Source organism: Molothrus ater, chromosome 14 (assembly GCF_012460135.2).
Source record: "Molothrus ater isolate BHLD 08-10-18 breed brown headed cowbird chromosome 14, BPBGC_Mater_1.1, whole genome shotgun sequence".
Lineage (NCBI taxonomy): Eukaryota > Metazoa > Chordata > Aves > Passeriformes > Icteridae > Molothrus > Molothrus ater.
Window position 1 is genome coordinate 359,618 of NC_050491.2, and position 134,037 is coordinate 493,654.

A 134,037-nucleotide genomic window follows, 5' to 3' on the forward strand; every position below is an offset into this window, starting at 1 on the left:
TCTGCTCCTCAAAGATCCTGCTGCAGCTGGCTCAGAGCCAGGCAGGGCTCTGGGTGCAATCTGCTTGTCCTGCCTTCCCTGTTCCTTCTGCGTTGGTGAGGTGGTGAGAGCTGGCTCATGCCACTGGGCCATCTGCTCCAGGGGAGCCCACCATTGCCAGCCCCCCTGCCAGGCGACCCCCCTGCGCCTCCACGGGTGCTAAGAATAACCAGCGCCGTCAGCAGCCGTGGTATTTGCAGGCACCGCCAGTGCCACCCCCATGCCAGCCTGCTGGGCACAGGATCCATCTGCTGCCTGACGTAAGTCACCAGCCATGGAGGGAGATGGGTGGGCAGTCTTGGGGGCCACGTGTGGCTGTGAGGAGGGGTCCTGTCTCCCTGCCCCCCCCTGAGCTCAACAGGAGCCAGGAGGCTGTGGTGGGACATGGAGTTATTGCTGCCCAGCACCCAGCATGGGGGCATGGGGAGCTGCCTGCCTCTCTTTTGTCCTGCTTTTCCCAGTGTTCCACAGACACCCTGTCCCCAGCTCTGCAGCACCCCTGGTGGTACCCAGCCCTGGGAGATCAGGGCAGCCCCCAGGGCTGGTGCCAGTAGCTCTGCCTTCCTGCCTGCCGAGGGATGGGGACCCAGCAGGCTCAGTCACCTGGAGTCTCCATTAAGGGAGATGAGCCGCCCCAGAGGTGGTGCAGAGCAGTGTGTGGGGCAGCTCCCCTGAGCACCAGAGCAGCTTTTCCCCTGTGCATGGGGCCACACGAGCTTCATGTGTGGTGGCGTCAGAGATCTGCAGCTGGCAGAGGAGTGGGCTGGGGATGCCTCTAGCTGTTGCCACTCTGTTATTGGGGAGTCCCACCTGGACTATTCCCCAGGAACGCAGAGCTACTGCTTCTCCTCTGGGACCCATATGAGCTGCATTTGCCCCTGTGCCCAGGCTCTGAAGAGAGGATTCTGCAGGTACACCGTGCTCCTACCACGGGCAAACATAGTGCAGAGCCTTCCTCCCAGGCAGTGATGGTGAGTCCTGCAGAACCAGGCTGGGATGGTTTCTCTCTGTTTAACACTCCAGTAAATCATATAGGATATCCTGACAGCCTGGGCCAAGGCAACCTGCGGCATGTGGGGCTCCTTGCTCTCCTTTTGGCATGGGGACTCACACAGCCCTGGGAGTGGCCCTGGGCACAATGGTAATTGTCAAGGGGCATTTCCTACTGAGACAGAGGGTAGTGAGCTATTCCAACACAAGGCTTTTCAGCTCATTGAGGAGAGATTAAAACCAAGCTGGCATTTCCACGGGATTGATGAAAGCCTGGGGTTGTCTGGCAACAAAGAGGTAAAACTTGCTGTTCATCCACATGGCAAGCACTAATTGGCATCGAGAAACCATCTTCAAGCTCTGTGAGGAGCGCAGCAAAGGGTCATAGGAGCTGCAGGGATGCACTGGGGGAGTATTGAAATCATTATGGCACCCAGGAGTGTGGGTGCTGCTGTAGAGCATGGGGTGGGCAGGCAGGGCTCAGCTCTGTGCCACTTCGCCTGTTTGGAAATTGGGGTTTGGAGTTGAGCAATCTCTGCCTGTGGTTTGAGACTGGGGGCACTCCCTACAAAGGACAGGTGAGGTTTGGGGTAGAGGGTCAGTAGGGATGGAGCCACCCTGGTCGTTTGGGCATTTTCGGATTAAATTTTTTTTTTTTTGTAAAATAGCCTATGCTTCCCTCTGGTGGGGAAGAATTGCTATGCCAGGGGAATAAAGTCTATGGATGCAATTAGACATGTCATACCACTGTGAAAAGCCCTTCCTGGGTGCCCACAGTGGCTGTGGGTGATGAGCCACCTGTTGTGCCACCCACAGGTAATGCCCCTGTCTCCTATGCCTGGAGCTTTGCACCTACCCACTTTCCTGCCTTCATTCCTAGCCTGTGATTCTCAACATGTTCCCAGGTGTCCAGGGAGGTTGCTCCCCTCACTGGTGTTCTGTTCCTGCTTGGCCCAGGTGAAATGAACCCAGAGGGTCCCAGAGCTGTTGGCTCTTGCACCACTGGAACAGAGGACACAGGGCATGGTGGAAGCTTGGGGAGGAGGTGGGATGGCAGGATGTGGGACATGGGATGCTGGACCCCACTAGGATCATCCCAGGTCAGGTGCAGATGGGGGCAGCTGAGTTGTTGCAGAGGATACATGAGGTGGTGGGAGCCATCCCTCCTTCCTGCAGTGGACTCAGGAGTACACAGCCTCCCAGGCACAAGTGTATGTGTGTCTGTGTGTGTGCATACTTCCCTTCCTCATCCTCACCTCTGTGGGGCTTCTCCGTGCTCCAGCTGGTGTTGGCAGTCATGGCAAGTACCAGGAATTATCTTATTTTTGGTGGCATTTGAAAGAATGTACAAATATTCAATGAGACATTACATCTTTCCCCTGAGACTTGTTAACTGCCCCCCCCCACAGCAATAAACTCCAGTTTTGAACATTTTGAATTAAGAAGTGCTTTTGGCTGTGAGTCCCTCTTTCCAGCCCTTTTGGGGAAGGGGGAGCAGGGTGTGTGAGTGCTACCCAGGGCTTGCCAACACACCCACCCTGCCAGCTCAGAGCAGCAGCAGTAGATTTAGCCTGAGGTGCTGTTGCCTGGCACCTGCTGGTCCTGCAGGTAAACCCATTACTGGTGCCACCACAGAGCTAGTGCTGATGTTCCACTCCTCTGGCAGGGCTGCCTGGCGTGTTGCTGGAGATGCAACAGATACATCCCCCTCCAGGCTCATCTCTGGAGACTGAAGGGTCACATGATGGGAGCACAGTGGGCTGCAGGTATGTTTGTTTGGAGTGACCCAAGAGCACATTTGACTATCCTGGCTCCTCCTGGCTGGGTACCAAGCAGGCCTCAGACTCTGAGCCTTGTCTGGAGGGATTTTGGGGATGCCACCGTGCTCAGACCTTTCCCTCAGCCCATTTCTTTTGCCCAGCCTCCTATACCTGTCCTCAAATCCCCATGGTGGGCATGCAACAGGTAGGCAGCCTTGGAGACCTTCTTGCCCTGGAGATCTGTGGCAGCGTTTCAAGGAGCAGTGCCTGATTTGGCCCTCACCTGTGGCCACCCTCGAAGATACAAGAGCTTCTCCTTCAGTTCCCATCTGTCCTGTGCTCATAGCATGCTGGCACCAGGCAGGGATTGGTGTTTGCTCAAGGCTCAGTGTAAAACAATCCCCCCCACCCCTCTCCTGGGGTTGATGAGTGCCTCCATCCTTCAGTTTCTCCTGTGAAGGTGGAAGAGCCTCAGTGTCAAAAGTTGCTGCTGGAGGAGGTGTGACACAGCAGCTGGGCTTCCAAAAACACCTAATTTGGGATATTAAAAAATAATCATCTCTGCAAAGCAATTCATTTCTCTGGAAAGCCCCTGCAGTTTTGGGATCGTTTCTTCCGTACACTTGTTAATTTATGGGAGACATTTTAAGTGTTAATTTACAGGAGAGATTATAACTTATCACAAAGCAGAAGCAGAAAAGCCATGGTTACAATTTCCAAGTCTACCTTTAACTAACACCAGTGATGGGCTGCCCAGCTGTAGCAGTACCAGGATCTGCCACACAGTAAATTCTGCCTAAAACACTCACTCAAGTGACTGCGCAAATGTGGGCTTTATTAATATCAATAAAGTTGCTTTATGGCAATTTAACAATTTAGTCGTGCTCAATGCTTATCCAGTGGATGCTCAACTGAGTGGACAAAGTCTTGCCCTTGCCAAGTTTTCCATGGTCAAGGATGAAGATGGAGGCTGGCCAAGCTGTGGAGATGAGGTGAGCCTGTTCTGGATGCAGGAATCAAGCACAGACCTGTGGCTCCAGCTGCCTGCCCGAATGTGTCTAGGTGACAGGGGTCTGTGGGGACAGTCCTGCTCACAGCCTGGCCAGGGAAAAGGGGCACTGCCTTGCTGTGGTCACAGGAAGATGCTCCCTGGCCGCTCACTCCCCGAGACCGACACAGCCTTGAGAGGAGCAGCCCCGGATCTGTGCAGGGACCTTCTTGCGTGGCAGAGCGTACAAGGGGCTTGCAGCTCCCTGCAGCTGTCGGCTGTGCCGTGGGTGGCACAGCAGCAGCACAGTACAAAGAACCAAGGCAAAGGAATAGGGAGGGATCACTTGCTTGAGTTCCAAGGAAGTTTATTTCCCCAGGGAGTCAGGGACAAGCGACCTCAACTGAGGGCAAAAGAACTGCTTTTAAGGAAGGGGAATTAGGGGAGGACACAACTTTTCACCTACAGGAAGGCATTAGGGCAGGAGTGCAGGGTAAGGGCTATCCAATAGAAGCCAACAAGGGGAAGGAGCAAACCTTACAATCCAATCTTACTTTGAGGAAAGGATGAAGGACAGGGAACATTCCAGAGTAAAAAGGTGTCCTATCTTTGACAGACAGGGGTAAGACAAGGGAACGAGGGAGGTACAAGGAGGTACAATCCCCTGTCAAGGGGGATTGACATACACTTGGTGGGAAAATCTTGGGGTAAACAACTCAGGATTGAACCATCAGGGAAGCCAAATGGGGTACAAGGAACAAACCATTACAAATTTATAACAAGGAATATTACAGAAGAACAAACTGTAAAATAACAGACTACCACAGAAAAGTAAACCTGTCACCCCCAGATCCTTACATGCTGAGCTGGCTGGGGTGGGGCAGTGCCATGGCAGAATGGGGCCTGGCTGCACCAGGGCAGTCGGGGGCTCCCAGCAGCAGCAAGGGTGGACAGTCCTTCAAGGTAACACAGAGAAGGAGCTGTACTAATTAATGATGTCCCTGTGCTGCTTTTGGGGAGGGGATGAGTGGGGCTGCCTATCCCATCAGTGCTGGGGCAGTCTCCCACCGTGGAGATGCCTACAGTCATCCTGGGATTAGAAATTCTCTGCCATCTTCTTGGCTATGACACCAGAATGCACGCCTTGGAAGATGGGTAGGTGGCAGGAGCTAGAACATGACACACACACTGAGCTCTCTTCTGGAGGGTGCATCCCAAACCCTGCATCCAGCTGCAGAGTTGTTGTGGAACCAGAGTTGTTGCTGTGCTCCAGTGACACCCACATGACTGACCTGTGCTGTCCCCCACCCAGATCCTTCTGGGAGAGGACATCCTGCTCTGTACGCGCCTCTGCAGCTCACCTGTCCCCAGCTGCAGGTGGTGAGATGAGCTGAGACCTGTGATGGCCAGCAGGTGTGGCAGGTACGGGGCAGGTCCCTGTCCCTGCTCACAGCACAGCCGGCACACGCATGGCAGAAGCAAACGAGCCTGTGTGCAGACACTGAGACGCGTGTGAGAGCAGCGGCACACAGGGACACGGACACACTCGGGGGTTCCCCGTGCTGGGGAGTTTCTATTTCCATCCCCGGGCAGCAGCCGCTGGATGGCAGCAGGGCCCCAGCGCTGCCACCAGGGCCAGCGGCAGCAGGAGCGGGGCGGGCGGGGCCTTGGGGGCCTTGGGGAGCATGTGGGGACCAGAGAGGGGGCGGGCAGGCCCACCGGGAGTGTCCTGGTGCCAGGGTGTCCTTCATGGAGCCCGGTGGGATCTGAAGGTGAAGGATGACTGCTGGGCAGCGATAAACTGGCAGAGCCAGGGAGCAGAGGCAAGGGGCAGCCTGGAGGCCGGATCAGGTGGGCACAGGACAGGTCCCAACCTCCGCAGGGGCAGGGGCACAGCACCCACCTGCCCAAAGGCGAGGGGTACGAGGTACCACAGTGTAAGGAATGCAATCATAGAATCATAATTTTTGTTGGCAAAGACATCTGAGGTCACTGAGTCCAACAATTAGGCCAGCACTGCCCTGGTGCTATTTGGCCCACAAAGCCTCCTGAGCCTTTGATCCTAATTATTATGGACGTAATGAAAGCACTCCGGCTGTCATCCCTCTGGTGGCCGCTTGTGCAAACACCAGCGGGGAGAGCAGCCCTAAGGAATTAAAGTCTTCCAGCAGATTCTGTAGCAAACGGCTTCTGATCCTACAGATGGCCTTTGCACAGGAGGATACCTTTGCACAGGCATGAGCACAACACCTCAGTCTGATTCAGGTGTTTCACACCTCTATCATACTTCTGGACTTGGCAGAGAAAATAAGGTCCCAGGCTGTTGGCTGCAGGAACCCAGGAGAACATGGAGCTCTTTTGGAAATGCTTCCAGTGAATGAGGATGCTGATGGCTCAGCTGCAGAGGGCTCTTTGGATGAGAGAATGAAGGCTCTTTGCATCCATTGAAATGTTCCAGAGATGGTTCTGGGGTGATGACGTGCTCTCACAACTGAGAAGGGTTGGGAAAAGCACTCAGGGCAGCTGTAGCTGAGGACAGCAATGACAAGAAGGATCCAGGCCAGCATGGCAAGGTTGGTCCTGCTGGCAGCAGAATCCCTTGTTCCCCACGCTTTTGAAAACAGGAAGCCAGTCCCAGGGAGATGGTGGGGAGGAAACCAGTGAGGGAGGAGCTCTGTGAGCCACTGGACCTTTGCAAAGGGCTCCTTGTTCCCACCTGGATTTCTGGTTCTGCTTGGACTCTGTGAGCTGCTGTAGTTCTTTTTCTCAGGCAATGTCCCTAAGCCTCAAACAGGAATTAATGGAATTAATTAACATTAACGGAATGTGAGTCTGAGTGGTTTAGGGAGAATGTCACTTCTAACAGCTGGCATGGGAACCAGGTAGATGAGTGGCTGCAGGAAGGTGGTGGGTGGAAGAGCAGAGTCCAACCTGGCTGCAGCTGTGCAGGATTCACAAACACCCTCAAAGTGCTCATGAGATAACTGGGGCACTGATGGGATTGGCACATTGTTAGCAGTATGGGGATTACAAACTCCAGGGCGAAGTAAACCAGGTAGCACAGGCTGTGCTGTGATGGGCTACTATTCAACCAGCTGGGAATTGCTCATCAGAAGCTGGTGCAGAGCAAAAGAATAAACAGCATAAATAACTTTAGGATGAGGTAAAAGTTTGTTATAAGTTTAATATAATTAAGGTAAATTAGTCATTACATAATGGTGAGACATGGACATGTAACAATGCCCTTTGGGCCAGTCTTATTTGTGTGGCCTTTATGAGTAAGAACTGCTGGGATTCCTCTGTGGTGTAAGTGGGTGCACGATGAAGGGAGCACCTGCACCCTATGTGATTGGACTTGTGCTCCTGAGGACAGCCTCTCTCACTCTCCAACATCCAGGCTGGGTTTCCTCTGGGACAGGAATAGTCTCAGCACAAAGAGAGAAGACAAGGCAGGATGCTTTCCTGTCAAAGCCTCATTATTCAAATTCAAGCTCCTCTTCAAAAACCAGAATGTCAAGTTGCTGCCAGTTGGATGCCTCAGCACAGCCAGGACATGCTCAAGCACCAGCACTCTCGTGGGAGAAATGTTAAAAGTGGGATCTTAAGCATCTAGTCTCTGTAACACAGGAAAGCTTAGGCTGGTTGTGCCCTGATGGATTCCCCAGGATGACTTCAAAGGAGCCTCTCTCCCCAGCCCCCAGCTCATCACCAGTGTGGGGTTTCATCTGAGGAGCCAAACCCCGGAGACAGAGGGGAGCCCCTTAGAAGCTGAGGTCCTGGGAGGCCTTGGAGAGGTGGTTTTGGTTGCAACAGCACATGGTAAACCTCATGCTCAGCCCTTTCCATTTGGCATGCTGTGTAACAGCCTCCCTGCTGCTGTGCTGCCAGGCTGGCCTGAATAGCACAAAGGTGCCTGGCCAAGGTAGTGCCCCCCAAGGTGGAGGGGGGAACAAATGACCTTCCTTACCCCAAAGAACTTCTTTCCTTGAGCACTGCTTTGGGAAATGTTGAGCTGGTGGTGGTCAGCATGAGCAGGGAAAGACAGCCCTGGTCCCAGACCCTCTCCTTGGAAGGACATCCTGCCTGCTCTCTGTTTGCTCCCTGGGGAGAAATAGCCCTGTTTGTCTGCTGCAGCCTGGCTTGTGCTAGACATCTTGCAAGGCCTCAATTTAAACAATGAGGGACCTCAGATCACAACCTGACACCAAACAAAGGACAAACCTCAGCTGAGCTGGGCTGTATGTCCATTGGCAGTGTCCTGCCCTTGGGAGGCTCCTTGGGAGTGTGGGCACTCCAGGGACAGCATGGAACGGGGTAGCTCACAGGTGGATGGTTGTCTCCACAGGAGGATGGAATTCCCAGACCCAGACTGGTACTAGGGCTGTGGCTGTCCCTGGGCTGTGTCTGGATTCAGAACTGCTGTTACCCACAGGAAGGGCCTTGTTTCCAGGTCTCTGCTCTCATATTTCAGAGCTGGGGGTTTAAGCCCTTGCAATTTCCCAGTGTAGGAAATCCCTTGGCATCCTAATCTTCAGCACCCCTTTGAGTGCTTTGCGGAATTTCTGGGAAGAGGGGTACCTGAGGAGGAGGGCACCTGGCTGGGAAATGAAGGTGATTTTTCTGCACTGTGTTCCTGTGGGCTCACATAAACCCATTCTAAATTCCCTGAGGATCCAGAGACAGAAGTGAGGAAGAAGGGCAGAATTCAGCCCTATCACCAGAAACAGCTCTTGCTTGGATATACTACCAAGCATCCTCAGGGCTCATCAGGGGTGGGAATAACCTGCTTTTCCTTCTCTACTGCTTCCTTTCCATTAGCATCAAGTTTCAGCAGTGTGCTGGCACCATGAGCTTTGGCTGCTGCTGTCTGGGACACTCCTCTGTCCATGTGAAGTCCTGCTAAGGCTGACCTGGAGGGGACTTACTGCCAGAGCATAAGGACATGGACCTGAGATGACAGCAGACATCTTGCTGGGGTGAGGGCTGCCTTGGTCAAGGTTTGTTCAGCACAGATTGTTTGTCCATTAATTGCCAGTGCATAACCAAGGCACATTCAGCATCAGGTGTATCCCACACAAGGGACCTCAGGTGATGCTGATGGACCTGACACATTGAGCAGAGTCAGCCTGGTCCCTCTTGCCCCTGGTGATGTTAGTGCATGCTCTGGGTATACCTTCCCAGTCTAGGACTTCTCTTGGCTCTCCCATATCTTCTGGTGCTGAGGAGGGTGTCAAGGGCCATGCTGAAGCATGGGGGCAGACTCCCAATCACCTCTGCCTCAGAGCAGTCCCTTGCTATTGTCAGAGTGCCACTCTGGTGTTGCTCCTGCAGAGCTGCGTGCCCCAGCTGTGTCCAGCTCTGGGGGCACATGCCCCTCAGGGACAGGCTTAGGAGGAAGGAGCTGGTGATGCCAGGAGAGAGACACCAGCTCGTGCTGCCAGTTGGATGCCTCAGCACAGCCAGGACATGGCACCAGCTCCCAGCACTGGGCCCCCACCCCATCCTGGGGCACGGCTCCAGCCGTCCTTATAGTGTAACTTTCAGGCTTTTAATTAAATGCCCATGAAACACTCATTTGAGATGCTTAATTTAAGGTGAGAGCTAATTAATGTTATGGGCCTTGGCCACCTCTGTTTCATTTCTGAGTTAATTCCTGGGCTGTGCTGGTGGAGGTGCAGAGAGCAAGGCAGTCTCTGTCTCCTGGGACAGTCTAGACAGCCCTAGCTGTGAGTGTTGCTGGTAGCCCAGTCAGAGGCTGGTGTTCCTGTGTGGGGCTGGTGGCCCTGTGCATGGCTGGTACCTTACTTAACCTCCTTGCCAGGCTGGCTCTCACTCCAGCTCAGCTGAGCAGGAGGAAAATAGGGCTTAGTTGGGCCTCTGTCCCAGCTGGTCCCACAGGGCTGGACTCACATCCAAGCACCACATTCCAGGGACAGGCTCTGCTCCTCAGCAGTGTCCCTTTTTCCAGGGACTGGCTCAGCATGACATTGCCTCACGCATTGTTTGTCAACCTTGCAAGAACCTTTTCCCCACTTCAGAGCAGATTTGCTTTCTCATTTCTGGCCCCCCCAAGATCCCCAGTACTTTTGCAATGACTCCCATGGCCATGGGAGCTTGGAGGAGCTTCTCCCGCAGCATCTGCTCAGCTTGGGGATGCTCAGAGCACTCTGCTCAGCCCTCCAGTCCCAGGGTGTCCCTGATTATGATCTCATTGGGAAAAAACATGGAGGGGAAGCCAGCCTCCACCTGCTCCCTCCGCCTGTGAGCCAAACAGCCACCAAGGGGGACAGCAGTGGCACTTGGCAGAGCCCCTTGCTGCTGGCTGCAGGGAGGCTGGGAGCCAGCCCATGAGACCTGGAGAGCAAAGCTCCTGCCAAGAGCAGCGCAGGGATGAATGAGGAAGGGAGAGAATTCCCTGCTAGAGCTGACACCAGGCCTGAGGCATGGGAGGAGAAGGTAGGAGGGAGGGAGTGTCCGTCTCTCCCATGCTTCAGACCCACTGGGAAGGGGCTATGGGTGGCTCTGGTGAAGGTGTCCAAGTATCCAAGTACTGGAGTCCAGCTGGAGCCCCTGGCATGGTGACCCCATCCCTGCAGAGCTGCATGTGCTGGTGCCTGCACCACAGGGAACACGGATGGGTTGTTTTTGAGGGCCTGGCAGACCTGCAGTCTCCTGCTTTATGGCTGACTGTAAAGGGCCTGCTATAAACTGTGATTGAAAGCATGAATCATCTCACTAATTAAACAGAGTTAATTCCATGCCAGGAAATCTGTCTCTTTTGTCAGGGTCTTTGTTTTCAAATGGGAATAAATCTCAGGCAAAGCTAAAGATTGGCTCCTGAACCCTTTATCACCAAGCAGCAGTGATTTATCCTTCGATTTACCATGGCACCAGAGAAAGAACAGAATTAATAATAAATATTCATTTCTAAGCCACATGTGCTAGTTTGAAAGACAAGCGTCTTCTAGGGAAGGCAGGAACCTCCCTTGGAATGGAGAACGTAAAACCCCCCTCTCCGAATTACTATAATTTTGAAATTAAGGGCTCTTAGGTGAAGATATGAGGATAGGGATAATAGTTCTTTACTAGTACGTATAACAAAGCAAACAAAACGACAATAACAATGACACTAACAACAAACAGAACTGGGGACCCAGTAAAAGCCTTCTTGGCTGCCAACACTTTCCTCTTTGGTGCAATTACTGTCACAGCCAGCAGGAATGAGCAAAAAAATCCCGGCATGGTGGACGAGATGTATTAGAAGTTCCACAGTGGTAGCTGGAACTCCGGGACAGTGCCGGCTTCAGCGTGGAGAAAACTAGAGCAAGACCAAGGAAACAGTGGGGCCGGGGCAGCAGCGGCGGAGCTCTGATCAGGGCGGGAGAGACGAGGTTTGGGATTCCCGGGACACTCGGGGTTCGGGATTCCTGGGGCACTCGGGGTTCAGGATTCCTGGGGCAATCAAGGTTTGGGATTCCCAGGGCACTCGGGGTTTGGGATTCCCGGGGCAATCAAGGTTTGGGATTCCTGGGGCACTCGGGGTTCGGGATTTCTGGGACACTCGGGGTTTGGGATTCCTGGGGCACTCGGGGTTCGGGATTCCTGGGACACTGGGGGTTCGGGATTCCTGGGACACTCAGGGTTTGGGATTCCTGGGGCACTTGGGGTTCGGGATTCCTGGGGCACACGAACAGATGGTGCTGAGTCCCTCAGGGCTGAGCTCCAGCAGTGCTGGTGAATTCTCCCCGCAGTAAGCAACAGCCTGGCCATCCTCTGATGCAATAGAGCAAGAGAGCAGCTGCCCCAACTCTGTCTTTTTACCTGCTCCCCATCCTCGCCGTACCTCTGTCCCTCAGAGAGAAACTTTCAGAGAAAAAAAAAGGTATAGTCAGATGCTCTATTCTTCTTCTGACTTCAGACACAGTCTTTTGTCTTTTTTAAGTACCCATAAGTATCCATAAGTACCCACTAGTTAGTTTCTTAGCAACTTATAGGAAAAAAAAATCTATAAGTTAAAAAAAAAAAAAAAAAAAAAAAAAAGGCAAAAAAAACCCCAAACAAACCCAACCCCCAACACCACACCAAGCCTGGAAATGTCTAAACACCGACCAGAGCAGCATTACTATTCCACGTTTGATTTGGCTCTGAGAGCAACTTGCCAAGGCCAGCCTGGTCTGGTGAGGAAGATGAGGGCACTTTGGACACTGCCCTGTCTGGCAGGCTCGGTCAGTGGGGGTTGTGTGCTCCTCCCATATCGGCTGGTGAGGATGTCAAGAAGGGCCACAAACAGAGCTATTTGTGCTTTAGAGCTTGTAGCCAAAGCATCAGTCGATGTGATACCCTACTCTGCATTGCACTGGTTCCTGCTGAGACCAGTTTGGGTAAGGGTGGCTTGATGCTCCTATCCCCTCTGAATCACCAGACTCTGGGCATGGCCTGATTCAAGGTGGGAAGGAGATTCTCTGGATAGCCTAGGTTTCAGGAGGGGTATGCAGGTGGCCCAAGTCCCCATCCTGACCGGGTCTTTGTTCACTGTGGCCATGAGCCCCTCTCCTCCTGTCCAAGCAAGCTGGGACTCATGCTGTCCTCATCGGGCGTGGTGTACCCACGTTCTTTGTGAAGAGCCTTGGCACTTATGCGTGACAGTAAATCCCTGCAAATGCTGCTTGCAAATTTCTTTCCAGTGTTGAGAGAGCTGGAGGACCACATCAGGAGGTTAATATTACAATGGCAACATCACTATGGCTGCAGCACTGTGCAGGTACAGTAGCCTATGGTGGGCTTTTTCTAGTGGGGTCCTGTGGTGGGACCACAGTTTCTGCCAGCTCCCAGTCCTAAGGCTGTGCCTGGTCCTGCCAGCTCCCTGATTCCTGTGCCTTTTGCTTGTAGTGCCTCATTGGTATTTACAGAAGGTTTCCAGGGAGTTACCTCACATCCACCAATTTGTGACTCAACAGTGACAGAGCCTGCATAAACACTGGAACAAGGCACCAGCAAACAATGACAAATAGTGCAAGGTGTTCACCCAGGAAGATCCTCTGACCTGTGTTAGCAGCATTTGCACAAGGCAAGAGAAAACATGGAGCAGCTCAGAGCAGTGGGTGCTGCAGCTGAAGCCAGATGTTCATGTTACTACAATGAGGGGGAAGGAACCCCAGCCCTGAAACTCCTGCTCCTCAGCCTCCACTCTCTGAGTGGATTTATTTGCATTCATATCTTTGCAGCAGCTCAGCCAAGCAGCCCACAGTATGCTTGCAGTCATGCAGAATGGACTCAGCAATGCCAGCAGGAAGGACCATTATGGTGGGATGTGACTCTGTGTCTTAGGTTGGAAAATGCAAGATGTGGCTAGGGATGTGTGAAATAAACAGGGCAGGAGCTTTTATCTCCTTTTAATGCCTTTATTAAAAGTGATCAGCTCAAGGTTGGGAAGCTCAGGGGACTGCAGTCTGCAGTTGCCGCTCCCCAGGAGACTCGGAGGAGGAGGAAGATGCATCTTTGTCCCCTGGGAGGCAGAGCTGGGGGTCCCATCCACATGAGAGCGGTGGGCATAGCACCAACTGGCCCACTCACCCGCGGCTCCAGCCAGGGTCTTGGCCTCAGCTGAAGTCTTCCAGTCAGGGTGAGGGGCCACAAAGGCAGGCTCAGCACTCTGTTCCTCACATCCAGACATCACTCTAATCTCTTAATTCTGTATTGGCTCATTGTTTTTGGGGTCTTTTTGGTAAGTTTGATGAGGTTCCTTCCCATGGCATGCTGGTCTCAAGGCTGTTTTGCATCTTCTGATGCCCCCCCCCATGTCCCTTCCCCTCACTGTCCGGGAGAAGGACAATTTAGCCCCAGGCAGGGCCTTGCCGATACAAAAGGAGCAATTAGCTACAACCAGTGATTACAATAACAAACAGGTAGAACTTCACTTTGGCAGCAGCTGGTTTGACTGGTTTTGCAACTCTTTTTTTTCCCCAAAAAATTGGCAGATTTTTGTTTATAACAGTGTGTATTCTACTACCATCTGTTTTAGACATGGGGCAGTTATCCTCTGTTAATTGGGCCACCTGTTAAAACCAGGTGGGGCAATTTTCTTTATCTCTTCCACAACCAATCATCCTCCAGGAGATCTCTGCTGTCCATGGCCACTGAGTGTCCCTGCAGGGCTGATCCAATTCCATCATCCCATGGGGAGATGCTGCGCCCAGGGGAGGAGCCAAGCATTCCTACCTGGATCCAATCTGAGCTTTGGCACAGCACAGCAGCCTTTGCCCAGTGCATTGCCAGAGGAGCCGCTTCTGCTGCCCTGCATGGCCAGAGGGAGCCCAGGCCCATCTCCAGCAGCCTTGGAGCTGCAGAGGAAAACTCCCCCCTTGTGCAGGATCCCTGCTCCAGCAGAGCCACAGCTGGCACTGCAGGAGGGCTGAGCCCCCATGGGATGGGGCTGTGCCACCACCCTGACACACAGGGGGGCAGCTCCTATTCTGACTCTGTCAGTGTTGTCTTGTATTACTACTTTTTTTTTCCCCTGATAAAGAACTGATTTTCTCGCATATCTTTGCCGAGATAGAGAGCCCCTTAATTTCAAAATTGTAATAATTTGAAGAGAGGGGGCTTGCATTTTCTGTTTCAAGGGAGGCTGCTGCCTTCCTTAGCAGATACCTGTCTTTTCAAACCAAGACACTCTGGGATGCCAGAAGAAGCTGCTTACGGCTGGGGCTGTAGCGCAGTTGTTGTGGAACACATCCCAAGATTGGCTTGTCCACTGTAGATGTGGCCCAAGGCCCTCATCTGGTTTACAGAGGGTACCAAGTAGGGATGTCACTGCCTCAGGACCATAGGGTTCACCAGGATTTTGGTGGTGCATCCTTGTGCACTGCTGTGCCTGTGTCCATCACTGCTTGAAGGCTGTGGAGTGACCGAACCCCTCTCAGCTCTGTAGAAGGCTTGGGGCTCATAGAGGACCTGCAGAGAAGACTGGGGGACATGCTATGTCCCTCACTACCTGTTTGTCCTGCAGCAAACCAGGTTGGGATCTCTTCTTCACAGCCCAAAATCCCAGCACTACCCCAGTTGTTTTCTGCTGCCTTCAGAGCACTGGGAGGGAAGGATGGGGGCTTATCATTGTCAAAATGATGTTAATTGGCTGCTCAGACTTCCTTCTGCAGCCCACTCAGACTTCCCCTGAGCCACTCCAGTCCTGACAGAGTTTGCAAAGCCTGGAACCGCCACTCAAGCCCGCTTTGGGACCTGGGGTACATCTCCATTCCCATTCCAGAAGGGAAGTGGGGAGCAGCCCCCTCTTGTCACTGCCCTGGGTATGACTGGGGACCTCGAGACTCACACTGGGGTCTTATTCACCAGCCAGAATGGGAGTCAGGGAAGGGTTTGCACCCACATCCACACCCATATCTACACATATGCAAGTGATGTGTGCTGCGACACACCACGGCCTGTGCCAGGGACAAGGATGTGCTGCTGAGCAGAGGGACAAGCGTGTCTTGCTGCAGACCGTGGCTGACCTGGGGCTCTGCAAACCAGTTCTGCCATCCCAGATGCTGGGTTTGCTCTGAGTGTCTTTATCCAGCAGCAGCAAACAGCGATGAGATAATTAGAGCTAAACCATGGAGTACAGCAGGAGAGCACTGCCCTGCGCTGGCAGGAGCTGTGATGTGTTTGGAGTTGCTCTTCCCACAGAACTAGGTCTCCTGCATATGTGCTGATATAAAACCTGCTCCCTGGGTGATTTTGAGTGACAGGAAGAAAATAACTTTATTACCTTGAAAAACCACCAGCACTCATCACTTCTGCTGCAAGGCAGATGGGCACTGCCAAGAGTGAGAACCCGCTCAGGAGCAGGCAGTGGTTGGGGGCAAGTGGAGAGAGATCAGGCAGTGCCCTGGGGCAGCAGAGCTGTCATCATCAGTGCAGGGAGCTGGGGGGCTCTGAGTTGTGCCTGGGCTTCCCTTTCAACACCTTACTCCCTTTCAGCTGAACTACCTCCAATCTTAAGTCCACGATTTGTATCACTGCCAGATGTTTTCTCCTGCTTTAAACAAGGGATTTTCAAGGAGATGATTTTCAAAACCCATTTGTATAGTGAAGAGCAGTAGATGAGAATATCACTGACAGTACAAAAGGAAGGGTGTGAATGCTGCTGGAAAAGTTTTTTTAGGTAAGTAGATGCTCAGGATTGTTTTGCCAATGTTTTCAAAGCATCTGCCATTTATCCACAGCATTCTCTAGGTCACCTGTGATGGCCCTGAGGGGATCAATTCTTGCCTCCAACACACACAGAGGGATTTACTAGAGAAAAATTTAACAAACACTTTTGATGGTTTTAACAGTTTCTTGCTGTCTGGGAGACCCAGCACAGCCAGCACATCAGTGTGTCCTGGCCAGAGCGGTCAGGCAACACGACCTGCATTTTTTGTTGGCTACTACTAATCAAACAGCTCCAGAAATGGTTCAAAGGGTCACAGTCATCAGGGGGTCACATGTGTTGTTCTAACATAGGTCTGGGGTGAAAAGAAAGGTTTGGGACCCTGGGGATGATGACATCCTAGTGTGCTGGTGAGGACTGTGAGGGCTGTGGGGCCCTATGGGTCCAGAGATAACTACAAGGATGATGCTGTGTGTGGCCAGGGATGATGCTGTGCATGACCAGGGAGGCTGTTGTGTGGGGTGCAGGGGGGATATGGCTGCAGCACCAGTTAGGCTGGGCTCTCTGGTCTCAGGGTGCTGGCAGAGCAGGCTGACCAAGTGTTCTGGGGACCTCCACAGCCCTGTGCTCACTTTCCTCCCTTCCTCTGCACCCCATCCCATCTCTGTTCTGTTTCTGTCAGTCTCTGGCTGTTTCAAGCTCTTTTCCAGGGTGGGCTGTCAGGCTGGCTATGGTTTGAAGCAGAAGCTCCTGACATACCATAAGCACGTGGTGAATAGAGAGAGTCTGTAGGAGCAGTGGGAGATGTGGTGAAATGCTGCAGGAGCAGCTTTGGGCTGGCAGCAAGTTGGGAGCCCCTGGAGTGAGGAGTGGGCTCTGTGCAGGAGCTCCAGTGGCTCCATCCCCTCAGCACCCTGGAGCAGGAGCCAGCTGCTGGGACACTGAGAGTCTGGGCTGGGGCTTATGGAGGAACTGCAGCATCCATAAAACCCTGGCAGTGTCCTTTCTGTTGGTGAGAACCATCAGCCTTGCCCTCGCCTTCACCCTGCACCCACTTGTACCTCCACAGGGACTGGTGGTAGCTGGGGACAGCTTTACCCTAAGACCAGCTATGCCTGGAGGCAAAGTTCCTGCACCTACAGTACAGGGAATTTTGCTGCCCTGTTTCTGTGCTTCCAGCAGGCACCATGGGCTCCCTGCAGCAAGAAGGGTAGCTAATGGTTCTTCTCATCTCCTTCCTGCACAACAGCATGGATTGGGAAAAGTGGGTCAGCAAGGGGGTGAGAGAGATGTGCTGGTTCCTCTCTTCTGGGCTTTAGCTCAGCAGCTGGGAAGCCTAACACCCTACGGCAGCCAGAGCCTCCCGTGGCTCCTTGTGGGGTGGGGGAGATGGAAGAAGAGCAGCAAGTTCCAGATTAATTGCAAGTTCAATGACTGTGTACATAAATATTTTATTATCTACATCTGCCATGAATATGCATGGTATGCAGATGTGAATGGGAGTCAGCAGAGAGGTGGGTGTAGGCAGGAGAGCAGAAGAGGTCTGGAGTGGGAGGAAAAACTGGAACCAGCAGCACCAGCTCCCAGGGAACCCACTTGTCCCTGCACTCTGGCACACAGGGCCACCAAATGGATGGAGCTGTGGGACTGCAGGGGACAGCCTGGGGCAGGCAGCATGGCACCAGGAGTCGTGTGTGGCACCCAGGGTGGTGTTGGCACCAGGGTGGTGTTGGCACCAGGGGTGGTGGGTGCCTGCATTGGTGAGACCTGCTGGCACACACACATCTGCACTGTGCAGAGCAGGCCTATTCCTTTTGGCAGGGAGAAGCAAGGACACATTGAGAACTTTCTTTGTGTCTGAGAATATATTTCCCAGTACTCCTCAAGGACAGGGTCTTTCAAAGAGCTCCAGAGATGCCCCAGGTTACCAACAGCCAGCAGATGCTCTACAAGCCAGGCACCCCAACACCCCAGCTCAAGGCATTGCTGCCAGATAAGAATAATCTTGTCACAGGAAGGAATTCTTCCCTGTGGGGATGCTGAGGCCCTGGCACAGCGTGCCCAGAGCAGCTGTGGCTGCTCCATCCCTGAAAGTGTCCAAGGGCAGGTTGTATGGGGCTGCAGTGAAACAGATGCAGAGCAAGATATGTCAGGGAAAGCCTTATATCCAGTTCCTGTGGGATTGTTAGGGTGATTAGTGTTGCTGGGGCCAGGCTGACAGAGGCAGGGTACTGGGGTGCTGTATATCTGTCAGCACAGAGCTTTTTATTACTTGTAATTACAGCATGAAATAGCTTTGTTTTGGGGTTTTTTTCTGGCATTAGGAAAAGCTATTATGATATGGGGGCAAGGCTGTTACTCTCCTTAATTTTCTCATAAAGAACACTGTCGGTGGCTGTTGGTGGCTCCTGGCATGGCAGAAGGGCCATGATGGAACCACATCTGTCACTGTCCCCTGCCTCCTCTAAGACCGCCCAGCACTTGGGCATCCCAGTGAGGTGGCTCTGTGCCAGCCAGGTCTGTGCCATGGGTGGTGTTACTTCTCCTAAGCTTTCATGAGAACAGCTCAAGAGGAACAAAATATACTGCCTCAAATTCTCTGGAAGGATTATTTTGGTTTAAAAGAGCATTTCATATCAAAATACATGAAATATGTACTCTAGCTTCCTCCCAAAGAAGAAACAAATGTTTCACCCAGCCCAAGCTTTGGTATGAATGTGGTGGTGAAGAGCCAGTGTGTCCCCAGTTTCCAACAGATGGGGATGTGCAGGGAGAAGCTGGCTCTGGAAAGGGCTCCCAGCCATTCCTGGAGGATGGGAGAGGGGCTTGTCTACCGACACTCCAACACTGCTGCTTTTCCCTCTCCAGCCCCTGTTTGAAAGGGATTAGCTTCGAACATCAAAAGCATTTGCTTTCCACGACTGTTTGATGTTCCCTCAGGCTGGCTGTATGCTCCCCCCAGAGCGTACAGAGGAGGGCACGCGGCTGCTGCATTAGCTCCTCACAGGGGCCCTGCTGGGCAGTGAATTCGCTCTGTGGCTTCAGCTGTGGCCACATCCACTCCCAACCAACAGAGCAATGTGAGGGTTGCAGTGGAACTCAGAGCTCACTGGTGGCTGCTGCCATGGAAGAGGGTCCCATCAACCCCACCATGGCCACTCGTGCCATCCTCCAGCCCCTGTCCCTCCCAGTTCCGCCAGGGAAGGCATCTGATGGATCATTGTCAAAGGGACTCTTGAATTAGGTCTCCTTTTCCCTGCTGCTTTTGCCAAGATGTAGTAGGCAGTATTGATGCTGAACACAGTTCTTGGATTCTTGTAAGCATTTTGTTTCCCTGCACTGCACAGATTGCAGCACTAATCTTCTGTTCTGAAAAATCATTTAATATTTCTGAACCCACCATTCCCTCACATTTCTTCTCTGGAGTCCTTGTTCCTCATGATGTCCTGTCACATACACATCATTTCTGTAGAACAACAATCTTTGAGAAGGAAATAAATTACATCCTTTCAGTTCTTCAAATAACAGGAGTTGCTTTGAGAGTTACGGGATTATATTTCCTCCTTCAAGGCTTATATGCAAAATGATATTGCTGAGGGATGGACACAAAGAGGAAAAGGCATTTGCCACAGAGTGAGCACCTGGCTTGGGGCTGGCAGCAGCAGCTCACAGGGTGAGCCCCAAAGGGTTTAGAAAGTGCTAGCAAGCCCAGGGATAGGGCAAGGGCAGGACGACAGCTGCTGGCAGCTGCATCCATCAGCCCTGTGCAATTACAGCAGCCCTGACCATCAAAAAGCCTGGAACACTGCAAAACTCCACTGCTGAAGGATCTGGGGCCACCTTCCCCCAGGGATGTGCCTGTGTGACCTTGTAAGGACCCAGTGCCAGGACACACTGGAAGTAGAACTTGCCTTTCTGCTTTGCCCAGTCAGCTTTAACCCAAATCCTCTGCAGTCTGTTTGGGGATAGAGCTGCACACCAATGCTGCAGCAGCAGGGCACAGGGAGGGGACAGGCAGGAGATTTAATGGAGTCAGTCAGATTGAATGGACAATGCTCAGGGGGAGACCTCTGGCCTGAACCAAGGGCTTGGGCTTTGCTTCTGTGTTTGATCTTTCCCCCAGGGAATCAGGGAGGAAGGGCAGGATTTTCTCTGGCTTTTGCAGCTTCTCTTCCTGCTTTTGCAGATCTAGGTTAATAAATAAATCAGTGCAGCTTATTTTCTAGGCCAGATCCTCTGGTGCCCTGGTTTGGTGCACTGATGGGTTTGTTCCCATCAGTGAGAGGTGGTAGGTGAAGGGCAGTGCACCCATGGGAGACCAGATTCCCTGTGTGCCCAGGACAGCAGGGCCTTTGGGCCAGACCTGTGACTCGGGATGTGCTCAGGAAAGTGTGACATGGATTAATGGCACAGTGGCACTGGGGTTGTGTCTGGAGTGGTGCTGTCCTCTACACCCCTGCCTTGGGAATGAGGGTGTCCATGGAACCCCTCCAGCATCTTGTAAACTTGCAGCAACAGCACCTCTGGTGCTCAGATGTGGCTAAGAGGATGAACACACGTGCTTCCACCTCTGGAAGATTAGGGAAGAGGAGGACATGTGCTCATCACCAATCCCTTGAAAGTGGGGGGTGCAGAACTACCTGCACTGGTGCTGCAAAGAGCCCACCTGCAGCACAGAACCACTGGCCCTGAGGAACTCAGAGAGCTCACCATGGAAACTGTCCCCCTTGTTGGGGTGCAGGAGAACAGGGCTCCCCCAGGGCCCAGGGGCTCCCTTCCATGTGCCCAGAGCCAAGCTTCCAGCCCAGTGCCACTGGGGTACCAAAGACCAAATCCATGAGACCTTTCTCAGCTGCTAGAGGTTGCTTATGAGCCAGAAGGGATCACACTGAGGGGACATATTGCAAGGGGACCCTCTCCTTGACTCAGTGCTGTCCAAGTGCTCTGTCAGTGAGATGGAAGGAAAGAGGCATTTTCAGGGGGGATTTCAGGCTGCTGGGGTTTCAAACATCAATAGAAACATGGCAGATGTACAGTGTGGTGGGGAGCCAGAGGGGAGCAGGACTGGCCAGTGGTGTGGGTGCAGTTCCACTCTGTGCAAGAGAATCCAGCTGCTCCTGCCTTTGCTCCGGAGCCAGGACACCTGTGCCTGTCCTGCGCATGGCAAGATGCTGAGGGGGTGGGAGAGGCTTAAAAGCCAGTGACAGGAGGGTGGGCTTGTCACAAGTACTCACATCAGTCTGCTAAAGCACAGAGGCACGTGGCAGGATTGCTGTGCTGGGGCTCAGCTGACCATCTGCATCACTGCTTCCAGGCTCCCACTGCTGCTCCCGCGCTCTCAGGCTCACCTCCTGGTTCTGTCTCCTCAATGGAGCTCCATGGGGCCGCCTTGGCTGGAGGAGCACAAACCCTTGCTCAGGGACAGCAAGACTCCCTAGAAACCCATCCTCTAGAACACAGGAGCTGTATGTGGGCAGAACTGCTCCCTGCTCCCAGAAAACTTGCCTGGGAGGAAGGAACAAGCAGCCTACATGACCTTAGTGCAGGGAGAAAGGTTCTGCCGGGTCTGGGAAGGGGCTGACACATGAAAAGTGCATCTCTGGCCCCCAGTAGCATCATGTTTTCTCACAAAGGTCTTTAAGACCTTTTATTCAGAGATTGGAGACAGGTGGCTCAGTCTACTGTGCTATCAGGGAAGGCAGCCCAGGGACCAGGAAACCCTGGTGCCACTGGTGCCATTGGTTCCAGGCAGTGACATGGGCAGCAGAGGAGCTCAGGGTGCAGACAGCTGCCCTGGAGCTGCGCTGTGCTCTTTGTGTCACAGCAGCATAAATGGTCTCTCTCCTGCTGCTCTCTCACCGGTGATTGACAGAGCCATCAGCAGTGAAAGTATCAAAAGTTTGGGAAACTGCTGGGGTGGGAATGCTGGGGATGCTGGTCGGAAGGGTGGGGATGTTGTGCAGCACAGCCCTTGCTGCCAGGCTCAGCTGCTAACATGCCCCAGCAGTATCCATCAGTGATCAATGAGCCACTTCAATGTCAGGTGAAGGAAGAAGAGGATGGGACAGAGTGGAGAGGAAGCCCCGCACTGGCCTCTTGTGCATTAAATCATGCCACAAGTCCTCAGCAAACCTCTGCTCCACTGAGCATCACAGCTGGGGACCTCAGTGGGTAAATTGCTGCCCTAACACTGCACATCCCATCACTTTTTTTCAGGAGCAAGCATCTCTTGTGAGAGGCCATTCAGTACCTGTCAATGCTGAAAATATCTCTCCTCAGAAGCACACAGCATGTCTGCTTGCAGATCCCACCCAGGAATGACTGCCAGGTAATGTGGCGGGAGTAGGTTACAGATGACCAGGACTGGGCATCTGTAACTGTTGCAGTGTGAAGCAATATCCTGTTTTAGCTATCCCAAGGTGGGATAGCTAAAACAGGATATTGCTTCACACTGCAACATGTAACCCATGAACTGCCCAGGTAATTGAGTTCCTTCACAGCTGCCTTTCCCTATGGACAGGGATAGAGGTGACTCTTAGCTCACGACCTGTGCTAGAGTTGGCTCAGCTCCAGCCTACGGGCAGCTCCCAGCTCCAGACTCTGGGCTGTGAACAGTCCAGGAAGGGGGAGAAGGGGTCAGTCCAGAACAAGCCCTGCTCACAGTTGCCATCTCCTCCCTGTCCTTGTATCCAGCCAGTACAGACTGAACCAAGCTGAGAAATCAGATGCCTGAAAAATAACCCTTCTTTCTTGCCTTTCTTTTTCTTTGGGTTATTTCTCAGCTGGATTTGTCCCTGCTCTAGTTCACAATGCTTTGCCCCTGCTGTGGGTCACAAAGGATTGGGCACAGCAGAAGAACAAACTCCTCAAACTGTCCCTGGAGCCATGGGAGGTCTGTGCCAAGCTGTGTCAAGAGGAACAGGGGCATGGGCTGGGGGCCAGTGTGATAACCTCAGGGCTTGCCAGCCCAGTTGACACCCAGCGTGTCCTTCAGACAGCACGCGAGCACAGTGGGAATTCCAGAAGGGATAGGAGACTGTGAATCTGGGCTGCAGGCAGAGGCAGAGCCAGCCCTTGGGGCACAGACAGCAAGCTTTGGCACCCTAGGGTTTGTACCCTGGGGTATTTGTAGCTGTGGCTGCTCCATGGCTGGAAGTCTCCAAGGCCAAGTTGGGCAGGACTTGGAACAACCTGGTCTAGAAGACAGTGTCTCTGCCCATTGCAGGGAGGTGGAACTGGATAAACTTTAAGGTCCCTCCCAAACCAAACCTGTCTGTGATTCCATGATTCTATGATTTATATAATGGGATTTGTGCCCTGGATTATTATTTGCACCCGGGGATATTGCTGTCTGAGTTTTTAGACATCCAGCCTGAAAACAGGGAGAAATATAAGTGCCCACCATCTGTTACCAACAGCATCCTTCCCCTGTTGTGGTTGATGCCAGTCACCAGTTACCCACTTGACATGTAAGTGACTCTAATTGAAATTTGATTATATTTTATGGCTGACATAATCTATACGTGGTTTAATTTTCTATCTTGTTTTGCAGCTCCAAAGATTCAGTCAGGGCTGGGGAAGATTTGAGGCAAAGTGGCAAATATTGACCCTTCTTTCCTAGAGCCCATCCTGCCCTGATCTGGGTCCCTGGATGGCACAACCAGGGACCTCAAGCAGCCAAAGGAAAACAAGCTATTTGTTACCTGAACGAAGTGTCTGCACAGCTGGGTATGGGGTGGCCGGGTTTGTCTCCCAGACACAAGGTGATTCCAGCAGCCCTGACCGAGAGATGACAACCATCCTCATTCTGCTCCTGCTCTGACAGTGTAGCCAGGCTGGGGTCCATGGCACTGTGGAATTCCTGACATGTTCTCAATGTTTGTATTTTCTCAGAGAATTCAGTGAGTGCGTTAAGTGTGAAGAATGGATCTGGCTTGGAAAGGGAGGTGTTACCAGGATGGTGATCTAAAAGGATTCAGCAGAAACATATCAGAAACCAGATACTGGAATTAAACTGAAAACTTTTTTGTTTTAACCCTGGGGACTGGCATTATGCTGCAAAGCAGCTGCTCTGCCTTGGGAAACAAGGAGCCAGCTCTCCTGTATCCTAATGGAGAAGGATCACTGCCAGGATCACAGCAGCACCAGTAAAGAGGACTGGTTTTTGGACTCTAACCCCAGTTCTCTGATACTGAGTGTTCCTCTAAACCAGGGACATGTAATCTTGGGACAGTGGCAGCATTTCCAGCGGGCTCTTTGTGCATGGTTCCTGAGGTTCCCTGCCTGGCCCTGGCCCACAGTGCAGATGTGTGGGATGGCCAGTCTGACACAGCAGCTCCACATCCTCCATCTCACTGCACCATGGACCAGTGTAGAGGGAAACAAACTCGTGTGGGCGAGCAGCAGAGCCAAGGCCAGCACTCCTGGTTTTTGCCTTTGATATGTGTTTATTTCCAAAGAACCTGGACTGAAATTAAAAACCTGGATGGAGGAGAAAAGGTTTTTAATTGCAGTGGGTCTGCTCTCTTCTGGTATTACCGGCACTGGCAGAGATTTGGCCTTCCACACAGACTGCCCAGCAGACTCACAGCCCTTCCTATTCCCCGCTGCCATGAGATATTGCTCTGGTTCCCAGTGCCACATGCCAGCCCAGCTGTGCCTGGTTATGGTGATGGCAGCTTTCTTTGGGAACAGATGGCTGAGTCCCTCAGCCCTGGTGGCATTAGCTCCCCTGTCCTCTTCACTAATATTCATGTGTTTTCCCCTCTCCTGGGGCTGCTCTCCCTCCATGCACTCCAGCGAGGGCTTCCAAGGGCTGGAAACATTCACAACCCACTAATGAGGACCTTTGTCCCTGGTCTGGCTAAAAATTAGATCTTGCTTCAATTAGTGCAAGAGAGGTGACCATAGCTTGCCAGGCCTGAGTCCTGAAGGCAATTTCCCTGCTGGCCAAAGGAGATAGGAAACAGGGGTGCCAGGGAATCCCTTCTCTTCCTGCACACCTTGCCCAAGCAGCCCCAGTCACAGTTGCCCTCCCCAGACTTACAAATCATTGAGCAATGGGCACAAATTCATCTATTACATCAATTAAAACAGCACTTCCTCATATTTTTTTCACTTGCAGAGAAACAGCAACAGTGCCAGGAAGGTATATAATTATGGCTCATGATGGCAAATTTTACATCTCCAAATTGGAGTGTTTAATTCAATTAGCCATTATAAAGCTCTTGTTATGCCCTTCAGATATTAATAAACTCAAGAACTTACAACTCACTGTATTTGCAGCTCTCATCACCCCAAACTGCTGTTATTTATATGTTTCTAAGCTGTTTCTAAACAGAACAGATTTTTATTGCTCTCTGGCCCTACGCCCAGAATGAATGGGCAAAATTTTGGGGAAGAAAATTAAAAACTGAAAACTTCTCTTTCTGTTTTTATCTCCTTTTCCTGTTTCACTGAAGGGTGCATGAGCTGTGAAAAAAACCCCAGAGGTTAAGGCAGTGGGAGTTTTGTCTGAAACCATTAGGGACTCTTCAGGAATGTCAGAGAGTAGCATCCTGTGGGAGCTGGACAGGAGACACTGCCCTCACCCCATGTCTGCCATCATGATACTGCTTTTGGGAGCTGCTTCTGGAAATGGGTTTTCTCTGATCCCTTTAGGTTGTGTGCTGTGGGGCAGAGCTGCAGCACAGATGGACACAACCCAGCCCTGCCAGCACGGGGGCCAAGGTGTGAAGGCAAATTTCAGCAAACAAGATTGCCAAAGTGTGTGTTTGTTCACACACTCTGGGGATGTTGGCTCAGCAGCCAGACCCCACAAGGATTTTATTCCCAGGGTTCTGAGATGACCACAGGGTGATCTCTGGAATGACTCAGAGCATGCTTGGCTGAGCTCAGGCAGCTGTGCCCAGCTGAGCTGCTGTTGTCATGAGATACAGTCCATGAGGTCTTGTCAGCTTCTTGTTTTTACTTGTGGGAAATTGGGATAACTGGGGGAACCCAGGCTAGAAACCATCTGTGATGCTTCTGGAAGGCTCCCTGCCATTCCCTGTGGCTCACCATGTCCAGTCCCCTGGTACACATACAGCAGGATGCTCAGGTGCAGGAGGTTTCCCCCCCAGACTGGTACAGTCAAGGCCTCTGTCGTCCCTAGGAAGGGAGTGCTGCATTAAAACAGAAAGAGGGAAAATTTAGGTTGGATATATGGAAGAATTAGTTCCTTGTGAGGGTGGGCAGGCCCTGGCACAGGTTGCCCAGAGCAGCTGTGGCTGTCCCTGGATCCCTGGAAGTGTCCAAGGCCAAGCTGGACAGGGCTTGGAGCACCCTGGGACAGTGGAAGGTGTCCCTGCCCGTGGCAGGGATGGAACGAGATGAGCTTTAGGGTCCCTTCCAACCCAAACCATTCCATGACTCTCTGTCCCCAGAGGTGTGTGGATAATGGGGGTTTTGAAGATCACCTGCCTCACAGAGATTTTTGGAGCGTGTTTTTGCCTGGTTGCCAAAGCTACAACCCTTACTGGCCACACGTGAGTCAGTGAGGTCCCTGGCTTGATCTGTGCCTTAGAACTGAATCAAATGGTGGCACATCCCAGGTCACTGTGGCTGTGGGCAGGTGTCAGGGCTGATAACATGGGGACAATCTGCCGTGTGCCAGTGTGGAGCCCCCGGGCAGGCACTGCCTGCACAGCCCCACACACTTGTCCGGGAGCAGCGCCTGGCAGGGCAGAGCAGGTAACTGAAGATGTTTCATAACCAACAGCAGTGGAGGAGATGGGGAGTTGGGCACGCATTTCTTCAGACATGCTTCTGACAATTCTCTAGCTCCAGACTGTTTCAACTTTAGCTGGAAAAGGTTGAGCTATTAGTTCATGGTGCAGAACAGAACTGCCCAGGGCTCGTGGGGCCAGGAGGGTGATGTGAAAGCCAAAGAATTCTTTTGTATGAATGTTCTTTTTTTTTCACTCTTTCCCTAAGTCCCTGAGGCTTTTCAACTTTTAAATCTGTACTATTGTGTGGCAGCTGCATTGACCAGCTCTGTAATGTCAATAACCCATGTCACACAGTGTTCTGGAGGGCTCATTGGCATTGGGGAACACAGCAGCTCATCCTGGTGCTGGGATCCACTTCCGGAGTTGTCTTCTAACTTAAACTGACTTGCATGCATAGGATGGGAGCAGTGGGAATGCTGAGGACTGGAAAGAAGGATCACTGTCAGACCAAGCTGAGGATCCAGGTGAGTTGGAGCCTTGTGAAAGAGCATCACTACTGTGAGAACAAGCTGCAGAGAGGGGCTGGGATCCAGAGGAGCAGAGGAATATGTCAGTCTTGGCACAGTGAGCTCTGAGATAGGCACTGAGAGTGCCCTGGAGAGGCTCCTTCCAAGCAGGAGGCACCTGTGGCACTTTTGTATCCCTGTTTGAGAGAGGCAAGTGTTCTGAACCAGTGTTGAACAGGTTCAGTAAGAGTATCAGAAATGAGGAAGCACATCAGGACCAGTGATTTGTTTGAGGAATTCAGGCAGTAATTCTGTCTGCAGGTTATCAGAAAAAAAGTGCTTTGATTTGCAGAAATTCCTTCATTATTCTCAATTATTCAGAGCGCATTGTGCTGCCTCAGCACTGTGGAGGGAGCTCTGTGCAGTGCTGGCTGTGGTGGTGGCCCTGGTCCCATCCTGGGGGCTCAGGTCATTGCCTGACATGGTCCTGTGCTACAACTTCTGACCAGGACTCCAGTGCAGTGAGGGGAAGAGCAGCAGCATTCCATCCTGCCTGAAGAGCTTTCCTTGGGATTTCTCACACCAGGGATGTGTGACCAAAAGTGTTACAAATTATTGAGGTGATGCATGTCTGCTGTCACCCCAAATGGTAAGCTGGTGTGGCTTTCTGAAGTGGGAAATTAACTCTGAAGTGGGAAAACCTGCTTTTACAAATGTTTCACAGAAGGAGATTAGCAAGTAAGCTGGGGACATGAGGTACATCCACCTGTCAGAGTAGCTGTGGCTGCCCCATCCCTGGAAGGGCCCAAGGCCAGGCTGGACAGGGCTTGGAACACCCAGGGACAGTGGAAGGTGTCCCTGCCCATGGCAGGGGTGAAACTGGATGGACTTTAAGGTCCCTTCCTATATTAAATATTAAACCCCGAATGTTTCGGGGTGTATCCTGCCTGGCTTCGTCTGGCCTCGCTGCTGGACCAAAGGCGGCAGCTGTGGTGTTTTTCACCCCAGAGATGCCTTTGGCTGGCTGGGCGCTGCAGCTGGGCGCTCAGAACAAATCCAGGCAAAATAGGAACTCAGTTTACCTCTGGTGGAAAAGGTTCAGACAGCAGTGAAGAGAAAAGGAGTGGGTTCTGCCGTGTAGCTTAGATCCAGAGTTTATTGTAGCATGGTAGATTTCTGAATCTGGCAACAGCTCCAGACAGACAGACAGACACGGCAGAGACCGAACCCAGCTGCATGGTCTCGTGTCCTTTTAAGCTCCGGGGACAGGGGGAGGGGAGGGACAGGTGAGGGCCAACCAGGTGTGAGGAGGGGAAGGCTCAGGGGATGTGGATGCTAGGGCAAACCAATGAGCCCAGGCCTGGGGGGCATCTGCCAATCACACGACACCTTGCTGGAAGGTTTAGATTAATGGACAGCTTCCAGGCAAGAGGGAAAAGGGGGAGGGGGAAAGGTTGGCGTATCTGAGGGGGATGGGATAGGTGAGACAGGAAATGGCGACACACTGCAACACCTTCCGACAAAAAGCATTCTGTGATTCTGTGATACCAGGGAGGAGCTTTTTGCCAGCTGCATGGTGAGTCCAATCAAAGCTGCCAGCTACAACCTCAGCATGCACAGGCCAGAGGAATTTTAAGAAAACTGAATAATATGTGCAACATGACCATCGCCATTCTTGAGTCACATGTTATGGAATATTAATCCCAATATTTCCGGGTGGGATGTGCCTGGCTCGTCTGACCCTTGCTGCTGGGCCAAAGGCGGCAGCTGTGATGTTTCACCTCAGAGATACATTTGGCCGGCTGGATGCTGCAGCTAGGCACTCGCAACAAATCCAGGCACAGTAGAAACTCAGTTTACCTCTGGTGGAAAAGGTTCAGGGGACGGTGAAGAGAAAAAGGAGAGGATTCTGCTGTAGAGATTTAATCCAGAGTTTATTCCAGGATGACAGACCTCTGAATCTTGTAACAGCTCCCAACAGAATCCAGACCACATGGTCCCGTCTCCTTTTAAGCCCAGGGATAGGGAGAGGGGAAGGGACAGGTGAGCCACCAACCAGGTGGGAGGAGGGGAAGGCTCAAGGGATAAAGACGCTTGGACAGGCCAATGAGCCCAGACCTGAGGGGCATCTTTTGAACTTCTGCCAACCACACAATGCCCTGGCTGGAATGTTAAGATTGATGGACAGCTCTTAGCAGGAGGGCAAAGGGGAAAGGAAAGGTTGGCACACCTGAGGGGTTGGGAGAGGTGAAACAGGAAATAGCATCACACTGCAACAACATGTCAGTAGCACGGCTCTGAATCCCAGCCTCTGCCAGATGGATGTTGGGCAGTCTTGGTCAGCACCACAGCATTCACCTCTGTCTCCTTCCTGAACACCTATCTCCACATTGTGTGAGATCCTGGCATTGTTTTTACTTTGCAGACATTTTGCTAAGGAATCCCCAGCAGTCGAGTGCTACACAGAGCACTGCGGTGAGCAGCTCATGGGCATGAATTCCAATTGGCCAGGCCAAGACACCCATGAGGGCTTAAGCTGCCAGCCCCAACAGCCCCACAGAGAGCTTGAGCCTGCCCCACCTGCCCCACACATCTTCCTTGAGGGCCAGACTTTTCTGTTGAAGCCCATTCACTGTCTATCATTTTTGATACAGCCATGAGGACATTCAAAAATGCTTTTCAATGAAAACAAAACCCAGCATTTTTGTTTAATTTTTTGGTGCTATCAAAAGCTGCTCACTGCCCTATTTTTAGCTCCCCCAGAACAAGCTGCATGAACTGTGAAAGGAGCAGCATGTTGATGAGGGGCAGTTATTGAATCCTAATCTCCCACTGCTCCCCCCCACCCCAGGCTGAGCCCAGCAGGGCTCCACACTGGGCATCCCTCACCTCACAGGGCCCCAAATGGGGGTCTTGATCTCTCCTTGCTGTGAGCATGAAGTGCAAGTTGGCAAAGACCTTGGAGGTGTATTAAGACCTCTTGGTTCCTCATTAGCATCTCCCTGTTGGGAGAGAGCAGTCCAGTGAAGCCCAGCATGCCAGGGGATTCATGGATGTGCTCAGCCCCTGCTGAATTGATTCTGCCTTTGGCTCAAGGTTTGACCTTAGGTGTGCTGGGAGAAATTCCCATCGTGAGTCCTTGTTTGGGAAAGAACTGCTCCATGGAGAGTTTTGTCCCAATGAATCACCCTGGAAGGAGATGGCAATGAAGCACAGCTGGATGTTGGGGAAGGGCAGCACTTTCAGCTTCCTCAAATATTCTACTGAAGAAGGAATAAGCTTGACCCAGATACATGAAATAACACGGTCCCTGACAAAGCACTGCAGCAAGAGCTAGAATTTCCCATTTATTAAAAAAACAACTTACTTGCTGTCCACAGATACACAGCCCAGATCTAGGAATGCACTGGGATACAATGGCATCAGCATAGGCTGAATCCAGCTGATGCACTGCCATGGCTCTGTGCTGGGGCCGTGCCAACACTGCTGCTCCACCTGCCCTCAGCATTGCATCTTTTTTTCCTCTTGAAGTCCAGTTTGGGCAGAAAACACGGAAAGCATCTCCTATGCCAGACACCTGACAACCCTGGATTAGTGCTGGGGATGCAGACTGTGCACTGGAGCTAGAGACAAAAAATGCCTCAAATTAACTCCTCAAAGCCCAAATCCTGGAGTCTGCAGCACCATAGGAACAGTGATGATAATTCCTGTATTTATGCTCCAGGTCTGGAAGGGATGGGCTGCCCATGGCACAAAGGATTTCTGAGTGTTTCATGCTGGCCATCCATGTCTGGTGTATTCACTTGCTGTGCACATCTCCAGGACACCTACTTCTCCTTACCTGGATCTGTTTTTTCTTCTTTGCAATGGCTCTTCCCCTAATTAGGAGCCATAAATACGATTCTACAAAAATTTAGGTTAGGCTCCATGTGTGATGGAGGGAGGACTTTGTACAGACAGATCAGCTTTAAAGCTGCAGAGTGGAAAGGGATCTTTGCAGGGATTTTAATCCCAGAATGTTTCAGTTCTTTCCAAAGAAAGGAGAGAAAAATAAAGAGACAGGGAAAGAACCATCGACACATCTCTTTTAAAGCCACTAATGGAAGATTCCCCAAGGTGCCCAGTCAAGCTGGAAATCCTCCTGATTCACTTCTTGACAGCTCCTGTCTCTGCTGGAGTTGTTAGCCCAGACACCTCTGTGTTTTGGCACTCGAGAACTGACAGACATAGCAGGACATTGCTGGGACCCAGCTGGACCTGGGCTCAGGGGTCATGCAGACCCCTATCTCTGAGCCATCTTTTCCCTAGGTGTGCCCAGGACAGGTGAAGGTTTTCTCTTTTTCTCTTTTCTCTGACTTGCAGTGGTTAGTGATGGAGTCAGTCCAACTGAGATCTGTGCTCCATGAAATGCAGCCAGCAGTGGCCATCGGGGCCAGGAGGGACAGGTGGGTCTTCGCCATCCCAGCACACCTGAGCTGACACAAAGGCATAAACCGTGTCCTGCTCCTGCCCTCCCCTTGCCATGGGCTGTGGGGATGTGTGATGTGCACCAACAGCTCTCCAAATTTCCAGAGGGCTCATTTTATGCCCCTTCTGCATTTCCTTGGAGGGGTGCATTGATCAAAGCGTTTTGATCAAAAGGTGTTGGAACACTTGCAGAGATCAGCTTAGAGCCTTTATATACCATGGGTATGGGAGAGACTCTACAGTCCCATGCTGCACCCATAGGATATGAATAGGAACACTTGCAGAGATCAGCTTAGAGCCTTTTTATACCGTGGGTATGGGAGAGACCCCACAGTCCCATGCTGCACCCATAGGATATGAATACAGAACAGACCTGTGAGCACCAGCAGAGCAATGTCTGGCACACTGAGCAGGGGTATGTGTCCCAGAGCACTCACTGCACCACAAGCAAGTTCATTAGCAAGCAAGTGGCCCATCACTTAATCACCTGTGTGGTGTCATTGACCTTGTGTCCAGCCACAGGGAGGGAGGTCGCATTGCTCCCAGCACCCTGCTCTGGGACAGTGTATTTTCGCACTGGGAGTAAGGTGTAAAACCCTGTGGTTGCTCATCTCGGGCACTGCCAGCCAGGCCCAGACAAGCAGCTTGTTAGTTCTTGTCTAAAACCAGAAATCTGGATGGAAACCTGAAAGCAAAATACCCTAACCCTCTGAAAAATGCCTAGAACAGCATCAGAGGGTTTCCCTCTCCAAGGCAGCAGCCACTGGGAAATGGGTATATCAATAACAAAGGGAAGATGCATTGAAAAAATAAATAGTTGAAGCTTCTTTGCCCCAGCAGGTCTGCCTCATCCCCTCATGAAGCCAGGACGTCATATGAGGTGGCTGGTGGTACTGGAGATGCCCACAGTCTGCCAGGCCCAAAGTCTGCACAGAACTAGCATGGGAAGAGCCAGTGGTGATTAATGCCTCATACTTCACCCCAGAGGTCCCTAAAGCCTTCTGTTTGGTGAGTGTTCCAGCCCCTTTGGTGTTGGTCTGGTTTTGTTCATTTCTAAGTTGCAGTAAAACTCCCAGACAGGCTACTGGAACATCCCTGGCCCTGCTGTACATCTCTGGACTGCGTAGGACATGTGCAGGGCACTGGACTCTGTGGGGAGGCAGCATCCCTGTCTGCCACCAGGACAGAAACAGATGTGTCTCCCAGGTAGCTGCCATGGGAAAGGATATAATCTTCCCATGTATTTCTGGTGGCTCTAACAAATAATTCCAAAGAGATCTTGGCATCATCCTCACTGTTTTTCTGAGAGGTGTCCCACAGCAGGAACCCCTCCACCACTGCAACCAGTATGGTCTGACCAAAGGGTGGGTGTTGAGTTTTTATTTGGCATGTTTATTGTTTGATTTGTTTGGTAGTCCTTTTGGGTTTGGTAGTCCTTTTGGGTTTTTTCTCTCCCTGTTTTTAGAGTGACACAGACCTGCCTTTGTTGTTTAGTTGAGCCGGGTGTCGGTTTATCTGTTTATTACTTACATATTCCCTGCCAAGTTTCAAACCCCCTTCCCCCCCATCCAGTTGTTAACCCCTCCTATCCCAAGCAGTTTTCCTCCCTTGAAATCCTTCACTGGTTTATACATTGTATCCCTACCTTGTGTTCCACCCCCAGTTCTCCTGATTAGCTGAACATTGTATCCTCCCTTGAGACCTGCCCCCCTTTATAAGTCTCCGTTTGCCCCCAGTTCGGGGCCTGGGACCCCAGGACTCAGGGAGTGTTACCATCAAATAAAGTAACCCAGTGTCCCCCAGGCCCGTGCTGTGGCTGTGGCCCTTTTGTTCCGCGCTTTGCCTCCGCTGGTAGCTGGGGTTCTGTGGAGCCCGAGAGAGGGGGACTGTCACCCCCCCACTGTCACCATCCAGCCGGGACGTGCGACAGGTGAGGAGTGGTGACATTCCTCGTTATCCACAGGCACAGGAGCTGCACCTGGGGATCCATCCAGCAGCTGTGGGAGGTGGGCCATTCTCCTGGTCCCCTTTTCCAAGTGACTGAGCTGATTCCTATGAGCCATTGAACACACGGGTTCCTGCTCCCCACGGCTGGTCTTGTGGCATAACTCCCTGTTCCTGCCCATGCTGAGGCTCCTCAGGGAATCTCACAGCTGCCCTCCAGCCTTTTGAAGAGTTGAGGATTTTGGCCAAAGGATTTTAACTGCTGAAGGCAAGTCATTCAAATGGTACGACAACTCCTGGCCAGGGACAGGGAAACAGCACATGTGGTCACATGTGCTGCCTCTGGAACAGGCTATGGAGCATCCTCTGCCCAGAGGCGAGCAGGAGAAGGAGGAGGATGCTGTGGAGAGTACGGGATGAGCCCTGATGGAGCTACAGACACTGAAGTTAACTCCTACACTGGGATGTGTGGCTCACTCTTCCTGCTTGGCATCATTCCCAGAGATTAATGTGCCCTTCAGGAGGCCACACTGACACCTGCTCAGCCGGAGGCAAAGAGTCTCCACTGCTGTTCATGCTGTAGGGTTGCTGGAGACCCTCTGAGCCCCACATGCCCCACACACACAGAGCTGGGAAGGGAGGGGAGGGATGGGACTCACCACAGAGGGATCAGACTGTGCTGGGGATTGGAGGTGCTGGGGCGGCTGTGGCCAGCCATGAGGGTGGTTTCCAGGAGCAAAACTCCTGTGGGCAGCAGGCTGACGCCAGTTTCAGGGCTGGGAGGTGCTAGAGCTTATCCTGACTTGCCCCACACAAAGCCAGGCAGTGATCCCACCTTGGTTCCCCTCAAAGCACCTTTGGTCTGAGGTATGTAGGATGTCCAACTCCTCCAGAGGGTGCTGAAAAAAGAGATGAACCAGTGCTTCAAAGGCAGCCCAGAACTCCCTGGGTTCTGTAGGTGATTCACTGCACATAGGAAGCCCCTCTCTTGCTCCAGTGCCGGGACAGATTGTGCTGCCAAGCCCAGCCAGCCCAGCCAAAGCCATGCAGAGGGACTCCAGGACACTGAGCAGATGGCATTACCCATCCCCACAATAAGGGGGGATCCTGTATAGCTCTCACAGGGAATGTCCTGCCCAGGGCAGTCTGGGTTCTGCCTCCATTGGGACCAGCCCTGACACAAAGCGGCAGCACCAGCTGAGCTTCCCCTGCCATGTGAGAGCTCCTGAAATCCATGACAGCTCCTGGGGTCTCTGTTCCCCACTGAGCTGGAGAGGCAGCTCCTGCTCTGCCTCTGCTGGGGGGGGGGGGTGGGGGGGCAGCAACAAGACAGGCTCTTTATGGCAGTCAGAGCATCCAAACAGAGTCAATCCAAACAGAGTCAGGAAGAGCAGCTGTTGCCAAAAGGATCTGCTCCCTGTGTTCCTGGGTAGTTCCAGCACCATGGCATCCTTCTCCTCTAAAAACTGGGAGCACCACCTGCACACCCCATGGCACAACCACAGCCCCTGGGCTGGGAGCTTTGGCAGCAGGACTGGTCCCAAGAATGGGGAGCAGAACCATGGCTGAAGACAGGGTCACCACAGGGTCACAGGGCAGGGCTTTGGCCAAGTGCTGTTGCACGGCCACTTATGTGCTGCATCCGGCCACTGAACAGCAAAATGCCTTGAAAAGGCACTGGCTGGGGACAGGCAAACTGTCACAGGAATGCATGTGTCACACACCTGGAAAACACAAAGCAAAATGTCCCTGCACCCACATTGCTATAGCTGAACAAAACAGAGCAAAATTGTCTATAAAGGCTTATCCACAGCTATCCCAGCATTTAGGGATGCATTGCAGACTTTCCTGGGATAACACACTTAAAAATTCTAATCTGAGTGTTGTACTTATCTGACCTACTCAGCACCACATGATCTGTGCAGCAAATCATCTGGATACCAAGTAATTACAGCCTGGTGCTAATAAATGAGCAACAAACTCATAATTATCTGCAGAAGTTTTGATGAATGATTTTTGGAAAACCCTCCATGACTCTTGCTAAGTTTGGAAGGACTCAAATCTATCTGTGCCTGCGGGAATGAGCCAGTGGGAAGGACAGTCGCTCCTGGCAGTAGCGCGGTGCTGTCGCTGATGTTCTGGCTTGCGGGGGAGAGTTCTGCGCCCCTTGAGGTCTCTGGAAAGCCCCAATTCTTGGTTCCTGTGGAGCAGGGCAGACAACCTGTGCTTCTGTGTGCAGAGCACAGGGACAGTGGCACTTGGGCTGGCCCTGGGTGGCTCTGGTGGCCATCCAGTGCATCCATCTGGTGTCCCATCCAGCCGAAGGGGGCAGGGCAGGCACCATGGCCCAGGGTCAGTGGTGAGGGGCTGGCAGGGAGCTGCCCTGCAGTGCCCTCGTCCTCACTGGTTTTCCCAGCATGGCTCCTGCCATGCTGCAAAGCCAGGAGAGCTGCCTCACACCCAAAAAGGGCTTGGCACCACCTGATCCCAGCCAGAGATAATGGCAGCACTGGGTGGGAACCCACCCAGGGCTGATTCTGGTGCAGGCAGTGGGCAGGGCTGTGCAGCACTGCTCTGCAGGTGTCCAAGGGCATTCCCAGGGCCTCTGGGGGAGTCCTGCTGGGGCAGATCCCACTGGTAACATGGAGGGGGTGAGGCCACCTTCAGCCAGACCTTCTCCTGCAAACATCCACTGTGCTCATCCCTGCTGTGCTCAGGACTGGGTTTGGTCCCCCTAAGGTGACCCCTGGGCTCTGGTCCCTCAGCACCACATCTCTCTCTGCGCATGGGGGATGAAGGCTGAGGATGAGGCCATATCAGCTCAGCTCCATCACCTCAGTCTCCCATCTGTGGTTTGTGCTTGGGCCCAGCACACACCCAGTCCCTTGGGACTCTTCTGGGTTGTGCTGCTGCTCCCATCAGGACAGGCAAGCCGTGGGAGCATGTGGCATTTTGTGGTGATGCCCTGCAAAGGCTATGGGCAGCTCTGGAGCTCCTCTGCCCACTGCAGCCCACACAGCAGCACCCTGGAGTTCCCCCCATCTCCTGCAGAAAGCTTGGGAAGGTGCTGAGTTCAGCCCAGTCCATTGAGCACCAACCCCTTCCAATAGCAACATCCCCCCAGGAAAGCAGCATCCCATGCACTGAGCCAGCTCTTCTGCCTTCCTGAGCTGGTGGAAATACTTTTTGTTAGACCTGTAAACCTTTGTGAGTGGCTATAAAGTTGCAAAAACTCACCCAGGGCACTGCAGCACCTGTGAGGACTGACCCAGCTACTCTCTGGGGCTGCCTGATGGAGGGAGTACCAGGCAGTGCAGCTCTGAACACTCTGCTCACTATGAAAATGAATTGAAAGCAATTTTTTCCTCACTCTGTCAAGCCAGCAATGTGTTCCCCAAACACAACTCTCAGTTGGCTGATGGGTGTCTCAGAGGGCTTCTTCACTGACAGAGTGAAACACCTGAAGCAGAAGTGCTCTCCAAAAGTCCTCGTAGCCCTGATTTGTGATGATTTATCCTTGGCAGTGAGGCAGAAGCCATTACATGGATGTGCCTGTGAAGGAGCACATTTCTTGTGAGAGCTGCAATTACAATAATGAGCTGTGTGAGAGGGAGACCAACTTTTCCAGCAGCAGCAAAGCAGCTCCACAAACCTCAGGATGCGACCAGCATGAAGGGACAGTGTTGGGAAGTCTACTTCCATCAAACAAGCATCAGATCTCCTTAAAACCTTATACTGACATTCCCTTTGCAACTGTCAGGTGCTGGGAAGGCAAGAAACTTGCCTTACTTTAAGTAGGTGGTGAGGTATGACAATCCTGCTGGAGCTTTAAAAGTAACAAAAATAGGTGTGAGTGCCCTGCTCTGTAGGAATTTGGCGCCAGCTGAAGACTGAGATGCTCAGATAGCTGCACAGGGGTTTGGTCAAGCAGGAGCCTCTCAGGAAAACAAGGAGATAAACCACCTCCATAACAACTTCCAAGCCCTTAGATGTGAAGTTTTTACCTTTTATCTCCATCCAAAAGAACAATATTTTTGTTTTGCCGTGTCAGCTGAATGGAGCATCCCCAGAGAGTGGGGGCAGCTGGGGTGACCAGGCAGCTCACCACACTGATCAGCTCAGCTCTGGGTCCCATCTCTCTGGGAATGAAGCACAGGCTGGTGGTGTTCAGAGCTGGTGGTAGAGATTCCACCACAATCCTCAATAAATGGTTTGAGTAACTAATCACCCTCCCAATGAGCTGAGTGAATTGTGTTTCCCCTCTGAACTGCTGGTTGATACTCCCTGCTCAGCTCTTGTGCCAGACCTGTGCTAGGTGAAAGAAGCTTTTCCCACTCAGCGTCAGCTCCCCATGCAAGTTTTCACGGGCTGGACTGGTGTCACCATGTCCTCTGCTATGGGAAGTAGCTGAAATTTTGAAGCTTCACCACAGCTTTTCAGCTTCTCTGCATAGTTTTAGCTCCCATAAGGGATGTCCCTTCCCTTCATCAGCCCCAGCACCAATGGAGGAAGCAAGACAGTCAGTGTATGTGTACACCTGTGCATGGCTCCATCCTCCACCTCCTCTTCTTCCTCCTCCAGACTTCAATTTCCCATCAAGCCTGAACATCGCTTTAATTTGGAGCCGGCACACACAACTCTGCTCCCGAGCCCCATGCCTGCCGAGGGAGGAGCAGAGCAGCACGCAGTTGCACCCTGTTGGACCTGCTGGGCCAGGTGCCTGTTCCCCAGGGAATTCCTCTCCTGACACCGGGGGAGTCATAGCTGGCTGGGGGAGGAGAGTGGAGAAGAAGGGGCTGGAGCTCAGGGAGGCTTCACTTGAACCTCGCATGTGGACCTGAGGGCTGACAACCTGTCATGAGGGGGCAACCATATTCATGGGTATAGAATAATAATCCTGATGTTTCCGGGTGTGTCCTGCCTGGCTTCGTCTAGCTCTCGCTGCTGGGCCAAAGGCGGCAGCTGTGGCGTTTTACCCCAGAGATACCTTTGGCCAGCTGGGTGCTGCAGCTGGGTGCTCAGAACAAATCCAGGCAAAGTAGGAACTCAGTTTACCTCTGGTGGAAAAGGTTCAGGTGACGGTGAAGAGAAAAAGAGCGGGTTCTATCGTAGAGTCTTAATCCAGAGTTTTATTTCAGCATGGTAGACCTCTGAATGCGGTAACAGCTCGCAATAGAACTCCTGGCCGCATGGTCTCGTGTCCTTTTAAGCCCCGGGGACAGGGGGAGGGGAAGGGACAGGTAGGGGCCAACCAGGTGTGAGGAGGGGAAGGCTCAAGGGATACAGACACTTGGACAGGCCAATGAGCCCAGACCTGAGGGGCATCTTTTGAACTTCTGTCAACCACACGACGCCCTTGCTGGAATGTTAAGATTGATGGACAGCTCTTAGGCAGGAGGGCAAAAGAGGGAGGGGGGAGGTTGGCACACCTGGGGGGGTTGGGATAGGTGAAACAGGAAATCACACTGCAACACATGGGTAGGGTCTTCTCCCACCAGACTCAGCCACATCCATTGATGTCCTTGTCACCTCATGCAGCCTCACTTACTGTGTTTTCAGCATCAGTTGCTCTCCCAGCTCCTCTCACTGAACAGCAGCACATCACATTATCCTTGAGATGAGCTTCTCTCGCTCTGATTTGCATTTTGTTCTGTTCTGCATGGCCTGCCCCAGTCTCATCTGACTGGCTTGCCACAGTTGGACACAGTGAGGCAAGCTCCATTCTCCAGGCTGCCTAAAAGCTCTTGGCCTCTCTCCTGGCTGGAGAGGAGCCAACTCCCTACCCAGGGCTGTGTCCAGCTCTCTCCCTGGGTTTCAGCTGTTCCTAAGGTTAGCTGCCTCCCAGGAGGCCTGCCTGCTCCTGTTGCCCAGATAAACATCTGGGCTTCACCGGCTGCAGTCTCGCCATCCCCACACCTGTGCCTTGGCAGCCGCTCTGCCTGTGCCACCTCTGCGCAGAGACTGTGGCAGCCAGCCCACGCTGATGTCTGAGACCACGCAGCCTCTATTTCACAACCTGATTCAGTAAATGCCCTCAATGTGCCTTTTGCTCCCTCCTCTGCCTCAGTAACAAAGACAGTGCTGTTTAGGAACATGAGTTATTTACTGAGGGTGGGCAGCGGGCTCAGGACAGCCTCATGGGCCCCACACATAAGGATGGGCACCTGCTCAGCCAAAACAGGGATCCTGCTCTGGCAAACCTCAGTCCTTGTCTTTCCAGTTCCCTGGCCAGCACGTGCTCCTACCCAGAGGTGCTACTGTGAACCCCAAGGCAGGATCTGCTGTCATTTGTCTCTCTTTAAATTCCCTCAAGCTCAGCATTCATTTTTTTCCTCTCTACTTCCAGCTGATGAGGCGTGAACAGGGAGGAGGAATCACTTGCTGGGTGCTGCAGGCAAGGGGGTAGGGGAATATATAAGCTGGGAGAGCACATCTTTCCTTTTTGGAAAGTCTTTGATATCCTTTGAGTGCAAGTGATGACTGTTGAGGAAATTTTGAGTGCTCTGAATTGAGCATATTGCTTTTTTCTGGTTATAAGCCTGACCTAGGTCTTACTAAGTGCATATTTGCTTTGTTTAATTGCTAAGATAGCCTAATGCTGGGGTGAAAAAACTATAGTAGTGGAATACCTGTTACCTGTCAGTGTGTGAGGCTCAAAGAAAGTGGGAGGTTCATGTAAACATGGAAGGGCCGCCTTGAGTGTGTGTGAGCCATGAGCTGGGAAGGGGGAATGCTCCTTGCAGCATGGTGAGTCAGGGCAGCCCTGGTGATGCCAGGAGCTGGGATTGAGGAAGGCTGGTTTGGCTGCTGAGAGCTGGCTTCTCTTTTGCACAGCACAGGGGTCTGAAACATTCCCCAAGCCGGTGTGGTCACTGTGGAAGCCTCGTGACAGCAGCCTGAGCTATCCCTGGCTAGGACCTGGTGAATGCAGGTGTGGTGTAACCTCCCTTTCCCTTTGTGCTATCACAGGGATATGTGTGTACACAGGGACATTCTCAAATGCAGCTTTGGAAATATGTCAGAGGGAGGAGAAATTCTCATAAAAACGCATTAGAAATCTCTGGGCTTTGAGAGCCAGTATTCCCCTTGGATGCTCCATTGAGCAGGTCCAGCAGCTGAAATCAAGTTCATGGGGAACACTCCAGCAGGGCTGCCCTGCTCCTTGCAGTGCATGTCCCACTGAGTGCAGCACTGTATCTGCAGTGCGTGCCCTTGGGAGTAACTTCTATACTTCTTTCTTGTTTTATTTCCTACTCAATTGATTGTTTAGGGGTCAAAATCGTGTCCTTGGGTATGGATGCCAGTAAACCGTCTGGGAAAAAGCTTACCCCACTCCCCTGGAGGGGCAACAACCTCTTGGTCATGGCAAAGAAAAGAAGCTTCCTCCAGAATGCATTGTTGTTTTATGTTGATTCCATGTATCCCATTGGCCCTTCCCCTTAGTTCTACTCCTGTGCCCTCATCTCATTCGTTCTGATGTTCTGCTCCACCCCTCACTATCCCTGTATAAACCCCTGCTCTCTCTGCCTGAGTGAGTTCTTGGGACCCGGACCCCTCTGTAGTAAGAGCTCAATAAAGACCCTCTGTGGAACCCCAGAGGAGGGCTCCATCCCTTCCTTCTGCATCGCTCGTGGCTGTGAGAGCGAGACGTGCCTGTGCACCCAGGATGTCTTTTAAAGCCACTTCTCTGGGAAGGTCAGGGCACTTGGCCACCTCTGCCCACTACAACCCTTGGGTGCAAGGCTGGACAGGCTTGGGCCCTTTCCATCCATGGGCTGGTACAGGTGCAGCTCAGGCCAGCACAGCTGGCTTTGTGCATGGGATGTTGTGCAGAATGCAGAATTACAGGTGTGTGACACTGACCCCTAAGCTCCGCAAGCATCATGCAGGTTTTTCCCACATGAATGTGTGACAGCGGGGACCCAAAGCTCAAGGATGCCAGGGAGAAGTACAGGCAGGGTGTCATCCCTCTGCATGCCTGACCTGAGGGACTTGGGAGCCTTTTCCTTGGCACAGCAGGTCTTTGTGAGCAAATCTGCTGCTGAGCTCCAGCATAGGAGAGTGCAAATGGCATTGGCAGTACAGAGATGTGCAGGAGATGGCTGGAAACCTGGCTGGATAGTTCTCACCTATCAAAGCCTGCCTCCTTTCCCTCTTGAGGTCCTGGAGGAGCAGAGCAGATTGCTCACAAACAGGGTGACACAAAAATCCTGTGACTCTTCTGAAAGAGTTGGACTGGATTGGGGAGCATCCAGGGTTGGTTTGAATGCAGAAAAGGGATGGACTTGGGAAAACAGACTTTCCTCTTCAGAAATCAACCCTCAGAGCCTGTGAAACAGCTCATCTGGCTGCTGGGGCTTTGGCAGGTCTGTCAGACCACGGGGCCTTAACAAAGGTCTTAACACTGCCACTGAGCCCTTGTGTGAGGATGAGGCATCGCTGTTATCCAGCAGAGTAAATTCCGGGGCAGGATGAGTACTCCACCTCCCTCGCCATGGGAGAGAGGTGGAGCTGGTAGCAGGCTCTGAAATTCCAGGCCTCAACATGAGGTGGTGCACAGCATCCACTCCTATCCCTGCTTTGCCGCTCCCTTCGCAGCAGGAGGGAGCCAGAGCAGAATGCCTTTGGGGAAAACTGGGGATAAAGGAGGTGCTAATGAGAACTGGAGAAATGAAATCATCAAAATGTATAAAAGAATCGAGAAGAAATTCTTCTGGGGGAATTCATCCATCCAGCCCTGCTCATCTCCACACTGCCTGCCTGCTCTTCAGAGGGAGTGGGAAGATGGATGCAGAGCTTAAAAGGATTTTTTTCCTCTCTGCTTTCCACTGGAAGAACAAATTTTCAAGGGGGAATCCTGCTTTATAACCTCGTGTTATTTATTCAGTCGGCATCCCAGGCACATGGCACAACTCAAGTGTTTCCATTCCTGTCTGTGCAATGAAGATGTGAGTGCAGACCAGCCTTGGGCAGGAAAATCACAATTCCCTGACTCCAAGCAACACACTCACAGCCATGTGATGCAGAAACTGAGGTGGTCCCTATTCAAAATGCACAGGTCCTAGAAGGGCTGCTGAGCACTTGCCACTCTGACAACGACACTCCTTTGTGGGCAGATGATCCCCCCACCCTGGACTACTACATCAGTGTGAGGAGGTCTACCCTCCTGCTGCCCTGCAGCTCATTAAAGTGCCATTTGAACCCTACCCCTTCTGTGTTTTGAGTACATGCACAGACACAACACCACAGTAATTGTAAATATTTGCCCAAGGTCACCTCTGCCACCTCTGCCGATTTAATGCAGGATCCCAGCTAATCCAGCATCCATCAGGCCTTGAGGGAGGCTGGCATCTGCAGTGATCCATGAGGAAAACTGTCTGAGGGACTTAAATATACTGTGTCTCTGAGCTATGATCTGGTGGGTCCCAGCCCACTGTGGGCCTTGGCATTGGGTCTGTTCAGGCAGCTGGAGCCGCAGCTGTGCACATCCGGCACAGCCCTTGGCTTGGGAGCCCCAGCAACAGCCAGATCCTGCAGAGCAGAGGAACCACAGGGGCTGATCTCCGTTGGGGCAGCCCAGCAGCTGCTCCAGCCCCACGAGCTGGTTCCCAGTGTGCAGAGGAGACACTGAGACTGATCTCTGCTGTGACACCCCTGAAGCTGCTCCCTGGCCCTGCTCATTTTGCAGTGAGGCTGGCACTGGAGCTGGGAGCTAGAGGGACATAGGCACACCATGGAGCTGGCCACCACTGCGCAGTGCCGCCATCTGGGCTTTGTGTCCCTGGCTGCTGTGGGAAGAAGGCTGAGGCTCTCAGAGATCAGGGCTGAGCTGCCACTGGTATCTGCACTCCAGCAAGTGCTGGGCAGTCAGGTTGTCGCCTAGAGTCCCTTGGTGGTGGGACTTTGTTGTGACCTCCAGCCATCTGTTCATTGTCACTGCTCTCAGTTCCCTGCAGCCTAATGTGCCATGTCTGGGGGCTGCATATCTCTGCTGTTGCCCAGCCAAGGGCTCCAGCTCTGCTCAGAGCCTGAACCCACCCCTGGCTACCTGCTGTGCGATACGGGTGGCTCTGAATTTGGAAAAGTGTCTTTAATTTCCTGCCTGTCCAAGGGTCAGAGGATGGGGCTCTGGTCAGGCTGTTCACTCACCTCACATTGCTCTGCACGGGTACATAGACAAAGGCTGGTCCCAGGACAGCTCTAGATTCTGTGATTTGGCCACAGCTGCCTGGGCTGTGCTTTCACTGCTAGAAAATCAGAGATGGGGCTTAATGCAAACAACATGGTGCATATTAACTCCCCTGTTGTCAGACCCTGCTGGAAGCAAGCATTTGTGATCTCTCTGCACAGTGAACCAGGTGAGAACCAGGCCAGCCATGGTGGTGGAGGCAGCCTTGGCTGCTCAGCAGCCTTGCATGTGTCCTGTCCCGCTGGAGAGCCACAGCAGGACAGCTGCCGTGTGCTCAGCGTCCACCCGCACCAACACGGTGCCTGTGTGTGTGTGCAGTGATGATGGCGCTCAGGGCACACAGGAGGCGCCTGCTGGTCCCGGCTCACTCCCAGCGCCTCCTCCAGCACCTGCCGGCAGCTTGCCCGGCCTCACCTTCAGATGCACCAGGAGCCTGGATGTATTTTTCCTCAGGTTTATTTTTAAAAGATGGCTCATTTTACACTCTGGGCAGCCTTCAAATATAAATAACCCGTGCCACATGTCTCCATATTATGAAGGAATAAATTACAGTTCTGGGTTCCCCCGTCATGTTTCCCTTTGATGTTATTGCTGTGGATACATATATATGTGCACTTTGCAGGTAACAATCCACCCAGAGCTGGTTTGCTGTATGGAGAACACTGGGTGGGATGTCCCTTTGTGATGCTGAACCAGGTGGTGAAAAACCCATTTAATTCATTTTTCGCTTTGAAAAAAATAAATCCGTTGAAAGACCCGCTGTCAAGGTACCAAGTCTCACCATAAACACATGGACACACAGTGCCATCCATCGCATGGGAACACACAGCTCCCCACATCTCACAGGGACACACACTGCCCCCCACCCCACAGAAGCACACGGTGTCCCCATCCCATAAAGACCCACAGTGCCTCTAAACCCACAGGAACACCGAGTGCCCCCCACCCCACGGGAACACTCTCTGTCCCCTGCCCCAAGGGAGCACACAGTGCCCCCAATCCCTCAGAGCATGTAGTATCCCCAGCCCACAGAACATGCCCTGCGCCGACCCCAGAGCGGCACGCAGTGTCCCCAGAGGGGTATGCAGTGTCCCCAGAGTGGAACGCAGTGTCCCCAGAGGGGGACGCAGTGTCCCCAGAGTGGAACGCAGTGTCCCCACGCCCCACGGTGCCGCCCAGGCCCGGGCGCGCTCCCGGCGCCGCTGCCGCGGCCTCACCTGCGGCGGGGCGGGGCCAAGAGGGAGGGGCGGGGCCGCGCGCTCTCTCTGGCCCCGCCCCGCCCGCCCCGCGCGCGCCGCCGCCGCCGCCGCCGTGTCCCCGCGCCTCCAAGATGCCCGGGCAGCGGCAGGGAGGCTCCCGCGGGCCGCCGGTACGTACCGGCGGCACCGGGGCGGGCGGGCGGGCGCACCGGGGCGGGCCGGGGGGGCTCCCGCGGGCCGCCGGTAGGTACCGGCATCGGGGCGGGAGGCGGCACCGAGTCGGGGAGGGGATGCCCCGACACACTGGTAGGTACCGGGGCGGGAGGAAACACCGAACCTGGCCGTCGGGGCACCGGCGCGGCCCTTCGGTTTGCAGCGAGTGCCGGGGCGGGGGACTGCCGCCCTTCCCGGGAGCCGTTGGCGGCTCCCCCCTCTCCCGATCGCCTCTCCCCGTTGCCGGGTGCGTCTGCCAGCCGGCTCCGTCACCTTCCGCCGCTTAGCGGGGAGACCCGCTTGGCCTGTCCCCGCTCGGGGCTCCCCGCGGCCTTCCCGTTCCCCCGGTTCGCTGAGGGCCGTCCTGCTGGGGAGCGGCGGTGCGTTACCGGCGGAGCGGATACGAACTGGCCGGCTCCCGGCTCCCCGCCCGCGGCTTTAGGGACCCCGTGCGCACCTCGTCGTGCCCCCGCCGTTCCCCCTCACCCCGGGTTTCACGGCGGAGACTGTCGTATCCCCTCTCGCTGCCCAGCCCCGTGCCAGCTCCCAGCGGTTTGTGGTGCCGGGTTGTCGTCGCCGCCGCAGAGCCGGTGCGGGGCCGGTGCTGCCCTGATCCTGCTGGGATCCCCCCCCACACCCCTTCTCCCAGCGGGGCTGGAATCTGATGAACTCCAGGGCCACGGAAGTTAATCGGTAGCGGGCTCCGTGATCGGTGCTTCGGAAGCCGCAGAGGAGAGACACGGGCACGTGTGGGAGGTCTGCCAGCGCTGCCCCCCCGGGCACCGGGGGTCGGGAGACGTTTCCGGGGTACTGCCCGCACTTTGGGGTGTCACTGCTGAGCTGGCAGCGGAGTGTGTTTGCTTGAGCCGAGGACCTGTGCAGCTGCTGGAAAACGTGCCCAAGTGTCACCTCGTTCTCGCGCTTTATTTTCCTGTTTTGCCTCAAAAACATCCCAACCACAGGTTTATTGCCCCTGTGTGCACAGCAGGCGAGGGCTGGAGCACAGCTGGCAAGGGCTGGAGTGCGGTGAAGGGCCGTTCTGCCCAGCGGTCTGCGGAGTTTCCGGCGAGGGCAGATGGCTCTGCTTGCTCCGTCATTCCCTCAAGTCCGGACACGCCGGCGTTAATGGCTCCTGCCCTTCCTGGCTGCCGCCCAGCTCTCCCCAGCCAGCCCGGAGGTTTCGGCTCGGCTTTTGTTGTCGGAAGGCGGCTTCAAGGAGACCGGCTCTGCCGGAGGAGCTGCCGCAGCCGGGTGGGAGCTGGCAGCGGTGCCTGGCGGAGCACAGGGCACTGTTGGCTCCCAGTTGCAGGGGGACATCATCGGGCAGTATCTGGCAAACCTGGGAGCTGCCACCGACCTGTCGGCCTGCCGGGGGGGCGTTGAGTGTGGGCTCGAGCTGCTCCCAGACCCTTCTGCAGTGCCCTTCCCTCCTGTACCCCGGCTGCAGCGGGCAGTGACCCTCAGTCTCTGCTGGAGGGGCTGTGCAGAGCTGCCTCCGCTCCCCCGGGTGGCATGGGCTCTGTGCTGAGGTTGTCTGTGCTGCATTTCACCGTCGAAGAGCAGACTCGAGGCTTGGCTGGTGCCCCTGACCAAGGGGTAGTAAAACAGGCCAGAGTACAGAGGGAGGGAAGGAGGGAGGCTGGCCCAGGCAGCAGTGCTGGAATACTCTCGCACTGAGGGGATGTTCCCTGAGGATGCTCCTGGGAAAAGACAGTAAGTGCAATAGCAACACAAGGAGGAAGGATGAATTGATGCCAATGACAGCAGCAGCTGTCTCGGTTCAGGCAGGTGGCTACAGAGCCCTGGATGTGCTGGCTGCTGCGATCCGAGCTGGGTCTGTGCCCTGTGCAGCCTTCCATGGCGGCTGGGAGGCCGTGCCTGTGCACAGCCCACGTCCTGCCTGGTTTGGAAGTGCTGCTTTGCAAAAGAGATGGAGCTGCAGTGGGTGATAAATCCCTGCCTTGCAAAGCATGCACTAGGTGAGCTGTGCTGGCCCCCGAGGTACAGGCACGGCTCAGGGGTATGTGTCAGTGTGTGTGCCAGTTTGTGAGCAGAGTGGGATTAGCCCTGGGACCATGTGAGATTGATAAATGACTTAGTTTTAAAGCCAGGATTATGTTGTCTCCTGCTCCATCCCCTCCACGGACAGATAGGTGTTTCCAAACCCAGGGGCCAGGTGCTGTGACTCCCCTGGACTTTCCGTGGGTTTCTGAACTGTCACTTGGGGCTTCTGTACTGGGGAGGGGCGCCTTAAGCCTTTTAGCTCCTGGGTCAACCCCTGGCTTTAGGGGGTTGTGCATCCCAAAGGCTGGTCACTGGAGAGACCAAGGCTGTTCCATCAGAGATGCTGGAATCAGAACTGTCTCTGCAGGCTGCACAGCTGGTTCATTAAAGGAAGCTGATGAGCAGTGTGATTATTTTGTTCCTCTGTAAGGAGTTGCCGCTGCCAATTAGAAACCCACCTTAGCCTGCTCAGAACCCCTCTGAGGCTGGTGCTCCCCACATTGGGGTGAGAGGGTCTGTGGCTGCTCCCCTGAGCTCCCTTCTGGAGGGGGACAAAGCCTTGGGGAGGCTGGAGCCTGTGTTGCTGCTTTCCCTTGTTTTTAGTGTTCTTTGCCTGGAAAGCGAGTGTGTGTTGCAGCCTAATGAGTGCCTGGCTGTGCCTGTCAGGCAGCCCTGGCAGCCCCTCTGACCAGCGAGCACCCTCGTGGGGATGCTGATGACCAGTCTCGGGCTGCTGCTTCCAATGCCATTGCTCGCTACTGTGGAGCCTGGGTCCCAGAAATGCCAGGGCAAGGAGGTCACCAGCAGGAGAATGGTGTGTCTGTGTGGCTCTGAAAGGCGCCTTGTGCTGTGCGAGGGCAGGGGGCTCCAGTGGCATGCAGGGAACGTCTCACCCCTGGGATCCTGGGCGCCTGCGTGTGTTCCTACACAGTGCTGGAAACATTGGGTTGAACCTTCGTGCCAGTGGCCCTGGACGTGCCTCTCGTCCTTGGGTGCAGGGAGGGGCACGGTGCTGAGCCCGGAGCTTGTGGCTGTATCATCCTTTGGAGAATGCAGGACAGAGCTAGGCATGCTGCAGCCCTGGCTTTTGGGGTGCCAGTGGTGGGGCCCTGCCAATGCTGGCAGGATGTGGGGGCTTCGTCTTCTGCGCTTTGCTGTCTTTGTCCCAGCCCCTGGCCCAGGGAGCATGGCCAGTGGCAGAACTGCCCTTTTTGTGCCTCTGGATGCACTGCACTTTCTCAGGAAACAGCCAGTTGGGCTTGCTAGCAGTCCATCACTCTGCCTTGCTCTGGCCCCCTGTCCTGGGGCCAGGTGCGTCCTGTGACCAGGATGGGGACACCCTTGCCCTTGTTTTCTGGGGCTACCAGCTCCCTGCTGTGGGGAAGGCAGCCCCCAGCCCCCAGTAATGCCTTTTAACACATCAAGGACAGGAGTGGGTTGCTGGCCCCCAGGCCTGCTCCAGCGACAAAAATCTGGGATGCTGTTGTGGGGGTCAGGCTGGACCACTTTTTATCTTCTTTTCTTGCAGTCTCAGCTCTGTCGTGCCAGTCAGCCTCCATGCAGCTCACTGATCCCCCTGTCACTGTGGGCTTGGCTTCCTCCCACAGCAAACAAACCTGAAGTGCCCTGGGTGCCAGGAGGGCAGGGGACGTTTCTCTCCTGGGGGAGTTCCCTGTGTTTCAGTGCTGCTGTCATCCCTGTCACAGAATCATAGAATAGGCTAAGTTGGAAGGGACCCATCAGGATCAGTAAGTCCAATTCCTGGCCCTGCACAGACACCCCAAGAATCTCATCATCTGCCTGAAAGTGCTGTCCAAGTGCTTTATGAGCTCTGACAGCCGTGGGGTCATCACCACTTCCCTGGGGGCGGGGGTTGTCCCAGTTTCAAGTCACCTGCTGGATGAAAAAACACTTCCTGATGTCCAGCTTAAATATCATGTCCCTGTCCCCCTTTCCCTCCCCCTAAATGATGTCCCTTTCTCCTATGTGTGTTTGCTCACAGGGGATGTAGGCTGTCCCAAATGCCCCCTGGTGCTACACCAGTGACTGCTCCCAGAGCCCAGGACTGGGGAGGGGACACTGCCCCACTGCAGGTGCCATCAGGTCCCCCATTGCCCAGGTGTGTGGGAAAGCCTGGTGTGTTCTGTGTCTGCTCCCACCTCAGCCAAGGCTGCCTTGCCAAGGTCCAGGAGCATTTTGGATTGTGCTGAATCTGGGGAGTCTCTTGAAGTGGAAAAGGCTTGTGGTGATTCTGATGGAAACTGTTTATTATTGAACGGGAGGCTGCCTGGGAGGCCCCAGTGAGAGGCTGCTGCTGCAGGAGCCCAACGCTGCCGCCAGGTCTTCCCAACTGGGTGGTGGCATCTAGTTTGCTTCCTTTTGGGCATTTCCCGTGGGATTTCCACCCTTGGACAGGAAAAGGGTGTGGGTGGGATCTGGCTGGAATGGAATCTCAGCTAGAGCAGCCTGTGAATGAATGGGGATGCTGCTGCCACTGTGTGGGTTAAACAACTTCCGAGTTTTTTACTCTCAGTAGAGTGAAGGGAAATGGGGGAGAGGGAGAGGAGGGGAGAGTTGTGGGGGGTTTTTGTTTGTTTGGAGGAGTTGGAGTTTTTGATTTTTCTGGGATTTTTTTACAGATGTTGCAGTTGGATGCTATAAGCTCTCAGGTCTCAAAACTGTATTTTATAGATCTCACTATCTGGTGACTGCTAGAGAAGGAAAACCCACACCCACAGGCTTGTGAAAAGCCAATGTGAGAAATAACAAGGAAACTTGCTGCATCACTGAGACTGAGGGCAGATCCAAGGGACTCGTGCTGCATCCATGCAGGAACACACACAGCTGGTCTGTGTGCCAGCTGTGTCAGGGATCCCCCAGCTTCACACACTTTCTGTGGGATTCCAAATGAAAGGGCTCCTTGCCTTTGCAGAATGTCATTATTGTGTTTATAACTGAGATTTGTGTCTCAGAGAGAAATAAATTGCTCAGTCTATTTCTCGTTTTGCAGATGCAGGAAATCAACTACTACACAAACCCAATTTTGAATTGGTTGACTGAAGGGGGAAAATTGCATTCAGGCAGGAGGCAGAGGCCTGGCTGGAGTGGGGTTCTGTGGGGGCATAGGGGAGGTGACAATGTGCCAGCTGTCACAGGTGGAGCCTGCAGCATCCTCTGACACCACAGCAGCAATATTGAGGAATAAATTAGCTTCCTTTTTCAAAGAGACACAGAGCAGCTTAAATGCATTTTGTGGATGATCCTCAAAGAACCCCACAAACCTGGTTGTATAACAGGACTGAATGCAGCGAGGCAGGGAAGGGTGGTCTCAAGGATGGTCAATAACCCAGAGCAGGGGTGGGCTGGGGCAGTAGCACTGGCCTTTGAGCTCAGGGCATGGGGCTGTGAGCAGCTGCTCTCGTTCACTGCCCCCTGGGCCTCCTGGCAGGAGGAATGGGCGGGGGTTTTGAACTGCTTGGTGACCTGGCTCAACATTTCTCTAAGGAGGCTGGGGTTTTGACTGGATGCTGTACAGGCTCAGGCTGCCACCCGCACTGTTGTGCTGATGCTGGGATCCAGCGTGACACTGTGGTGCTGGCACTGCTGGCTGTTGTGCTGCTCAGTGCTCCAGCACCTGGATGAGGCAGACCACAGGCCTGCCAGACTGAATATACATCTATACACATAACACTATTAATTTTTTAAGGTGGAATTTTTTAAAACTCTTTTGCTCCTGTTAGTACTTTCCCAAGCCTCTGGCCACCATTGTGGTCAGTCCTGGAGTGACCCTGCAGAGTGCTGTGCTCCCTCCAGCACTGCAGGAATTTGTGTCCACTTGTCATTCCTCAGCAGGTGTGTGCTTTGCCTGTCTGTGGAGCCGCAGTTGTTTCCCATGGGGAATCAGGAGTGTCAGGTGCTCTTGGAGGCACCTTGGTGTGTCAAACCCCCAGGGAGGCTCTGGAATCATCTGTGATCATGACAGATGCAAAATTTGGGACGTTTTGGGCTCCTTTCAGATCATTAAAGAACTTATCAGTGTGTGAGAGCAGGTATTGTCTGTGCCCTGCCTCTTTTCGCCAGCCAGAAGCCTCTGCCTCCCTCTGGCAGCCCACAGGGAGGGAGCAGGGATGGCAGGAGGAAATTACCTTTGTAGTTACCTGCTTCATGTCCTGAATTGCAGCTGAGCAGAGCTGAAAGGGATGGCAGGCAGATCCAGAGCTCCCAAAATTACCTTGGCTGCCCCTCAGAGCAGGGAAGGGAACTTTGGAGAGATGCGGTGTGGTGGAGGCAAGCTGGCTGGGAACAGGGGTGATGGAGGCAACCAGCATGGTCCAAGTTCTCCACCCAACTGGGTGGGGATGGTGGACTTGTTTAGTGTGCTCTGGGATGCAGCCTGTGCTGGGTTCAGGGCTGTTCCCTGGTCCATTGCCACAGGCTGATCCATGGGGTGAGCTGCATGGTTCTCCCCTCGCTCTGTGAGCTCCGTGCCTGCCTTCAGCAGTTAGTCCCCATGCTGGCATGAGCCATGGAATTCACGTCCTGCAGTGGCACGGCTGTGCTGGTGCCCTTGGCTCAGGAAACCGCTCCTGCGTGGCTGGGGGAGTGAGCCTGGGGCTGGTCCCAGAGGATGCAGTGGTATTGCTGGTGGAGCATCCTTTGATGTGCTTCATAAAGTGCGAATGACAGCACTGTGGGTGTCGATGACATTCACAGCAGACCATGGGACATGGGGACAGCCAATGGCTCTGCCATACCTGTCCGTTCTGTGTGCTGGAGCCTCCTCCTCCTCCTCTCTAGAGATCCAGCCCCTTGACAGAGGATATTGCAGGGGGAAGCTGAGCCAAGGGGAATTGGTGTTTTTTTGTTTATAAATGTATTTTATTTTGAGATGATGGGCAAAAGTGCTCTTGTGCAGCAGTGGAGAGGTCTCCCCAAAGAGATGCTAATGGCTTTGAGTCACCTCAGGGCGTGGGAGCATTTTGTCTTGAAAGGCTTTAAATGACCTGTGTAATGCGCTGGAAAAGTGTCCAGGGAGCGCTGGGTCGCTCTGTCATTCCGCAGCACCAGGAGGGGGATTAGGAAATGCGGCTGGTCTGTGGAGCACTCCCAAGGGACTGGGGTAGGAAAAAGGATTAAAAATTGCTGTAGTTTGAAAACAAGCCCTAGTTGGGCCTTCGCTGTGATGGAGAGGAGCTAACTGTGAAGAGCAGATCTCCGGCTGGCTGTGGAGGGAGGCGTGGGGGCCCGTGGGTCCCTTCCCGCAGCGATGGGAGCTCTCCCTGCGCTTTGCTCGTGGCTGACCCGAGCAGCGCTGGTATTGCTGGCTGTGCCCTGCTGCGAGCTCCATCTCCAGACCTCCTCTGCTGGGACCCTCCGTGCATGGGCCCAGCTTGAGCCAGGCTGGCTCTGGGAGAAACGTGTCTCCAAGACTTGTGCTCGTGTGCCTGGAAGCCTGGAATGGTGAAGCCCCTTTAGAAAGAGGCAGCTTTCCTCCTTTTAAATCATTAATCTCTTTTAGGTGGCCCGGGAGCCCAGTTATGCCAGTCTGAGTGCCTCTTCCTGGGCATTGCAGGGTGGGAAGGGGGTGCAGAGGGAAGGAGGAGAGTGGACAAATATCTGCTACCTGCTTTGTTTCTGCACTGGGCATTAGCACTAATTATCCCCCCATTGTCTCCAGTTCCTGCAGGAAGTGTTGTTTATCCTTTCAGCCTCCCAGGAATGCAGCCCAAGGAGCTGTGCGGATATATTTAACCTTGTGCAGAGCAGCACAATGGCCCTTGGATTTCCCGGCCCCGTGGTATCTCGGGGAAGTGGAGCTGATCTGTCGCTTTGGGGCGGGGAAGTTGGAGAGGGCGCTGGGTTGGGACCGCGACCAGGCTCCGGGCTGGCTGCACAGCCTCCATGCAGTGAGGCCGGGATCTGCCAGGGGGTCGGAACTGCTGCTTTTGCGGCTGCACTGAGCAGCAAAATGGGGCTGAGCCGATGCCATCGGCAGCGTGTGTCCCATGGGCTGGGGGCTGGTGTGGTGCCGGGGTTACGTGTGCTCCTCAGAGCTCCATCAGCACACTCGGCAGCCCTGGGCCAGCAGGGTCGTGACAGAGCCTTTGGTTCAGACAGCAGCTCCCATCCCCTCTGGAGCCCTTCTGGCTCCCTTGGCCCCACTCAGTTTTCTCCCTTCCCAGCATGAGTCAGGTGGTGCAGAGGGGCAATGCCCAGAACAGGTTGGGGGTACCATGGTGGGATACCCCTCTTGGGCTCTGTACCTTTGCTGGGTTGAGACTGTGCTGCGCAGGGGCAACCCCCCTTTCTTTGATTGAGGATCTGTTGTTATTCTACCCCCCTGAAAACATCCCTGTAGCAGAGCTTTGAGTTTTGCACAGCAGGAGGGGTCCTGGGGAGCACTGGTGCGGGGCCAGCTCCTTTGCTGGGGTGCACTGGCCCCTCACTGTGGTCACGCTCCTGTGACAGCAGCACTGCTACCTTCCCAGGTCTGGGTCTGTGTTTCCTGGCTGTTTCCCATGGTGGGCTTTGCCACGAGCTCAGCCTTGCCTTCACTCTGGTCATGTCTCTGCACCTCTTTGAACTCCACTCCTCTGTGGGTGAGTTGTGCCAGTGTCCTGCGCTTGGTGTCCTCTAGGAAGCACTAGAGTGGGGATAACCCTGGTGTGCCTCGTGGGGTGCAGACCCTGAAGGATGCTGGTCCCCTAGTACAGCACTGGGACTGTGAGCACAGGAGCTGGCTGCTGCTGCTCCAGCCTCTGGAGAGACCAAGGGGTTTGCCTTGCAGTGCCCTCCTCCTCGGCAAGGCAGACCTCTGTGCCGAGCCTGTATGATCTCTGCAGCGTCCATGACTTGCCATGGCTTGCTCTGGAGCCCAAAGGTTATTCCAGAGCACCAGCTGCCACTGCAGCTATGCCCTCCCTCATCTTTGTTGGCCTGGGGGCTGGTGGCTGTGGTAGGGACGAGGCTGGGCTGGAGCTGCATTGCAGGCGGTGGCTGAGGAAGAGGGGAAGGATGCAGAGCCACAGGGTGCGCCTGGAGAAAGGCTCAGATCAAAAGGCTGCTGCCATGTGTGCTCTGGCAGGAGCCAGCTGGGAGCGGGGCTGTTTTCAGGAGCTGCTGGGTCTGCTTGCCGGCTGTACAGCATCAGCTGGAGAGGCTGGCAGAGCAGGGTGGCAGGAGAGCACAGAGCTGCAGGAGAGGTAAGGGAGGGGAGGGGGTGGTGAGACCTGGAACAGTGGAGTTCTGTGGCAGAAGGGGAGGGACAATTTGCAGGGAGGGGGGGTGGCAGGGCTACCAGGGCTGTGTGAATGCTGGACGTGCCACTTTGGTGGCATGCCTGGTCACCAGCTGCTTTTCTCAAGGGCCAGACTGGAAGGGGGTCACTCCCTTCTGCAATGGCCTGGTGGGTCTGCTCCTGCTAAAGCCACGTGCCTGCAGCTGTCCCTGACAGTGCCACAGCCCCCTCCCAGCCCTCAGAGTCACTGTGACCCCCCCCAGCTTCAGCCCCTGAGCTGTGGGGGCAGCTGCTGGCAGAGAGGTAGGGACTGTGGGTTTCATTGCAGTGGGGGTGGATGAACGGATGGACAGACATATGCAGCGTGTGGGAAGGAGGGTTGCTGTGGTCTGCGACCTGCCAGAGCCTGAGACTGGCTGCTGCAGCCCCAGGTTTCACAGATTAGGGAGGCAAGTGCTGGGGACCTTGGGGAGCTGCTGTCTTCCCCAGGAATTGGAAGCAGCTGTGCTGTGCTCCGGGGATCTGCCACAGTGGAGGGACTGGAGAGGTGCCCTGAGCCTTTTGTGTCTTGTCAACCCCCAGGCCACTGATGAAGATGGCAGGGGAAGGTTCCCACATGGTGTCAGTGGCAATTGCCCCATAATGTCCTGGAGAACAGTGTGTGCCATTGCTGCCTGGGGTGTCTTCAAACCCCTCCAGCTGATGAGGAATCCACATGGCAGGATTCCTGCTGTATGGCTGCAGGAGCCAGGGAGCAAACTACAGGGAATCCCTTCCTGATCCAACCTGCAGCTCAAGGGCTCCAAAATGCTGCATCCCCTGGGAGCCCTTTGTGGACACATGCTGTGCTGAGGTCCTGTGGGAGCACTCCAGGAGCTGTCACCTTCCTGGGCGCTATTTGTCAAAAAGAGGCAAACTTTTCCCTTGTACCAGGATATCACTAGAGATCAAACAAAGGATCTTTTCTTGGTGCTTGCCTCTCTGACATAATGGAGGTGAATGAGGTGGAGACCTTGTAGGCTTTAGCTGGAGCATCCTTGTCCCGTGCAGAAAACCCAAGACAGCCCTTCCCAACCTTGGAGCCTGACAGGAGACATTCAGGAGTAAAGGGATTTTGTGATGGAGCAAAATGGTCTCATCCCATCAGTGAAGGCAGTGATGAAGGTGAACTTCCCAGAGGGAATAAGGTGCAGTGCAAATGGAGGAGTTAAAGAGCACAAATGGCCAGTGCCTGCTGGGCTCTGGTGGCTCTTCTGGAGGGTTTAAGAATGAAGCAACTGAACTGCCAGCACACAGGGGTCTCTCATTGAAGTGAACTGCTGCACAGGAACCCAGCCTCCTGGCTCTGTCCTTCATTTAAGAGATGCAGGAAGAGCAGTGGAAATTATGTGGAGCAACCTTGCTTTAGCACTAAGCAAATTGGCTTGGAAAATAATTAAAGCTGGTATGGAAATGCTGTTTCAGTTTGATGGATTAGGGACAGCAACACAGCTTTTATAGGGGGAATCCAGTTTAACTGCAGCAGGTGATGTTCTTTTTCTAGTATGGCAGTAAAGTGATTGGGGAGGGCAGCTGGGAGACAGATCATTGGGATTTTCAGAAAGCCTCAGACAAATCTGTGGAGTTATTACAGTGGGAGTGGTGGGAGGAAAGGCCAAGTTCTGTTTGATGTGTTCAGGTGTTCTGGGAGGGAGGAGTAGAGGTGATGATGTGGCCAAGGGATGCTCTGTGCTGGCTGCAGCTTTGAGCTTCAAATTTGGTGTTAAATATGCACAGCTGATGGAAATAAAGCACAGAAGGAATAAGTAACGGTGGATGTGAATTGGCTGGAGGAGCCTGGAGGCCTTCCCTCTCCCTGGGGTGCCTTCCTTAGGTCAGAAGCTGTTGCTGATTACACAGCTGGGGCTGTGTTCCTCCTAGGACCCTGTTTCTCCTGGAACAGGCCCATCCCAAGGGCAGATTCAGGCAAGTTGGTTGGGAAGGCTTGAGCTGGCAGGAGCACAGGGTCATTGACAGAGCTGGGGAAATGAAGGGGGGACCTCTTCCCCCTGAGCTGCAGAATAGGTCCCTGCTGCCGTGGGGGCTGCGCCGGGCTCCTCAGGAGTGAGATGAACGAGATGTGGCTGCTGCACGGGCTGTTCTGTCCTCCCCTCAACACTGATCCGGTTTTGAACTAATTTTCCCAAGGACAACAAAAAGGATGGAGACAACTGCTGCCCAGATTTTGTATCCTGCTGTCACTGTGCCAATTAAGGAAAGGGTTGCCATATTTTATTACTTTCTTCGTTAATGCACGGGTGGAGCAGCATAGCTCTTCTAAAGCCTCATTCTTGGAAGGAGCTGAGCAATCTCGGCTGGAGCTTTTTTGAGGGGGAAGAGAAGTTAAAAAAAAAAAAGAGGGATAAAAAGGGGAAGGGGAAATAAATAATCATATTTGGTGTGGAAAATACCAACCTGCAGAATTAACATTTGTCTGAACACATCTGGATATCCTGGTGTGGGACTCTGAAGGCTGGCCAAATTCTGCCTTGGGTTGATGCTGGGGGAGACCAGAGGGAATTTTATGTGGACTTGGAAAACATGGGTAAAAATGGGGCCTGGATGCTGCTCAAGGGGAAAGCATGAATTTTGGGTTGGGTGCCTGTGGCCTCAGGTGATGTACACCAGGATGTCTCCCTCCCAGGTATGGATGGGGTGATGTGGGCAGCATCTCTCCTTCAATATCTCTCCTTCCTTCTTCCCTTGGTGCCAAACCTCTGCATCTCTCCTGGCAAACCCGTGAGCTTGAGGCAGTGATGAAGAGCTTTGATAGTGTGAAAATAATTATCTGGGAGAAGAGATGGGGGAACCCTTGTATCTAGGAACCCTTGGTGTAACTTGCCAAGGGTGACCCATGTACCCTCACCCTGCTGCTCCAGGCTGGCACACAGTGTTTGGAGACCATCTGGGCTGGAAGTAAAAGCAACAGTCACTGTGTCCCAGAGGATCTGGCACTGGCTCTGCACTGGGCCTGCATCATCCTCAGCTCTGCCCCCCTGGGGTTTGCTGCCCTTCCCCATCTTTTCTGTTAGTCATTGATTTCCCACCCCCTCCCCCTTTTCCCTTAGTTTTGGGCAAAGCTCAGATCAACACAGAAAAATGTTTGGTTGGATGTCACATGCTGTTAACTTGCTGCTGCTGCACAGTGTCATTACAGGCCAGCATGGACAGGGCCACTGACTCTTGGGCACAAAGGACACGGGGCTGTCTATAAACAGTGGTAGTATTTTATAACTTTTATATTTAGGGAGTTAATGACTCTAAAGAAAACGCATTTTAATCTAATCAGCTATTCCATGGGCTGTGTCAGTCCTGGACATCAAAGAGAACATCAAAGTGAGAGGCATGAAAGGCTCTGATGGCAGCATGGCTGCTTTGCCAGGTGTAGCATCTTGGAGCAGGGCTCCACTTCCTCCTCTGAGGGGGCTCCTCCAGCAGGGCTCCTGCAGCTCCAGACAGGCTCCTGTCCCTGCTGCTGTACTGCCTTTGAGCAGGCTCCTGTGCCTCCTCCACTCCTCCGAGAGGGCTCCAGCTTCTGTCCCAGCCTGAGGCTCCTCTTGGGTATGTCACAGGTCTTGTCCCAGGAAGGAAAACAAGATTAATGTACAAATGTCCCTCAGTAACAAAACCAAAGGCTGTTTAAACTTTCTGCATTGTTTTCCCTTGGATAGCAATGGAGCTGCGTGTGAAGCCTGAAGTTGGATATGGGAGATGCTGCTCCGTGGGACATCTGGCTCTAGCAAGGTGTTGGGGAGCCTTTCACGTCAATCCTGATTTTTAAATTCTTTTCCCAGTCTTAGGCTATGAAACAAATCCTGTTCTTGTCCTTTCTTTTTTTTTCATCTTTGTGTTTGCTGACCGGGGAGAACCCGTGAGTGATGGGAGGCAGGAGAGGCTGTGCCCCCAGCTGGGCTGGCACAGGGATTCTTGGTCTGGGGCTCTTGGTGCCAGGCTGCAGCTCTGGCACAGGGAGAGGCTGGCGTGGGAGGTGCCTGGAGCACTGGGGGTGTATTGGGACCCCTCATCCTGCCAGGCCTGCAGCATGGGGAGCCCACTGGATCCAGGGCAGCCCAAGCAGCCAGCAGGCTCAGGGCCAGGAGCAGTTTCCTCCCCGCTGCTTTCCCATGGCTGTGGCAGCTCCGAGGCTTCAGAAACCCTCCGTGGGCTGTGCAGAGGAAGCTGCTGGGAGCCCTCACTCTCCTCTGCTTGTTTGGATCCAGCGATCCACTTTCTCCACTGTCTCTCTTGGGGAAAGAAAAATAATTTTAAATGTGTGTATGTGTTTGCAAGGCTGCATTTGGCCAGCAAGAGCTGCTTCAGCATGAACGTATGAAAATATCCAAGGGATTTATTTTATAAGCCCCTTGAGCTGGTGCAGGGAAGAGCTCAGGATTTCCTCCAGGCACTTGCACATCCTATTTCAGACAATAGGGAAGACATGGTGCAGTGGGGTGGGGGTGATGGAACAGATATGTTCAGTGGGATGGGGATGGGCATGGCCCAGTGTGGCACCTGTGCAATTTGCCATTTGCAGGTGCTAGCAGCAGCCTGGGGCTTCGAGCAGCTAGACCCTCTCCTGCTGCTGGGTTATCCCCCTAGGCTTTGGTTACAGCCCTTTTTCATAGAATCCCAGGCTGGTTTGGGTTGGAAGGACCTTAAAGCTCGTCCAATTCCAATCCCTTGCCATGGGCAGGTACACCTTCCACTATGTCAGGTTGCTTCAAGCTCCCTCCAGCTTGGCCTAGAACACTTCCAGGGATCTAGGGACAGCCACAGCTTCTCTGGGCAACCTGTGCCAGGGCCTCCCCACCCTCACAGGGAAGGGTTTTCCATCTTATCCCCAAGCAGAGCCTGTGCACCACACCAGGATGTTCCAGGGGTGAAAACAAAGCTAGGCTGGAAGCAACCATGTTGCTTCCCACAGGGTCAGTTCCTGCAGTGCCAGGGTGAGGGGTCCCTGTGGCTGTGACTGAACAGGGCTCTCCTTACATCCACAATGAGGGACACCACAGTGGGCATCACTTGGAGCCTGTCTTGCTCTGGCTGAGGAAACCAGGAGGTACCACTTGTGCACTGGATGGTGGGTGAGAAAGGAGCGGCTGGATCTGGTTCCATGTCACTGCATGACTGTTTGGGAACATGCTGGGATGCTGGCAGAGGCTGGGTAGCACTTGGGATGCAGCTCCTGGTGCTCTGCAAACCAGAGTTGGGAGCAGCAGGTTGAGTTGCCTGCTGGGAGCTGTTTTCCAGCCTCGTGCAAGGGAAGGGAGCTAAAAATACAGCTTGTTTGCCTCCAGCTGGAGTTGATTTAGGTATCCCTGGCTGTTGTGGAGTGCAGCAGAGGACAGCCAGTAGTGGAACTTTGCCAAGTATAATTTCACTGCTATGCCCTCCCCACCCTGCTCCAAAAAGCAATGGCCAGGAAAAGCAGGGAGCAGGATGGGATGTTAAGAGCTCCCAACCTGCTCTGCTCAGAGTTTCCACGACATGATTTGCCTTTTCTCCTTCACGAGAAGCAGGCCTGGAGCTGCTGGAGGGGATAAGAGGTTTTTCTGTGCCATGCAGAGCAGCATGGAACGCCAGCACGGCCACACCCTGGTCTTGGCAGCACACACCAACACAGACATGAAATCATGTGGTTTCTCCTGATTTTGTCTCCAGCCTTGTCGTCCAGGTCCTGCCCTGGCTGGGCTGGAAGGTGTGAGAGGAGCTGCTTCTCCTCCTCTCCCATCCCCTCCATGTGGCTCCTGTCCCACTGCAACTCCAGGCTCTGCTCCATGTGGGATGAGACAGCTCCAGCCTGTGCTTGCAGGGGCCTGGCAGGGCTGGAGTTGACAGCATCAGAATGCAAAGGGTGTCAAGGTATTGCATGGGTGATGTGTCCAACCCCCCACGCACCTGCTGCTGGAGGACTGGAGCAGCCCAGGAGTGCAGCTGTAGCCTCACATCTCTGCTCTCCTTCCTTGCAGGTTCCTGACAACCTTCCCTGGTTTTTGATGCTGAATCAGGATTGTGTTAACTAAAGATGGAAACACTGGAGTCAGAATTGACCTGCCCAATCTGTCTGGAGTTATTCGAGGACCCCCTCCTGCTGCCCTGTGCCCACAGCCTCTGCTTCAGCTGTGCCCACCGCATCCTGGTGTCCAGCTGCTCCTCCAGCGAGTCCATCGAGCCCATCACCGCCTTCCAGTGCCCGACCTGCCGCTATGTCATCTCCCTCAACCACCGGGGCCTGGAGGGCCTCAAGAGGAATGTGACCCTGCAGAACATCATCGATCGCTTCCAGAAGGCGTCCCTGAGCGGCCCCAACTCCCCCAGCGAGAGCCGCCGCGAGAGGACCTATCGCAACAGCCCTACCATGTCCGTGGCCGGCGAGAGGATCGCCTGCCAGTTCTGCGAGCAGGATCCGCCCCGCGACGCCGTCAAGACCTGCATCACCTGCGAGGTGTCCTACTGCGACCGCTGCCTGCGCGCCACCCACCCCAACAAGAAGCCCTTCACCAGCCACCGGCTGGTGGAGCCCGTGCCTGACACGCACTTCCGTGGACTGACGTGCCTGGAGCACGAGAACGAGAAGGTGAACATGTACTGTGTCGCTGATGACCAGCTCATCTGTGCCTTATGTAAACTGGTGGGCCGCCACCGGGACCACCAAGTGGCATCGCTCAGCGATCGCTTCGAGAAGCTGAAGGTAAGGATGCAGGATTCCTCCAGAGTGCTCTGAAGCTGTCTGTGTGGGAGCGGAGGTTGCGGTGAATGTGATGTGAACCTGCGTGGATGATATTTGACCTATATGAAGTTTGAATTCCCTCTCCACCCCCTGTGCATTCTGAATAAGCCTGCAAAACACTTTTCACTCCTTTTTTTTAATGAAAAAAAAATTACAGCAAGTCCCATCTGAGGTCATGCTGGTGAGGCGTGACTGTGGCAGCAGTCATGTTCCCATTAGAACCCTGTTCATGTCTTTCTCAGCTGCTGCTTCCTCTGGCCTTTCTCCCTTCATGTTCCAGGCTCATTCTGCCCCAAAAGTGCTTTTCTGGGATCTTTGACCTGTTCATGTTCAGAACAAAACCACTCTCTCTGCTCTCGTGTATTTTGAGGGCAGAAGGAATACTTCAATGCTCCAGCAAAAACACAGAACACTTGGGGTTTTTTTTTGTGCAGACCAGATTATTTTTTCCTCCTTGTTTTTAAACAAACTGGTGCCTGGAAAGAAATCTTCCTAGATGTCCAGTTTCTTGGGCTGGTTTCCTATCTCCCCATCTCCAGACTCTCCTGAACTTGCTGCAAGGTGCCCAGTGCTGTGACTTAACATCCCTGATGCCATGAGGAATGGCATGGGATGTCCTGGGTGTTTCTTCTTCATATTCCAGCCACCAGGATTGGCTTTGGGCTAGTCCTGCCAAATAGGGCTTGGGGAGCTTGCTTTGCCTGCCTGTCTCCCATCTCATCATCCTCACCTAAGCTTCCCCGGTGTGCAGAGCTGCGCCAGCAGCCGTGTCCGTAGTCCAGGACATTCTTTTTCCATGAGGAAACGTCTCAATTAGCAAATTGGAAACCTTCAAAAGCAGTGACCATGTATGTTTTCATGCAATAAAACCTGGGCAGAGAAATTAAAAACCTGGAATATTCCTCCCTGATCCAGCCTGTGCCAGCCAGGCAAATCCTTTTGAGGAAGCCTAGCAGGTTGCCAGAACACTTTTCCCTTTTAAATAAGTCTTAAGTGATTCTGGCCATGGATGGAAGCTCTCTTCTGCTGAAAGCATTCTTTCTGTGCTGTTCATCCTGCCCAGCTCCTCAGTCTCTGCAGGGCTGGAGCTGCTGGGGGAGCAGGGCTGAGGGTGGCCGCAGCTGCCTGGAGAGGACCTCAATGTGTGTCCTTCTTCTGGTTCATCCTCCAGCACATCTCTGCCTCTGGCTGTGCCATGGTGGGGCTGGTTTTGGCTGTCTCTTTTCCTGATACTCTTCCTCCACTGCAGAAATTGCTCAGGATTGATGCCTGGGCTTCACCAACAGAGCCAGTATTTGTTTTGGCATCTTGTGCCATCTCCTTACATGGCCTCAGTCCAAGCTCCGACCACTGTGTGCTCCTTGGCAGCAGTGAAAATCCTTGCAAGTACCTGAAATACTTGAAATCCTTAAATGTGTGCTGATAGGATGCTGCGGCCTGGGAATCTGTGGCCAGTGGAGCAGCTGCTGCCTCCCTGGGTCTGCCCCATGTCCCTGCCCACGGTGGGGCTCTGCCCCTCTGTCCCCTCCTCAGGACGTCGCTGCTGAGCTCGGTGGCTGCTCCCAGAGCTCTGCAGTGTTCTCAGGCAGCCAGCAGTGAGCAGATGCACTTAATCCCTGGCTTTGATCCCGCATCCTGAGTGAGCTGGGAACGCCTTTCAAGTTAGATTTTTTTGATGAAAAATTGGGTTTTTGAAGTGAGTAACTTCCTGTTGTCAGAAGGGCTGTGCTTTCCACAGATATCTTTGGTGGGGAATTTTTTTTGTCTCTTTAGAAGAGCTGAGTGCCTGAAACTGGACTAGTGTGTGTAAATGAGAAACCTTCTCCCAGTGCTCCCCTTTCTTCCAAGCTGGTTTTACATGTAAAGTCTCCAGCATATGCCAGCAGCCTGACTTCCCTGTGGATGCTCTGATGATCCATCCATACTGTGTTATACACCTCCAGATGTTTTAGGAACCATCTTTAATCCCTTTAATGCATGTGATGGGGTTTTTTTGTGCATCTTCAATTCCATTTGTTAATGTTGTAAATTACAATTCCAGCCAGTGTGAGCAGTTTTCTGGATTTAAGCAGGGACCATGGGGATGCCAGGCAGGATGGGGCAGAGGATGGAGTGCTGAATCATGTCCAGGAGCTTTCTGAAGCTGGGGTGCCAGGGATGGATGCGGTGTCATTTTCTTTACCTGGGAAGGTTCATGTCAAGGGTTATCAGCTGCAGATACCATTCCATGGTTCTCTGATTGCCCAGTGCTGAGGCAGCACCAACACCGCCGCTGTGTGAGCATGGCTGGGAGCATCTATCAGGATGGTGCTGCTGGTTTTCCCTCTCTGTGGGTGTGGGATGGGTCGAGATGCTGAGCACTGGCTGGAAGTCGACATTAAAGACGAAATTAAAACTGTGTGTAGATTAAGAGCAAAACTAATGGCCTGACCTAGATACAGCGAGTGCCCAGGACAGCAGTGCATTATCTGCTGAGTGAAATCTCAGCCAATTATAAATTCAGATTGCTAGAAATTTGTAATTGGCATCCTCTCTGCAGTGCCTGCCTGAGTCCTGCCTGTGCTGCTGCCATGCCGAGGCTGGGGCAGAGCTACACTGGAGGATACAGCAAGAGCAGCTCTGTGTGCAGAGCTCCAGCTGGCTCCCCCATCCACGATTTCTGGTGGAAGGAGTATTTGAAGAAAGGATTTTGCCTTAATTACTGGCCTCTGTCGGTGGCTTTTCTGTGAGCTCTTCTCCCTTTAAAGAGCCAGAGAAGGGCCAGCTCTGAGGAGGCTTTTCCTTTGCTGGTGCTGTGTCTTCTGTAGATTGACAGGCTGGAAATATGCAAAAGAAAGAGAAGTGTGGTGTTTTGTAACACATCTGCTCTCTGCTGGAGAAAGAGCCATGAGCCAGGTGGAAAACCCATCCTCTGTTACCTGTCAGAGCAGCACTGCCTCCCGTGGGGCTGTGGGAGTGAGACCGGGATTAACAAAGCCTCCCTGTGCTGACAAATTGTGCAGAGAGCTGGTAGTGATTCCAAGGCTTTTAGGAGAGTGGTAGGGTAGAAAATTGAGGAAAACCCTCCATCACACTTCCCCATGGGACTTGTTCACCTGGGAGCTGCGAGTGTGTTCCCACTAGTGCAGGGTGAGTCACAGATTGCTGCTTGATTTATAATTTACTGCACTGCCATGGTGCTCAGAGGAATTTTGGTGTGTATATCTCTTATTTCTTCACACCAAGAAGAGTCAGCTGAGGACAAGGGCTGCAGTTGTGACTGCTGAGACTCCCACAGAACAGATGGGGGCAGTTCCCAGCAGGAATAGAGTTCTGGTGGTGTCGGAGCTGTTGGCACCTGAGCCCTGAACCAGGGATGCTTTGGCTGCTTTATTTCCAGAAGGGGAGAGAAGGGGATGCAGCCCCAGCCAAGGCTCACTCCAAGTCAGTGGTGCTGGAGGCTGGAACCCCCCACTGCTGTGGGGACCTGAGGAGGGAACCCGTGTCCCCTCAGGTGCCACAGCCTCAGCTGTGTGGGCCTTTGGGCCCCCCAGCTCAGCCATGAGCTTCTCAACAGCTCTGGGTGTTTTTAGTGTTATCTCAGAGCCACGCTGTTATCTAGTGACCTCCCTGAGCAGGGGCACCTGTGCCACACACCAGGGTCCCACCACAGGGTTCTCATCCCCATCGCTACCCTCAGAGGCAGAGCAGCAAGTGCTCAGCTGACACTGAACACCCAGAAGATCCTCCTCATCCCTGCTTAAATATTGATTGTTTGGAGGTCACGGGGGCCAGGAACCAGCACTGAGGGCTGGGATCTTTGATAATTTGCTTTGCTTCCCAGAAATCTTCTTTTTAGGGAGAGTTTTCCTTTTTAATCTTATTAATAACTAAGCTATTATGGATATTGAGGTAGCAGAGCTGCAAACTGCTTTGATTAGATTAATCTCACTTTTTCCAAACCTACGTTCACATCCAAGATGATTTCAATGTTGCTATCTCAAGAACAGTTTGAGCTGGAAAATGAAAGCATAAAACTGTGTGAAAATCCCTTGATGACTCTATGTTTGGGATGAGGCTGGAGGATTCATCTCTAGCCTTTGTATCCTGGGAGATGGCAGCCCAGAAGTGAAGTCCAAGCTCTCTGGAGGGAGAAAGATGGTTTGTAGATGAGGTTCTTTTTAAATAACAGGTGTTACCTTCTTTGATCAAAGTCCTTGTGTTTCTGCAGCAGGGTGTGGTTGCCTGTCTGCTTTTCCCTTCTGTAGGTTGTTGAGCTGTTCAGAAAGGCCTCCCTTTCAGGTGACCCTCTTGCACAGAGGGACTGTGGAGGGTGCGAGTCTCCATCCTTCCCCATCCAGTGGCTGCATTTCTGGAGAGCTTACAGCTGCTGCATTTTATATTTTATTTGGGTTTTTTCCCTCTTTCTGCTCCGGGCACTTCAGCCATGTCAGTGACAAGCCCTACCTGAAGGCAGACTGTGCTAGGCAGAGCTCAGTGAGATGGGACCAGGGGTCACAAGCTGCTTATGTTGGAAGGTGCCACCCTGTGAACACCTGATTTGGGGGAAACAAAGTCTATTTTTGCTTTTAAAAAAGGCATGGCCAGCAGTTTTGGAGAGCGTAGCCCTACTTGAAGGCTGGGCAGCAGTGCTGGCCTGAGAGCAGCACTGGACTGCAGGGTTGGGTCAGTGAGCTGTGCCCGGGGCTGTGTGCCCTTGCCCCTCCTGGGCTGCGTGCACGGTGGCTGCTGCAAGGCCACCAGTGCTCCTCCCCCTGCACCACCTCCCTGGGAGATGGAGAAGCAGCAATGCTGTCCCTCTCCCCATAGCTGGCAGCCCTGCATTCCCCAAACAACCAGCAACTTTGCCGAGGGATTGATATTCTTGCCCTGAGTAGCTCTTGTTTAATATTCAGGATATATTGCATTTGGGCACAATGAATATTCAAGAGTGGGAATGAGCAGAGCTCAGCTGATGCTGCTGGCTGAGTGCTGGGGGTGATGCTGGCTCTTCTCAGGCTCTGTTTGGTGATTCCTGGCATGTGTGTCCCTGAAAAATGGGTCCCAGCAACGTTCAGTGGCTTTGAGTAATTTGGAAGGTCGGCTACGTGCAGTTGAGTGTCAGATGAATTTCTCAGAAGGCTCAAAACCTTGCTCTTTGATACTGAATATTGCTATTATTATCACATTAGCCTATGAAACACCTGACAGGTGTAATTAAGTGATTTTACCTTGACAGCTGATGTGTTGTTTTTTTTAAAAAAAAACAGCTTGGAATATCCAATTGAAGTAGTTTGATGTGCCTTTTTGTAGAAATCAATATGCAGTAGCAGCACATCTGCTGATAAATCCTCCTGTGTCAGGAGTGGAGATTGATCTCAAGGACCTTGAGAAGGAGGAGGTGGGGTTACCTTATGAGCTGTAGGCTGGTTCTTCTGAGTGTCCCAGCTCCTGCTTTGTGCTTTCAGCACCTCCAGGGAAACCATCCTCTTGCTGAAAAGTGATTGTTGGCTACTGTGGAGCTGGGCACGTCCCTCAGAGCTGACAGATTCTCCTCCCCATGGCAGCTGTGACCTTTCATTTGACCTCAAAGGTCTTTTCCACCCCAAAGGATTCTGTGAGCAGCAGCAGATCAGCCCATCTGGGTTTGATCTCTATCAACAAACAGGTAGGTCTGTGATGAGGAAAGAAGAGGTGTGTCCCCAAAATTTTCTGAGCTGGCTTCCAGATGAACAAGTTCTTGCACCTCTGATACTGCTTCTGAGCTCTTGGCTGGGTGGTCATAGGAGGGCTGGAGCAGCTGGGGAGCCCTGTTCTTGCAGGGTGTCATGCCCCTGCCATGCTGTTTGATGTGCAATGGGAGCATATAAAGTCTGTACGTGTGAGGTAGAGCATTTTGTCAGGAGGTGGAAGAGGAGGCTGTGCAGCCAGGCTGGGTGGCAGCACTGGAATGGTGCCGTGTGAGTTCCTGCTGACTTGTTACTCTAAAGAGGCACTCAGTGCCCCTGAGCTGCCTGTCCCCTGTGCTGGGCTCTGGTCATGCACAGCAGGACTAGGGCTGTCTTTGGGTCTTCACAGTGTCTGTGGGAGCCAGGCCCTTTGGGGCATAGGTCAATGTCCTTGGCTCTGCTGCATGGAGCAAACAGAGTCTCAGGTATGAGGAGCGGGGATATTTCCAATCATCTTAGTCTCTATGGCAGGGATTAGGCATTTCCTGGTCCCGCTGCTTGCCTTCCCTTCGCTTGGTTGGTTTGGGAGAGTATTTTGCTTTGATGGGAACACGTCTAGCAGTGTTCTTGGGAGGGATATCAAACACCACCACTGGTGTGAGCTCCCCTTGGCTCTACCTCCGTCAGCTCTTTGCATGTGGGGCTTCATCAAATGTTTTCCAGGATAGAGAAACCTGGGCAGCCGAGGGCAGGACGGGCTCCTGCCCCATGGCCAGAGGTGCAAGCAGCCACAGTGGCCAGGGAATTGGGTGGGATGTCCCAGCAGGAAACACCTTTAACTCCTGAGAAAGCAGGATGTAGATTTATCCAACAGCTATCCCATGCACCCTGCCATCTCCTCTGAGCATGGCCCTTTTTGAGCCCATTCTGAGCACTCCAACTTTTCCAAGCATTCACATCTGCTTGTAAAAGGCTGAGATTTGGGCATTTTAGTGTTCAAAATCATCACGATATGCAGCCAAATACTTGTGAGCCAGCTGAACCCCTTTGTGTTCTTGTGCACATCTCTGGTTTATGGGATAAGCTCAGCAAATAATGTGGAATAAGGTGTGTGTCATGCAGGATGTGCCAGAATGATAAATCCAGATTCCTCCCTTGTTTCTCCAAAGGGCTTTTGGGAACCAGACATCCGGTATCCAAAAGAAAACATGCACGGGTTGTCTTTCAGCATGAGTTCTTTGGCTTTGTTTGTTTATTTTTGTGATGATGGTTATTGGAAACTAAAGGTCGAGAGACAAGAGAGCCTGATGGATGTGCTCACTGCAGCTTTGTGTCCTGGCTAGAGTCAGATGCTTGTGGTAGAGTGATCCATAAAAATCCAGCCTATAATGGAAAACATGAAAAAAACAAGTCCATTCTTTGGCCTGCCAAGGAAGGAGCCGTGTCCTGCCTGAAGCTCTCCCTGTACTATGGAGAAGGAGAGGTTTCCAAATGGTTCAGGGGTAATGGAGCTGCAGCATGACGCCTGACAAAACCCATACCTCTTTCTGAAGTGTGTTTGTAAAGTTTCATCTCAAAATAACTCACCCTGAGTGTTTCCATACTTCTCAAAATGGTGTTTTTCCTGGATAACTGGTGCACAGAACCATTTTTTATTAACACTGGATGGAGGATTGTGAGTTTATTGGGTGCAGAAATTGAAAGCTGGCTATTCCCTGATGGCATCTGCAGGCATAAAGCTGGGCCAGGATGTTGGGAAGCTGTGAGCCCATGTTGCAGTCAAGAATGCTGATGTTCTAGGGGACTAATGACTAGGTTAAAGGCAGGAGAGTCTGAATTTACATCTGCTTCCAACAGCCGTGGCTTTGTTAGCAGTCTCCTGACAGTCAGATCCAGCAGGAAGCCATGCAAGGCTGAAAAATGGAAGGATGCTTAGAGAGGGTGTTAAGGAGAAAGCAGCTGGAGCAGGGGGGGTTTAGGAATGTGTTTTAGGAATGCTGTTTGCAACATAAACTCACTGGTTTTGTTTGGAATGTGCCAGGTGAGGACAGAGCAGGTTATTTATGCATTGCAGAGATGGAGGTGAGACGTGTGTTGTGGCTTTCATTGCATTCTCCTCCCAGAGACTCTCAGGCACCAGTACAGGGACCATGAGGTATTGTCCTCCAGTGGCAGGGCTGGAGAAAAGGATGCAGTGGCATCTCTTCCCCAGCCCCTTGGGAAGCATCAATCTACTGGCAAAAGCTAAGGGGTTGTAATTCTACCCTCCAGCTCAGGAGGCTCTGGAAGTGGTGGGAAACAGGCAAACTGAATAAACTAAGGACTCAGCCCATCTCCAGGGTCCGTGGAACAGAGCATGGCATGGCATGCAGTGTCCTCTCACCAGGCAAGGTCAGGCTCTGCCCACTCCCACAGCCTGTGTGTATCTGCGGTGTGGCTTCCACATGGCATCACACTGCTGTGGGCCTTGGCAAGCCCCTGCTTTGATGCCATCCCAGGGGCAGATTGCTCATGGGATGCTCCTGGGCTTCCTGCGCCTTTGGAGTGCCAGCTCTGAACAGTGCATCAGCTGCAGGGGGGATTCACAGCTGCTGTGGGTCGCTTCACAGTGCCACAGGCTCGGAGGGGGCCGGTGCTATTCCATTGCTGCTGGAGGAGTCCTGGGGTTTTGCTTTAATCTTACAAGTGACGAGATGAAAGGGTGAATTTTTAGCAGAGCCAGGCTACAGGTGATGTGTGCGAGGCTGAAGTCTCCCACTGTGCATAGTTTGCCCAGTCCCATGTGTGAGCTTCGATGTGCCAGCTTCTCCACCCAAGGGGCCAGAGCACTTCCCTTGGGAATGCCCTCTCCCTTCCCCTAGGAGCATGCCCACAGGCCGTGCTGAGCTTGCTGAGTGCCAGTTGCTGGGGACCAGAGCAGTGCTCAAAGAGGAATCTGGTGTTGGTCCTTTGGCTGGTGCTTCCACTGGAGATAAAGTGCCGGTTATTTGTTTCTTGGTCTTCTCTATGTTTGGTCTTTCCTTGGACACATCTCCCAAGCACTCCTCAGGGGAAGCCACCCTGCAGGCAGCATTCCCAGCAGTTCATCCCCATGGAAGCCAGTGGTTTTGGAGGTTTTGGGCATCTCTGTTCCTCCTTCTCCCCATCACCATCTCTAAGCCCTGCAATCTACCTCAGGTGTAGCATAGTTGTTATGCTCTGGAAGAAGAGAAATTATTGTCTTGAGCTCATTTTTATCTGTTTTCCTGATGAAATGAGAGGGAAATTTCTTGTTTCCCTTCCCACACAGTGATAGTGTGGCAACTGGAAAAAAATCGATATTAAAGTTTAGGACTGGGAAGAGGGTGAAGGAGGGTGGCACAGCCTGGGGCTGGTCCCAGGGAGGCCAAGGCCTCCATCCATAGCAGGGACTCCCTTCACCCTTTTTAATGCCCCTGCCTTGGGAAGGCCAGGCCTCTGCCCAAGACTGTGTTTGCTCAACCCCTTCATCTCTTCTTTAAATCTAGCATTTCTGTTTCATCTGATGCCACTTGGTTCTTAAAGCTGTGATTCGGAATTTCACAGTGTTCCTTGTCAGTCCCAGCAGGAAATATGTTTGGGACCAGTTGGGAAACAGAAGGGAAAAAAATTACCAGAAGGGGTTTGTTTCACTCCTTTGATCTACATTTATTTATTTATTTATTTATTTATTTGTTTATTAGCAGAAAGCGCAGCGAGAGCACAACTCATCTCCCACAATCTGTTTGCTGCTTGCTGGGTATTAGAGAATGACACCAGCTGGGCTGGTAAAAAAGTCTTAAAAAAGAATAATCCCAAAGCCACATTAGCAATTAAGCATGTCACTCCCTGAACTCTGGAGTTTAATCCATTTTCTTCCCACTTTTTCTTTTCCTTTTTTTTTCGATTCTCTCTTGCTTTGTTTCTGGGTTCTGGTCGGAGGCCGTGCCAGATGGGGGTTGTGCCTCAGACTGATGCTGAGTTATTTTATATTCTCCTCAGGATTAATTAATGCAATGCATGGGCAGCTCCTGGGTGACAGCTCCATTCTGAGGGGCATGGGGTGAGCGGGGGTTTGGGTCAAAACTCTGAGTGCAGGGTTTGAGACACTGAAACACGGAGTCCTTAAAGTTGGAAAAGACCTTTAAGATCCAGTCCAACCATCAGCACCATCACCTTGTTCATCACTAACCCATGCCTTCCCAAACCATTCTATGGTTCTAACGCAGCAGCAGGGACAAAGCCCTTACTATATGGGACCACAGCCTTGAGAAAGAGACATGGGAAGCCGATGGGGTAACCACACCCTTCCCATTCTGGGCAGCAGGAAGGTAGGAGGGGCTGTTCTCCAGCCCCACCTCCCCTCGGCTGGGCTGCAGGGGTCAGGCTGGGGGGTTTCCCATCCCTTCATCCAAACTGGGTGTGAGCAGAGCAGAACAGGGGATGCCTGGGGGTCCCGCCTGAGAGGCAGCCCTGGCACTGAGCTCCATTCACTGCTGGGCTGAGGCACAGGCAGAGCGGGGAAAATTAAGGAGAATAGAGAGTAATAAACGTGACGGTTTGGGAATAATTTAAATCCAAGTCATGCCCAGCCAGGGAGTTTATTGTCCAAACTGCCCATGGCTGAGCTTCGTGTAACCTTGGGTTAGTGAAGGGATCCTGCACACCTCTAGTATGATCTGTGGTGAGTTATTTAGTGCTCAAAAGCTACTTTTTATCTGTTGTAAAAGATCATGAACGAAAAATAGAAGTTCAATTCTAATGGGACTGTTCCAGAGCCCAGGCTGAGGCCTCTCATGGAAGCTGTTGCTCACAGCAGCCCTGCCAGCACATAAATCTGTGGCGTCAGAGGGAACAAAAAGTTCCCATTGGCAAAGATAGTCTCTAAAGAAAGATGAGGGGACTAATGGGGGGAAGAAAGGGAGGAAAAGCAAATTAGATCAAGGTTCAGTGAGTGACCCTCAAGGCTGGGGTCTCCCAGTGTGGGAGGGTTACTCTTGTGCTTTGACACTGTTCAATGCTGAAATAGTCTTTAGACCCATTGGTGGATGAGCAGGAAAGGGGCTGCTGGAGCCAGATGGGGCCAGCAGTGGGCAGGGAAGGGGTTGGGAGCAGGCAGGGAGCAGGATTCCTGTGTTAGCCTTTCATTATAATAACTCAGGATTTGCTGCAGAGAATGGCCCAAATGTTTTGGCTGGTGCAGCTGAGCTCCTGATGTGGTGGCAAAGGATACAAAGAGGTGAGGCTCCGATTTTCCTGGATGTGGGAGTTCCTGTTGTTCCTTCCATGTGCATAGTCTTCCTGAGGTGTTGCTCCACTGCTGGACTTCATAGGGGGCTGCTGCAGAGACCTTTGGGGTTCCCAGACTCTCTCTCCCATTGGGAGTTGGGAGTCAGGCCAAGACCCCAAGGAGCTGGGATGCTCTGTGCAGCTCCCTGTGCTGGTGATGCTGGTCTGCTGCCCACCAAGCCAGGCCCCAGTGGGACTTACTGGGCTGAAGGGTGCCTCTGGTTCAGGCTCCATCCCAGCTATCCAGGGGATTTGGGAAGCCCCTGCTTTGGGAGGAGAGGGGATGTGAAATGAAAATCATGTCAAATCAAGCATCCCAGGGCTGGTATGTTATGCTGAGACTTTGGAGAGAAGCTCAAACCTTGACTCAAATCCACTCCAAAGGCTTGGGAAAAAAAAAAAACAAAAACAAAAAACAAAAAAAACCACAAAACAAAACTCAAAAAAACAACAACCAAAAAAAACCCCAAAAAAACCCCAAAAACAAAGCAAACCCACAAGGTGTTTGTTTATTTTCTGAAACTCTGGGATTTTCCAGCCAGCCTCATGAGTCCCTCAGGCTCTGTCTGACTCACTGGGATGGAATGGAAGGCCTGTGCTGGGCAGCCAGGGTTGGTGGGCAGGGGCTGCCTGGGGGCTGCTGCCTCCCCCTCCAGAGCCCTTGTCTTGCTGCTGCATGCCAGTGATGGTGGCTCCAGCCTGACCCAGGTCTCTCTCAGGGAAACAGCTGGATGCTCTTGGTCCACACTGGGAAACCTTGTGCATGTGGAGATGGTTGCAATTGTGAGGAGGGGGTGATGCTGCCCCCTTATCAACCCACCTGAGGGTCCATGGGTGGCCCTGGGGTCCTACCTGCAATGTTGAGGCTCCCCTTTACTGGCTGTATCATAGAGCAGATCTGTTTCCTTTCTGGTGCAGAGGAGGGAAGGAAACTTTCCTTTTATCAGAAATTGATGGGCTTTTTCTGGAAAAGTGAGCAAGGGCTGATGGGAGTTTTGCACTTCGCTGGGTGCAGCTTCAGCCAAGTTTGAAGCAGCTGGAGCAGGTTTTGGCATGAACACTTACCCTGTGCTCAGCACGAAGGCTCCAGTGGTCCCTCCCCTCCGCACTTCCCAGATGTTGTAACTTTTGGAAAAGTCTGCCTTGGGTTGGTTCCCGGTCTAGTTCCTGAAGGTACTCTGTAGAGAGGCTTGGGCAGCGCCATGGCACGGGTAGGGAGCTCCTGGGGTGCTTGGTGCCACTGGCTGGCATGTGGTCATGGTTTTGGGGGGCAAGGAGGGGCAGCAGGGCTAGCTGAAGGCAGGCTGGGCACACGGGCTCCCTCTGCACTGCCCAGAGCTGCTGCCTTGGGGCACCTGCCAGCAGCGCCCCAAGGCGCCCAAGGCAGGGCTGTGTGCTCCAGGAGGGAAAACCTGTTCAGGCATTTTCTCTCGTGCCCATTGCCGTAAGATATTGGAGCTTGAGTAATCCATGGGGCTGGTGCCCAAGATCTGCTGGATAAGCTGGCACTGGCAGCCCAGGAGCGTGTTGGGATGTGCTGGAGGAGGCCATGGGCTGGGACCTCCGGGCTGGTGTGGGCCTCAACCCATCAGGGTCACCAGTGGTGCCCTGGCTGTGCAGGGGGAAGTGCGCAGACTTTGCTGGCCCAGGATTTCTGTGGCAGCCACAGTGCCACGTGGTCTGGTGGGACTCTGGGATACAAAGGCTTTGGAAATTCAGTGTCCCTTCCACATCTCTGTCAAGTCTCCTCTAGCACCACGTGCATTGCAGAGGCAAAAGGAGTCCCCAGGCAGCGCCAAGGCTCTGGCCACAGAAGAAACTCCAAAAATGCTATGTGTGCCACTGCTTGGTGATGCTTTTGGTGACTTTTTGGTAGGTTTAGGCATTTTGTTTACTTTTCCAGAAGTAAAAGAGCATAGGGATAAAGGCAGAAGGACTGGGACTCTCTGCTTGCGTGTGCACAAGGGGTTAAAGCCTTCTCCAGCATTGGCACATTCACCCTGAGGCTCAGTTTGTACCGAGTACATCTATCTCAGCATCTCCAGCGCTGGTTTAAACAGTCTCACCGTGGCTTTACATAAGCAACAAATCAGCCAAAATAAGCCCCATCCCAGGCAGTTGTTGGTGTGTTGGTTCTACTTCTCAGAGAAACCCAGGGGTTTGCATCCTCCTGCATGCTTTGGCAGCGCCCACACGGAGCCCTGCCCGCCTGGGCATGGCTGGGCCAGGAGCAGGGAGTGCTCCCTGTGCCAGCTCCCCGCGTTCCCAGGATGCTGCCTGCTGCCCCCGCAGCCAGGTGCTGGGGCAGGGAGCCTGGAGCACCCACAGAGCTCACCCAGCCAAGCAGCTCCCACTCCCCTCGGCGTGGCTCGCAGCCAGCCAGGGAGAAACTCAGGGCAGGTTCCCCGGGAAATGTGGGATGGCCCGGCTGAGCGTGGGGATGAACGTGCCCCCGGCAGCTCTCACACTGTGCTGCTGCTGAGAAGGTGGAAAAGTTGGTTCAGTGCAGGTATGTCCCACCCAAAGCAACAGTTTGGGAGGAGGTTATTTATGCAGCAGTCTCCATGGGGTTTATGCTTCATAGGATCACAGAATATCCTGTGTTGGAAGGGACCCACCCCTTCTGGCCAGCTTTTTCCATCCAAATTTGTTCTTCTTCCAGGGGAGGCAGGGAAGGGAGACCCAGGTTGTGGTGTCACCCTCCAGCCTATGCCTGATGCTGCTCCATGCCAGCCTCTCACAGCAGGAGATAACTGTAGATGAGAGAGGAGGTCTGCCAAGGGGCTCATTGGGCTTAATTGTCCTCATTTACTCCTGTCCTGCCTTTCCCAGCAGTGGGATGTGGGTTTCTAAACCATCCTTTTGGGGGGGGGGGGGGGGGGGGGGGGTCTTCTTGCTCACTTGGGCAGGAACATAGCAAGGCCCCATGGAAGAACACTCATCAATGGCTCCCAATGCTATTCCCCTTTGTCTATTCCCCAAGGTATTAAGGGAAAGTGGCAGGTTATTTCCTTCAGACAGGCTGTTCCCTTGTCAATCCAGAAAAAATAAGGTTGCCAGGGCTGCGTGGGGACATGCTCCAGGATCATCCTGGCTGTCCTTGGAGTGTTCAGGCATCTTTGGGATGGGGAGGACTTTGTATTGCTCAGTGCTGGGCTGTGTCTTCCTGCTGCTGCTGCCTGCCTCATGCCAGCTCCCTCCATGGGGAGGAGTACCATGGTACTCTGGTACCATCGGTGCTGGGTGCTCTCTCTTATGGCCCCGGTGCCTGAGTGCTCACACAAGAGCAAGGTTTGCAGCTGCCTTTCAACCCTGACACTGAAGTTTTGTGGCAATTAATCTTGCTATTTATATCGGTCTAATTAGGAGCGTTATTAATATTATCGAGGCGCCACAGTGGTAATTATATGTCTGCTTAACATGTGCTATCAGTGCTGTTCCAATCCACTGTGATTCTGCCTGACATTATCCCACCATTAGCATTGTTTGTTGTGTGCTGCAGAAGATAATTTGATGCTCCTAATCACTGCAATCCTCATTAGCAAACTGTCCCCACGTGCCCAAGCTTTTGAGAGTGATGCCACCAAATGCAAGGGATGTTTCTCTGGGAAATCTTCCCTGTTTTGGGGGTTTCCTGTCCATCAGACTCTCCCTCAGAAGGGAGGCAATCCTTGGAAGATCCTGCCCGCTAAAATAAAGCAAGTATATCTTTGCTCTGGCATCTGCAGGAGCTTCTCTGGTATTTTGCCTGGAAAACGTTTTAACCTGAGAGGAATTCTTTGATATGGGACAGGTGAGGAGATGTGTGTGATTCCTGACATTCTCCTGCTGCTGCTCTGCCTCACCTGTCCGGTGGCTCCCGCTCCTCCACCTGCTGCTGCAGAGGTGGGGGAAGGAACGGGGAAGGCTCCTGAGTGTGCGCAGGAGCTGCATCAACAGGGAATTAAAACCCAGCTGCTGGAGCATTTGATCAGCTTGTTTGATCATCGGAGCTGGAAGATGAATTTTCAGGGCATGCTGGGAGAGGGAAGGCTCCCGAGTGCGGGCTCTGTGTTCTGTTCTCAGGCGCTGGCAGCCAGCTCAGGGCCCCTTTCCAGCACAAGCCCCTGATGGGGGCGAGGGGGGAGGCTGTGAAAAAGGGGGGCTGAGGAGGTGATATTCAGGAGTCCTGGCAATGACTCACTTGCCCTGTGTCATGCTGGGAGGGGGCTCCCTGGGGCAGGTGGTTCTGGTACTTGTGGCTGCCCAACTCAGTTCCTGCGAGTGGGATGCATCCCAGAGATGGGATGGCTATCACAGCCCTGGAGATGGTGTTTCAGCCCAGAGATGGGTGTCACATCTTCCAGACAGTGTGTTTCAGCCCCGGAAATGCTGTCACAGCCCAGAGGTGGCTGTTGTAGCCCACAGATGGGTGTCACAGCGCCAAGATGGGTCTCAGCCTCAGAGATGAATGTAGGCAGGGTGGTCTCCTTCCCTTTGGGTTTCTTACTGAGATTTTCCTATCAGATGGTCCCCCCCCCATCCTTGGACATTGTCACTCAGCACAACCTCTTCGTCTTTCTCCTCCTCCTCCTTAGCCCTCATTCCCCGTGCACTTCCAGCTCTCATCCCTTCCAGCATGGATTGTCTGATTTCAGGCTCTGCCTGTATCCAGCTCCCAGATGGAGGAACTGAGAAGTAATCCATAGGGACAGGAGCTGGATGCCAGTGCCATGGCAGGTAACAATGAGATGCTGATAAAGGCAGTAGAAGCATGAGGAGGACGAGACACCAAACAAACCTCAGGCTGGGACAAACAGGCGAGCTGGAGCCTGAACCATTTGCAGGCATAATTTATGCATTTATTGCCAATTAATATTTTAGATTAAAGCTTGTTCTGCAGTGTAACATTTTAGATTAAAACTGTATTCTGCAGTATTTTGGCTCAGTGAAGCTGAATCCTGTGGAATGCTCACAGCACAAGTCAGGCTTGGTGTCACCCCTGTCACTTGTCACCGACCTCTGGTGCCAGGTCTGGCTGATCTCTGTAGAGTGATCTCCTCTGACTCCTGCCGTAATTTAAAATGCAGGAGCTTTAGCTTCACTCGGCTAATTTTGTATTTGTAATTCAAACCATTTCTTCCTGGTGTTTAGGTGTGAATTAGGCGTGAATTCAGCCACTTTATGTGTTTCCCGTTCAGTTTGGGAGCAGCCAGATCTCAATCTTGATGTGCAGCCCAGATAGTGAGGAGGTGGGGAGCAGGTACCTTTTTCAGAATTCTTCCTTACTTTTTGCTTAAATTTTGCTAATTTAGTTTGGGAGGTGAGATAGGAATTGAATGAAGTGATTAGTAAATCTTTGATAAGCCCATTATCTGGTGAAAATCGCAAAGTAGCTTTTTTGATGTTGAATGGAACCAGATGTTCTTTGGGAATGTATGAATCTTCCATGATTTTCTCTCTAGCACTAAACTCCCTGCTCAGTGTATTCCCTTTGAATTGCATCTTTTAATTTCTGCCACAGAAGCTTGGATGTTTATTAAGTGCGGAGAGGAATTTGCATAAATGACTTGCCAAATCCCAGATTTCCTTTAGCTGCCTCAGATGGGTGTTTGTGCCCCTGAGATTATATAGCTGCTTGGAAAGGCTGTTGGACCCTGTGGAACCCCAGCCACGCTCTGAGCCAGTGTCACAGGTGCCCACGGGATGGTTCCATGGCTCCTGAGAACACGTCCCATATCACAGGACTTTGCCTAATGAAACTCCTGGTTGTGAATCACACATGGAACCCCAGAGGATGAGGAGGAAATTTTAATGGAAAAAGTGATGCTCTTTCAGGCAGTTTATCCTCTTCTGCCTTTAGTAATTGTTGGTGACACTGAATCTCCTGCTATTCAGACACACCTGTGTACCTCACATCAGTATGTGTCAGGCTTTTTCCCTGGAAATTCCATCTCTGAATTCTCACACACCCTGAGAGTATTCCAAAGGGCTCTTCCCAGCCAGACAGTTACCTGCAGCAAGAGCAGTTAACGTGATTGCAGTGTCCTTAGAGCACCCCTGGAGACTGCTGTTCACTGGAGTTAGTGTCTTGCCCTGCCCTGCCTTTCCCTGCCCTGTCCTTCCTTCCTTTTACCTGCCCTCCTCTTCCCTCCCCTACCCTCCTCTCCTTTCCTCTCCACTCATCTCTTTTGAGGAAAACTTTGATGGTGTTCTTTGCCTACCATGTATTCATAGAACTCATTCAAAAGATGCATCTTCTTTCCACCAGTTGGCTCTTCCAAGAGGATATACATATTTATGGCATGAAGCATTTTCTGTCTTTTATACTTTGAAAGGGTTTTGTTCACTTTGCCTTCAGAGCCAGCAGTGCCAGGGTGCTGGCTTATGCCTGACAGTCAATCCTCAAATGTGGGGCTCTCAAGATGTCTCATGGTCTGATCTCTCCTTGAGCTGCGTTGTTGTTGGTTTGTCCTCTGGTTATCCCTCTGCCTTCTGACAGCCCTTCCAGGCACATGGTGTGTTCTGGCTCCTAGTTCTTCCCCGTGCCTGAGACTGTTGCTCTGTGTTTCAGGCTGTGGGTTGTGCCTGTCCTTTGAAATCTCTGTCCTCCCAGGGTTGTGGGTGACTCCTGCTTGACCTTGCTCTGGAGCTTGCTGGGCTGCTCTCCCTGAAGTGCTGCTGCTGGAGCTCTCTGGCAATGGGACCCTGTGAGCCATCCACCCTTGGGGGTCTTGCAGACCCCAGATCTGGCAGGATGTGCAGCAGGGATTTGTTCACCTGGGTGTCCTTAGGACACTGAGGATCTTGGGAAGGATCTGCACTGCTGCCAGCACTTGGATCCTACAGCTCCAGCAGCAGGAACCCCAAGAGGTAGAAGGAACTTGCTCCCTTGCAGCCTCCACAGAGCGATCCTCCTGCCCAGGAGGGCTTTGGGCATCATCCCCAAGGCCACAGTGACCCAAGGGGGTGACAAATGAGTCCCTTTTGCTGCACAGGAGAGACAGAAACCTGAGAGGATGGAAGGCTGGATGGTTGAGACTGAAGGAGCAGGTGGACATCTGCAGCGTCTCCTTTCAGTTTTTTTCTCTCTTTCCTCTATTTTTGTGGTCTCATCACTGTGGGAGAATAAAATAGGATCATTGTTAATGGTTTACTTTTCTGACAGAAGGGATTTTTCAGGGAAGCAGGAATTCCAGTGACATTCAGCTCCATTGGGGACAACAGAGCTGCTTCCTGAGTTCCTACCAAACTGAGCTCTGGGGTTTTCTGGGGCCAGCGGGGGAGACCACAGCTGGTGGGGAGCTCTGGGGCTGCTGCCAGCACTGGCTTCTTTTGCTCACCATCACCCATCCTGCAGTGAACTCAGAGAGGGGAAATGGGGAACTGTTCCCTTGGGCTGTGCAGCTGTGGTGGTTCCTACAGCAGAGCATCAGAAAATGATCCCTCTATAACTCCTGGTTTGGAAGGAACCAGGAATTACTCACTGGAGAAAAATTCCTGGAAAAAGGCATTGCTTGGAGCACCGGAAATCTTTTCCTTCTACTCTGTCTTTTTAAAGGAATAAATAAAAATAGTGGGAAATGCACAAATATGCTCCAGGCTCACTGTAGTTTGGGAATTTTTTATAGCAAATGTAGCACATTTAATAAGATGTCTGAAATCAAATTCTTTTAAGCTGAAAAACACACGGCCTGAACTGGGGAGTAAAATCTTGGTGTTTAACTAGGACAGCTCCGACAAGCAGATCATGCTTAGATGACTTCAGGAAAAAAAAACTGGCTTGTCACAGTGAGGACGAATTTAATAAAATATTTAAACCATTTTCAATACTTCTGTAATGGTACAGAAAACCAGGATAATACGCAAGCGGAGAAGAATGGCTTTGGAGAGATTGAAGGATCACCATACACGTTTCTGCCAGGATCAGCCATACACGTTTCTGCCAGGATGAACCTCTGTGATGCCCAGAGGCTGCCCCATCCCTGGAAGTGTTCAAGGCCAGGGGCTTAGACCAGCCTGGTCTAGTGGAAGGTGTCCCTGTCCATGGCAGGGGGTGGAACTGGATCAGCTTTAAGGTCCCTCCCAACCCAAACCATTCTAGGATTCACTGATTCTGGTGAATGCTTGGGGAATTGGGGGACCTGCCCAGATGCAAACAGCTGCCTTGGGTGCTGCTGGCCCCATCATACCCATCAAAGCAGCAGGCAGTGCAGGGTGGCATTAAAATGTCCTCTTCAGTCTGTTGGGTGTCCTGTGAGAGCTGCTGCCACCTTGCTTGTTCACAGGAGTTCCTCACCCTGGGCTGGTGGGGATGCCTGGTGCTCCAGCAGCCGTGGGCCTCACATGTGCCCTCTGACTGCTGGGGGGGCTGGGGCCCAGGGCCTGACCTGACACATGTCCTGCCTCTCCATGGCCTGGAAGTGGGTGCCAACATCTGTCCCAAAATGTCTTGGTTGATAAGGAAGGATGCAGGAGAGGGAACACCCAAAAGTTGCTGTGCTGTGCCCTGTCACAGGAATGAAAGGAACCAGCCTTTGCTATAAGTGTATTTGGTGGAAGCGTGGAAGCTGAACTTGTCTTTGGGCAGCTCCTGGTTTTTTCTTCCAGTTCCAAGAACCGCAGAAATGTGCTGTGCTTTGCCAGGCTTCTGCCTTGTGCTGACTTTTGGGTGGAGCTGCACACTTAGGATGTAGGAGAAGGTCTGGTCACCCCCTAACAGGAAAGTTGTCAGCTGCCTTATTCCCATCCTTTTTCTCATAGCCAGGAAAACAGCTTTTGGGAGGAAGGGGTTAAAACCAGAAGATTTGGTGAGGAGGAATACTTTTGCTCAGTGGCCTTGCAGCTGGGAATGCTAAGAACATCAGTGTATTATTATGCCAAGTGTTGTTCATCCTCTGCCTGTTTTGAGAAGTAGAATTCCTGTGTAGGGGTGACACACTTTGACAGACATGCTGGAGCCTCCTGCTGGGAGACAGACCATAAAAACACAGCCTTGTGATAAACTGCGTGTGCACAAAGCCCTCTGATACACTGGGGCAGGCAGCCCTGCCTGCTGGGATGAGCTGAGCCTAAAGGAGCAGTGTCCCCGTGTGTCTGTGCTACCCAGCACTGAGGTAATGAAATGCATCTGCTCCTTGCATTTCCGCTGTGGTTTGGCGTCCCCTGGTTACCTGTGTGTGCTGATTGCCACCAGAGCCTGGTGTGGGTGCCGAGGAGTAGCTGGTTCCATGGGAGACATGAGGAGCAGCTCCTTCCACGGAAGATGTGCATGTGTGGCCAAGCTCCAGCAGCAGGGATTCTCTCCCACCACAGCCATTTCTCTTGTCCCTGCCTTGAGGAGGACAGCCGTTCCAAGGACTTCCAGGTGTTCGGGCTCTTCCGGTATTTTGCCTGAAGGAATATTTTTGGAACCGAAGCCCCTGCTGCTGTTAAGTTGCACAGGGACAGGGGTAAACAAGGAACAGGGAATGTGCACCCTGGAGCTGCACCAGGCAGCCAGACACAAACCTTGCCAAAACAATGCTCAGACCAAGTCTGTAACTAATCAGCGACTTTGGAGAAACAACACCATTAAAGTAATTTGTGTGACTTTTCCCCCTTGTGACTTTTCCCCAGGATACTTTGATTTACAGGAGAACTAGCAGCACTCCCTGGCCCTCAGGTTGTCATAGGAGCAGGAACATTTGGTCATATTCCTGGGTAACAGAGGCCAAAGAGTGAGGCACTGGGAGGAGGTGAGTGGGACCCTAGGTCATTCCATCAGCAGGTGATGGAGCAAGTTTTACCTGTAGCCATTTCTGTCCCTCTCATTTCTTCAGCTGAGATGTACCCTAGAAAGGGAGGATCTCTGCAGGCATAATTAAATGCTGGAGCTGCCACAGATGTGTGTGCTGGTAATGGTTTCCCATGGGAGTGTGGGTATGAGTGACACCTCCCCATAGGTGAGGCAGCTGCATGACAGATTCAGAGTGTGCTTTTAGCTCATGTGGTGGCACAAGCTGGTTTTGCTCCCCAAAACCAGGCAGGTTTGGGCTATGCTGGTTGGCTCAGCCCAAGAGAAGATGCTGCAGAAGAGCCGACAAGACACAAATCCAGGATGTGCTGATTCGGCAGCAGCACGTGCAGCGCCTGCAAATCCCATACTCAGCTCACCCTGTTTGCTCGAGTTTTTCTCTCAATTTAAATTCCCAAGGAAACACAAGTTTGTACTGGTGCAGCCCACGCAGGAATGCTGTGTGGAGGAGCATGGATCCCACCTGCCTGCCTGCCCCCATAGTCCCTGCCCAGCCCAGCACAGCTGCTCCTGTGGGCTCTTGACAGTTCCTTCCTTTCTTTCATCCCATTTACAAATTGGAGTGTGGCCACTGAAGTGGTGGATTTACCCCACTGTGGGCACTGAAGTGGTGGATTTACCCCACTGTGGGCAGGATCTAGCCTTAGGTCTTGCCAGGCTGGGATTACCCTGTGCTTTCTGTGAGGTGAAGAGGCTGGGGCCACCCCCAAGCTGGGCACTGGGGACATGGCTGGAGCACTGTGTGCCCAGGTAGCATGGGTGACTCCTGCCATAGGTCTCATGGTGCATGTGGCTGGGAGCCCTTGCTGTGACAAACCTACCCATGTGCCACCTGCATCCCCAGCCCTGCTCCCCACAGGGAGCTTCCCTCCAGAGCTGCTTCCCAACTGAAGGTGAGCGTAGAAAGAGCAAGTCAGGGTTTAAGCCTAATAGATCATCAGGGATTAAACCTGATTAATGGATTTGGAGCTGCTTTTTTATTGCTCACACTGATCAGGGGACATGGGGCTAGTCACCGCACCCTCAGGTGTGTGTTGGTCGAATGCATCCCCCTGGTCCCCATCCCCTCCATGCCAGGGTCACTGCCAGAGTCCCTTTGCCTGGCTCAGGCTCTGGCTCTTGACTCTTCAGCACCATCAGAGCCCCCCCACCCCCATGCTGTGCAGAGCCACTTGGTTTCTAGGTCAGCTCTGCCAGTGGGTGACAGCAGCCCCAAATGCTGGCAGAAGTTTCAGCTCTTACTCAGTCTGTTTGGCTCCAAAGTGACTTAAAATGCATTAATGTCACACATGGCAGCCCAGTCCCGTCCCTTTGTCACTTGTGCCATTGTCTAGGGACATTCTCTGACTAAAGCCTGGTAGCTGACTGGCTTTGCATATTTTTCCCCAAAGTTTTTTTCTTTTTTTTTTTTTTTCTTGGTGGTGGGAATTTAACTAAACATAGAATTGTGGAATCACAGAATGATTTGGCTTAAAGGAGACTTTAAGCTTATCTTGTTATACCCCTTTTCCTGAGCAGGGACACCTTCCACTATCCCAGGTTGCTCCAAGCCCTGTCCAACCTGGCCTTGCACACTACCAGGGATCCAGGGGCAGCCACAGCTGCTCTGGGCACCCTGTGCCAGGGCCTGCCCACCCTCCCAGGGAAGAATGTCTTCCATGTATCCAACCTAAATTTCCCCTCTTCCAGTTTGAATCACCTGGATGTGCTGCTGCCAGGGCTGGCAGTGAGCAGTGCTGTGGTGAGCCCTCTGTGCAGCCATGGGAGGCGGGAGTGGGAGCATCCGCTGGCACAGGAGCAATGCCAGGCTCTGGACCTGCTGTGGCCACTGAGAGGAGCCTGATCTGTGCAGTGCTGTCAGTGCCTTGGAAGTGTCTAAGGCCAGGTTGGACAGAGCTTGAAGCACTCTGGGACAGTGGAAGATGGGGTTCTATGATATGAGCTCTATGGTCCCTTCCAAACTTCTGTGATTTTAGTTTGGCAGTGCAGAGGCAGCTGCCAGTGGAGTGAGAGGATGCTGTACCAACCCCACTGTCACTGTCCTGCTCCAAAATCCCCCCAGAGCAGATGGGGTTGGAATGACCCTGGTGGGAGCTACCTGCAGATTACCCTGTCCAGCTGCTGCTTCCCAGAAAGCTATCCCAGCATTCCTGAGACAAACCACATCAGTTCCATCATCCCTACAGTGGGTGCCTGGGGCAGGAGCTCAGTGCAGAGCAGTGTTTTGGCCAGGAACAGGGACATGGGTGGAGGTTCCCACAGCTCCAATGCGATTACAAATGTCTCATGCTATCAACAACGTTGGGGTTTTAAAAAGTGAGCAACTCCCTCCGGAGCTCCATGGCAGACTCCTGATGCTCTGGGCAATGTCGTGGTGACATCTGGCTTCCCTGTGCTGCTCCAAAACAAGTCAGAGGACATGCAGCAGGAATCGTGCCCCGTGCTGGGACCTGGCAGCACATCCTCAGCCCCGAGGGCTTGACTGTGCATCCCCAGCGTGGCAGCCATCCCGATGGCCGCTGCGAGGGCTCATTCCCTGCCCTGTCCAGGTGAGGCTGGGGAATACTGGTGGCTTCCAGGAGCTGGTTTTCCTGACACTTTGGCATGCATTTTGAGGTGGGTTTGACTTGGTGCCTGTGTGCCTGCACATGGTTTGTGGATGCACACATGATATGTGTTTGTGGTGCGCAGGAGGATCGGGGCAGGGATTCACCTCCATTACTGGAAGTGATTGTAGATGAACAGAGGCAATGAGATAAGCCCTGAGTAAATCACTGGAAGTATCACTCTCCAGTTTTGGCTGCCTTCCCATGAAGATAAATGCAGAAACCTCTCTGGGGTAAGGCAGAGCCAAAAGACACCCTCCCTGCCATTGTGCCAGGCTGAATCTCTCACCCCTCAGAGCCGTGCTGAGGGATGGAGCAGACACCCACCACCCCTGCATTCCTAGGGCTTTCCCCAGCTCCAGGGTTCTCCAGGTCCTCCCATCCCACACCCACAAGTTCATGCCACTGGAGATCTGAGGCTTGCATGGCCCAAACCCCTGGGGACTTGGACTCCCCTCAGGTCTGTGTGACATGTGGGGAGCCTGTTCTTTGGCCACCTGTATGGGGCTCAGAGCCTGCTCTGTTCCATCTCTCAGCTGGTTAAAGCCACAAGGCTGACAGCATTTCTCAGAGTGAACCAGCTGCCAGACTGGTGGATGGGCTGGGAACCGGCCATGGAGGGCAACTGTGACCAGGCACAGGCAAGGTTGTGTTCGATGAAGAACAGGGACCAGGAGGACACCATGTATTTATACTTCCTGAAGTTGTCTTGAGCCTGCAACCTTGATGGATTCTTCTAACAGAGAAATAAATCTTTAGTTGGAGGAAAAAGAGTTGTGTCCCATTGTGCCCATAACTGAAGAAACATGAGCACTGGTACTTGCAGGTCAGTGCTGTGTGATTACTCTCCTTTGGTGGAGTGGGAATGGATTTATTCTGTATCTGGTGACTGGCAAGTAAAGGGGTGCAGGTGCTGAGCTGCTCTGCTGGAGTTGTGGGAGGGTTTGATCCTGTGGGTCCTTGACACTCAGCATGGGGGAGGCTCAGCCCCTGTCCCAAGGTGCCTGGGCACTTCCTTCTCTGGTCCTGCTGTCCTTGGGTGACCCAGGCCCTCCTCCCCTTTCAGCACCAGTGACTCCTGCTCAAGGCCTTTTATCACTTTTTCTCACTTGTCTCCCCAGTTGTAGAGAAATCACCTATTGGTATTTCAGGAGAGAAGGTGGAGGTTTGGGGAAATGACGGGCATTTTATAAAGCAATTAAAACCCAACCCCTGTAATTGCTGCAATTTATATATACTACAAAATAACCAGCTGGTGTGATCCAGGCTTCAAGCCCATTTTATTAATTTCAGCACATCAAACAGATGGAAACATTCCATCTATGTTTTCCTGAGAAGCAGAGGGGTTGGCAGCAAGGGTCTGTGGGTGCACTGAGGGGCAGGGGAGCAGCAAAGGGCTGTGGAACCATGGCTGACACCAGTATAGCACCTCTGATTGCCTCAGCATTGCACAGAGGATGTGTGATGAAGGGATTGGTGCTCAGGGACGGGCTTTGTGTGTGTTTGTGGATGAGAGGAGTGATGCCATCCCCTAGAAAACTTGGGATGCTGCAAATGGGGTGTGGGCACGCGTGCTTCAAAGCTGTACCCCAGCCCCCCGCCCTGCCCTCCATCACAGCCTGGAAGATTAAAGCAGATCGGTGCAAGTTCAAAGCTGCAACCTCAGTGCAGCCACACTGGTGATGAGGGAGGTAATTAGCAAGTGAAATGTTCATTGCTGTAGTGAAATGATGTTTATAATATTGGGTTATGAGGAGAGGGGGGTGGGAGCAGCTGGCTTTTCCATTATCCATACAGCCCCACTCTGCAAACCCTTCTGGCATAACCAAGGCTCTCTGGGTTTTATTCCATTTCTCCAGCCTGTTCCTGTATTCTGCCTTGCTTGCCCTTGGCCAGCAATTTTCAGGGTTGCAAACGAGCTTGGGATATTTTAGGAGCCAGTGGTTTTTCAGGAATGAGTGCTCTGCCTGTGCTCTGTGCCTGTAATTCAAGTTCTTCTGGCTCAGTAGCCCCCAATTACCCATGTGTACGGAGAGGGGCCGTGTTTATGGGCCTGCTGGAGTCAGATGAAAGCCTCAGACTGCAGTTCCTACATGCAGATAAATGAACCACCTCAGGGACCCTCTTCCAGCCCTGGAGTTTAAAATATTAATAGGATATCATTTCCTGACAAGGGCTGCAACAAGTAGCAAGTGCTTTGTTGTAAAGCATTCCCGTTAGCAGAGCACGTGGAACTGGCAATGCTGTGTCTCTGAAATTGTTAACACCCAGAAACTGTGTTCCCCCCATGGCCACAGGTATCAATATCCCCTCAAATGAGGTCTTCATTGGTGCCTCACTGGATCCCCTCCTTCTCCCAGAGCAGTGCAGCCTGTGGGCACCAGAGCAGGCCCTGCATCCCTATCCTCTCATGATCTGCTGGCAGAGATCTGCTGGCCATGAGCTGGTCATGACTTCCTGATCAAGAGCTGCTGGCTGGGATCCACCAGCCATGATCCACTGCTCATAATCTTCTGGCCCAGATCCACTGGCTGTGATCTGCTGGCTGAGATCTGCTCTGGTGAGCAAAGGGCAGCATGGCTGGGGAATGAAAGCCAGCACAGTGCAGCTGAGCTCTCCCTGCCTGTGCCATTGTAGCTCCAGCTGGAGTGGTTGGCAGAGAAGACATCCCTCTCCCATGGCTCATCAGGCTTTTGTTCATCTCCCTCACCCTGTGCAGAACAAAATTGATGATGAAAATAGTCAAAATTTGCTCTCCAAAGGAGTGGCAAAGGGCAGACACCCATGCTGTCCTGTCCAGCTAGTGACAGCCCAGGGTCACCACAGTGCTGGGCTCTCCCATATGGCACAGCCCCCTGGCACGGGCAGGAGCTGCTGAGGACCCCCAGAGCCTTTGCCCAAGGTTATTCCAGTGTCCCTCCCTCAAGCAGTGTGCTTGGTGGCAGAGGGTCTCAGCTGCTGGCAGGGGACTGGGGACACTCCAGCTTTGCTGATCTCTATTTTTCCTCTTTCTCCCATTTCTGGACCTGCAGCAAACCCTGGAGACAAATCTCACCAACCTGGTTAAACGCAACAGCGAACTGGAAAACCAGATGGCCAAGCTGATACAGATCTGCCAGCAAGTGGAGGTGGGTGAGGACCAGGGGGGCTGGGGGAGGTGCCCGGGGCAGCTCCCAGCTCTAGGGGAGCAATGCATGGATCACCCCAGAGTCCTTTCCTGGGGCTTCCCTGTAAGCAGAGATGAGTGTGGGGGGTAGTCCCAAGCAGTGGAGGACACAGGGATGGTTCCCAGGGGTCCGAAGGAGTTGTCATGATTGGGAGCCACTGAGAAGAGACATGGGCTGCTGAGCTGGCTCCAGGCAGGAGGACCTGCCTGCTGCTCTGTGCTGGGGGCAGCAGCTGCTTTTGGTGGAAGACTGAGTGAAACTGAGTGTGAAAACAGGGCTCAGCCAGGTGACACTGAGCTTGTAACAAGGCTCATCAGCTGGGTGACACTGAGCATGCAGCAATTCCTTGAACCACCAGCTTCCCTCAGGACTGAACCCCAGGCTGCTGCCAGGATCCCAGCCATGGATTCAGGGGGAGTTTGCCAGTGCCTGAGAGAACACAACAATTGTTTACTTCACCCACAGCACCCCAGGCCTTGCAGGGTGTGCAAGTCCTGTGCCTCCCCTGCACTCCCCCAAGCCATCCCATGGGCCCAGCAAGATGCAGGAATGCTGTGGTGGGATGTGGGGATGTTGCCTCAGGATGCTGTGGGTAAGATGGAGGGATGCTGTGGCAGGATGCAAGGATGCTGCAGCAGGATGTAGGGATGCTGCAGCAGGACAAGGGATCCTCCTGTGCAGGGTGGAGCCATTTGCCCACAGCAGAGCATCTATGATGCCTTTGCCTAGGGAGCTGCAGCTTGTCCTTCACCACCTGAATCTCAGAGCAGCTGGGGTTTGGGGCCGTGAAGGTGCTTCAGACCCTGTGGTTTCTGCAGGCATCATCAGCACTTTGTTCTTCACTCCTTCAATAATGTCCTGATGATCTGGCAAGAGGAAGTGAGTGCAGAAGCCCTTTTTGTGAGTGCCAGCAGGGCCGAGTGTGCTGCCAGCAGCTGGCAGCCACTGACACAACGTGCAAAGAGAAGGAGGAGGGGGCTGAGATGCTCTGAACTTCCAGCCAAAATAAGGAGCAGAAAAATCCCACTTGGCTCTGCAGCACTGCTGGCCTTTTGTGTCACTGATGTTGTCCTGCTTCCCTCTGCCTGTGCATCACTCTGCAGTAGGAATGGCTTTGTTGGAATGGTCTCTCCTGGGCTTCCTCTTCCCCAGGGCTCAGTGGGCTTGGACTGATCTGGGAATGCAGATGGCAGGGATGTTTGGCAGAGAGAGAAGGAGCCAGGATGCCCTTGCAGAGCTCTGGTGGCAGTCAGCAGCCCTTGCTGTTCTGATGGGCCATGCTTTGGCTCTGAGAACCCACCAGAGATAGAGCAGGGATGTGGCTGGATGTCCTGGATTCCTTTGAATCCAGCTCCAATGTCTTAATGACCTGACATAGGATAAATTGAAAGATATTTGGTATTTCTGTCTGATCCTCAGTGTCTGAGACCTCTAAGCTGTCATTTTTGACACAGTTTGTGAGTTTTCAGCTTTGTCAGATGCTCTGCTTAAAATAACAGTTCAAATAACATTTCTCAGCTATGTTGAATGCACAGCCAGGCCCTTGGAGGCCCCTTCACAGAGAGCACAGTAAACTGTGAAAGAGAAAATATCTGTGCTCTCCATCAATCTGATTCTAGGGAATTTTGCTTCTGAGATATTTGCAGACATGGCACACAGGCAGGCACATGCAATTCCCATGTACTCTGCCCCCCAGAAATATCCAGTGTAAATCTCATGGCATGTCCAGAGAATGGTGCCACCAACACCTTGAGGGACAGGGGTGAGAAGGGCAGAGAGAAGAGCCCCAGAGAAGGGCACTGCAAGTGTCCTCAAGGCCCTGAGCCTGTGCTGCCCCTCAGAGTGACTCTGGTGCATGGGAGGCTGTACTGAGAGAGGTTGAAATGGCCAAATCCTCTGGCAGTGAAGGAAATGTGGACCAAGGAGGGCAGATAACAACCCTCCAGAGAAGCTGAGTTTGTAAAACAGGGATAGTACCAGCTCAATGTCCCATTGTGGGGAGAGCAGAAGCTGCAGGTGTGCCGTGGGACTGTGTCACAGCAGCCTCAGTGTGAGCTCCTGGTGTCCCCAGGGCACAGCTGCTACACAGCCAAAATCCTCTTGAGGACTGAGGAGGTAGGATGGAGTCCTCTGCTCCATCCCCGAGCTGCCGGGAGGAGGCTTGCCTGCGTGTGAGTCAGGCTGTGGGCTGAGATGCTGCTTCTCATTCCCATGAGGTGCAGGACAGAGCTGGTTTATTCCAGGACTGTTGTCCCTAGCACATTTTCCCCCAGCACTTAGGTGGGTGAAATATTTTTTCTCTCCCTTTTTACAACTAAAAGCTGCCCAGCTTTCTTGCAGCCATAGCACCTGCTGAGTGTTCACCCCCAAACCCAGCATTTACCTGGGAGCTGTTTCATCCATACAGAGTGCTGTGGCCAGTGTCCAGGTGTTTTTGAGCCAGGGCTTTGCCAGTGGAGCAGTCCTGGTCTGCAGTACTCCCTCCATGCTCTGCTGGCCCTTTGAGGGAACCCCAGCCTTGAAAATGCTCCTGTTTTGGTAGAAGGCAGCTGGGAAAGGGACTGTGGTGTCCTTTGAAACTTCACCTGCCTTCAGCCCCCCTAAACATCAACATAATTGAGGGGAGATTTCTTGCCCTTGGCAGGCTGTGGATGGCTACAGATTTACATTGTCCTGTAACCATCCTGGAAGGGGAACAGTCCAGGCCTGAGCTGGACTGTTGGACAGCAGCTGGTTGGAGGGATGGACCCAGGGCCAAGCTGAGGTGCCCCAATCTCCCCTCCTGTCCTTGGCCCAACATTTCTTTCTTGCCCCTTGCTGTGCACAGCCTTCAGCCTCAAATTCCCTCACCCTCATGTGTCCCAGAAGCTGAAAGAGGAGCTTCAGGTTTGTGCTCCTGGGAAGTTGGGGTGACAGCCATCCCTGTGGGCACACAGCTTTGAGGGACCAGGGTGCTGCCAGCTCTGCCACAACAGCACGTCAGCAGTGCCACAGCAGCAGTGCCGCAGCAGCTTGCTGCAGGCTCCAAACCCTGGGGCTGTTCCCCACCCTCCCTCCACATGCAGCAGATTGGGAAGATTTTCCACTGTTTTTCCTCAGTGGAGCTCTCTTTGCAGACCATCAGCTGTCTCCCACTCCAGTGTTGCATAATCTGCTGGCCAGGTTTAAAAAAAGATCCTGTAGCAAAAATGTGGTTCACTCTAGGCTGCCTTGTTTCAGAGGGATTTGGAGTATAAAATGAGGAAAACTGATTTCTGTCCTGTAGTGTGCTTTAATGCAGTGCTAGGGATAGAGTCCTCTTCCATGAAGTGCATTCCCCCTTGTCCTGTCCTGTCCATCCTCCCATGGATACTGGTCTTCCCTAGAGGCAGAGGACTGGAACCTCTGCTTGTGCCCCCACTGCACTCTGTGTGTGCCCCACTCTGAGCACAGCCATGAGAGCATGCTGTGTGTCCCTCCCAACACCTGTGTGCTGTGTGTCCCTCCCAACACCTGTGTGTCCCTCCCAACACCTGTGTGCTGCTGTTCTTGGCCAGGTGAACACAGCCATGCACGAGGCCAAGCTGATGGAGGAGTGTGATGAGCTGATGGAGATCATCCGCCAGCGCAAGCAGGTCATCGCCGTCAAGATCAAGGAGACAAAGGTGAGGGGTCCCAGCTCATGTGTCCTTGCTCACAGGTCCCCTCCTGTGCCCAGGGGTGGCCGCTGCAGGGTCTGCCCCTCCTGTCTAGGAGCAGCACTCCCGCAGCCAGTGACGCTGGGATGTGCCAGCCTTGGGCAGAGGGGCTGCAGCAGCGCGTGTTGCGTTGCCATGAAGGGTTTGCTTTGAGCAGCACCCATTCATCTCCTTGTCCAAGCTCCTGGTGTCCCCTGGTGCTGCCCTCCATGCCACCCCATATCCAGGTGTCCATCACTGCTGCTGCCCCAGGGCTCCTCTGCCAAGGACAAAGCATGTGCTGGCTGGAGGAGGAACTGTGTGTTGGTTAGCGTGACACGTTGGTGGAGAGGCTTGGATCACTCCAGACAGCTTCCTCAGGGCTCTTCACCACTGTGGTTTGAATAGAATAATGTGGAATTAATATTGAAGGACCATAGTCCAGTGCTGCAGTGAGAGCAGAGGCTGCATGCTCTGCATTGCAGCACAGCTGAGGGGGAGCTGCTTCTCACCCTCATCTTTGTGCGAGTGTTGGACCTTTCCTCCAGTGGCTCCAGGTGTTTCTCAGTGGTTTCTATGTGTAGCATCCCACTCCACAGGGGAAGGGACCCAAGATTCATAGAGGCTCATGGTTGAAAGGAATGACAAACAGGTCAGGGTCCTGGGGGCACTGTCTGTGCTTACAGGGGGGACCTTTTTATAGGTAAGTTTTGCCTTCTGGGAGTTCTCACCTTCTCTGCAAACCACTTCTCATGCACAGTCCATTCTTCCAGACATTTCTGGAAATGGGTCAGAGGCTTCAGGGGTCTTTTGTGGTCTTGATTCCTCTACAGTCCATGCCACTGCTTCATCTTGCTCCTGTGCTGTGCTGTGTTGTGCTTATTGCCAGGAGCCACAGCAAGGATGTTTGTCCCAGGACAGTGCTGCCCTACCTCCCTGGGGCCCCTTCTCCAGCCCCAACAACCCTCAGCTGGCTCTGCAGCTGTACAGCTGTTCGTGTTTGAGACATCACCCTCACCTTCTGGGCTCTCCACGTGCATCAGCAAGAGGGGTGGAGGGCTATAACTCTGAGGGTGCCCAGGAGAGCTTGCATGACCCCACTACTGTTCTCAGTGAACTTTGGTATGCACTGGGGTCCCACCACGGTACCCATGGCCAAGCCCCAAATCCAGATGCTGCCAGGAGCAGGTTCCACCATGTGTGTAGGCAGAAGAGCCACCGGCACAGCTCCAGGACACGCTGGCAGCAGAGGGAGCTTTGAAATCCTGCTTCTACCCCAAGCACTCCAGGGAACATATTTTATGTAACGGTGCCGTCTGCCAGTCCATCTGTCTGTCTGCTTGCTCTTCCCACCCTCTTCCTTGACTCTTCCAGTCTCTGCTGTCCAGTTCCAGCCATGCTTAGAAAGACCTGGAAGCTCCAAGATATTGTTTTCCTACAATTGGCAGCTGGGTAGAGGTGAAAGGCACAGATTAGTGCCCAAACCCTCCGCAGAAGCAGTGGAGAAAGGAGCAACCTCTAGAGGCTGTGGCTGGTTCAGAATTCCTCCAGTTGAGGAGCAAGGAATTCTGCTTTCCTGATGGATTGCCATTTGGTTTTCCATTTGTTCTGCCCTGCTTTGCCTGACAAATGGCCCAACACATGTATGGAGCCTGGAAGAAGGGAGGGGGAAAATATGCAGATTCTCTCATACCTTGGTCACCCAGCAGTTCAGTTCATCACTTGTGAATGTGATCTCTTCCATCAGCTCTGTAAACACTGCCCCCATTCCTGAGGTTCCCTTGCCTTGTGCTGAATGGCTGAGAGGAGTCTCATGGCAGCCTGCTCTCCTTGGGCTGGCATGAGGGGACATGGTATTTGCATGGGAGGAGTGGAGAGAGGATGCATTGTTCTCCAGGGTCCAGCATATATGGGACCCTCAGAGCAAGCACAGTCTGTGCCCTGGGGCTTTCCCACCCCCAGCAAAATTCACATGGAAAGTGCTTTGCTGAGCTCCCTCCCCAGAGCCATTGGGACATTCCCGTGCCCTTTCACAGCTCCTTGCTCACCATGATCAGCTGCTGGCTCAGGGTTTCCCTCTGTGCCTCTCAGGCTCCTGAGCCGCGCTGTCCCCTCTGCTCTCGGCAGGTGATGAAGCTGCGGAAGCTGGCCCAGCAGGTTGCCAACTGCCGGCAGTGCCTGGAGCGCTCCACAGTCCTCATCAACCAGGCCGAGCACATCCTGAAGGAGAATGACCACGCTCGGTTCCTGCAGACTGCCAGGAACGTGGCGGAGAGGTGGGCTGGGCTCAGGACACTGCTGCTGGAGGTGGCCCCCATTGCAGGTCCCTGCCCAGAGGTGACCCAAGTCCCCTTCAGTCACTTCCCTGGAGATCCCCAGCCATCCCTGCTGCCTCCCACTGTGTGATCAGGTTCCCATCCCTCACAGGACTGGGCTGCATGGCAGGTCCTAACAATGCTGTGGAAGCAAGCCCCCTTCCCTGGGGTAGGAAAGTGGTGGAAATGCCAGTCCAAAGGGAGTTCAGGGGCCAGTCAAAGCTGTAAACCCCAGGGGTGGAGCCCTCCCACTCTCAGGGAACCCCAGGCTAGGCCACCCTCCTGGGTAGGGGCAGTGGTCTGTAGGTGCAAGCTGTTTTCCTGATAGCAGGTGAGGCACAGTGAGGCTGTCTCCATCCCTGTGTCTCCCTCATGCACCCTGTTGCATACTGATGGTCCCCTCTTTCCTTCCAGGGTCGCCATGGCAACTGCATCCTCTCAAGTCCTGATACCAGATATCAATTTTAATGATGCCTTTGAAAACTTTGCTTTAGATTTTTCTAGAGAGAAGAAGCTGCTGGAGGGACTGGATTATCTAACAGGTGAGTGCTCAGGTGTGCTCCACTCTGTATCTTCCCCTGAGTCCCTGCCCTGTGCTCCGCCAAGGGCTGGCAGACCTATTTTAGGATTTAACCAGTAACAAGCACCAGGTCATCTGTGGCAGAGCAGGGCCTGTGCTGTCCCCAGGACAGTGATAGGTCCCCATCCCTCTGTTTCACCCTGCTGTTCCTGGAGGACCCATGGAAAAGACCAGAAAGCTTAAAAATTATGGTCTCCATGACTTGGTGGGGGAGGCTGATGTCCATAAGGATGCAAAAAGGATAAGGATTATATGAGGGTCCATAAGGATTACAGGGGAGGAATGATGAATTAACTAATTATTATACTTCTATGGCACTCTGTGCTTTAACATTTCTGTTTTCCTGCCCTTTTTCTGGGTCACTTGCTTCTAAATTATGAACCCTTCTGGGTGGGACTTCAGTGGGCCCCTCAGGGCTGCCCTGATGCCCCAGCACAGACTGGTTGCTGCCCTCGGTGGTCTGGGAGCAGCAACGGCTGCTGGATCAGCCTGTGCTGGAGCACTGGAGGGATGAGGCAAGGGAGGCAAGGACATCTTCACTCACCCAAATCCGATTTTATCATCATGAAGCAGATCGGCTTTCAGTGAAAGATTAGCACAAGCGTGTCCAGATCAGTTATGGGATGAAATACTTACTCCACAACCAGGGCAGGGAAATAAGTAGATTTGGAAGTGGGTTCTCAGCCTGTTTCAGGGTGGGGGTGTCAGACCTGATGGAGCAGCAGTGAAAACCCTGTGCTCTGACCTCTGGATGCCTTGTTAAACTAAAAGGTTCAGTTCAGTGGGAAACACAATGACAGATTAAATGAGAGAGGTTTTGGTGTTGATAGTACTACTGCCACAAGCCCATCTCAGTCCTAACATGAGTGGAAAAGGCCTGGGTTTTTAAGGAAGGAAAGCCCAAACTGACCAAAGTCTGTGGTCTGTGCCATCCCACAGCACCGAACCCCCCGTCAGTCCGTGAGGAGCTCTGCACAGCCTCCCATGACACCATCACCGTGCACTGGATGTCAGAGGATGAGTTCAGTGTCAGCTCCTACGAGCTCCAGTACACCATCTTCACCGGCCAGGCCAACTTCATCAGTAAGTCACCACACTTCCCTTCAGCAAGGAGTCCCATGTTGCCCACACAATCTCCAGCTGCTCCATCCCTGGAAGTGTCCAAGGCCAGGTTGGAGCAACCTGGGATAGTTGAGGGTGTCCCTGCCCATGGCAGGGGGTGTCACTGGATGAGCTTTTAGGTCCCTTCCAACCCAGAGCATTCTGGGATTCTGTAAGGAAAAGGTTCTCAGTTTCATCAGTGGTTTTAAAGGCTGGGTATTTATGGAGGAGCAGCAAAGGATCTACCAAGGCCTAGTGGATCAGAGCAATAGACACCTCCTCATGTTGTGGGGGCCATCCCTGAAGTGCTCTGGTCTGCACTTGGTGTCATCGGCCCCAACTTGGTGAATCATCAGGAACATTGGAGGCTCCTGTCCATCTCACAGCTCCCAGATCCATGGATACCTGGGATCGTACGCAGGGCAGCGCTGGCTGCTCCATGGCTGATAACTATGGTGGTTTATAAACCCTCTGGAACAGCTCTGAGGCATATTTCCAGGTAATTTTTCATTAAAATTACTGCCATACCTAGTTGTTTTTCCACAGCACCACAGATTTGTCTCACAGGAATGGGATTTGATTTGAGGACTGAAGACAGAATTACTGATGGTCTGTGGCTTGTGAGAAAGTTTTATTCTTGGTTTTCCTAGCAGCACTTGCCATTGTGAGAAGTGCTGACAAGGTGCCTCAGAGTGGGTGTTTGGGCTGCCGTCGGTCTGTCCCACTGGCTGGAAAGACGTTGGCACCGGCAGCACAGTGTCACGGCTCCGGAAGGCTGTTCAGTGCACTCTGAACTGTGCAGGAAGCTGACAGAGAAAGTTCCCTGTGACTTTCCAAGCTGGATCTCACCTCCCCAGCCCTGGCCCAGCCTTTGTCCTTGTTTTGGAAAACAAGATGATGCATTTCCTTTCCGTGGTGGCTGTTGTGTGCTGGTGCTGCCACAGCCAGACCCGCCCTGCTTGGCTCTCCTCTCCCTCCCAGGTAGAGCATGTTGTCTCCAGCACTTTGTCCTCTGGAAGCCTGGAGAGCTCAGCCACCTCTCTGGCTCTGCTCTTGGATGGCCACCAGCTCCATGTCCCCTGCACTTCCAGCTGTGAAAGATTAGCACAAGCTAATCTAGCACAAGGATGGGGACTTGCTGGTGTCACCATGTGGTTTTGGTAGAGAGGGATGTCTCAAGGTCCCTGTGCTAGCTCTGTGCACTTTGGGCTGACAGGTTGCTCAGGGCTTGCTCCTTGAGGAAGGACTGTTCAGGGATGGAGCATCCAGTGCTTCCTCACCCTCAGTTAGGAGGATTTTGCCCTTTTCCACTCAGGATTTCCTTTGCTGCAGCTTGTGCCCTTGCCTGGGATGATGCCAGGGAAGGATCTACTCTCACCTTTTCCCACATGCCACTTTGGACACATGTCGCTTGGAGTCCCATACACCAAGGGACTTGGGAATGAGTCACCTGCCCACCTCTGGCAGGTGGGGCACAGGCATTGGGAAAGGAGGAGCTGTGGAGACCATGAGAGTGAGGAACAGTGAGGGCAGTGCTGGAGTAGAGCCCAGAAGGTCACATGTCTGAAGTGTCCTCCTTGGCCAGCCAGCAACCTCCAGGTTGCTCTTTGTAGGATGAGTGAAGAAAACATGAGTTAAATCCCTGAGAAGAAAATGAATAACTTACTGTCCCTCGCAATAGCACAGTTTGGGTCATGGCACTGTGTGAGCACTGGCTGAACTCATGTGAAAAGACACTGGAACACTGAACAGGGCCTGGGACCCTGACCAGGAGAGGAAATACCTTTCCAAGGTGTGCAGAGTTGGCCTGTGGAACCCATCCCCTTCACACTTCCATCAAAGCCAAGAGTTTGGCAAGAGCCAGACATTTTTGTGGAGGATAAATGCTACAATAAAAGGGATTTTTTAAAGCTTTGGCGAGGATAGGAGCGAGGAGGTTAGTCTTCAAGGCCAAGCTCTTTTAGGTTGTTTTGCAAAAGAAACCTACTTGGAAGGTCAAGTCCTTCTCATTGTTGTATCTTAGCCACCTTGTTCTTCCTGATGGAGCATCCCCAGCTGGTTCTTCCTGCAGGAAGGTGACACCGACCAGGCCGGGCTGGAAGCTGTGTGCTCCAACGGGAGCAGCTCCGCGTGCAGGCTGCAATCAGGATCACATCTGTTTTATTTTCTACTTCACATCACACTCCTTGTGCCCCTCGGCCATTCCCATGTGTATCCCAAACCAAATTGAGGATGACAGGGACTGCAACCTGCCCTTGTCCTGCGGCTGAGCCAGCCACTGAAGAGAAATGAATTGGAAGCCATTGCAAAAAAGATATGGAGCATTCCCAGCTCCTGCCTCCCAGCCCTGCACATGTTGAAACCCCCTCTCCAGTCACCCCAAATTCACAATGCACTCCTTACCTCTCACCAGATCTAGGAAGCCTCCAGCTACTTCTTCCACGCTTCCTTATTCCTTTTGGCTCAAAGCCCTACCCCTGTGCTGTGATAGCTGTCCTGGTTTCCCCTGAGCCCCAGAGCATCTTTGTCCCCCAGTTTAGCTACTCGAGTGCTCGTGCCAGCTGCAGGTGATCCTCATCCCAGTGATGCCAATGGCAGGAGCAGCCTGTGGCACTATGTAAGGCTTTTTCCCTTTCCTGGAGCACTGTGCCACCCCACCTGAGGTACAGCACTACATTTCCACACATGCCAGGCCCTGTAGCTCTGACACTGCAAATCACTGCAGCAGTCAATTTGGCACCTCCGTGGTCTTGGATTCTTCATTCCTTCCCATTTCCAGAAAGAGTTCAGCCTGCTGAATGGTTTCCAAATGTCTGGATCCCTTCAGTGGGAGCTCTTTTTCTTTGAACCACTCTGCAGATCAGTCTATTCAGGGAGCCAAGCATCAGCCTCCCTTAGCCATGGATTATTACTTCCCACACTGGAGCACTGCGGACGGGGCAGGAGCAAGATTCAGTTGCAAACACATTGATTTGGGTGCAAATGCATCCATTTCTGCTGCTGGAATTGCATACTGAGCAGGAGGGAGGCTGTCCTGTGGGACAGAGTGATGGTGGGATGGTGGTGGAAGGATGGTGGCCATCACCCCCTCCCAGGCACCAACAGCTTCGTCTGCCAGCTGCCCTGGCTGGAAGGTGCTGCTGGCTGCATTTCCCTTTGTCTGCACCCTTTCCCCATCACTTCCCATGGCAGCATCCCAAGATGCCAGCGCTGCAGCCCTGGTCCTGCCTTTGTGTGATAATGGAAGAGATTCTGTGTTGCTGGGATTTATCATCACTGGAAATTTCCCTGCCACTCTGAACTCCCAGGCAGGTGGTAAATCCTTCCGAGGGACACATGGTCATGAGCTCTGCATTAGCAGTACAAAAGCTTTGTATTCTGTCCTTCCTGGGAATAAATCTCTGCCCCTCTCTTGACTGCAGGTCTCTACAACTCCATGGACAGCTGGATGATCGTCCCCAACATCAAGCAGAACCACTACACAGTGCACGGGCTGCAGAGTGGCACCCGCTACATCTTCCTGGTGAAAGCCATCAACCAGGCAGGCAGCAGGAACAGTGAGCCTGCCCGCCTCAAGACCAACAGTAGGTGCCCAGGCACTCAGCTGGCCATGCCAGGTGGGGGAGGAGAGTTTCCAGGGCACGGGGGTGCCTGGGGTATGGCTGGGTGCTCCCAGTGAGCGGGCAGTGGCTGGCAGCGAGATGGAAACACTGTGTTGTTAAATCACTGGAGTGCCCATCTCCCTTGGTGCTTCTGTTCCTTCCCTACCTCAGGGATGGTCTCCTGATACCCCATGTGGTGCCAGGGGCTCCCATCAGCCCTCTGCTCTAGTCAGCACCCATCCCTGGGGTCTTAGGTCATAATGGTCCACTCTTCTGGTGGCTTTACATCCCTGGGCTTTTTGGGGCCAATGCAAGGGGCACAGAGCAACTGTGTTCTTGTGTGTGGCTTAGCTTGCAGAGGGTTGTGGTTTGGAAAGCCATAAGATTGAAAAGTGTCTCCGTGGTGGTGGATGGGGACTTTGCAGCCACACACAAAGCAGAAGATTTTTCTTTCCAGTGCCCTAGGGATGCCAAGGAAGGTTAAATGTGTTTAGGGAGAGCTGAGCTCTGACAGCAGTGGAGCTAGACCTGTCTGTGCTGTAACAGACAGAGCTCCAGGGTTTGTGGTAGGAAACCTTTTTCCATTGAAAGACAGCAGAAGCAGTGGCACCCATGCCCTGAAGGGTGACACGGGAGGGACAGTGTGAGATGTTGGGAGAGGAATAAGTTGTCTCTCCAGGCTGCCTGCCCTGTGCTCGTGCCTTCCCAGTGCTTGCATGTCTCTTTGTGGTCCTGGTGAGCACAGCCCTCCCATCTGTCCCTCTCCCAACAGTTGCTTCTGCCTGAGCAAGGCTTTCATGATGATTTATCACCTCTACCTCCTGCTTTTCTTTGTGCGACATTAAACTGAATAAAACAACATTGAGACAGTGGAGCTGAGGGAGCTGCTGAAGAGCAAACTTCATCCCAATCTGCCTGTTCATTAAAAATTTATCCCTCCTGCAGCTGCTGTTTCTCAGTGCTTCCCTGGCTTTGAAAGGCGCTCGCTCTGGGAGTGAGGGATGGGCGGCTTGGGAAGCTGGGAGCAAGGGCGGGTGGCCGTGATGGCAGCTCCCATAGGGTCTGGTCTCTCTGATCTAGCCCAGTGCCAGTCACCGAGCTGCCAGCACAGCTCTGAGCGCTCCTGCTTGGGGATGGACTGGGTTCAGTCAGAGTCCTGTCAGGTGTTGAGCCCCCCTTGCTGCAGGGATGTGTCTGCATCAGCTTCTGCATGTTTGAAACCTGGAGCAGCCCCACATGAGACACTGCACAGGTTATGTGTGATTGTGGGGGTGCTAAAGCCCCTTCCACAAGGACCTTGCTTCCCACTCAGGTGTTGGGGAGGAGAGGCATGTGGCATTGATGGGCACATCCTTCTCTGCCACCAGTTTGGTGTTCCTTTGCCATCTGTGTTTGTGGAAACTTCTGAATTCCTGAAAGTTTGATTTAGCCATATATATTGATTTTTCTCCTTCTGTGGCCATCCTCAGGTGACAAGGGCTCCTTTGGGTGTCTAGTGGTGCTGCAGCCCCAGCATACCCCCACTGGCTTTTCCTCCTGCTGGTATTTGCTACCAGGGCTTCTCCTTTTGCAGTGGACAATATCCAGAGGATATCACACCCATGCTTTCCCACTGAAACCTCAGTGGAAGTGTCAGCAGCTCAACACAGAAACGGCCCATTAACATATTTCACAGCCTGTTCTGTTCCTGAAGGGATGTCTGGAGAGATCTCTCCATGGCCAGAAGGTCAGTGTCAGGACACATCGATTTCCGCAGCATCAGCGCTGTCAGTGCTGGCACTAAATCTGCATTCCTGAACAGAGCAGCTTGGGAGGACATGTTTGGTGTAGTGACAGAGAGACCATCTTCTGCTGAGGCTGGGCCTGAGCAGGACTTATTTAGGAGCAAGTGTCCAAAAGTAGCTGAAAATGCTGGAATGCAGGGACAGGCCCAGCTCTGGACATAAATAAAATGCAGAGAAATGGGTTTTCCAGTCCTTGCCTTGGCCACTGCATCCTGGCCTTATTTTCCCTCGCAATTCTGGCTTTTCTTAATTTCTGCATATCTTGGCAAGACCTTAATGTGCTACAGGATGGCTCCCTTCACATCCCATGTGAGATGTCAGGAGTGTGTTTGCTGCCTGAGCAATGGGCTGCAAGGTCCCTATTACTGACTGAATCATGTTAGTGCAGGTGTTTTTAATGACAGGATGATTCCTGCAAAAACTTCCCAGCAGGGAATCTGAAAATTAAGATGTATTTATGGTTTTCCTATGACTTGATGACTCAGCATCTTTGTTTCTTTCTTTGCTGAAGGTGATGTCTTCAGGGAGGATAGGATGGTGCTGGCAGCTCTGCTCTGTGGGTGTCCTGTGCCCCACATGTGGCATCTTAGATAGCTGGTGGGTGTAGGGACACTGCCACTGCCATTACAGGCAGAGAGGAGGCACAGAATGCAGGAGAGCTGCCTTTGTGTTCCTGTGTCCCTGCTGCTTTCTTTGCTCTCTGGGCAGAATGTGGTGGATACCTGCAGCATCCTTGGGTGCAGAGTTCATATCCATCCCTCCTTTCTCTCCACACATTTTCAGCCAAACGCAGTCACCAGCTGTCCACCCTCTCTGCAGCCAGAGGAGTGGGGCACAGAGGAGCTGCTGTGCTGCAGGGCACCAGTGGCACCCCTGCACTGACCCCCACCCTGGGCTGGGCTGCTGGGCCTGGATTTGGCTGTGTTGAATGTTGTCTCCTGCTCCTGGGGATCTCATTCCAGTTATTTCTGGAGCTGTTATGTAAAGCAGCAGGCAGCCTGTCCTCGCTGTTCCTCTGGGTGGGTGACAGGAGTGTCCTAAGCCCCTGCTCACTGTGATGGATGCAGGAGCCCTGGGAGGTCCAGGGGAGCAGGGTGGGTGTCTGGGGTCCTGCAGGGTGGGGATGGAGCTCCAGCACACACCTCTCTCTGCCTGGCTCCATCCCTGCATTCCATTGACCTTGACCATGTTCCTGGCTGCCTCCTCTTTGCTCCCTCACACTCAGTGCCAGACAGGATTTCCTCTGCTCTGCTCTGCTCTGCTCACTCTGGCTCTGCTGGGAAGGGAGGGCTAATCCAGCTGATAAATGCTCCAGGGGTGCAGCTGGCTGTGTCCAGCCCTGAAGGCAGCTGCTTCCCCACAACTCCCGAGCCTCATGCAGGGATGACAGCAAAAGGCTATCAGGAATATCCCAGCAAGATGAATTTGTGGGATAAAGGTAATCTGAGTGACCGGCCCAGGAGCTACATGTTAATGATGAGACGAAACATTAATGATGAGAGGAATCATCAGTGATGAGAGGAATCATTGCAAGCCTTGGCTCTCTGCAGGGCAGGGCTGGAGAACAGTGACTGGGAGGCACAGAGGCTGCTGGTGGTGGGGGAGCAGGGAGTGAAGGCTACAGTCAGAACCCCCCTTCCTTTGGCAGCTCCCACGCTGGCGGGCTGAGGTTGGGACTGTTATGACCTCTGTGAAGTCTATATTTTTTCCCAGTGCCAGAGTGATATTTTGGGAAGGATAGCAGGTGCCTGGCTGTGTTCTCTGAAATACCCTCCGACCCCTCCAAGACTGCCCATCATACTCACTGCCAGTGCATGCACCTCAAGCACTTGCTCCAGGACATGCCAGCACAAACCAGTGATAAGGGCTGGGCTCCACTTCTTCACACTGACCTTAGCAAGAGGTTGCCTTCGGAAACAGAGCTGTGAGTGTCTCTGTCCTGATGGAGCCAAGTATTTTTATACCTCACTTCCTCAGAGCTTGTCTCTTTGCATTACTGCCAGGAAAAGATACAGCAGAAAGATCAGAGCAGCCAAAAGAAGGAGGGGGCAGGTCACTCCCAATTTGCAGTTTTACTTTCAGGCTTCTCAACTCAATTATTCAGCAAATTGGGCTCCAAGGAAAACCAGCACAAGCTACCATCAGGTTACAGAGCACAGCGCAGATGAGCTCCGCTCTGCAGCTACAATGGTTGCTGATGTTGCAGCTCTTTGCAGACATTCCCAGGTGTCCTGGTGTTCTCCTTGTGTGTTTCCTGGCTTTCCAGGGTTTTCAGGCTGTTCTGGGGGTCCCCAGCCCAGGCTCAGGACCCCATTGATGTGGTGGTGTCATCGTTTCTTCTTGCTGGGACTCTGTGTCTGCAGCCAAAAATGAGAGCGTGAAGGACACAGCTAGTCATGCCCCGAGCTGGGTACCAAAACATGAGGCTGAAGATATTGGTAGAATTTGGGGTGTTCTCTGCAGCTGTCATTTTCTTTGTCCTGAAGCAGGTGAATCCCTATGGAAATGCTGTCTGGTGCCTGTGTGCACTTTACTGCATCTCACATGAAACCACAGCAGCAAAACCCACCTGAACTCAATTTACTTCTTTGTAGCATCTTGGGGTTTTGTTTGCAAATTCAGGGATAGACTGACGACTTTCAGAGGGAAATCATGAACAAAAAAGGAGTCTGGTTGAAGTTCTGGGACATCACCCAGATCTGGTCTGGTTTTGGGGAAAACATCCAAGCAAACCGCCATTAAATATGCAAAGCTGAGAACATGTGATGTGAAGAAGCCCGATTCCTGCACCATGATGCTAATAACACAAATCCTAATCCTTGTGTCTCCTCCCTACAGGTCAGCCATTCAAGCTGGACCCCAAGATGGCTCACAAGAAGCTGAAGATCTCCAATGACGGGCTGCAGATGGAGAAGGACGAGAGCTCCTTGAAGAAGAGCCACACGCCAGAGCGGTTCAGTGGGACAGGCTGCTACGGTGTGGCTGGCAACATCTTCATCGACAGCGGCTGCCACTACTGGGAGGTGGTGGTGGGATCCTCCACCTGGTAAGGCACCACCTGTGTGGGGGGGGGGATGCTTTCCCGGTCCAGCCTTTGCCAGAGATGCCCACCCTGTGCCCCTTTACAGCAGGTGGGCTCTGAAAGCACAGGGTGCTGTAGCCATCAGGGCTGGGCTTGGTGCTGGGCCGAGGCTGGAGGATGCTGAGCACAGCTTCTCCTTTCCTGCAGGTATGCTATTGGCGTGGCTTACAAGTCAGCCCCCAAAAATGAGTGGATTGGGAAGAACTCCTCTTCTTGGGTCTTCTCCCGCTGCAACAACAACTTTGTGGTGCGGCACAACAACAAGGAGATGCTGGTGGAGGTGCACCCACAGATGAAGCGCCTCGGTGTCCTCCTGGACTACGACAACAACGCCCTCTCCTTCTACGACCCAGCCAACTCTCTCCACCTCCACACCTTTGAAGTCTCATTCATCCTGCCAGTGTGTCCCACCTTCACCATCTGGAACAAATCCCTGATGATCCTCTCGGGGCTGCCTGCCCCAGATTTCATCGATTACCCCGAACAGCAGGAGTGTAACTGCCGGCCCCAGGAGTCCCCATACGTGTCAGGAATGAAAGCCTGTCACTAGGCTGCCCAGGCCTGCCCGTGCCCTGTGGCAGCACTGGCCGTGCCAGTGGGTGAAGGTGGCCAGAGCTGCCCACTGGCAGCCGTGCCAGAGAGCCACTGTGGCGCCTGAGCAGTCAAGCACCATCCACACCCAGTTCCATCTTACTTTAATGGAAAAAGTGGAAGAACCTCAAACCACAGCTGGAAATGAACTGCTGTTGGTGAGCTCCAGGGTGTGCAAGAGTGGCTGGAGCAGCTCTTTGGCGGTTGCTCCCATCTCTCCCCGAGAAGATTGTCACCTGGATGGTTCTGTCTTCCCTTGGGGGGCTGGAAAGGCCAGGGCAGGTTTCAGGGTGACCTGAGGTGCCATGGTGGTCAGGGAATGGCTCGTGCATACCACGAGGCACAGATTGGGACAGGAGGGATGGGCTCTGGGGCCCGCTGACAGCTGGTGTAGGGACCCAGAGCACTGAGCAGCACTTTCCGGGGAGGACTTTCCATGTGGCTGAGGCTCGGTAGCTTCCCTGGTGGGATGGATAAGGCTTGGAGCACTTGGTGGGTGCTGGCAGTGGCTGTGTGGTGGATGGTGGTCCTGTGGAGGGAGGGTGGTGCTCTGTGGGAGTGAAGATGGCACTGAGGGTGTTCCCGGTGGCTGGCTGTGCTGCAGATGACATGCTCCTGATTATTTTCGGGGTCCTGCAGTGGAGAGCCACGGACCCCCAGCCCACCATCTCCTCCTTTGAGAGCTTCCCAGTATCCAGGGAGGCCTGCATCCTTGAGAAGCTTTGGCCCCTGGCACAGAGGTTTGGCAGCTGCTCCTTCCCAACACAGTGTCTGGCCAGCAGTGCCCTGCTCCACATAGGTCTCCAGTGCCCTGTCTGGTGTCCCAGCAGCAAAAACTCATCTTCCTACTCTAAGCCGACAGTAGAGTCCTTCTCAAAGAATACCTCTATGCTCTGTGACCCAAAATCTCAATTAATGACACTGAATCTTGACTTCTGGTTTGTTCTCCACCATGCCAGGGGATTGGACTGGGTGCATTTTAAAGATCCCTTCCAGCCCAAACTATTCCATGATTCTGTGGTGGTGTGAGTGTGGAGCCATACTGTTTATTCCATGGCAGAGGACTGAGTCTGTCCCAGAGGCTCAGAGACCCTGGTTACTGGGAGCTCTTTAGCTGTCTCCAGTATTCCCAGTAACCACAAGCATCAAGTCCCCTGGGCAAGCTCCAGTCTCGAGATTTATTTAAGAGGCCAAGAGGAGCTGGGCTGGCACACAATCCCTGTTGCCACCATGGGGGTCTGTGGCACAGTTTGGGGCCAGTGGGCATGTGAGTGTCTGGGACATTGTGGAGCAGGGATTTCAGGCATTATGGTGGCCCAAGGCAGCTGGTGCTTGGGCTTCGCTCTGTGACATTTGAAGCCCCTTTTCCTCCTCTAGATGTGGTGCCTCGGTGGGAGTGGGAACCACTGAGCTGAGACCACCCAGCTCTGCCAGCCTCTCCCTGTGGAGCTTGCTGATGGGGAACTACCCCTGCTTCTGTTTTCTTCTACAACAGGGTAACCCACCTGATTGATCCAGGGTAGCCATGAGATGCAATCTTTTTGGACTTTAGCAGGCTTTAGCAGTCTCTGACAGGATCCTTCTGGACAAAATGTCCAGCCCACAGCTGGATAAACACATCATGGGGTGGCTGAGTAACTGGCTCATGAGTCAGGCACAAAGAGTGATATCGGGCTGGCACTAGTCACTTTTGGGGTTCTGAAGTGCTCCATCCTCGGCCCTGTGCTCTTCAACATTTTCATTAACAACCTGCAGGACTGGAAGGGATACTAGGTCAATTTGCTGGGAGCACTAAGCTGGGAGGAGCTGTCAACGCTCTCAAGGGCGGAGAGGCCCTGCAGAGAGACGCAGACAAATTAGATAGATGGGGAATCACCAACCATGTGAAGTTTAACAAGGGAAGGTGATAAATTCTGTGCCTGGGATGGGGCCACCCTGATCATGTGTATGAACTGGGGAAAGAGAGGCTGTGGAGCAGCTGTGGAAGGGCCCTGGGGTACCTGGTCCAGTTGGATCTCAGTCAGCCAGGAGGGAAATCCCTGTTTTGGGAGCATCAGGCCAGCTGGATCAGGGAGGGGATTGTCATGTTCTGCTCTGGGCTGAGGCAGCCTCACCTTGAGCCCTGAGGGGAGTTTTGTACACCACAATATAAAAAAGGCATGAAGCTATTAGAGTGAACAAAGAAGGCCTGTGAGGATGGAGAAGGGTCTGGAGGGGTCTTGTGAGGAGTGGCTGAGGTGACTTGGTTTGTTCAGCTGGAGAAGAAGAGAGGGGAGGCTTCTTTGTCATCTTCAACTCCTCCCAAGGGGGAGTGGAAGGGCAGGTACCCATCTCTTCATTCTTGTGACCAGTGACAGGACTGAAGGAAACGGCTGGAGCTGAGTCAGGGGAGGATTAGGCTGGATGCCAGGAAAAGGTTTTTCTCTCAGGGGGTGGTCAGGCACTGCACAGTCTCCCCAGGGAATGGTCATGGCCCCAAGGCTGCCAGAGGTCAAGGGGCATTTGAACAATGTTTCCAAACACAGGGTGGGATAGTTGGGGTGTCCTGTGCAGGGCCAGGAGTTCAACTCAATGATTCTGATGGGCCCCTTCCAACTCAGCCTATTCTGTGATTCTAAAGCCCAGGCTCAGGGGATGAGTGGCTGTTTTGGACAGGGCTCTTGGGGCTCATCCCATGGGGGCTGTGCCAGAGACAGGTTGAATTCATCCGGAGCCAGTTCAGAATTCATCTGGTGACCCCTCCCAGTGACCTGGCCAAGAGGATGCATGTTGGTGAGTCTGGTGGTGACAGCTTTGCCCAGGAGGAGAGTGTTCCCCAGCGTGCCATCTCTCTGTGTGTCTGGACTGTGGTTTTTGGAAAAGGGAGGTGGGCAGCACCTCGGGGAAGGATCTGCTGCCGGCCCTGCCAAGCTGAGAGGGCTTTCCCTCTGATCCAGGCTGCTTCCCCATGGTGCCTGGCAGGGCAGGCACAGGGGATACACCCCTCCTTCTTGACTCCTCCTGAGCAGAGGAGCAGCTCCGTTTGCTTCTCCCAGCCCCGGAGTGCAGGAGCTCAGGGAGGGTGCAGCAGGGGCAGGCCTGCCATCCCCACAGCCTGGCTCATGCCCCCTTTCACTTTGGGAGGTTAAATCACCCTTTTAAGTTGGATGTTTTTCATGGGAAGGTCTCATGGAAGTCCCTTCCGCATGTGCTGGTCCCATGGGGCTGCTCAGCCTGTGCCAGCCCAGAGGGATGCCAGGCCCTGCAGGGGGATGGTGGCCTTGGCAATGCCGAGGGTGGCGCCAGTGCTGCTGGGATGGGCTCAGGGAGCATCCGCAGCTCAGAGACCATGAGCCCTTAATGTGACATTTGCACCTGATGAAATTGCACTAATTGTGGGACCCCCTGGCCCCCACACATGTCTCACACCCGGCCAGATGGGGACTGGGGGAGCCCCACACCCCGAGCAGGGGCTTGGCGGCCTTTCCCAGTCACCCACATTGTCCTCTTGTGGTACTGAAAGCAGAGCCCACCCAATTGTCACCATGATTTGGGGAGCAGCAGCCCCATCCCTGGGCCCTGCTGAGGACATGGAGGGGGGCCAGAGTGCTGCTGCTGGTTCCTCTGCGCCTGGTGACACCCGTGTTCAAGTTCGGGATGTGTGGACTCCTGGCTCCCCTCAGCCTCCCCTTCCACGTGTAACATTCCTGCTTCCATTTTACTTGGGGGAGGGCTGTTCTTCCTGTTGGGTTTTTCCCTTTTTGTTGGTTTTTTTGCAACTTCTTTGTTAACGTGTGTGTATATATATATATATATATATATAAATATAAATATAAAAATATAAATATAAAAATATAATATAATATATATACATTGCTGGGTATGTCTGTGTGTGAGGGAGGCCATAAGGTGAGGACAGCCCTGGGATCTTCTTGCTGGCCATCACAGTGTTCCCCAAACCTAGCAAAACATATGGCCATGCATGCACAGAGCAGAGGGGATTTGTGGTACTACCCAGCAGCAGCTTTCCTTGTGCTGGGCTCAGCCCAGACTGGAGAGCCTGTGGGGTGGCCAGGCACAGGGGGTGCTAAAGCTCCATCCAAAAACATCCGTATACATAAATACTGAGCACCCTACTGCCAGCCCCTGGATGATGTTCCCTTACCCAGGACACTGCATGTGCCAGTCTGCCCTTTTCCCAGTCCTGGATGGCCACAGGGGTTCTGGACATCTCTGAGTGCCAGCTATGTCCGGGTGCTCTTGCCCCACCAGTGCCCTGGAGAGGGTGGGGATGGAGCAGGTGCTGGGGCCAAGCTGGTGATGGGGCTGAGATGTGGCTGTGACAGCCCCCCCTGCACAGAGCCCTGCCGTGCACAGGGACTGGCAGGGAGGCAGGGAGGAGCTCGGTGGTTCCCCTCTCCCAACCCCAGCCCTGGGTGCACATCCCTGGGCTCTCCCAGGGTCCCCAGCAAGCAGGACTGGCCCGGGGAGTGGGGAGAGCCCATGCTGGAATGGTTCCACTGGGCAGAAGCTGCTGGAGAAGGGGTATTGGGGGCAGCCTCATGTGGGGGAGCACAGGCACACAAACCTGCAGGAGACAGAGCCCATTTTTGGAGCACATGTGCCTAAAATATTTGTTAAGTGGAAAACATACCAGCACTGTGGAATTAAATGTTTCTTACTTTATGCCTTTGCTCCAGGCTTCTCCTGTTAAACCACCAGCACATGGAACCTGCCTGGAGGATGAGTTGCTGGTTCAGCTAGGAACAAACCTGTGGCATTTGTGTTGGTCAGAGCTCCGCCCTTGCTGTGGGTTGTCAGTGCCACGCAGCAGTGATGGGCTGGGTCTGGTGCTGGTGCTCCTGCTTCTGCCACAAAGACCCCACTGCCCAGAGCCCCACACTGAGGAGTGGGGAGCTGCAGTGCCCAAGGCCCACAGCCTCCATTTCCAGACTTTTTATTCCCTGGTCCAGAGACTGGCAGGGTAGCCCCAGAGCACCACAGCTTGCCAGGGGGCTGTCCCAACCCCATCCCTTCATCCATCCCATCCCTCTGCTCCAGCCTGGTTTGCTGCATGCCCTGGGACAAGTGTGTGGAGTCTGGCAGGTATCTCCAGGTGCTCCTGAGCTCTGGCCACTAATCAAACAGACCCTGACACGGTTGCCAAAAGCCAGAGGTGCCCCAATCCTGGTGAGCAGCCCCCATGGCAGGAGAGACCCAGAGCCCTGCCACCCAGCCCGGAGCCCAGTGAGCACCCAGCAAGCAGCAAGGACACAATAGGAGCAAAAATATGGCTATTCCCACATATAAGGGGACACAGATCCTCTCCTTTCACCATGGGACAGTCTTCCCTGGGAGACAACCTGCTCCCCCCTCCATGGGATTGACACAGTGTGGGAACCTTCTTTTCTTTGAAACTGAAAAATAAAACCTTCCAAATGAGAAACATTTCCCAAATGGCCACAAATGGGCACTTGAAGGGCAGAGCCTGGGTTCTGGAGAGGTGAGGCACTGCCCGGCTCTGCTGTCAGCCCACCCTGAGCTGCCCTGAGAACGCCCCCGTGCAGCCTGGCAGGCCCGGCTGAGCCTCCAGACCCTGCGGGGCTTCATGTGGGGGGCTCATCCCGGCTGTCACAACAGCTCAACAGCGTGGACCATCTGCTCAGTGCATCCAGAGCTTCCAGAAAGGCAGGAATTCTCTGCGTGGATGTGTCTGACACGCTGCTCCCCCGTGCTGCTGGCAGGATTCCTGTCTCAGTGGCTCAGGCTGGCCGTGGGCGTTGCTGTGGATCACCAGGATGGATGTTAGCCCAGTGCCTGGAGAGCTGGCAGGGCTGGGAAGTGCTGGGAAAGGCACACCTTGGCAAAGCAGGGTGCCGGGGGTGCCAGGACTCACACTTGCCCATCCCTCCTCCCTCCACGCCGATGGAGTGAGAGGAAGCTGCAGAGATTGCTTCATTGTCCCTAGAACGACCGCGACCGCGTTAGGTGGGGAAATGAGTCCTGGGAGGGGAGGATGCGTTTTCCTCGAGGCTTTCCATAGGAGCACTTCATTATCCCTGAAACTCATGGGCTTCATTAACTAGAAATCCATCTCCAGGACAAACCACAGCCCGAGGCAAGGCCCAAAGGGATGTGGAGCACTGGGACAGCAGAGCCGGGAGCTGGTCCCTGCTGGGGCTGCTCAAGCTGCCTTGGCTCAGAGCCCACTTGGTGCCAGCCTGAGGAATGGGCATGACTGGGGGGTGCTAGGCAAGGGAAGAGCAGATGGCAAAGGATCAGCCTGTACTGAGGTGTTGACAGAGAAGAAATGTGGCAGTGCCACCCGTGTGTCCTCTGGCTGTGGCTAAAACTCCCTGAGCGCCATCCCCACAGTGGGACTGCTCCCACATTCCCTCCAGCCAGTGCCAAACACTGCTCCAGCCCTCGCCAGTGCTGGGGATGACCTGAGGCTCGCTGGCACAGCTCCTGGAAACCAGTGGAAGCTGCTCAAAGGATGTCATCCCTGGTCACCTCTTTGCCCAAAACAGCCAGTGACACAGCCAGTGTCAGCATGAGCCCAGGAAGGAGCTCTGCCCTTTCTCCTCCTGCTTTGTCTGGTGCCTTTCCCTGTCAACCTTGGGTTTCTAGGAAACTGCATCCCTCGTTGTGAAAGCCAATTTAAAACCATCACTCACGTGGCAGGTTGTTTCATGGAAAGGAAAAGGCTGCTCTGAGATGATGGAATGAGCTTTGCTGCTGCTTTCGAGGAATGTGCTTTAAACACAAGAGGTTTCAGCATCACAAATACTGAAAATCAAACCAGAAATGCATTCCACAAGTCAGCCAGAAGGGGAAAAAGCAGAGTGTGGCATGGGCTTGGGAAGGCTAATGGCAGGTTTGGGGGACTGAGTGGAAGGTTGGTGTTGGCCTTTTATTTCTTTTTTACTTTTCATTTCTTCTGTAGTTCACAAAATAGGAAATTTTAAAACTCCCTCCCTTGAGAAAGCTTAAAAACACACTGCCTGGGAACCCTGGGGCTTCCCCCCTGCTCTGGGAAGCTGCAAAGTGAAGAGATAAGAGAAATCACTGGGTTTATATGATGAGGGACATCAAGATATCTCATCTGTCCCATCTGCAGCAGCAATTGCTTGCATTGGGGTAGGATAATCCTCACTGGAATACATGCTACAGCTCTCCCATCCAGGAATGAAAATCCCTTTAACTGGTGATTTCACTCCAGGCTGGGGGGGAAAAAAACAATAGTTAAATAAATGGATGGAAAAGAAAATGACAACCTGACCTGCTCATAGACTGCACAGGGTGAATGAGTTAGAGTCTGAGCTGGCCCAAATTAATCCTTAATGGAACTTGAGATTTTAAATACTCATCTGAATAACCACCCCCTAAAACTGATCAAGTGTTCTAGATCATTAGACTGAGCATCACTTAATATTCTTGGTCTGGCTATGGAGTGATGGACAATGCCTGGAATGAGACCAGAAACCTTTATTGAATAATTCTGGTGTTTAAGGCATGTGAAAGGGAGGGAGGGAGGCGGGAAGGAGATGGTGAGGACATCAGTGCTTCTGTCTCAGACTAATAATGGCTGCAGGGGGAGCCTCAGGAATTCTCCTGAGCTTCAGGAGCCCATCTTGAGTTTCAGGACCTACCCTGAGCTCCAGGAGCCTGTCCTGAGTTGCAGGAACTGTCCTGACCCACCTGGAGCAGGCAGTTCGAGACTCCAGCCCTTCATCAGCCCTTGCAAATCCCACCTGGCCCCTCTCCTGAGAACATCCCATCCAGGCTCACCACTGCATCCTCCAAGCTTCGGAGTCAGGCAGGAGCAACACAGGGACTGTTAATGGAATTGGGTCCAGTTCTCCATGGCAACGAGCAAGAACTGGGTCAGTGCAGGATGCAAGGAGCCAAGCACTCCCAGGAGTTTTAAAAGTAAACACCAGCAGAAATTAAGGCACAAGGAGCTGGGGGGGACAAGGGGACCCTGGGACCCTCAGAGCTGCAGTAGAGCCCCCATCACCACATGTCACAGAAAGCAGTGGGGTCCCAGCCCTGTCCAGGGAGGGGGGCACAGGAAGGCTCCCGTGGGTACTTCTGCACAAGACAGTGGATCCAGGGCTGCACAGAGCAGGGGCTGCCTGGTCCCCAAGGCACACACAGACCTCCACAGCTACAGTGAGCAATTGAGCCTCAAAAACTCCCTCAGCCACAGCCTCCCTGCCCCCTATTCCCCATTGCTTTGAGCCAAGTGCCTTCTCTCCACATGGCCCTTGCCCTCCTGCCTCCCTGGCTCTAATTTGTCCCTGTTTATTTACACAGGCAGGCAGGCTGACATCCATCACTGGGATTCTCTGTGCAGAGGCTGTCTGTGTGAAAATCCTCATTACAGCTCCTTGCTGACAGGAGCTGTGCTGGGCTCCTTTGATCAGCCAGATGCTCGGGTGGAGCCTGGCTCTGTGTGTGCAGCCGCTGCCTTTGCTCTGCGCTCAGCAGCCGCGTGGCAGAGACTCCACCGTGCCCCTGCCAGAGCACAGGGGCCTCTGCCTCCACAGCCTGTCAGTAATTACCTGAGTGATGGGCCAGTGCTGAGCCGTCAGGGCAGCAGCGATGGGGGAAGTAGTTTGAGGGGGCTGCAGGGCAGAGCAGGAGGAACTGGATGGAACTGGAGGATGGAACTGGATAATTTTTAAGGTCCCTTCCAACCCAAACCATTCCATGATTTGAGGAAGCTAAACAACAGAACAATAAGAAAATTACCTGCAGAGTTTCCTCAAGGCCCATGAGAGCCACGAATTTGGCTGCCGTGGTTACTGATGGTCACAAGGAACCATCACCACCTTCAGCTGCTTTGATGATTTAATTGATACCTGGGCTCTGAGCTTTCATGTACCAAAATATATGTCCATCATTTGGCAGACCTTTGCCCTTCATTTTTCATTAAAATCCATCTGTTCGGTTCCCAGTGTGTCACCCTGATGTGAATAACTTCTCTTGAGTGGTGTCTTCATTTGTAAAATGGGCTTTTTAATCCTGCTCCACCTGATAATGAATTAAACACTCTCTTAACATTCACACAGCACCTGGAGGATGGAGAGAAGTGCTGTTGATGACAAAATTACAGTGCTATTTTATTTCACTCACTGCACAAATACACAGCAGCATCCTCTGGGCCCATTGAACATCTTCATCCTTGTGCCACAATGGAGACTGAGCCCTGTCCCCTGCACAGCCCCACACTGCCCCAGCTACATCTTCAGGCACTTCCCAACCCAGTCCCCACCACAGGGGCCCAAGGTGGCCAGCATGGAATGGCCAAAGCCCCACATGGCCTGGGAAGGTGGGCAAGGGGGGAAGTGTCCAGGTGGGGATGCTCCCTCTGTGTCACTGCAACCCTCACCTGCCCAGGGCAGGCAGTGCTGGAGCACTTTGGGGCTGGTTAATGGCATGGGAGCCCTTTATCCCTGATGGCATGGGTACATCAGATGTCATGTACAAACACCTGTGTTCTCAAGGCTCCTCAGCCAAGTGGGATTTCCCCCTGGATCAGCCAAGGTAACCAATCCTACCATGCATGGTTCCATGGGAGCTGGGATCTACCCCCTGTGCCCTCTGGGATCTACCCCCTGTGCCTTTCCCATGTATCTGGGCCTGCCACTGTATTTAACCTGGATTTCCCCTCAATCCTCTTAGAATCAGAGAATCAGAGAATCTCCTGAGTTGGAAGGAACCCATCAGGATCAAGTCCAATTCCTGTCCCTGCCCAGACCCCCCAACAACCCCACCCTGGGCATCCCTGGAGCGCTGTCCAAACCCTCCTGGAGCTCTGGCAGCCTCGGGGCTGTGCCCATTCCCTGGGGAGCCTGGGCAGTGCCAGCACCCTCTGGGGGAAGAACCTTTCCTAATCTCCCACGTAACCCTCCCTGGCACAGCTCGAACCCTTCCCTCAGGTGGAGACAGGCTCAGCAGGAGGCAGGTGGGAGGGGAGCACTTGCTGGACCTCCTCTCCAGAAATCCCTCTGCTCCATGCCCAGCTCCAGGCCAGTGCTGCCAGGTGACGCTTCAGCAGAACCCAAGAGATGCCCAATTATCCATGGACCCGAGTGACCGGAAACCAGGGGAGTGGAGGAATTTGTAATTAAATTGCCATTAGATGGGTAACAGATTGTCTGGCAGCTGACAGTGAGTGAAAATGCTCCATTCTGTCATGTTTTATCAGCATGAAAACCATTTGCAAGTGCTCTAATTACATTCCTAATTGCCAATGTGATTAGGGACCTGCAGCTGTTCATTAAGCATGTGTCACCCTCAGCCAGCAATCTGGAAGAGAGAATATTTAATTAATTGAATAGCACATTGGATGAGGAGATGGCCGGACCTGGAAGCTGGGAGTCTTGTGCTGAACAGAGCTGGTGGGCAGCAGCCTTCTCCTTCCAGCTCTGGGCACAGTGTCACACAGCCTCTGTTGGGAACCTAATAATATAAAATACACAGGAGCTCTCCTGCCCTGATGTCCAGCCAAATTTTTATATTCTCAGCCAGTCATGCTTCTCATCAGTGGAACAGTGTGAGCCACGTGGCTGCTGCTCCAGTGACCAGGGCTCAGCCCCAGAGAGGGATAGAGCCTTCAAGGTGCCCCTTTCCCTGACACTGCATCCCTCCTGGCCACTCTTCCCAGCCCTCCTTTGCCTTCTCCTTGTCTGTACTTTTTCATACCTCAAACACACCAACAGCTCGCATGGGGTTTCCTGTTGGAATAGGATGCTCAGAGAAGCTGCGGCTGCCCCATCCCTGGAAGTGTTCTAGGCCAGGTTGGATGGAGCCTGGAGCAACCTGGGATAGTGGAAGTTGTCCCTGTCCATGGCCAAGGGTTGGAACTGGATGTTTTTTAAGGTCCCTTCCAACCCATTCCATGATTGCATTTGCTATGGCTCTACTTCCAGCTCCCCCTGCTTGCCTGAGCAGCTACAGAGAGAGGGAAAAACACGAGTGCATCCAGATCAGCTCATTTCTTCAAATTTAACATACTCCGGTGCCTTAAAATATTCCTGGTCACAACAGGGAGAGTCTTAGGAGGCTTCACCTTAATCCCTGTTTAATTTCCACTTAAGAAAATGTCACTGCAGATGTTTAATAAGAATTAATTCTGGGTTTTGCACAGTTACTTTCAATTAAATAGCCCCAAGTGTTCCATGACTCTTCAAACAGACACTAAAGCACATTGAATCCTGCTCCCCATCCATTAACTCCAGTGCTTCTGTCTCTGCAGCCTGGAGCTCCCAGTCCTGCAGTCACTCCAGTGCTGAGGGATGATGTGGGGCTGCAGCCCCAGGCTGGCTCTATCCTGCCATGGGCCCATTTGGGATGATGCCAGGGTCCCTCTCAGCAGCCTGGACATCATTTTATCCCAAGCATTCAAGCTTTCTCTGAAGGGTGGGGGCTGCCTGTAGTCACAGTCAGGCTGTGAAATAATTCATCTGAGGGAGAGCAGAGCCTGGCACTGGGTCAAGGTGCTTGGGGGAGGGGACACCCAGAGAATATCCCAGCCCCTCTGCCCACTCTCTGGGCTCCCCACAAGTGTGCAAACCTGTCTCTGGCCCTGCTGCCCCAGGCCTGGGAAGTTGCTTTTATAAAAATGAGAAGTAAATAAATTAAAAAAATAGGGACTCCACTGCAGAGCCAATTATTCCTCCTTTAATCTTCTTGTGTGCTTTTTTTCTTTTTTCTGCTGCCTAAGTGCAGTGCTTTGCACTTGTTATTATTGAATTTTCTATCTTTGATTTTGGGCTATTTTTCCAGCATGTGGAGATTATCCTTAATTCCAAGCCTGCTTCTCTCCCTGCAAGCCTACAGCACACAGGAACATGAAATCATTTTCATTGAAAAAATGCTCTGAGGCCATCAATCCCAACCGTGCTCCCAGAACTGCCAAGCCCACCACCATCCATGTCCCCAAGTGCCACCTCCACAGGATCCATCCCCAGGCAGTGCCTCTCCCCTCTGCTGGGAAATGACCCCATTTCACTTTCAGACACTTTTGGGGTGCAAGTGCTGACAGTGATGCTGGTCCCTGCTCAAACTGTTCCATTCAGCAGCTGCAGCCCCAAATCCCCGAAAACTGCCCCCATCAACCCCCATCCATCTCTACCAGAAGCACCCATGAAAATTTGGGCACTCCAAGGAACCACCTCTCTGAGCTGCAGTGCTTCACTGGGTGAGTGGCAGCAGGAGCATGTGACAGGAGAGGAAGGAAACTGCAGCCTGATCAGGATGAAAACGATTTTTATATCCACTGGTGAAAATGGGTTCAATAAATATCTGCCCCACCACAGCCATTTCCCACAACAAAGGCCTTCCTTCTGTCCCACTGCCCCCTCTCTGTGCTGGGACGATGTGGGAGCCAAGAGCCACAGCTCTGAAACCTTGGCTGCAGAAGGAAAACACCTCCTAAAGTCACCTTTTCTGCTCATCCCCTCGCCCCAAGTAAATCCTGGGAGCTTAATCTGTGGAGCTCAATGGAGCTCACTGCAGCCCTCTAGGATAGAGTGAGGCACAGGAATCAGACAAAAACACCAGTGGAGAGGGAGATGGGAACACACAGTCTGGATTTGGCATCCTCATCTTGGATGTTTTCTTTGGGAGAAACCTAACTGGGCTTGGGCACCAGGCTCTGGACCCAGGGAGCCCCTGCTCTAACAAATCACCTCCAGGACACAGGGCAAGGAAAGGCAAATGGTGATTTGGGTGTTCAGACCATCCTTGATCCGATTGCTCCATGGGATGGGCTCTTCTCCATTGCTTCTCGTATGCTCCCCCACTTCCTGCTCCCAGTTCCTCTCTCTCTCTCCTTTCCATCACCTCTCATATCCTCCCTTGCATCTTGCTCCCAGTCCTTCTCCCTGTTCCCAGTTCTTCTCCCTCCTTTCCATCCCCTCTTGTACCCTCGCTTGGTCTCTGCTCCCTGTCCCTCTGCCTGTTCTCGGTTGCTCTCTCTGGCCCTGTCCCTCTGAGTCCCCGCCATCAGCTCTCAAATCCTCGCTGACTCCCTGTTCCTGGTCCTCTCCTTGCTCCCCATGGCTCGAGCATCCTTTACCCGGGAGCTGCCCCTCGGCTCCATCTCCCTCTCCATTCCCCTTCCCTCGCAGCTCCTGCACGGAGCCGAGTGCCCCTTGCCATGCCCCAAAGTCGGGACAGCCCAGAGGCGTGGAGTGTGTCAGACACTATCTGGGCACGTGTGTGCCAATTTCGCAGCTGGTTGCAGGCGCAGGGGCTCTGCAGAGCCCATTCCCAGGGGACAGGACGCCATCCCCGCCCGCTGCTCCGTGCCGGCTGCGCTCATGGACGCCAGGCAAACCCCGCTCTCATTAGCGCGGATTGCATCGTCCCCGCCCCTGGGTCACCAGAGTCAGACAGTGAATTCATCACAACCAAAGGGAGGAACGAGGCAGTCTGGAGCCTCCAGCTCTGCTCAGTCCCATCCTCTCCAGGGCTGGGACCCAATTAGAGCTCAGTGCCACAGGCGTCCGTCCACCAGCACCACACTAAATGACTGCTCCTGTTCACATTAGAGCGCCTGGAGAGACACTGGGCAACAATTACTCCCTCTAATTAATGGCCAGATTAAAACAGGGCTCAGTTCTACCCAGTAATTTGAAAATGAGAGACTCCATAACCATCCCCAGCACATGAGAGCATCATCCTTATAAAGACCTTTTAAATTAAGATCTCTGAGCTACTGTTACACAGAGGCCATGAATTACTCTCTGTGTTTAAAACAGACACATTATTTATTGAACCCATGGAATTAAGCCTTTCTAGTCTGCTGGAGACCTCGAGCAGATGTGATTCAAAGCCTGGTGCTGGCAGCCCTGGCCACGCAGCCTGCTGGGGCCAGGCACAGCCAGGCTAATTCACAGCTCCAGGTTGCTGCAGCATGACACAACATTAACCAGTTCAACTTCAGGAAATCCGTATTTGTATTGTTTTAATTAGACTGGTCTCTTTAATCCCCAAGTGCACATGGGACAAATGGTACACGGTGGCACAGAGGGGGGTGTTACCTCTCCCTCAGTCTGACCCACCTTGCAGGTTGACATTAAGATTCACACCCACAATGACACCACCAAGCACATGCCTTGCTCCTCCCAAATCATCAGCAAGATGTTTGGAAAGATTTTGAGAAGATAAACCTGAGGCCATTAGAGAAAAGACCTTGAACTGAACACGTCAGAGGCTCTGCAGCATGTTTGGTGTGCAGCATCCATGGTATGCAGCATCCATGCTGAAGAGGGAACGTTCCGTGCTGGAAATGAGGCCAGAAGAGGAAGGAGGCATTTGGAATATGTGATCGAAGCAGGGAGAATGAGCACAGGAGTGAGGCACAGGAGGGCTCTCAGAGGCAGCGAGAGCTTCACTGATGTCCAACACATCCACAACATCGGGGCTGGGAATTCAAATGAAATGTTGTGGAAGAGAACAGATGATGGTAAAATAGTTCAGCACAGCATTGGGCTGGTAAATTGAACAGGACTACACATATGGAGGATCCAGGGAGATGTCCTCTTTGTGTTGTTATCCTTCCCCATTCCCAAACCCTCTATGAGGTTGCAGCATGCTGTGCTGGCTGCCAGGGAAGAAATGTGATTTAAACAGAGATAAACCACCACAGTGGGGTTTTTTGGGGGAAAAAGTAGTGCACATTCCCACCTTTAGCTCAGCATCAAATGTGGTGCTTAAATCCCCTCCATCACCAAAGGTGCTTGACCCAAGCAAGTAATGGTGTGACATGGGAGCAACGGTGACAGGGAGGGGAGGCATCCCTGTGCCATTCCCACAGCATCCTCCAGGACAGGGAGGCATCAGCCACATGGTGCACAACACAGGGAAAAAAACAGAGTGTTGGTGACACAGAGGAGCCATGGAGAGGATGAGCAGGAGCAGCTGCCTTTTTCCCTGCACAATATCCCAAGCTTAGTGTCTCTGGCTCCAGACCTGCCATCACTGCAGGATGTTGTTACATTACTTCCAAAGATGCTTTTGTTGACCCAAGTTCTGAAAATTAAGCAGAAACTGCTATCTGAAAAAAAAATCAAGTCCCCCTCCAGTCCCCTAACACAGTCTTGGGTGGTGGTTCCTTGCCCTGCCAGGCTCTGACAGCCCAGCCTGGGTCCAGGGACAGCAGGGAGGGAGAGCCCAGCCCAGCCCCAGAGCCAACGCTGTGCAGTAAATCACAACACAACAACCCAGAGTGGCCCGTGGATCATTTATCATCCTGCATGCACAGGAAAGCAGCAAGGGGATGATAAAAGTCTGTTCAGATTAATGGCTAGAGGAATTAGAGAGGAAGGAAATTGCATCAGCACTGGAATTCCTCAGCCTGTGCTGGAAATCACCTTCCTGATAGTGATAATTGCATGAGCCACATAATCACACCTCTGCCATGTAACCCTTTAGTCTGGATGCTGTGTAACCCTTTAGTAGAGATACACTCATATTGCACAAATGTTTTCCTTTCTTCCCTAACCCCTAGCACAGGTACTTTCCATCACTTAGGACATATCAAGGTTTTGTGTCCGTCTCCTTCCCTATTCCCCAGGCTGCTGATGCTGTATCTTGATCCCAGAAACATCTTCAAGAAAATTAAAAATAAAAAGCAAGAGTTTTTTACAAAACCTGATGAAAAGCTGAAATAAAATTAATATACCTAAGGCAAAAAGAAAATAGCTGAATTCAGAATTCTCCCTTTCTCCCTTTTTTCCCCTGTGTGTGTACCTATATACACATATTTAGAGAACTTCAAACAATTTCCATTCCATTTCAGCTGATCTTTTAACTCATTTCCAAGCACTTTGTAAAATGAAAAGACATGGGAGCTCCTCCTCCTGGAAATGACAAGACCCAGTTTCTGCATCAACCATTTCAAGCCATTTATCCACTCAGCAGCTTTTTGGACTGAGGAGTCACTGAAGCTGCACATGCATCTGCAGGCAGCTGGATTTTAAATTTAAAAAATGAGGCAAAGCTTAATCGGGGGCTTCCAGGGGGTCTGCCCGTGAAGAGATGGCTGAAATGTGGTGTGATGTGGAGAGGGGCTGGTCTGGGCTGATGAGCTCCAGTGGGGTGATGGGCTTCCCTTCTCCGGCATCCTTCCCAGCCTGGGGGTCTCCAGCACGCCTGGCTGTGACACACCTCTCACTTCATCCCTTTGGACAGAGAGGGAGTTCACCCCTTCAGCCCCAGCTCACAGCCCCCTGCCTCCTGCTGCTGCTGCTTGAGTGTCTGTTTCAGCCCTACTGGGGAAAAAAAAAAAGGAATACAAAAGTAGAATAGAGGGTTTATTTACTCGCAGAAAAGGCAGTGTTGGAGCTGAGTTCTCACCATAAGCACAAGGAATATAAATAGCACAGAGAGAGAAAGGAAATTCAGGAGCTGTTTTGGGAAGCATGGCTTGGATGGATTTAACAGCTCTGGCTCCTTCTGATGGCATTGTGCTGGGACATCAGATTAAACCAAAAAAGCACAAATTGGGAAGCACTGCTTCTGCCCAGGAATCATTAGGAGACAGTTTTTGCATATGAGCCATGGCAGTAACTTCCCTCAGTAAAATCCATGGATAGTGATGAAGTTCTGGGGCATTCACTCCATATTTCCATCTTTTATGGCAACAGCTGCTATTAAATAAAAATTTTCTCTCTTGTATTCCCAGGCTGGTGACATCTCCAGCTGCCACCACAGGCATGGACACATCCACGGATTTCCAAACCCCTGGGAGAGTCCAGTGTGTGAAATGGACTGAAATGGGAGCCCTCTGGTGCTGCTGGCATGGAGTAAAGGTTTGTTGCTGTGCTTGGGCACAGCTCTCCTGAGCTCCCATGTCTGCCCAGTGCTGGCTGGAAGCTCCAGGCAAGGGGGGTCAGGGATGGAGTGAAAGGGATGTGGTGGGGACAGGGATCCCTTGGCAGGGAGTCCTGGCAGAAAAAATATCATTTTAACATCGTGTTTGCCTTAAATGAGTCTTCCCTTTTCCAAGTACCTTCCAAGGGTTTGGATCTAGATGACTTGACTGACCAGCTCATCCCCATGGATCTGCGAGAGATTGAGTGGCTGCTGCTGGCACATGGGAACAACATTATTATTGATTTTCCAATGAAAACCCAACAATACAGCCAGAGCCAAATAACCTCCCAACCCTTCATCCTGTTCTTGACATGTGTTTTCTACATTTCAACATTTTCTCCCCTCAGTACAAAAAGGGCTCCCAGACTCTGCAGCTGGCACAACTAACCCCTCCACCCCCACAAACACACACCAGATCGGGGCAAAGCATTTATTTTTCAGCCCAGTATTAAAGCAAGAAAACAAATAAAACCACTCTGGGTTCCTCCAAAATAGAAGTATTACAATTTTCTTATTGAACTATTTAATTGGGATGGAGTTTGTTTCATTTTAATCTGAAAAAAATCCCCACATTGCATTTAAGAACATCAGTTTGAAAAGTGAAATAGGCTTGTTTTCCTTTAAAAAAAATCACAAAATTAAACATTTCAGCAAAGTTGTTTTCCAGCAATAGGCCACCCAGTTCCTCTCACAAGCAGGAGAATTCTGTCTTTGCCAGGCCCTGCTCCAGCAGCTTCTGCCTTGTTTAAATTTCAGTCAGAACCAATTACCACTGCCACCAGCCCAGCCTTCCCTCAGCTGCATTTTTTGTCTGACAGGGTAAAATCCTATTCATGCAGTATTTTGCAATAATTTTCTCTCTGAAAACAATTTCCCCCTGGCTCCTAGAGACCTGATTTCCAAATTAATTTTCCTCTCACCAGCTTTTCTCCTTTCATTTCTTTCTTCTTTTTTTTTTTCTTTTTTTTTTTTTCATTTTCTTTAACTACTGGGGAAAAAAATAAAAGTTTTCTTCTCCTGATTTATCTGATTTCTCAGCAGTGCCAACCCCAGCCTTTCCTTTGCTGCCCCGGGGCCGCAGGCACAGAGGAGAGGCAGAGGAGGGAATGCAAAGGCGTTTATTTAAGAGGAGGGGGCACTTTCCCACCCCATGAAGGGGATCTGACAGCACTGGTTGCTGGGATGCAGGGCAGGAGCAGCTGCCCCGACCCCTCCTACAGGCTGAGCCTTCCAGACCCTTCCAGCCGTTTAAGCCATGCTCAGACAAGCACAGCTCAACTCTCAGCCTTGGCAATACCGCTGCATACCATGAGGAAAGAGGCTTAGGGAGGTGCTCCATTAAGAATTCCAGTCTGCACTTAAGGCTTTTAGCCTTTCCATAAAAGCCTGCCCATATTTTCTCAGCCCCTCACGCTCTCATAACAGCAGTTGCCAGAAGTGAGTTCCCGTGTTCCACGCTCTCCTGTCCATGTCCTTCCCTACAGGAAGCTGGAGACGTGCTCCTGCTGTCCCAGCAAGATGGACACTAGCCCAGCAGGCTTTCCCAGGAACGGCTTCCCATGAGGTTCTGCTCCTCACCCCGAGTGAGGCAGTGCCTGGATGGGGCTGGGCATGAGCCCTCCCCTCCAGTGGGCTCCAGGGCACTGTGCTTGGGGTCCTCAGCTCTAGGGAGAAAAGGAGAATGTGACAAACTGAGCACAAGGAATGCCACCGAGGAAACCTCCCAGATTTCCATTCCCTCATCCTCACAAGGCTCTGACTCCTTCCTTTCATTCTGCTCTGCGTTAGTCCAAGAGCCTCTCCCTTGTTGGTTTTGCCTTCCACCAATGAAGGATGCTGTCATGCCTCCACTCAGCTGTAACCTTGGAAATAACAGTTCTTTACCTTCCTAAGCTGATGTTGTTTGCCCAGTTACCGAGCTCACCAAACCTCTACTTAAACAGAGCAGAGGAGCAGCCAAGTCTACCCACTGCCAGCCAAGGGGGACAAGAGCTTTTGTCTGCTGGGGAAGCATCCAGGGCACTGTGAGCAGCAGAAGCAGTCCCCTGTCCACCCAAGGTCACTCTGAAGCCAGGGAGACCTGCCCACACCTGATGCACCTTGGGGACACCACTGTCCTTCCTGGAGGAGAAACAAAATTCACCCACGGAGTCACAGCCACGGCTGTGCCCGTGCCACTGCATCCAGCATGGAAAAAGCCAGTTCCAGGGACAGAGCTTCTCCTGCTCCAGTGCCAGCTCCAGTCAATGTCACGCAGGAGGCACCCCAGGGGATGAGGACCCCAGTACACCACAATCCCTTGGGCTGTTCCGAACCACTGGCTCAGGCACTGCACTTTATCCAGGGGGAGTTTATTTGCTCCAAACACTTTTTGGGTCACCTCAACAATACTAATGGCAACACTCTTATTTTCAGGCTTTTCTGCTAAGCTGAAGCTCTTTCCCTCTCCTCTTGAGTCATTTAAAGGCAGTTAATGAAGAGTAGAAGCCCTTAGCAGGTTTTTTTTCCCCACTATCATGCATAATAAATGTGGTTTTGATTAAATTTTTACATGCTGCTTAATGCATCAAACAGGAATTTGCTATTCCCCTGGCAGCATGACAGAAACCCCTCCTCAACACAACACTCATTCCCTAGACTGATCTGCAGTGTCACTTCCATGGGAAGAAAAGCTGGCAGTGACAGTTTCCTGGGGGATGCCGAGACAACAGCTGCTCCAAGGTTTTCAATCAGCATGCCTTCATTTCACAACTCCAGTGCAAACATGTTTATGGTAAATAACACATCTCATATGGAGAGAACCAGGTAACCCTCCTATCTGTGCAAACGCACATTTGTTCCTGGCAGAAACTTGGATTTTTGCTCATTCAGAGCCCTGTATAGCTGAGAAAACCCAAGGATCTGCTTAAACCAGCCTTATCCAAACTCAAGGCTCATTAAATAACGTCTCAGCTTTGGCTGGGAAACTATTTTAGGGAATGTGGGTGTTTTTCCAAAGGCCATGTGTGTTCTGCAATATCCCCAGGGTATTTACAACAGGCTACTGGGCATCCCAGGAAAATCCCTCAGGCACCTCGGCACCCCTACCCATGGCAGGGGGGTTGGAACTAGATGATCTTTAAGGTTCCTTCCAAACCTTATCAGACCACTTGCAACTCTTTCTCAATTCCCACCAAATGAGCAAGAGGAGCACCTGGGAGCTGCTGCTCCTGGAGCCTGACAGTGCCTGAGACCAGCAACCACAGGGCAGGGAGGGAGGGTCAGGTCAGGAGCATGAGGAAGAGACACAATCTGTTTCCAGAGGGTATCAGGTGTTTCTTGAGGTACCAGACCACTCTCTCAGGGTTTTCTCCTCCTCTGTGCAGCACTTAAGTTCTCTGGTTTTAGCTGGCAGAGGTTTGCTGGTGAATAGCTGGTGAGTGCAGGAGGGTTTTCCGTACATGTAAGGATTCTCCAGGAGTCACTCAGAGTTCCCAAGGGGCTGGTGAAGCTCCTGCAGCCTCTGAGCACGTGGACTTTCCTGAGATACACAGCCTGACTTAGCTGCTCACCTCAGGCAGCAAGAAAAGCCTCCATCAGGTGCATGCTTCCTGAGGGAAGCCCAGCCAGCCACACATTGCTCTCCTGTGTCAGCAGCTTCCATGGATCCAGCCTTCTGCTCTGGCACCCTCAGCAGGCCCCAAGTGCAGCTTTCACCCTGCAATCAAAGCTTCTGGGCTCATCCTGCTGCCATCCCCCCTTCCTGGTGCTGGTACTGGGAGCAGGATGGATGGACAGCCCACACCAGGTGTGGTGTTCCTGCTGAATTTTTCACCACCTCACGCACTGGAGAGCACCATTTCACTGACGCTGAGGCAGCCATGAGCACCTCTCAGGTCTCATTAACTTACCTGGAATTTATCCATGGAACCAGCCTGTGAGGACAAGCCTTTTTGGAGAGGGCAGCTTGGGAAAAGAGTGGGAAGGGGGAAAGAGCCCCAGAATGACTCTGGTATGTGTAGCCAGAGGCTCTCTCCCACCCAGTCCAGCCTCACTACTGGAGCCATTCCCTGCACTCAGCTTTTCTCAGGTTTTACCCCATAATTCCTGCAGGCACCATTCCAGACAGGATTTCTCACCTTGTGCCACAGAAGCCACGAGGTGCCAAGTAGGAGTTTCCTGCACCTTTCCACCAACACTGGCCAAATTGTGCCTATGAAATACTGATCCCAGGGTTCTCAGGCTTGGCCAGGTGGGCTGGGCTCCTCCAGGAGAGGCAGGAGCTGCCCTAGTCCAGGTGCATCCAGAGTGAGGAGGAACGTCCCTCACTACTCCACGTGCTGGTGGTGGGTCACCATCAGGCTGCCTTTAGAGCTTGCTAATCTGGAAGAAATACGTGAAGGCAGCGATAGAAAACAGCTCCTGGTCACAGGGTAACGGAGAGCAGCTCCAGCCACAGATCTTCCCGTGGTACAGGAGTGCCCAAAGGGAGGGTCTGGTTCCCCAGGACTCAGGGAACCCATGCGGTCCTTGCTGCCAGGGATTCCTGTAGGAGGAAGCTGAGCTGTGGGCAGTGCAGTGGGCAGGGATGGGGGCTCCAGCACAGGTCAAATCCACACAAAGTTCCACAGGGGTGGGACAGTCTCTGGAGCTCTCACTCCAGACTCTCAGCAGCTTTCCCAAGTCCTGCAGCAGCAGTGAGAGAGTTGGGTTGTCAGAGATACTGCAGGGACTGAACCTACCACCCCAAGCTGCTGACTCTGCACAAGGAGCATCGTGAGTGTGCAGAAAGAAGGGAAAGGCACAGCAGCACCGTGAGATGTGGGAGCAGAACTGAGGAGGGGGAGCCACCAAGGCAGGTGGGACATCCCAGCCCCTTCCCAGCCTATCTGCATCCTCCTGCCTCCACAAAGCCCTGCTCTTCATGAGGAGCTTTCTCTCAGAGTCTCCTCTGAAAAGCCCAGAGTTCTCCAGCACTGGAAAGGAAAGGATCTGATCCCAGTCACATTTTGAAATGATTTTGATTTCCCAAGAGAGGCTGCAGATGCAGTTCTGAAGGGAGTACAGTTAATGCTCAATTTAGCTCCACATGACCTAATTTGCCTCCACCGATTCAACAAAGGGGAAGCAAGGGAAGAGAAATCCTTGCACATGGACCTTGAGAGCCAATCCATTCCGGGCTGCAGAGGGAGGGGAAGTGTCTGCAGTGGCATCGGCACAGGCAGAGTTTGCCCTGTGGCCACGAGCTGGGGACAAAAGCTGGTGGTCTCTCCAGGATTCCTCCAAAGCTGGGCTCCAGTTTCAGTCTTCCAACAAGGCCATGGCTAAAGTGCATCTCCCTTAGGCCCTCTGCTGGGGAGGTCTCTGGAGTGATAATCTGCGGCCGCCATGCGTTGCTGTGCAAGTCCTGTGCCCACATGAATCAATCCTTTTTCTAAGCCACAATGTGACGTCAGTGCCTTAAAGGAGATAGAGTGATTCAGGAAAGGATCAAAAGAAAGCTTTCTGTGCTGCACACCAAGCCCATGAAGAGGCCAAGGTGAGCTGACCCTGCCTGTAGTTTGACACAATTTTCTCCCCGCAGCCAGTAGTGCAAGGACTTGGGGAGTGGTGTCACCAAAGGAGCTGGTCCTGGGAATGCCTGGGAACTGCAGGAGGGCCTCGAGCAGGTGACCTCAGGGTCTCCATCCTGGAGGAGCATGTGCTGCTGTTTCCACAGCCCCTGCATATTAATATTTACCAATACAGCCGGACAGGAGGTGCCTGAGCTTGTCTGGCCCTTGCTGCTGAACCAAATAGTGGCAACTGTGGTGTTTCACCCCACAGACACTTTTGGCTGGCTGGGTGTGTGCTGTTTCACCCCACAGACACTTTTGGCTGCCTGGGCGCTGCAGCTGGGCACGTGGGGACAAGTCCAGGCCTGCAGGAGCTCTGGTGCTGGGATGGAGCTTTCCCCCATAACAGGGGCTGCTCCTCAGGTTTCCCTCTGCTGGAGAAGCTTTAAGGCAATGGTGAAGGAAAGGAGTCGGTTCTGATGGAGGGTTTGGATCCAGAGCTTTATTCTGGCCCTCGGGCCTCTGAATGCAGCACCAGCTCCAACAGAACTCCCTGAGCCCGTGGCTGCTGCTCCTTTAACCCCGGGGAGAGGGGCAGGGAAGGGGCAGGGAGCCACCAAGCAGGGACAGGAGGGGAGGGACAAAGGGACAAAGGACACCTGGATGGCCCAGTGCCCCCCAGGGGTAGAGGGCATCCTTTGAATCTGCCAATCACTCGAGGCCCTTCTGGAATGCCAGGATTGACAGACAGTGCTGGGAGGGGTCAGGGAGGGGAAAGGAAGAATGATTGACACACCTGGGAGGGAATCTTCAGGGGAGGGACCCGGGGTTCTGAGGTAAACCCTGAAATCACACTGTAACACCTGCAGGTTAGGGCAGCACCTCATCTATTTCAGAAGCCAAGCATTTACTGGGGGTTTTTCTGTCTGGGGACCACATTTGCTAATTCAGTGCCCAGATGCCATCCTGCTCAGTGTTTTGTCCTTTGGTTTTGGGCATCTTCATGCACCATTTGCCCTCTGGAAGAGAAATCCCTGTGTGATGCTGTCCCTTGGTGCCACTTTCCCATTACTGGAACAAAGGCTCCTTCTGATCAAGTGTGCGATGTGGTCTGGGTACCATTGGCCTCTGGGTCCAGCCAGAGGGATGACAGAGGCTAATGTCAGCCCAAGCCTGACATTAGATGGAACACTGTTCCATCTGTGTCCACTGTTCCATCTAATTCCCCATCCCCAGTTGCTCCTGGTGCTTCCATACCCCTGCATCTCCATTTCTGCTTCCCAGTGTTCCCAATGGCTCTGCTACCAACCTCCTCCATCCCCCCACTCCTCTTCCCAGCTGAACTCTCCCCCAAACCATGTGTATATTTCTGATTAAAGGAAGAGAAGTGCATCTCTGCAGCAGAGATTCCACTGCCCATTCCCTTCCAAAGGGCCCGTTTCCAGCAGACTGTTACTCCAACATGCAATATGCAATTTTTTTATTTAAGAAAACAAGGACAAATGTTTGCTGATAAACATTTCAGGGCAGTGTGCCAACAAGCAGATCCTTCTATTCCTCCCAGAACTGTAAAACACCAGCCTGCTGCCAGCCACAGGGATCAGAATGTTTTTCTTTTCATGCATAGAAATGTCTTACTAATGAATGCCCCTCTCAGTGGCCAGCGCTGAGGCAGCTCTGCCATATGCTGATGCACCCCGGGACCTCGTGGCTTGGGGAATGTTTGATACTCATCAGACACAGGGAATATTGTTCCCTCCCTGCATAAGTGCTGGCTGAAAATGTAGGGAAGTACATGAACCCCACGGCGTGGCCCCTGCCCATCTGCTCCAATGCCATACTGCCCCTGGGAGGGTGAAGGGCACCCAGCTCCCCCTCTGCCCTGGCCCTGACTGCAGTCCCACTAAATTAGGGACAATTGTGGTTGCCAGTGGCAGAAAAAGAGGTGAAGTGCCAGGAGTGACAATCCTGCGCTGTGAAGGCCGTGTGACAAGTGCTGGTGCTTCCTGGCTTTACTCTGCACAGTAGGGTTGTGAGAGGATGGCTTGCATCTTCTGCTGGAACTAGAGATAGGTGACAAGCTTGTCCCCAGAAGAAGTCACAGATCCGTGCTGGTCTCAATGACAGAGACCCAAAGTAAATCCCCTGTGTATGTTCAGAAAATGCCTTAAATATTTTTAGAATATTGAGAAGTGGTTATAACAGAGTCGGAAACTTCAGTTCTGTGAGGACCCATTTCCATTTTCAGAGCCAATCTGCCGAGAAGCCGTTCTTCTGAAGCCTGTTCTGATCTTTTGTTTCCTGCAAGATAGACAGAGTTGTGTGTGACAACGGGGAGCTCTGGAGATGCTTCACAAGAACAGGAAGTTCAGAGCAGCCCCACACACCCCACTGTGAGCTGGCCCCAGAGGGCACTGGACAGAGCCAGGAGGGACAACCCCAAACATGTGGAATTTAAGATGTGTGGATGTGGCACTTGGGGACATGGGTTAGTGGTGGCCTTGGCAGTGCTGGGGGACAGCTGTACTTGATGAACTTGGAGGGAGGAGGGATTTTCCATGACTCTGTGCAATATCCACACCAATTCCAGTGCTTCCTGCCCCAGCTGGAATGTGGCTGAGCTCAGCTCAGTGACTCGCATCCCCACCTTGGGCTGGAGTAGCTCCACACCTGGCTTTACAGAGAGATCCTAAACCAGCAAAGCAGGGATGCAGCCCTGCATGTTCCCAGCTCCAATGGGAACAGCCTCATCACATCTCTGTTCTACAATAAACCTCACTTCCAAGTCTCAGCTGTGAAATGCCAGTTTTAAAACCGTCCCTCTGGACAGGAGAAACCAAGATGCTATGAGGAAAATATTCATGGATTTATCAAAGATTGCATCCCACTGCAGCAACCTGATGTAAAGCCCGGCAGGAGCCCCTAACTGTGACTGTGACATTTAACAGACAGTGTAGATCACACACCCTACCCAAGGTTTGGATCCCGGCTGTTATTTCTGCATAAATGCCCTAATTGCTGCCTTTTAAATTACACTCATAAAGAAGGGAGGTCCATCAGTCACTGGTCCCCCATTACAACAATGAAGAGCATCACAAATAAATCATTAACAGGCAGGAAAATGGCAGGTAATTAATTTAGTATGAGCATAAACACTATCATATGACTTTATTACCAGCCCAATCTTCAGGAGGGGACATCAATAGTCTTAATTCAACAACATCTTCCTGGTTAATCATAACCAGGAGACAGGAGGTGAGTTTTAAGTGTTCAAGGCTAAAATGGAAAACCATCAGGGCTGTCAAAGCAGCATGCAGGAATCCCATCTCTCTCAGGACATTCCATCCCACCCGGGGACACCCCGTGTGGGACACGCAGGCTGAGGCAGTTCGCACACTGCCCAGGAGCTGAGCACACAATTTGCCATTTGAATTAAACCTGGCACAGCCAGTTATTCCTTCCTCAGCCACCATGAGATGCTGTCCCAGAAAATCACCTCCTGCTCTTTGGGTCACAGCAATTCAGACTCCCTTGGGTAACATCTGGTGGGAGACAGCAGAGATTTAACTTTCATAACCTTGAATCTACTTTTCCTGAAGAGGTGGCCACATCCCATGGGTAGAGAGGTATCCTGGAGCTGGGGGTCCAGAGCTCCCACACTGGTTCAGCTCTGGTGAGTATCCCTGTGCCACAGCCTGGAGAGCTGGAGCTGCTTCTCCCATGAGGGAAATAATCCCGTCCTAAAGGCAAAATTGCCCCTATTTGGTTAATTAAGTGGGCACCAGAGAGAAAAAAAAAAAAAAAAAGGCAAACCAAAGGCAGACAAAGCCCAACCACGTGGAACACAGGAAACACAGAGCCCTTTCAGGGAATGGGGGAGTGAGAAGCATCAATTCACTCTGCAGACAAGGTGTTTGGGCACGAACCCCAGGCAGTGTGAAGAACACACAACGGCGTGAAGAAATGCATAATTACTTCCCCAGCATGGGGAGACACAGACTAATGAGAAGGAGGACAAAGGGCCTTTTATGTAATTTTTGACTGTGTGCCAACACTGGTGTGTGCTTTCCCTGTGCCTTCCTGCTCCTTGCTGAGCCATCCCGGGCTCCCAGGGCAGCGTCTGCCTCCACGTGTCCCAGATGGAGCTGGGACACCTGCGGCCACAGGTGCCCGGCCTCAGGAGCGAGGTGTGCTTGGGACAGGAGTCTTCCCCGTGGGGTGCAGCTGCTCCTGGCCCCCATCCCTCAGGGCAGCACCACACCTGTCCAGGCAAAGTTGTACAGCTCCCCACCCTCCCCAGCAGACAGCACCTCTTTCCAGCCCACAAGGACCGGGGAAGGAGCTCTGCTGGCAGCATCAGGCACCCTGCAGGTGCCAGACACCCCAGGCTGGCTTCTGAGGGTCCTGCAGTGATGCCAGACAAGCTCCAGACTGCAGCTCCGCTCCTTGTCAGAGACGGGGCACTGTTCCCGTGCTGAGGTGCTCACCATCCAAGCAGGTTCCACCTAATCAAGAACAGCTGGGCAGGATGCTGACCCCTCTGCCCAGCCCTGCTGGGAGACAGCTCTGCAAAATGCTGCCCAGCGCCCCCAGATGTGCCCGCAGCTGGCACATCACAGAGCTGTTCCTGGCATGCACAGGAGCCTTGGGATGTGAACTCACTCGCAGGTCCAGGGTGTGCCCACCCCTGTGTCTGTGTAACAAATGCTGTGCTCACCCTGTTCTGTGCTCAGACAAATAAACCATAATAACGATGAGCATCAACTTGTGAGTGAGCATGAGAGGCAGTGAGGAAAAAATAAAAGCAGTTTGCATCAGGAGCGCCAAAACCCATCCTTGTGAGGCCCTGAGCCTGCATAAATCACCTGGTGACTGACAGAGCTGTCACTGGGGCTGACTGGAGCACAGCCCAGGAGCAGTTATCCCGTGCTCAGGTGTCAATTACCATTGCTAATTCTGAAACGGAGACCAGCTGATGCTAAAACAGGGGACAGGGAATTAAACTGTCACAAGTTAAACCATCAAGTGCCTCTGGTTGATTTCACCAGGAATGCTGAGTTTGAAATGGCCAGAAGTGCTGGGACATAAATGTCATAACTGCTGCGAGATAAAAGGAGAAATCAAAACCATCAACTTTTGTTTCAGGTGGATCTGCTTGTAAAAGGAAATAGAGGCGTTTCCACCCCACATCCCACCCCTCCTCCCACCCCACCTTCACCACCAGCGATGGAATGACACTGCTGGGCTGCTGCGGACACATGGCACTCCAGTAAAGCTCCCTCGGGCAAGGAGCAGGGCTTCAGCTGGAGTCCAGGCTGGTCTCATCTGTACTTCTGGAGAGGGAGATGACTAATGGGGTCAGGGATCAGCTGGTTGCTATTTTTAGGTATTTACTGGATTCCGACTTCAGTTGCACGGCAGAGCCCCCGGCTCCCTGCACTGCTTCCCGCCTGGATGTCTGAGTGGGATGAGATGCCAGAGAAGTGCCAGACCCGCTGATTCATTGATTTCCCGACGAAAGCAATCATAGCTCCGCCCATTCCCTGCCATCGCTTTCCTCCCTCTCCAGCCGGGGCTGCTCCGTTCCCACCGGAGCTGCCGCACAGCTCTGGGCTCCGGGAGCATCTTCTGCCCCTGCTTACCCCGCGGGAGGGCCTGGGGCTGCCTGGGCACTGACAAGGCAGAGGCTGCACCCCGCATTTTGGCATCTGGTGATTGTGTCTTGAGGCAGGAAGAAGGGTTCTGAGAAGTTTAAGGTGGATCGAGTTCTTCCTCCAAAAAGAGCTTTTTAACCCAAAAGTGAAGTTTTACCTGAAGAGAAACTGGAACAAGTGGCTTTTGAAGGTGTGGGAGGCTCAAAACAGCTGAATGCATCAGAGCAGGGATAAAAGGGGGTCATAAATAAACCTGTACCCATGGCAGGTCCTCTCCTCCATGTCTGCTTCCCACCAGCTCTGGACTTTCAGGAGCTACCACAGCCCTTCAGAGCCCCACCAGCTGCCCAGGAGGAGCAGGAGCCTGAGCCAGAGGCAGGAGGAGAGAACCAGAGTGACGTCCAAGATTTTAGCAGGAGGGGGAGAGTAACTGGAAAAGGACAGGCCAGTGAGGACCGGCACCCAAATCCAGAGCTCTTGGCCGTCAGCAGCACTGGCAGCATGTCAGGCCATGAGGAATATTTTCCTTCCCTCTGCTGGGCCAAATCCCCTCCCAGGCAGCGCTGCTCAGCAGCTCTAGAGCGATTGCACAGTGACACCCACAGGAGAGGCCCCCAAGCTGTCCCCATCACACCCAGCCACCGTGCCAGTGCCGGGAGGGAGCTGACAGGGATACCCCAAAGGAGAGGACAGGGACATCCTCACAGAGGAGCTCTTCAGAGCCACCCAGGGGTGAGCACGGGGTCAAATTCTCCCTTCCATGGTCTGCGTTGGTGCTGGATAGGCACACCTGAAATAACTCGTTTCTGTTCTAGAAAAAAGTGACACTATTTATTTTCATGTACTGACACCACCACCCCCCCACTCTGGGCCCTAGAAATATTTATATGAAGCCAGGGAAAAATACACTGGGATGTAGTGTGCCTTTGAGGTATAGGTTGCATGTAAAGCAGCCCCTATTATTTGGATCTGAGCTGCATCACACACACAGCTCAGTTCAGCCATTCACAGCCACATCAGACAGTAACAATTTGGATTAGGAAAGGACACAGTGTGAAGCCCAAAATGTAAAGTCACATTTTGGCAGAGAGGTGCTTTGCTCTAAGCCCCCCAAAGTCCATGAGTGTGTCTGTGACTGCTTCCTGCGCTGCTGTGAGCCCAGCTGGGCCAGCGGGGGTGAGTGCTGATGGACAGAGGTCCTGCCCCTCTGGGATGATCCTCAGGTCCCCTCTCCTGCTCAGGCTCCTCCTGCCCCACATGCTCTTTGCTTCACAGTGCTTGCTGGGATGTTTTCCCACTTGGAGGATCTCGTGGTGTAGGAGCAATACCCCCAGTTCAGTGCCCCCTCCGAGACTCTCCGAAGCACACTGCCACTCTCTCCCTCCCCTGTTTCCCCTGTTTCCCTGCAGTGGTTGGAGAGGGATCCCGCAGGGACCAGCCATGGGCAGCACTGCACAAGCTTGTCTCCAGTACTGGGGCACTTTCCATGTGAGTATGAGGGAATGGCCTCTCCCATGGGAGGAAGCCCCCAAGGGACCAACCGTGGACCCCCTCCCACTCCTGTTTGTGCTGTTCTGCAACACGGGGCTTGGGGGGCTCATCACAAAGCAAGCACACCA

The 134,037-nt window shown here is 52.9% G+C and overlaps 1 protein-coding gene across 2 annotated transcripts; it reads left to right on the forward strand.

Moving 5' to 3' along the window:
* Positions 1–45,057: 45,057 nt before the first annotated feature.
* MID2 (midline 2) lies at positions 45,058–108,192 on the forward strand. 2 transcript variants are annotated; one of them, XM_036402215.2, is made up of 10 exons: positions 45,058–45,112; positions 60,405–61,126; positions 87,513–87,608; positions 91,184–91,291; positions 93,431–93,579; positions 94,033–94,160; positions 95,138–95,281; positions 98,722–98,883; positions 103,524–103,731; positions 103,915–108,192. In XM_036402215.2, exons 2-10 carry the CDS (start codon positions 60,461–60,463, stop codon positions 104,315–104,317), a joined length of 2,064 nt encoding a protein of 687 aa, XP_036258108.1. In that variant the 5' UTR covers positions 45,058–45,112; positions 60,405–60,460; the 3' UTR covers positions 104,318–108,192. The 2 variants fall into 2 exon arrangements, with proteins under 2 accessions (XP_036258108.1, XP_036258109.1); XM_036402216.2 differs by lacking the exon at positions 45,058–45,112 and adding an exon at positions 45,168–45,185.
* The last annotated feature ends 25,845 nt before the right edge of the window (positions 108,193–134,037 follow it).

Coding starts and splice junctions, on each gene's coding strand:
- MID2 (XM_036402215.2), top strand. CDS start 60,461: ATGGAAACACTGGAGTCAGAATTGACCTGCCCAATCTGTCTGGAGTTA. Junction 93,580..94,032: donor GCCAGGAACGTGGCGGAGAG/GTGGGCTGGGCT, acceptor CTTTCCTTCCAG/GGTCGCCATGGCAACTGCAT. Junction 95,282..98,721: donor CGGCCAGGCCAACTTCATCA/GTAAGTCACCAC, acceptor TCTTGACTGCAG/GTCTCTACAACTCCATGGAC.